General features: G+C 39.1%; 2 protein-coding genes across 2 annotated transcripts; one reads left to right on the top strand and one right to left on the bottom strand.

Annotated features, from left to right (window-relative positions):
• The first annotated feature begins 25,585 nt into the window (after positions 1–25,585).
• LOC129105723 (protein unc-13 homolog C) lies at positions 25,586–116,001 on the top strand. The gene is made up of 31 exons (XM_054616897.1): positions 25,586–29,666; positions 31,158–31,227; positions 40,286–40,364; positions 42,841–42,846; positions 43,117–43,188; positions 47,166–47,385; positions 48,544–48,771; positions 52,409–52,550; positions 54,159–54,328; positions 56,039–56,154; positions 56,453–56,616; positions 61,806–61,962; positions 62,447–62,515; positions 70,090–70,179; positions 71,197–71,325; positions 77,658–77,791; positions 80,301–80,386; positions 90,850–90,976; positions 92,519–92,615; positions 93,447–93,590; positions 93,788–93,865; positions 95,700–95,777; positions 99,646–99,734; positions 100,625–100,762; positions 102,079–102,202; positions 103,656–103,712; positions 105,798–105,878; positions 109,542–109,689; positions 112,829–112,921; positions 114,425–114,584; positions 115,716–116,001. Exons 1-31 carry the CDS (start codon positions 25,586–25,588, stop codon positions 115,999–116,001), a joined length of 7,713 nt encoding a protein of 2,570 aa, XP_054472872.1.
• A 14,918-nt stretch (positions 116,002–130,919) lies between these two features.
• On the bottom strand, positions 130,920–139,443 carry LOC129105713 (mucin-2-like). Its single transcript, XM_054616886.1, has 3 exons — positions 134,921–139,443; positions 133,031–133,082; positions 130,920–130,976 (listed from the first exon to the last, which is right to left on the bottom strand). The coding sequence occupies exons 1-3, from the start codon at positions 139,441–139,443 to the stop codon at positions 130,920–130,922; spliced, it is 4,632 nt and encodes a 1,543-aa protein (XP_054472861.1).
• Positions 139,444–144,179: the final 4,736 nt, after the last annotated feature.

Raw genomic sequence — 144,179 nt, 5'->3', positions numbered from 1 at the left:
GTGTTGAGGCTCTGAGCGACCTGAGCTGAGTAATGAAAAGTTAAGTAATGTGTCATGCAACTGATTACTTTTGGTTTTCAGTTATTTGTAAAAGAATTACCTTTTAACTGGGCAATTTGTAATAAATAATTTATCAAATGTGTCAAATAACTTTCCCAGCACTGATTGTTGCAGCATTTCTGAGATAGAAAGCAGTGCACATTGTCAGGACCAAATAACAGCCACCACCCACACTCCATAGCTGTGTCCCAATCCAGCGGCTGCAGCCTTCGGAGGAACCAGTCTTCGTGGTCCCGCGAGGGCTCGACCGAGCAGTCCCCGAAATGAGACGGTCTGGTCGACAGAAGATTTCCTGGTCGCGTCACCAGCTTTTCGCGCCCCCACCCTTTTGCCGCCCCCATCTCCTAGCAACCAGCTGCGGTTGTCATAAAAGATTATAAAAGATGTAAAGCTAAGTTAAAAGATTAAAGTGGATGAGCTGCTATAAATAGCGCAGCGGCTCTCGGTAGCGTCAGCTGGATAGTTAATAGTGTCACGTATGACAAGTGTGATCTGATCAGGTCCCTTGTTTTTAACACTTGAATCTGTAAATATTCACTTGAGTTAAAACCCAATAATTATATTTAAATGTGAATTATCCAGTTGCTGGTCCACTAGTCGCCATGTCATTAAAAAAGAAAAATCAACTGGGATATGTTGGGCCGTGAAGGATCCATCAGTTGTATCCTCCAAATCTGGGAAAAGTAGGCTGCATTTGTCGGCCGCATTAGAAGGAGTCTTTGAAATGGGACGGCTTCGTCGCGGCCGCTGTGACACAATCGGTCTACAAATACACCCTCCGAAGGATGCAGCCGCTGGATTGGGACACAGCTAATGTTATTACTAAGTAACACTGTTTAAAAATAATAATAATACTTGAACCTTATGTATCCCATTGGAAAAATAAAATGTGTTTAAAAGATGATCTCCTTGTCTATTGTCCACTTCATAATCTTTGTTTCTGGTTAATGAGCATTTTCAATAAATGAAACATCGGTTGCCTTCATTTTCATTTCTATATTCTAAACTTTTTAATGTTGTTTATCATTATTAGATTCATAAAGGTTTCAAAATTGATGGTCTAGTTAACCATATTCTTCTCTTTTTAAAAGAAAGAGAACGGATGAATGATCTAAGAGGTTGGACACAAAAGTAAAGATAGACCTGACCCCCAATGAAAGAGCTCATTATAAATGCCTTAATTTAAGAAATGTTAGCTTAATTAGGAGACCATATTAATCAAAGACCTTCAGCTTACCATCTATGCCTAACCAGAGCACAATTCACAAAATGCACATGGAATCTCATATCCATATTATGCTACTTCTCTCTGACTAATGAACCATCGTCACTTCACCGCCATCTCCCTTATGTCAGGAAAAAAACACATCTTACATCCTTGTGACTTTATCATACGATATTATTCATTGTAGATTTCTTTCTGCGGATGGCATCATCTCCCTGTGTCTCAGGTTAGAAGCACACTGCAGCTGTCTGTATTTTTTCAAACTGCAAGCCATCTATAGCCAGTGAGTGAGTGTTCAGAGTACATTTTTTTAAATAATAAACAGACTTTGCATGCTTGAATATGAATAAGAAATTTGTTGTGAAATGGCAGGATTGTCAAACTTCCCTAATTTAAGTGTCCTAAAGAGTTTGTCCAATGACTACATTAATGTTAATTAGCAACCACATCGATTGCAAGGTCACTGACCACGTGCACTTTTATTTATTCATGGTCGCTATTTAATGCACACAAACAGATGGAAGAACAGATTCTTTGATGTTCAAGTGTCTTAGATTCAGCTGGTGTTACTTGACACTCAGTACAGTGGGAGGCTTATTGATGTTGCTAACTTTGAATACTGATTCTGTTAATCAAAACAGGTCACACACTCTTTCCACCAGTCACTCCGCCCCGCTTAAAATCCACTTCAGGCCTGTCGAGTCTAATTGAGAATCAACAAGCTTTCTGTCGGAAAGGATCATTTCGCTTATGTATGTGCATGCATGTCTGTTAATCAGATTGTAGAGTTTACATTGTTAACCAAGAGGTCTTAGTTGTGTAAGGCAGAGACAAGAGGGTTGCTGGTGGATTGATGATATTAAAACGTGAGGGGTGCCAGCACTTGAAACCAGCAGTTGAAGGCACCAGATGGAGTAATCTGCATAAATGCTTGTGAACGGGTTAACCCCTTCTTTCTGAGACCCAACAACCTTGCAAATGCTTTATACAGTAATGGGGCTTGAGAGATAGGATTTAAATGTATCTTTTTAAGACAACATTTGTTGTGAAACGACAGGATTGTCAAATTTCCCTAATTTAAGTGTCCTCTAGAGTTTGTCCAATTACTACATTAATGTTAATTAGCAAAGTAATGGAGCCTGTGTGGGCTGAAATAGCTGCAACCTTGAGTGAACTGAAAGTGTGTACAGTAGGAGCAGTATACCAAAAGTTAAGTTATTATTATGCTAATGAGGCTTAACATCAATACCAATTCTACAAAATTAAATTGCTTGGGTATTATTTGGCAATGTTCACAAATCCCAGTCAACAAACAGTCCCAACGCTTGAAAAGGTAAATCCCTTAAAACGCCTCATCATCGTTGATTATATTCAAGACACTTATTATGAAACCTTTCCTGCTGATCCAACAAACCAAAACAAATGAGTGTTGTGTGATTATTTTAGCATATCATTTATAAAGGTGATATTTGCTTAACAACCATATATATCCTGTGTTTTTTTCCCTACAGGGCTGATAATTGAGAATATTTGGAAGGTTGAATTGAAAGAAATAATGAGTTTGCAGCACAGTGAGATTTCTGCATAAAGAGACCATTTCAGAATGTCATTGACTTGCATGATTCCCCCATGTCAGGCCAATTAAAATGAAAAGATGTAGAGAGACCTTCAGCTAAAACAGCCTGCAGGGAAAATCAATCAAAAATATTAGTAACAGACAGTGTTGACTGGATTATCTATTCATGATGCCAGTTAATATATTGTAACTTTGCAGGCATTCTTTCCCCTGGACTTTATGATAGCTCAGTGTGGTTGTTCAGGGCTTAGCTGCATTGAACACAACCCAAACATTACTAAGGACAGCCTTACTATCTGAAAACAACATCAGCAATATAATGTTTTACTAGTTGCGTCTGACATAAACATGAATGTTTGCAGTTGAGATTCATGCATTTAATAATTGATCACTAGATCAATGTTTGGTATTGATCAAGGGGCAAATTTGGCATGAACAATGTGTCATTGCAAAGAATTTTCAATCCATATTAAACAAATAAGTACACAAATTAAAGGGAAATTCCATTATTATTTTTCTTTAAGGTCTTCATATCATTCTGTAGCTGCCCAGCCGTCTTATGTATTCAAATCAAAATATTTAAATTTTGCTCTAGATACGTATGTTTTGGCATAAAAATGCTGTTTTCTTTAGCCCTTCTAAAAAATGACCTGAAGTATGTTTCTGCATGTCGATGTTGCTTTATATAGTACATATACCCATATCCATAGTCGGTGTGTATTACCTACAGTAACTTAGATGGCGGCTGAGCAGACAGGAGTACCGGTACGAAGGCTAATCAATGTTCTGCTTCTGACACAATATTAGTAAGTAATGTAACTTGATAACTCTCTATGACATTTGGATTACCAAAAGAAGAAATATCAATGTATCATATAAACGCTACTATTTAAATTACATCCCAACTTCCACCTGTGTCTTTGGCAACCAACATAATTAATATTATGCATATTCAAATGTGGGCTTATAAGTAGGTGTTTTCATTTGAAAACCCTGGAAAAGAATGCAGATGGACCTGCCCTTTAATGTGCAAATGTAAGTCCACTCTGATACACACTTTTGCGGGTGCTGGTGGTAGAGTTCAGTCTCATTGATTGTTCAATGCTCTCAATCAAATAGCTTAATACCAAGATATTGATGATCTGGGCATTAGGGAACTCGATTGGGTGCAGAAAGAAGGTGTACCAGTGTACTAGCCACAGTACACATTATAATACTTGTTTCCATTAAGCATATTAGACAATTTGCAGAAAACATTTGTCAGCTGGATCTACCAATGAGTCATCAAGCCAGTGGCCACTGAAATGGATTCAACCATTTTCAAAATTATTATACTGATTTTTGAGGGGGAATGAGTGCATATTCATCTTAGGATCAATGAAGCCATGTGATGATTGATCCTATGTCTAAGTTGTTTAAGCGGTGTGTGAAGTTTGGCGCAATTGATTGACGCGGGGGAACATTTTCACTTTATTTGTCACATTTATCAAAGTGATGGGGGTTGTAAAGGGCGTCTGTGGCTATTTGTTCAAGTGTTCAAGTGTAATGGCGTCCTGACAACAAAGAGTCAAAGTTGACCATCAATGTTTCTGAGAGCAAAACAAACAGAACTTACTGCATTAAAAATATTGTATTTTAAAAAATGTATTGCATTACTATAATGTGACACTTTCTTTCTTAATGTTCTTAGCTTACTTAATTTATAAAAAAAACACATTACCACCCAAGTGATAATAGTTGTATACCTGTTGGTAAGTTATTTGTTGGGAAAATTGCAGGGGAAATTTGTTTCTATTACAAGTTTATTTGGATGAGAACATGTTTGGTTGTGGCCTTGTGCATCACTGGTTTTAATTAAAATGCAAAGAAGTTCTCAAATGATTAATCACAATTTAGAGTGTTTGCTCCTTCACAGAGTCTCTAACAGGAGTTGGTTTGGAGTGAAAGCCTCAGCAGGCAACTTTATTGTAATATTCCAACCTCAATGGCATACAGTGTCCTATTTTGTTCTTTCTATTTCTGCAAGAATACAGAAGAGCTTCAAGACAAGGCCTACAATTAGTATATGTTAACAAGGGGGGTTTACACATTCAATGAACAAGCTAATTGGTTTTTACTCTGAGAAATGTCTAAGATGTCTTTTTATATGTGTAGAATGATGATATCGGAACACATTCTGTTTTATACTCTATGTTTACATTTGTTCTTTAACTCTTATTGTATGAGGGGATTCACTCACATTTTATTGTTTTGACCGCCTTGGTCATCGTTTAGCTGTAATCTTTTCAACCAATCAATGGATGTGGTTTGAATTTTTATTTTTCATTTTTTTTTATGTCGACTGAACTGATAATTGTGTTTTTTTTCTTGATAAAAAGAAGATGGCACATCTCAAGGGGTTTTATTCTAATATACACGTTTGACACTTTCGGACCTGTTGAAAAATGTCAGTTTTAGGTTACACTGAGTTGGACAGAAGAGTAGTAATGGGCAGGATGGAATATCATCAGCAATGATTAGGGGAAAATAATTATATTAAGGTTTTTTTCCATTATGATGAGAATAATAATAAGCAAAAACTATTTCATTATAGTGAGGAATGGTCAGCTTTATATCATGGTCATCTGTGGTTCTCTAACAGACGTTGTAGTACTAGAATACTGGCTCTGAATGTGTTTGTGTGTGTTAATGACGCCTATGGAGGAAGTCCAGAGAAAGGCCATCTGTTACGATCTCACCTCGTCTCTATCTCCCTTTCCAACCCCCTGTTGTTTACCCTCCCACCGTCTACTCCTCCTTCTCTCTCAATAACCTCACTAACTACTGCCTGCCTCTAAGAACTCATGGAAATGACAAGCCATTATAATGAAGTAACTAATGGGTATGCTGAGGTGGACCGGCTGTTTTAGGATTTCTAATGCAGAAACATGGACTTTGGATAAGAAAACTGACTTTTGTTAAGTTTTATAGTATTATATTTGTTTAGCATTTATGCTTCATGGCAAGTGGATTTGCTGTCATGGTCTTGAAGGTGTTTTGTGAGTAAGATGTGTCATCACTTCTACAGCTCATCCATTAATCCCATCTTCAAGACTAAAGAAGCATATCTTTCACTGTAAAAACTGTTACTTTGAACAAACTCAAAACAATCAGGGCAATATTTTTCAACCATTTTTTGTTACTTGATAATATATATATAAGAAAAACTTGATAATATACACTCACTATAAGACTAATAATTGAGGCTATCTCACGTGAAAAAGTCTAGAACATTAGTTCAATCACTTTTGTTAAAGTCAGCATATGAATTCCATTTGAGTTTATTTATAAAATCTAAGAGAACTGTTGTGAAAAAGAAGTTGCATTGACTGTATTTTTTTTTCTTCAAATCGACATTGTGTAAGCAAATAACACAATTCACATTTTAACAAATAAAATTAATTTCAAAAACAAATATAATGTTAACATACAATCATTTATGTTTGATAACCAAAAACATCAAGTAATTCTTGTTAGTATCACTTACTTCCTGTAACACAGCAGAGTAAATTCAAACATTGTTTAAACTTGAACATTAAAACAGTTTACTAAAAATCTGTGATAGCTGCTACACTATATTGGGAACAACCTTAAGCTTAACCTACAGACGCTACACAACACCAACACATATTTCAATAAACATGGTCCATTAAACCATGAGCTCTAAGAGCAATCCCCCAAACCATTAAAATAAAAAACTTCAAGCTCAACACTATAGCCCACATACTGGAATGCGCTATAAACACACTCCCTGGAGTTCACAGAAAGAGAAAGAGCTGTGCACAAGCCGTGTCAGGCGAACCACCATGTTTGATTATCCAAGCCAGGCTAATCTCATCCTGTGACCTGGATGATCGAGAATATTTACAGACAATAACCATTGGTTATTCATGTTCGTCTGGATTACTGAACCTGGAATAAACATTCTGTTGAGCTTTAACATACTAGGAGTGAGAGATAAGGGGGAAAACAATCATATGCATGTTAAAGGTGCCATGTGGAATTTTCTTGTAAACCAGCAAAAGTTGTGTTTGCCACCAGTGTTTCTTACCATGACCCATTGTGTGTTTCCATGTAAAAAATATATCATTTTGTTACTGCTTTAGAGACATTTATCACTAGACTCCGAAGTTCCTCTAAACTATACAGAACTTTCTAGCATCTTTCAGCTCATTGTTTTAGTTTCCAGCAACTTTACTGTTTGGGGTCTCTTTAACTGCTCTTTTCCGCTTTCTTATCGGCCAAAGCTGGCCGCTGTTTTAGCGTAAAAAGCTCCAAAAACCCAGTGACTGCTACCTGTCTAGCACAAAATGGCAGACAAAGATAGCAACTAATTGCTGAACGGAGCAAAGTATTTAACAGCTAAAGACCTTGAAATGTCCCTCAGGAGTTGGCAGATAACAGAGTTAAAAGGAGTGTCGATTTTGGATTTACATTTCACCTGGATGCCAGAAACACAACTCAAAATACAAATAATGCTATGTAAGTTAAACTGCCAAAATCAATTCATAAAATATTTTATTGCAGCTTTAAAAAAAACGTAACTTTACACAAAAATTCCAGTCCAGTTTGAATAGATGCCTTGATGTCTTGTGTTCTTTAGATAAGTTGTTATATACAGTGTATACATACAGTATGTTCCTCAGACATGTAAACATGTGACCGTTATGTGACAGTTAACTTAGTCACTCCACTGGATTCTCCATGTCGTTGGGTTGAATCATTCTCCCGCTCCCCAACCAAACCTGCCCAATAACAAGCTAACTCACTCTTCAAGCTGCTGGGTTTCTTTACATCAGCTTATTTGTGCCTGTAATTACAGGCTGCAGTAAAACCCATTGGCGAGGAATTGTTCTGTAAATAACCTGCAGAAAGTGCTGTATTGTCAGAGCCAAAGTCAGTGAAGAGATTAATAACACAAGTGCATACTGTAGAACTCTATGATAATTGCTCTCATGGGGGAATTCAATTTTGTGTATGTGTATGTGTGCATGTGAGAGAGAGAGAGATGGGTAAGACAGGCTATGAATGCAGTCAGGGCAGCTGCGAGTAAATCAAAGCAGAGCCACATTTATCACTGAGGCTTAAACGTAATTAGCCTGTTGTAGCAAGGGCAGACATATTCTCCAATGACAGCCATATGCACAAACATTTACAGCTTCATTTGGCCAGGAACCATCCAGGAGCTTAGATTATTAAGCAACACATTCTTCATCTACAGTATGTCAGGTGCACTTGTGCATTTTTTGTTTGTGAGGTACAGCACAGTGTGTGTTTTTTCTGTGTACCTCTGCAGTTATGAAGCATTGTATGTGCTAATCGGACTTCTACATTTACACTTGAGTGAGGACAGTTTTGCAAAGTCAGGTCATATCAGGTTATGATTGGGGTAAGCATTGCACATGGGGCGTGTGGTACACATGTTTTAATGTTTTAATTAATGGCACAGGCGTAGCTGTTATTGGAGGGATCTCACAAGGACAAGTACAACTGCTGTATGGATGTATTTGTAAGTTTGCACTGACTCCTAATAAAGCCAGTCCCATGGGTGCTGTGGTCCTCCCAACGGAGGCTTTGACAGTGTTGATGTCACAGGTTAGAGGAGCCTATCAGCTGCTGTTTTAATCCTTGGAAATTGCTGTTGAACTCTTGAGGAGGAATCAGCAGAGAGCTCATCCAGCACCAACTGAAGTTTTTGAGGAATAGGTGTGTCCTTTTAAAGTTTAATCGATGTTTGCAGCTAGAGTCACAGTCAATAAAGTCATGTCCACCCTAATGTTGATAAATATGACCACGCCATTGATGTGTTCAAAGCTTCCAATTTTTCCATGAAATGCCCAAACTATGACACTAAGTTTAAACTGCTTTTATTGAGGAATGAGGGAACCATCCTCACACCTAATCGTTATTGACCTGATATACCAGGGTTTATTCATTTTTTTTTTTTTTTTGCCACACTAGAACATGGCTCGAGGGATGGCAATGTTGGTTGGATGGTCGGTTGATCCATCACTTTAGTTCGTCACTTTGGTCTACCCTGAAAAACTCAACAAGTAGTTGATTGATAACCAGGAAATTTTACCGACATCCATGGTTCTCAGAGGATGTATCCTACTGACTTTGGTAATCTCCCAAATTTTTCTCTAACGCCACCATGGGATTGTGAAGATATTCACTTTCAACCACAAATGTCAACTATTGTCACAAAATACACTACAGAGTTTCAAGCTCCCTGGAGGATAAATGATGTTGGTGATCTCCTGATTTTTCATTTTACACGATCAGCAGTGTTTTCACTTACTTGTTAAAATACCTCAAAATCAACTCGATTGGTTGCCACACAATTTTGTACAATTATTCTTTATTTTCCGATGATATATTTTAATAACTTTGGTGATCCTCTGACTTTTCTTCCTCATAGCGCCATCATGAAGTTAACATTTTTGGCCAAGTTTTAATTCTCATTTCATAAAAAAAAAAAAAAGAAAAGAAAAGGCTGACATGGTTTTTGGTTGGTTTCTTTTCTAATGCCATACTTCAAAATTTGTGTAAAGAAATGTCTGAAAACATCGCTATTGTGAGCATCTTATCATGCCGATGTAAGCACTTAGATAAAAGGACTGTTGTAGCCAAGTACAGCCTCACAGAGTCACTGGAATGGCCGTCCACTGTTAGTCTTGTTAATTTATGCCCGTTGGGTGTTTACAGAGAAAGTGTGGAGAACAGATTGCAAGTCACAATCCTGAAAAATAGATTTAAAAACGTCATCATAGTTGTAAAAAATGTTGGTGTGAATGGATCATCAACACTGGCTTTCCCAAAAGGTGTTCGGTTGAATAGTGAAGGAATTGTAGCCCTCGAGACTGAAGCCAAAAACTCCAAAACAAGCAGGATGTAAAAACTATAGCAATACAGGCCAGTCACAGCAGTCAGTGAAACTACAAATAGGGGACATAGTGTAAAGCACGGTTCATCTCACACTCAAATTATAGAGTCAGCACTTTGACTTCAAAGTACAGAGCCAAAACAATGAAAAATATCTTACTGTCCTGTCGTGGCTGCACTGTATATACACTATAAAAAAGTCCAGAATTAGAAAAAAATTCTCACTCAAGGCTAAAACAAACCTGATTGACACTCTGATTTACCTCGGGTTCCAATCGGTGGTCTACTTTACGAGTCATCTCTCTAGCCTTGGACCTGCTGTTATTCTTCCCATCTTTTGGTTTCAGGCAAGCCTCCTTATCATAGAAATGTGATCATTCAACCACAAACATACCTACATTGCACAGCAGTTTGATTCCTGCAATATCAGGGGATCAGGCTAAAATCCATCTTGTCATGCTTCAAGTAATGCGCTTGTCTGAAATGCAGTGTATCAGACCAATCAGTGTCCTGTGAGGAGCTGCTGGCAGCTGCAGGCATGGCTTAGGTGTGTCTGAGACCACGCAGAGAAGCGACAAAGGCAGCTACAGAAAAGCAAAATGTAGATGCTGCAATCGCATCAGCTATATCTGAACTGGAGAGTATTTTTTTTTTTTAAATGAGAGAAGAGCAATAAAATGGCACCGAAGGGTTTTCTTATTGGAAAAGATGTTTTCACTTTTCTCTCAACTGGCTTCGGAAAGAGTTTGGTTCACAGATGGTTGACCAATCGCCTGGCAAGTATTTTGCCACCCTTTCCCAAGCAGTTTGTAGTTTTAGTGCTTTGTAAGTGTAACAGTACTGCAGTACTAAATATTGACTGTATCACAAACACACATCTCTCTTTCCCACTTTCTCCATCATCCCCTCTTTCTCTCATGTGTAGGTTTGTATGAGGGAGTACCATTCTCAGCAGTACTTCTGGCTGATGCCACATCAGGCATCGACGGGGGCCCCAGCACATTTTGTGTCACTTTTATCTCCCAGCATGCTTTGTGCCTGTTGTTATCTGGCGTCTGCAGCCTGCTGAAGGACTAAACAGTAAACAGGAAGTGCTCTGCTGACACAGCCATGCCGCTAACGCTTTATTGTAATGAGCCTTTGCAGCTCAGAGTAAATTCTAATGATAATCAGCTATGCTCTCTCAATGTTGAAGCATCAGGCATCCGCACCTGAGGAACTCTTTGTTTGTGAGTGAGAGAGGGAGAAAATAAAAGAGAAAGTAAGACATAAATGCACTATTGTTGCATAAATACTTTATTTGGCTTGTGGTTACTTTATTACCAGTGTTTTGATGGCATTTCTTAACCTTGTGTGACGACACCTAATTTTTGTTATATCTTTAGATGTTTTCTTTGTCAGTTAAATGCTATTTCTTCATTATAATGCTTCACTTCAGGGTTTATGGTTGTACACTGTGTATTGGCATATTGTCTGGGTGTGTATGTGTGGGTTGTAGTGACTCAGCTGCAAACAAAAAAAACTTTACCTTTTTGTTGTCACACATTAGTTTGCAATTCAATTAATCATTTATTTTTTACATTTTCAAATAACCAATATGCTACGAGAGCATCATAGTGAAATGCAATTTGTGGCCGGGGGATAAAGTAAAGAGTCTGTCAGCGCTAATAAATGCAAGAGTAACGATGCATAAAAACAAATAATTTATATCCGTATCCATAAATTGTTGTTTTGAATTGTATTCTCTTTTTTTAATGAAAGCAAATAGAACTTTGCAGTAGATTGATTTAGGTTTTATTAAGCTATTTTAAGCTACGGGTAGCATCCGGTTATCTTAGCACAAAGGGGAATCCGATACAGTAGCCTGGCAAGCACTCCTAAAACGCATTAATTATTAACACATTATATATATTTTTTTATCTTTAAAACAACTGAAATGTAGTTATGTGCTGGACTATGATGGTCCATGAAGCCACATGGACCCACCATCATTCATTTATCATTGTGCATTACAGTTTGATAAATCACCTCCCACTCCAGACTGACTGCTAATCACAGTTAGTTAGGGTGTAAACAGCAGTGGTAATTGAGACAATTTTGCTGTTAGGCAGTGTGAGCAGCAAGAATAATTATTGTGTTTCTAGCTGTCACAGATTTCACAGAATAGCGGGACAGTTTGTTGTCTAGGGCATGCCATGTTGTTTTTCCAGGATAAGCTCTCAGCCCATTTATTTATTTTTTGTTTATCGTTTATGAAAGGTGAAATATAGATACCATTAATCTTCTACCATAGAGTCCAGGTCATGATGGGCTGCAAAATACAGTTTCATATACAAGTAAAGTGAGTACATATAAAATCAGAAAAAATAAACACTCACCAAAACACAACAACAGACACAAAACATACAGGAATCAGAGGCAGCAATATTGTCCTTTCAAGTCTTATGCCCAACTCACTCTCTCAAGACATCCTGGTTTACCTGCCTCAATCAACAGCAAAGATGATGATAAGTTTAGTGAAGCAGCACAAATGTACCAAATTACAGAGATTACAGATTCTCTACACTAACGGCACGTTGGGATTTGGTTATCAAAAGGCAGATTGAACAAACCACATCTTATCATTATGAAACCCAAAGGCTTACACCAGTGGTATATGTCTACAATCTTACATTTGCTGCAATTGCTGCATGTTAAAATTTGATTACCTGTGAAATGCAAACGGCCTAACACGTCAACACCGGCCCTCTAGTGATAATTACAGAATATCCATAGATATTTCTTACAGAATTCTTATTACCCGTCTGGCATTAAAGTGCAATTAAGCAATGCAAGTAAAGCAGCAAAGCCCCGATGGCATTGCATTCATAAACCATACTTACACAAAATGAAAATGTCTGCTCTAGTTCACTGTGGTTCATTTTAAACTCATAAATGCTAATTATTTTGAATGTGAGCATTCGACTTGAGTGTAGCAAACAAGTGGCTGAGCAGGAAATAAGCCGACTGCTTTTGTTTAACTGTGTTTATACAGATTTACATAGAGATCATTTATGCCAGCTCAGATGTTTAAGTGTAAAGATGTGTTTTTAAAGTTGTGGGTTGCTGTAGAGCTGGAGGAGGACATTGTCAACAGGAAGAACTTAATCCAGCTTGAAAACAAACTGGATTTAAATGATTATTATATCAAGCCCTCAGGTGTGTTTGGGCATAACATGAATTAAACCAGTCAGTGTAATCTCCTATATTCTTTTTTTTAAATAGGGAAAATTGCTATTTAAAAAGATGATTCAGCAAATTGGAGAAGCAAGTGGTTTTCTGCTGTAAACATGTTGTTTATGAAAGGTTTAACACCAACAAATACGAATCGAAGCAGAACATCTTGTCGGATGAAAACATGTTTGAAATTCTTACATTTGAGATGGAAGGCAGCCATGACCGGAATATAATTCTACAAATAGCATGATACTGATAATATTAGTGTAGCCTAATCTTTATCTGCAACTATACAGAGATACTTGTTTAAAACAGAATGAAAGACATCCATCTATCCGTTACATGTAATGGCCTATCCTTTTCAGGATTGCACTGTGAATGTAGCCGATCCCAGCAGAGCATGGGGTGAAGGCAGGGTACAACCGGAACAGGTCGCCAGGCTATCACAAGGCTGACACATAGAGGCAGACAAACATTCACCCTGTACCTTACCCCACCTAATTTTAATACCAACAAACCCATTTGCTCCGTACAGAGTAAGGCCTCTGGGTGGGAAAATGACCACTGCGTCAGTTTGAAACTAGCAATGACAGTTACACCTTGTGCGGGGAGTGTGTGGGGCTTCTTTCCAGTAAGAACAAAGAAAGATTTCGACCTTAAATTCTTGCATTGGGGTTTTTTATTATGTATTGTAATTGTGATATTAAATGGACAAAAATGTCGAGATCAACTCAACATTTGTTTGTTTGGTTAACTCTGAACTGCAGATTTACTGTATTTTTCCAATTTTTATATATATTCAAGACTGATTACATAATGATATACCATTTACCTGATAGTGTATGGTTAAGTGAGTTTAGGCGGTAAACTGGTCCCTGTTGTGTGTATAAGGTGGCAGAAGAGGTTTTTTATTGGCGATGCAGCAGTTGGGCGAATTGAGGGGAGAACGCTGCCTCTGACTGATCCAAAGCATCTCCTTCACTTTGCGTGAACCCCAAAAAACACTCTCCTTTTCAAACTGTAGGCTGCAATCAAACCTTGTTGATGGTGTTTTGTGATCCTGCATTCCATGAAAACATAAACACAGGAGTGCAAGACCTTCATATTTGTTTCTCAGACTGAAAACTCTATCCAATCATAACCCCGTTCAACTTTTTCTTGACCCCTGCACTAACAGAATTAAAGGCCCTATCCAATATTTCAGAGCAGTGCCTCTCATCAAAGCTTTGATTACTGAGTAATACCTTACATTTTTTTTTGTTGTTTTGTTGAATTGCTAGGCTCTGAACCTTTCATTGACCTTTTGAGGACTAAGTATTTTGCCTATTTTTATTTACAAATTGACCTTCTCTTCCACTCTGTAAAATCCATTAACACTGAGGTAAGTGTGTAATGTCATTTGTTTTTTTCTAATTATAGAATGTATGTGAAAGAAATGCTAAAATGTGATGGGATGCAAACAGACATTTATACTTACTGTACATAAGACACTGGGGAGAGTATTATTAATAGAATGTGGAAAGACTACATTTTATATTTTTGCAGTAATATAAATAAGAAGGGAACAAAATACTCTATTTTACACTCTCCCATGTGCATTTTATATTGTTGCAAGACCTTTACATTTTCCTGACAAATCAGAGTTCTCCAAGGAAATATTTTCCTGTTTTCTTAATCCTGTACTTCCGTAAATCCTTACACTATCACTGTCTGACTGTCATAAAAACCCAGCTGTACAATTTCTGAGAATAAAATAGACACTGTGCAATGTTTCAACTGTCAGCCCACATAATAAAATTGCCCTGGCTTTAATCTCAAGTTGTTTTTGCAGAACAAAATGGATACAAAAAAGCAGAAATGCTGAAATTTCTGATCAACTGTCAGATGGCTTGTACAGACATTCATGCTTCCCAGATGATGTATCATAATGATTGGTTATCCGCTAACTTGTCCTGTATTGAGCAGAGCAAGTCCCAGTTTTAGTTTTCTAAATATTTCATCTCTATGTTCATCTGCACGATGGATTGCCACAACTCCGAGAGGATGATGAATCATATTGGCTTTGATACAACTTTTACTCTACGCTATCTTGAGTTTACATTAGTGGTTTTGAGTAAAATGTCTCAACATCTATTGGATTAAATACCATGACATTTGGACGAGCCATTCATGTCTCCCTCAGGGTGAATTGTAACATTTCTGGTGATACTTTTTATAACCAAATACCAAAAAACGAATGACGTTTCCATCCACTTCAGCTGTACTTATCTGTTTACTATTGCATGCAAAACTAATATGGTGACCATGGAAAACTGTATACTTGCTAAACATTAACATGTTAGCATTGTCATTGCGAGCATTTACAGAACGCTGACATCAAAGGACAGCTATGCAGAAGTACAGCCTCACAGAGTTGCTAGCATGGCTTTACAGTCTTTATCTTGTTTTTTGCTGAATCTGCTGAAAAACTGGAACAAATTGGCAAACCGTGACAGAACTTTTTATAAAATTGGAATAAAATGGACCACTGGAAATGTATTCATTGAGTTGCTTCAGGTGTAAATTTACTCAAGCACAGCTTTTGAACTTCATCATACTGGACCGGTGACTGTTTATGGATGGATGTAAAAAAATATTCAGCCACCATATCCACTCTCTCAAGCCCCTTTCAATTCACAACATTTTTCTTTGCTATGCTGTAGACCCCCAGTAACAATATTAAACTATCCATGGTTCACCAGGTGCTAATATGATGAAAATGTTAATACACTATAGTGCTGAAGGCAGTGTCAATTAATGACAGCTGTGTGTTAACAGATGTGTGATCGGAAAACACTCCTTTAATGTGGTCCATCATCTCAACATAAATGTAAAGATATTTCCCTTCAAGCTGATGGTCATGTGCTGGATTTAATGCTACAATAAGCCCACAGCTATCCCTTTATGCTTCGGTGGAAGGATTTTTAACCACTAAAGGGCTATATAAAGGCCATCTGCCTGTCTCATTAGTGCCAGCTTTCCTGGGTTTCTGCCTCAAGAGAATAAAGGTCTTGATATTTTGATTCTTCTGGGTTAAGATGAAAGCTCCAAGTCTCCAACAAGATGTTTCCTAAGCATACAAATGTTGTATCTGAAAAAGTCACAACCGCACAGCGGCTCAGCATTAAGCGTCTCTTCTGCAAGTCAGAAAACAAAGCACACACACACACACACACACACACACACACACACACACATATATTAGCGCATATATTGTCAAGGTTAGCCAGAGATATGGTTCTCTGCTTCTGTGCTTTATAAAGAGCAATGGTCTTAGCCCACAGATCGGGGGGTGGAAACTCTTTTGTAGAAAAAGACACGGGGGCAGATTAATAGTAATAATCACAGAAGCTTGGCCAATGGAGAAAATAACAATACAGCTTTCCAAAGATGATGATGAGTTATGATGGAAAATACAAAACAATATTTAGTATTTAGCCTTGACCTTGAGGCAGCAACAGTTCCTGCTCTGAGACTTCTCCATGTAATGCTTTGTAAGTTAAAAGTAATATTTTTAAATGACATGAAGAGAAACACATTACGAGAAACTTGTAATGTGTAAACTGTGTCTTGATTTTGAAAAAAGCCTTGCTGTAAAGTTCATGAATACGGATAGATCATTGTAGCATTATTATTGTGATATAATAGATGAATGAGGCCGCAACAAGGAATAGATGTTATTAACAGACAAGTGGTGGAAAAATTACGAGGAAATCTTCATTTATCACACTAAGGCAACTGAATTGTCTGGCTTCATTGACTCATTATGATTACATCAGTCAAGAGACACGGTATGGATGTCTATCATCAGCCCAACAACAATACAGTAAGAGAGAGTGAAATGGCAAATGACGTGGCCTACGGGGAGCAGATATACTAAACATGATTGAACCAAGAATTGATCCCTGAGGCACACCACTAAATGAGCAAATGAGGTTGAAGTCTTAGAAGTTTCTGTTAGACAGATGTGTAAATCACATGTGTGCAGTTCCAGATATAAACTTTACAGCATATTCAGAAAGATCAACACAGTCAAATGCAACACTGGTAATTAGGAGAAAGAGCATGTAACAGCCACCAGAGTCCACTGACCAAATGTCATCGAAATGTCATTTATGGCACTAAGTGGGATTTTGGATAGAAACAAGAATAGAGGATCTATAATTCTGGGGAGTGAGGATAAGTTATGTATAATAGAGGTTTAAGGGTTTTATAGTGGTTTGGTACAAAGCTAAAAACAGGAGAGCTCTCCTGAGAACAAGGTAGCGTCAATGACTCTTTTCAGAACAGATGGCTGTACGTTTTCAAATGGGCTGTAAGAGGGTTTCATATTTGAAATAATACCTAAAAGGTCTGTGAAATTAGCTCTTCACAAAGGAAACTGTTTTCTGAATGTTTGATACAAAATGGCATAATTTTAGATTTTGTTGATTAACACTTGGCCTGGCGGAATTTGTGTTTCAAACTTTGGTGTCTTCATGGTGAATGATTGATGACAACTACAGTTTTTCAATGGCTCTTTGGAGTTTTAAGTGTAAGAAACAATGCTTATTTAATCTGTTTACCAGGTCAAGCTGCTGTGTAGAGGTTGTTGTAGGTTACTGTTTGCCAAATCAGAATATTTCTGAGTAGATAAACTGTAAGTGAGAGCAAATAACAATAATCAGAGGCATTGGTGTCTTTACTTAGGAATGTGTTCAATTTTAATTAAAAATTAAGCATTGTGGGCGATCACAGAGAGAAAGAGCAAGACAACCAAAGACAGAACGGGATGATATTTGTTACACAAGCTTGGAGAGAGGCGAGGGCTGAAGAGAGGATAGGAGGGTGGGGGATGGAGGTGGAGAAGACCTCAGGAGTCTTGGCTAGCTGTCCCTTGGCAGCTCAATGCACAAACAGAAGCAAGGATCTCTTTTTTTCTACAAAAGGCAGGAAGTGGAATAGTGAAATACACAAGAGAGCGAAAAGGGATGGATAATACAACTGGAATAGAAATATATTTATCAAGCAATATGAGACGGGTGATCCCAACAATGTAGTATTAGGCATTGTTGTTGTTTCTTTGTTTTAATCTTGTACTGATGGATTCACTGTGACAGGAAGCTCTACAGTAAACGTTGCACAATTGAAACACTCAATAATAATCTCCGGACACAACTCATTTGTTAATTTGCCCCGGTCTTAGATCACATTAGACTTGGCCTGAACCATGTCAAATGTTTACATAAATCAGCCTTTGCTCTGCTGGCTTTGGCTGAACACAAGTGCGCTGCACTGATTGGAGGAGATCATTTGGGTCAGAGTGGCTCAGAAACAGCTGAGGTTCCAGGTTGCAGTTGCTTTCATCGCCAGCGGGGGGCGAGCAGCAGCCATGCACAACATCAGCATCAGCACCATTCTCCTCCAACCCCCCACCTGCACACATCTCCCGTACATCCTACCTCTCTCTCTCTCTCTCTCTCTCTCTCTCTCTCTCTCTCTCTCTCTCTCGATGTGATTTCGCTAGAAGGCCGGACAATTAGTGGCGGTCGGAGGAACGCATGACACACATCTCAGCTGAGAGATGGAGACGGAGAGAGATGGGAACGCTTAATCACCACCAAGGCAGGGGGAGGTGGTGAAATGATGTGGACTGTCATGTGACACCTTACCTGCAATACTTCCACGTCACTGTGTCCGTCTTCATTTGTCCCTGTCAACATTAAGCGAAAGCCTCAATTAGCGTCACACAATGACAAATTTATGAAATTACCTCCTGTCTTTTTTCTCCTGAGGTTTTTAGTTTATTTTTTCAAAATGTTTTTTTTTTTTTTTTTTTTTTTTTTTATACCTGTGGAATTTAGCCACGTGCATATCACGACGCCGATGGTGTTTTAATACACCAGAGTACATAGATGACTCATCTGCATCGGGGATGAGCAATCATGTATGACGACATTTCCAGTGAGAGACGTAATTAGATGATTTGTGCGTGTACGTGAGGCTCAGTTGTGTGTGATGTAGCCTACTGATGGGAATGGTTTTAGCTGGAGACTGGAGGGTGGTTCGGATCATAAAGTGTGTGTGTGTGTGTGTGAGTGTGTGTGTGTGTGTGTGTGTGTGTGTGTGTGTGTGAGTGCGTATGTTTGACTGAAAGAGATGAAAGTGCGCTCCGCAGGCATGGCCATAAAACCACGCAAGCGCGCACAAAAGCAGTGGCGTGCGTGCACGAGACATGCACGAGCCCGGACGAAAAATCAAAGCAATCCCTCTCTAGCTTAACGTTGCTCTGCCATGTGTGTCCGTGGTGTTTTAGGTGTATTGACCCATTACATCACACTAATGCTCCCATCGGAATGTGTCGGGTTTTTTTTTTTTTTTTGGTGTTTTTTATGCAGTGGTGTGAATATGCAGTTATCTAGCCAAAATAATGCACACACCAACACACACTTTTTATCCTCCCCCCCCTTCCCTCCATTGCTATTTGCTTCCCTCACACTTAAGCTTGTGTGTGTGTGTGTGTGTGTGTGTGTGTGTGTGTGTGAGTGTGTGTGTGTGTGTGAGAGAGAGAGAGTGTGTGTGTGTGAGAGAGAGATAGTGTGTGTGAGAGAGAGAGAGAGAGAGAGAGAGAGAGAGAGAGACTGTGGGCTTGATCTTTCAGCTGAGGGAGAGAGGGAGAAGGGGGAGAGAGAGAGAGAGAGAGAGAGAGAGAGGAAGAGAGGGAAAGTGGGAGAGAGCTTTGTACAGGGGAGGGACACACATTCTCCAGCCGGGCAGCAGAGCCTCAGTCTGGGCAGCCAAGAGCAGCGCTGTCTGCCTCTCCATCAGCGCCACCACCACCCGTCATCCCGTTTTGGACTAGACACCCCTTGCTGTGACACTGTCTACGAGGAGGGGTGTGTGTGGCTGCGTGTCTCTCTCTGTGTGTGTGTGTGTGTGTGTGTGTGTGTGTGTGTGTGTCAGTCAGTCGTGGAGAAAATAAAACCCAGCAGCCTGCGGCATTGAAAAGCAGCATCCTCGGTGCCCCATAAAGCGAACAGAGGGGAGCACAACAGCGGAGCGGGGGTCGGGGTGGGTGGTGGGGGGGGTACAGAAGGTGGCATGGAGGAGAGGTGCGTGTGTGTGTGCGTGTGTCTGCGCCGGGGCAGGGTGGTTGTGGGATGTGGTGTCTGACGGACGCGGAGAGATGCTGTGAGCTCTGGTAATAGCAGGCAGCTGCGCACCGAGCCGCTCTCCTCCCTCTCCTCCCTCCATCCCTCCCCTCCCCTCCCCTCCTCGGTCGCTCTCCTCTCGCCGAACCATCCGCTGAAACCAGGGGGAATCGGCTCCACACGGCTCGCTGTGCTCACCACCGCTGGCGTCCTGCACGGGGATTTGATACAAAACCAGGTATGTGCAGCAGCGGAGAACCATTTGGGCGCTGGATGCGTGTTTGCATGGCGGGAGGGAAGAAGAGGAGGAGGAGGAGGAGGAGGAGGAGGACGGGGGAGATCTTGACTGTTTGACTTCAACCTATATCGTCTTGTTGCTTCCCTCCCTCTGTGCTCCTTTCAGTGGAGTGATGAAACGTTATTCGAAAATGATGCGTTTAGATGGCATCATCTGTCGATCAAGCTGAGTTGAAAATACAAAAAAAGAAGGTGTTAATGCTATGCAATCGTTTTATTTTGTTTTTTTTGTCAAATCCAGATCTGATACAAACACTGTCGATTCCACAAATGTCCCATTGCTCTCATACTAACCTTATCCCATGTTATTCTCCTTGCATTACGCACAGCTTGAATGCATGTGAGCAATGCTGTTGTTTCACACTGAGCAAATGCGATGGGACTGGTTCTAGTCATGCCAGCCAAAGAAAAAGGTAATATTTTGATTTATGAGGCGAGACATCTGTTGTGCTGTTGGCTGGTTTCCTAGGGCTGCAGGCAGATATTTCACTGTTGGGAAATACACAGGTTAGGAGAAGCGAGGCAGAGTGTAGCTCAGGATGGGCGTGAGGACAATATGATCTGCACACATCCTCACATGCTCATCCCCCACTGGTATGCCTCGCTCTTCTTTCGAAGCATCAAATGCATGCTTAAAAGCAATCATGCACGGAGGCATGCATTTAGCACATGTGTGTGCACGCAAGGCTGCACACACAGACACCACAGCAGGCATGCACACACCCACATGTACACCAATCCACATTCGGCCATAAGCCATTATCATGTGTTCTAGAGACATGACGTAACACATGAGCATCTATCATTTGCATCCGTTTGTAAAGCTTTGCGATAAGATACTCCTCAGTCTCATCCAGTATGATCAGAGAATGAACAGCCCATCACAGCATGTAGTATAATTGCTTACGGCTTAATAGCCTCAAATTGGCATACTTCATCAGGAGAGAAGAGCAAATTGTACTATTGTGAGAAATAGGTTAGCATGCCTCCAACTGACACTCATTTTCATTAGAGGAGAGTGGCAGAGACTGTACGACTGTGAGAAATAGAGTGCTTTAGAGTGCTCTGCTAATCAAATGCATTCGGAAAAGTGGGGAAAATAGGTGCTTGGACATCAAAATAGGGCCTGGGGCAGCAGTGCCTCGGAGCGTAGGGGGTGGGTGTGGCTGAGGTGCTCCCCATTTCTCTGGAGGTTTCTTTAGTCTGACTCACAAATGGGAGGGGCTCTACCTCGGGACCACAGGAGTTCCCGATTTAAATTTTTCACAATCGCAGGCAACTATTTTTTCCGACACTCTTACAGTATCTGTCCGAGGAAGTTGATTACGGAACATTATTTTACATAGACTGTTGGAACTTCAGTGCCTTGCTTAAAGGCAAACAGCCTTTTAATTGTAAAGGATGAAACTAGCAGTTTATGAGGATAGAAAAACTAAAAACACAAAAACCTATATATTCACATCAAATTCACAGGCCTATGAAACATATAACATGCATTAACACATATATGATGTAATAAACTCAATAGCTACCTATTATAGGGACTGTGTACCAAAGATTGTCTTATATGGTGGGCATGGTGTGTGTGTTAGAAAACACTACTTACATAAATCAAATGTTTATGACTTATCCTATTATATAAACCTAGAGGGACTGTCCACTTATCTCTAGTTAGATGCAACAGAATGGGCTCAATCATACTGAATCTGCTTATATTTCACTACAAAGCGAGGATGAACAATAGCGGCATACTGTAGACCGAGATTAGCCAGCATGTAATCTCATTCTCACATGTGCTTGCCATGACGGCTCGGAATAAATGGAACCATTTAATTTGTAGCCCATTTCCAGCCTGAGTCTTTGCAGGTTCTGTGGTCAAATTGGTAACGCACATGAGTGGGATAAGGTGATCTAGTTATCTCTCATCCTTTCATCCTAATTCTTGCAACATTACGCCCTAATGGGACGATGCAGGCGATACCTTGTGGGTATTATTGAGTCATTTGCGTATCAACTCTAGCTCTGGAAGATGGTGGATGCTGCATTTGTCAAACCTTAACATGCAGATGTCAGGATGCTCGCTCTGTAAAGACAAAGGCAGCTCTCTAATTGGTAATCAACACTCATTAAAACAATAGTACTCTTTTATTGCGATTTGTCCTGACAGAGTGCAGACACGGTCCTTCATATAAGTGATGTTCCAGCCAATGCTACAGTAAACAGCAACATATCCCAGATGCTTTCAGACATGATTGTGACAGTAGCTCAATTTGCATCACAAACGCATTAAGATAATAGGTCAAAATGAACCATCAGTCATTATTAGGTGTATTTTGTGTGGAGTTTTATACCATAATGTTCCACAATGGTTGAGTCATTTAACAAGATGCATCTTAAAAAAACAATTATGTTTTCATTAAGTATGCTTTTTAAAATGAGCTATCAATTTGTATATTGCATTTTATGAACTGAAAGGGTAGAGTTTTTTGTGATAATGAAAAAATCCATGATTAGTAAACGGAATACGTAGTTAATGTTATGGACTATCAACTATACACAACTTCCCGTTCTCAGCAATAGACACAACTCTGTCTGTTCACCCATTGTCCATGTATTCTTTTCAATATTGGGTTAATATTTTTGCTATGTTGAAATGTTTTTATTTATTTTCCCAAAAACATTTGTACCTTGAATTTCAAACAATTTTGCGCAGTTTAGCAACATACATTTACACATATATATCATTTCCCACCATCACAATTGTAACAACACTAACAAGAGAGTGGGGGATATGACAATCAAGTGCAGCCTGTACAAGCCCACACAGTCAAGAGAAGGGGTCTAATTGGTCAAAAATAAGTGGAAACACCTGTATGGTGTCTAACAACTTTAAATATTCAACTTAATTGCAAGTGAAATCATAGTTTAGAAATATTTATTTTCATTTGGATATCATACTATTGACAAAACAATGAATGTAACAATGAAATAGCTTATTAACTTATGGCCCATTTACTTCTCTTGGTGGAGTAAGTGAATAAGCCATCACTCTCCTACTCTAAAAACTACCGGAGCCCTTAAGCAAGGCACTTAACCCTCAGCCGCTCATAATAACACACGTTGACTGTGTTTGTGCTGTTCCGCCTCTCAGTTTTTTTTGCATGCAGATAGAGGTTTGAATGAGAGCTAAAAATGTCAGTGGAAGTAGTTGTCGCAATGTCAGGACATATTTAAACAATATCTAATGGGATCTATTTATGTTGGGGACAGTTTTGGGTCGTGACCCATCAGTCGCAAAAGGCTGCTCTTGGCTTTACGCCACTCTACAAGACAGCTGAGTCATGAACTTCCTCATACCATACAATATACTGTAGTCCTTCTTTACCTCATTCTGTTGCCATTCGATATCTGTATTGACAAAGTTTGATGCTGCGTTTTTCTTATTTAACTCGAGACCATACTGACCTCTGAATATACCAGAACCCTTTGGGGATACATTATTCTAGGAGTCAGTAATTTACAATTGAATAACAGCTAACTTTAGGTTAAAGTACCTTAATAGCTGCAGTTATTGAACTAACCCATTAGGTTTGGTACAATTGCACAAGACCTGTCAGAATTACATACTGTGAAGTTAACAAATAGTCAAGCCCCTTAAATAATTTCATCATCCATGAATCTGACAGAAACACATAAATGCTGGCAACCTAGCCCTAAGCTCTCTTTGCTAACGCCTGGTCCTTCCTTGGAGCCCAGCATTAAAAGGTAACTGTGATTCTGTTTCACAGCTCATTTGAAGTGAGCATGTCTCTGTGGTCATGAGACTGTAGACACATCAAGCTCTATATCCCTGAACTAATGTGGAGCAGCTGTCAGATACACAACAAACATCCCTCTTTTGACTCAGTTGGCCAGTTCCACTATATATAAAGCATACACCTCTCAGAGCAACTGCTAGCTGTTGAAGGCTAGACGCTATGCAGCATGAAAAGTCTCACTTTTCAATTAGACTAAGATGGGCATTTCGACCTCTTTGTATCTATATAGTCTGCTGCACATTTACACCTGAATGGTTCATGTGCTGAACCATACCAATTAAACTAATTGGGACATTAAAATGTACGACAACATGTAGGTCATTAACTAATTAATCATTTCGATTAATGAAAACAAGCTCATCGTTATCACAATATAAGGAAAATAGCTAACAAACAGATTTTGTATATGATTTGAATAGGATTTGAGAATACTGATGTGTTGAGAAATGAAAACAAGAAGCAAAATGTATAAAAAGCAAAGTGTCCAGGTTCTTTCATCATGATGGATATTAATTTATGATGAACACAATCTGACAAGAGTATTGGAGCACTGAAGCAATTAGAATAATTGGCTCTCCTGCTGTAGAAGCTGGATACCTCCGTGTAGCCTGTGTCTATTGACCTTGACTGACACATACATTGCATACATACATGAATGTGCACACAGTTATACACACATGCAATTGATTACCCCACCAACCCCTTCTCCATACCACATGCAAGCTCAAACACCCAATACCTTCATTCTCATTATTTTTTCTCTCTCTCTGTCAGCACCTCTTGAATATGGTTTAAGTGATATCTAAGTAGGGTGGGTGACTAGGATGCTCTGTGAGATTTGCTGTCAAGACATGAACCCTACATACATTTTTGAAAACTGAATGTTCAAATGAATAGTCTGATTTTTCTCTGCATCTTAATCATTGTTTTCCTTGCATAATAGGTTTGGAGAGTGATTAATGTAGGGACTTTTTTCCTTATGCATGTTAAAGATGAAACAGATTGTCCACTGTCTCTGTTATTGCTTCCTGCTTGTGTTTAAGTGTGAACTGAGAATCTGCAACCAAATTGTAAATATCTGTTTTCTTTTTTGTCTTTCAGAGAAATGTTCCTTTTCGGGAGGAAGGCCACTGGATTTAAAAGTATTAGTGAGTCTCTACCTGGACTGTGGTGTTAGTGATTTTGAACTCGGATCCGACTGTCAAGCACTGGCTGATTGTGCTTGGCTCACTACCGCTGTACTCTCAGCCAACTTCTCCTTTCAATAGATGATAAAAAACTGTCCACAGGATTGCCATCCATGGTTTCTGCCCTAATATATACTATATCATCCTACATTAAAAAGATTTGTAAAGGAATGTTTACAAAGAAATTGGCAAACCCAATAAAGAAAAAAGAGAGAAGTGAAAATAAAGAGCCCAAATTGACCACTGATTTGCAAGCGCACAATCCAACTCTCTCTACCACACTGAAAACAACAGTTAAAAAGATTTCCAAATGCTCTTCGGCACGTAACATATCCCTCGAAGAAGACGACGGAAAGAACGACTGCTCATCCCTGTCACCCACTTTCAGTTATCGTGTAGCTATAGCAAATGGACTGCCGAAAAACTCTCTTTTTTTGAATAATAATGAAAGTATCTTTCCTGAGGTTCTTTCAATTGATAGTAGTTACTCTGACTCTTTGAGTGACAAAAAACTTGTCAGAAGATTGGATGAGCATAAATCACACACTATGCCAGTAAGACGAAACAGGAAGAGCCTCATCAGTTTGGCTCCCTCTGATGGCAGCTCTGAGGGCGAGCGAGTCGAACGCTCCAGTCTACACACACTTAGGCTAGGGGCTCTACGCAAGTTAAGAAAATGGAAAAAGAGTCAGGAATGTGTCTCCTCAGACTCCGAGGTGAGCAATTGGAGGAAAACCTTGGGCATCCGGAGCAAGTCCTTGGATCGCGCTGGACGGCAGCAAAAGAGCTCAACCCTGGAGCCTGGCTCCTCCTCCACAGGTTGCATCAGTCAGACCCAGGATGTCATGGAGATGATCTTCAAGGAGCTTCAGGGGATCAGCCAGATAGAGACGGAACTGTCTGAGCTACGTGGTCATGTAAATGCCCTGAAAAGCTCCATTGATGAGATCTCCAGCAGTGTGGAAGTAGTTCAGAGTGAGATTGAGCAGCTGCGCTCAGGATTTGTCCAGTCAAGAAGGGAAACACGAGATATTCATGACTACATAAAACAAATTAGCCACCAGGCCAATAATTCAACCTTGCGGTTCATTAATGTTCCTGAAGAAAGGCCAGAAAAAACAGAGATTCTAATATATAAAATACTAAAAGACAAAATGGGTTTCGTTGATGCTCTTAAGACAATTAAAATTGAGCTTGCGCATAGGTTAGGGCAACAAAGAGAATGTTCTAATGCAAAACCCCGCCCTATTATTGTTATTTTTGCAACAACTCAAGAGAGAGATATAGTCTTGAAAAAGTGCTATAAACTTAAAGGAACAGGCATTACAGTGTCCACTGATAGCTTAACTCATGAAGGAAAGGAGAAGAAAGACAAAACACTGTCTTCTTCACAAACTTATGAGAGCATGGACATAAAGGCCTCAGGAAAGGATAAAGTGGTGGAGAGCGATGACTGGGACTCAATGGACAGTGATAAAGAATTAGATGAATTAAGCCGAAATAAATATGCAATGGTGGTTTCAAAGCCCATTCATAAGAGCAAATCAGAGAAGAGGCGATCCCATGACCATAGCCGGTCAGGAGAGGAAGCAGGCTACTCAGGCACAGTTCACTATGCTGATGACTCTTACTATGACCCAGACAAGCATACAAAGGCTTACTACTCTGATTTGACCCCTGGTTGGCTTTCTCAGAGTGACTATTCCACCCCTAAACTCAGCCGCTCTGAGTCTGACTGCTCGAAACTTTGCCAGTCATACTCAGAAGACTTTTCAGAGAGTCAGTTCTTTACACGGGCTAATGGCTGCTCCCTGCTGTCCTCCTCAGATCAGGAACTGTGGCAGAGAAAACAAGAAGACATGGCTTCCTCCTGGTATGCTAGCGACAGTCACCCACTTGGCCATGAGAATCAAACATATGAACACAATGAGGTTGAGACTACGGAAACTATTGACAGTGGGGTTAGCAATGGACTGGTCTGCATGTCTGGGGACAGAAGCCACTACAGTGGCTCCCAGCTGTCTCTGCAAGGTGACTTATCGCCCTGGAAAGACTGGCATCATCTAGAGCAGGGTGCTGATTCTGGCTTGGAAGCCTCTATAGAGATTAGCAGTCCCTTTGACCCATCAACCATCCCTGGTTTTCCAGAAAACATCACTAAATGTCAAGAGGTTGATTTACAATTTGAGGGAGATGAAGAATTCATGATGCTTGACAGAGAATCTTCCCTACCACCTATAACAACCCACATTATTGCTCCTGTCACAGAACGTGAGCCTGTCATCAAGACATCTGCCAGGCAGTCTAAGGAGGGAAATAAGATGATAACAAAAGAAAACACAAAAATATCATCTAAAGATACACCTAAATCTGCTATTAAAGTTACACCTAAACAGGCCAAATTGGCTTCTAAAGAAGAAGCAAACATCAAAATATTGCCAAAGGAAAGCCCGAAGGTATCTGCTAAGGTTTCATCTAAAGTGACTTCTAAAGCAGCTCCTAAAGAGTCAACTAAAGAGATTCAGAAATCCGCAGCTAAAGAATCCTTTCAATCCCTCCCTAAAGACAGCCATAAAGTCACACCTAAAGATGCCACAAAGCCCAGTGTTAAAGAAGTATCTAAAGTGACATCTAAGATAACTTCTACTGAGGCTGCTAAAGTGACACCTAAAGTGACCCCAAAAGATAGCCCTACAATGACTCCTAAAGAAAGTCCTAAAGAGTCACCTAAAGAGAGCCCTAAAATAACCCCAATTGAGAGCCCGGCTTCAACCCCTAAAGAGTCCCCTAAAGAATCCCCTAAAGAGTCTCCCAAAGTCATGGCTAAAGATTCCCCACAAGTTGCATCTAAAGAAGGTCTGAAAGTGGTTGCTAAAGAGGTTACCAAAGAAGCTGCAAAACTACCCCCAAAAGAGGTATTGAAAGAGATGCCTAATGTAGCATCTAAGGAGACTGGTAAAGTACCCTCTAAAGAAGTTTCTAAGATTCCACCTAAGGAAGTTTCTAAGATTCCACCTAAAGAAGTCCCAAAGGTAGCCCCTAAAGAGAGTCCAAAGGTGTCCCCCAAAGAGACCCCTAAAACCACCCCAACAGAAGCCCCTAAAGTAGGACCCATAGTAGCCTCTAAAGATGCCCCTAAGGAAACACCTAAAGTCATTCCTAATGATAAATTTCCTGAACTAGATGTCAATCATAGCTTCCACCAGAGTCAGAGTAAGACTACAACTATGTACCGCAGTCAGAGTGAGATTCGAACAGAGAAGGTTGAGGAGGTTCCCAAGACTTGGAGCAGTAGACTCAGCATAGATCTCAGTGAGAAGTCCTTTGGTTTTGGCTTTGGCTCTACACTGCAAAGGGCTAAGTCAGCTTTGGAGGTTGTTTGGAAGTCTGGCTCTCAAACTCCTACCCCTGCTCCTCCTGAGGAGACCACAAATTCTTCATTTATGGGGCGTTTCCGCACCCTGTCCACCTCTGGTGTAAGTAACTCTAGTACTACAATAGACTCAGATGCCAACACAGAGCCTGTCTTCAAGAAGGCAGAGGAAGATAAAGCAAGTGCACAGGCAGAAGCTGGGGAACAACCAGTGGACAATGAGACCCACTATGTTGAAGTGATGGAGCAGGTATTAGCTAACTTGGAGAACAGAAATAATGCTAATGAGACAGAGGAGACAGATGATCCTGCACAGGAGTGTGAGACTTCTCAGGACTATGATGTGTCTGATGACATTGAGGCCTCTCAAGACAATGATCCCTTTGAGGATTTTGAAGCCTCTCAAGATTTTGAAGCAACAGGAGACCATGAGACAAGTAAAGAGGCATGTGTTCTGGAGTACGATTTCAGTTTGGATGAAGAGTACAATGAAGACTATGATACCCAACTAGAAGAGGACACTGCTGAATATGACGCAATGGTAGAGTATGTAGATGTAGAAGAACCAGATGACAATGATGTGACTGAGGAGATGGACGACGGTGATGAGGAGTTAGAGGAGGTAGAGGAGATCATAGAGGAGGCCGCTGAGGGATCTGAAAAAGCACAGCAACAGAATGAGGATGAAAACAAAAATGTTCCAGAGGTGAAGCCTACAGAAGCCCCACCCAAGAAACATGTGAGACCCACATTCAAGGAAGCAGCACTGAGGGCCTACAGGAAACAGATGGCTGAACTGGAGCAGCAGATCCTGGCTGGGGGTATGACTCTTTACTCCTTTTTGTATTTCAGTGTCACTTTAATCTTGTACTATTTTATTTTTCTTTTGTATTGCAAGTTTCGTACATTGGTTATACATGGGTACAACCATAACGGTAACTGTAAGTAGTAGTCAAACCAAGCACCTTGGGCTCAGCTTCAACTGTTTTGAAAACTCTTGGTTTTGTTAGTGCACTGTTTTTGCATTCAAGTTAGCTCTCTGAGACTTGTCAGTAAAGACAAACAACTAGCAAACATGGACATCAGGAAAAGGGCAACTTGTATTTACAATGTTTATTTCACTGTTAAGAAACAGCAATCAACTCTTATGTCTCAGATGTTGGAACATATTTGACATCATTTTGTTTTCCTCTGAGTTGAATTCATACCATACTAAAATAAATATTACCAAAGGCTGCTTACATGGAGGAAAATCAAATCCATAAACTTATAGTCTGATTTGGAAATGGTGGGAAGTCATGTAGAGTACACAATGTTTAGTTAATGAGCTAAAACAAAAAATACATTGCTATCCTTGATAATCCTTAACATCCAGTGGGTCCTCTGTGTTGTTAGTTGAACTCTGAATCATAGTGAATACATTTTATTGATGAGGTCGAGGCAAGCCGTAGACTTGGAGGTTTTATATCCTTGGATTTATGGGAACCTCAGACTTTGATCAACTTGACGGATGTCTCTTTGAGTTGGTCATTTATCTTTAGTTGAAAAACTGAAGAGGGGACTCTCTCTGGATGGAAGTATTACAGGTGGCATTGACTTTGTATTTGTATTCCCATGGCCCAACACCACATTCTCTCATAGCGGGTTGCGTCTAGTGATAAGTGATAATACTGTCAAACATGTTTTCTGGAAGTTTATCATTTATCACCTACAAAATATTTTAAAATCTACAATAGGGTGGCCTCTAAGACTACCATCAATTCTTCACAATGAATAAAAAGGTGACTACATTCTGCTATTTGGTGTCATTACGTTGGCACTGGCAGACAGTTAAAACAAGTGTGAAGTCTTTACATATTGACTTACCACTGAGAACGTTCTGTTTGTCACTGATGTTTGGGCTGTGGTGTGTTAAATAAGATATATAAGATTTTTATTCTCTACAGTTAGTAGAATATTATGCCTCATGCTCTCATTTGTCTTTTTGTATCATTCTTTTGGCACACTGCAGTAGTAGCTTTGGATGAAAATGCAGTAAAGCTGATGGCTTACGTAAAAAGGATGCAATTTAAAATCAACGTAGGGATATAAATGGTTAAGATTTACACATTGAATGAAAAGGAGTCTTTCAATAGGAATGAATAAAGAAACCAGGGAATTTCCACTCTTACTTAAAATGAAAAAGCTCTTGACCTACATATGTAGCTGCAGCTGTGGTACTAATGGCGAGGTAGGTTCTGTTGTTCAGGGAATACAGGCTACACCTGAAGACTTAAAGACTGTGTGACAGATGTGTGCATAAACCCTTTCAGTGTGCAAGTTCACCAAACATCCTGCAGAGAATGTTACAGACAATCTGACATTAGGAGCGATTCCTTCACCGTAACGTGGTTATATGCGACCTTTCCTACAAACTTTTTAAGACCAACAAACTGCAACTCATAAAAGGTATAGTTGACAGTACACTATGCATTATCATCAAAATTATTACCATAGGCCTATATATACCATTACTCACATTACAATTATTACCAATGCGTGTTAACCCTTCCATGTCAACACAGTCAGAATATGTGCAGAAAGGATGCACCAATTGTTTAAACTGATATTACCTATTTTAATAAGGCCTCAATTGATATTGAACTTTGAGGCTAATACCAGAATTGATAGTTCTTTAACTATCAATCATGATAGTTAAAGAACTGTGACCAATACATTTGCTACTCGGTGGAACATTTAACAGTTGAAAAACAAACTTGTCAGTGCTCTCTGATGGATGATTTTTTTTTCTGTCTGTAAATATTATATTTCAGTTATTGTGTTTTTCTACTGTTTTTATTGCTTATTTATAATACTTTTATTTTTCATTTTTTTATTTTTATCTTGTCTTTCTTTACTATGTCTCTTGTGTGCACTTTACTCTATGCTGCTGTAAGCCTGCAAATTTCCCCGCTGCGGGACTAATAAAGGATTATCTTATCTTATCTTATCTTATCTTATCTTTATGTAATGGCAACATAAATCTAAATCACCTGAAACCTAGTATCTTTGGCATTTCTGTACTGCAATGTCTTGCTATTTATTGACTGATTGTCCATTTTTATTCTTATACATTGCTTTTCCTGGACTACCAGGCGAGAAGTGTTAAGTGGATCCGACAGTCCATCTCATTGAGTGATTGACCCACTTCTCATTGTTGACTATTGCATGTGTGAGTTGATGCCTGCTGTAGACTCCGGGCATATGACCCCAAAGTAAAATGTGTGACTCTTTTTTGTAATCTCTCTATTAGTTAGTTGTCTATAGCATTCTATAGTCAATCCTTATTGCTGTTTAGTGTTTTCCGGTTCTATGAGCAGTCACATATGAGTCCAGATGTCATAGCATTTACCCAACAAAAGCAAAAACATTTTGAGACAAAATGTCACAGGCAGAGATGAGTAAATTGGAGGCAGGATTAAATATAAAGAAAAGAAAGGCAAATATTTGTAAACGGTAATTTGGTGTGTAGTCAGATTTTTTGGTGTTAACATAAATATAGCAAAGTCGCCTTGCTTGCTTACTATCGTACACATAAAGTGACCTACCTGTTATGATGATTTTTCATGGTTTGTACTTATTTTGATGATTAACGGTCATTTTAATTATTAGAGATGCCATTTCTGGGCATTTTTTATGAACATTACTTAGGTAGAAGCAAAGCTTAAAATCTTGCAAATAACTAACAATATCTCTAAAAAGGTTCAGACTTCCTTGAGGTGCTTTATATTTAGTCAATAAATGGTTTATGCTCTGAATAACATATTGCAACATTTGTTCAAAAAAAGGTACACCAAAGTCCGGCTATAGCTTTTCTTTAGCTTTATGCCTTCATCTCATGTTGCTGATGTGTTCAAAAAGGGTACACCAAAGTCCAGCCAAACTTACATTAGCTTTATGCCTTCATCTCGTGTAGCTGATGGGTGCTCCTCATGCTCATGCTCTGAAGCATGCTGGCTGGTCTGTGTGGGAGCTGTGAAGGGAGTCTCAGCTTTACTGCCACTTTTGCCAGTCTTGTCTTCAACCGGCATACAGCAGTGTCTGTATTCAGATGCTAATTCACACTCCCAAGGGCATTCTGTAACCAGGTCAGCCTTGCTTGGAATATTTATAGAGGTCTGCTTGCTAGCGAAGTTTGCTGCTTGCTCCTGGGGGAGTAAAGGAGGTAGACCCTCTTTATGCTTAGTGCACCATTTCTAGAGAAAGGGTGGATATGAAAAATTCAGATACAGGGACTGAAGAAACTGTTGTCGTTGTAGGTGTTACCATCCAATTCAAAGCATTGGCTGATTCAGTATCGCTGTTTTCATTTGACAGCTGTAAACGGGGAGAACATCCTCTTCATAGTTTATTCTCTAAACTTAGAGGAGCTGTCTATAGTTTGCAATACATTACCTCTGGCTTTCAGATTCAATACTTAAAGGACTGTACTCCCTCCCATATTGCTTTGTTGCCAAATCATCCTCATTTTCATCATACTTTTTCCCCTTAACGTTCATAATAACTTGGATTTAGTCAATAGGTATTCCTTTGTGTACAATTTAGATCTCAGTTTCCACAACAAACAAGTGCATCTTTGATTATATAAAGGTCGATATACCTTTTACCCAAATGCTCTATTCCTGGTTCTTGCCACAAGGATTCTATTTTTGCGCTGAAATTGAACAAAATAAACCCCCTGACATCAGACTGCCACAGCCTCATGCATAGCTGTAAGTCATAGCCTAAATAAATAGGAGCTGATAGGAACAGTGAGAGTAGATATAATGTAGTTTATATGTTTTCTTGTATAGTGGGAAATGGTTTGGTCATGTGATAGTGTTTGAGGCATCAGCTGGACAGGCAGTGAACAGATTGAAGCCACCACATTTTTATTACATCAACGCCTGGAGGACTACAACCTCTCACTACACACGTTTCCCGTTTTATCACATATCCTGTAACACAGTGATTTGTGAGATTAATAATGACCCAGCTTTCAATGGTCTAATATGTGATAAATTGAAATGTTCTTGTATTACCTCCATCTGTACATTTCCTTGCACACCAATTTGAGGAAGTTGTAAAACATAAAATGTCCTGGTTTTGCTGTTGTGTCAGCATAGCAAGTATCAAGCTGAACAAATGGTCCAATATCCTAATAACCGCCAGACGATAAAAGAGCTGCAAGCAATATAACATTATTAATTTATAAAGACAGAAATACATGTATGCAATGAATGCTATGAATGTTAAATCCAGCATGGTAAAAAAACAGCTTCCTGTAGTTTAAGGAACTCACGAGCACATAGCATTAATCACTATTTTGAACCGTAATACGTATTATTATTTAACAGCGTTCAAACTTTGTCCATGTTGAATCACATACAAAAATAAAAATAATTGTTGCTGTCTTTTCTGAGTGTTTGGTCGGGGTGTTGCAGACAGACATTTTCAATCTTGTTTGTTAAATTAGACCACGGGACTGAAACATGCTAGCTATTGCAGCATGTGTGAGTAGGTTAGCTTCTGCCAAAGAAGGAAAAAGTACATTCTTTAACTCCAAAGTTGTCTTTTGAACATGTTTTCATAGGAGGCTATATAGATTGTCCTCTTTGCATAATGCAGGTTTTGTGTAGAGTAGTAGAAGAGGAGTAGAGAACCCCGGAATCTGTTCTGCACTCATCCCTGAGACTAAGCTAATTGTGGATAGTGAATATGCAAGTTTAACTCAAGTGCTAAATGTCAGTCTGGCTGACGATGATTGTTTTTTATTGACACGCATATTAAATACCAAAGTATGTTTGTGGCAGATAAAGAGTTCTTCGAAGGCACTCTCGGTTAGGCTGGGCTGACTAATGAAGTACTGTAAAGTTAATACTGTTGAGTAAAAACAATTAACTTTAACGGTAACTTTATGTATCGTAAGAAGAAAAGAATAGCATATATGTTTATCACATTAATGATGGCTCTGTTCCAAAATGAAACACTCAAGTTAAAATTTTACTAATAACACTTTCACAATGACTGGATTTATTCTGTGAATAACTATAGAGTTATTTATTTTGTTGAAAGACCCCCAAATCTGTCCACTGGTGGGATAAAGCTGCACCTGCCCAGATGTACATTTTGTCAAGTTAAGCATCTGAAGCTGTTCTAGGTCAGGGAAAGATTGTCCGAAAATAAATCAATTCTGACTGTTGGTAATAGACACAAACGTTGGTCTCTAGGTGGAAGTGGAAGTGTTTAATGCCACTGTTGCTGCAATAACATTTATTCCTGTCTTGACACAGACTAGAAATTTGTGCAATTTTAAGAAGTAATTAACCCAGCCAGCTCAAAAATGCTATTTATCTGTATGTATTTATATTATTTTCTTTGCTGTGAATGTTGTGTCCAATTTTACGCTAAATTCTGCACTGCACTTGGTAGCATTAGGTGATGATAAGGCTGATCACAAATAATATAAAAGTTTAACCTATCGAGTATTCAGTTTTGTTGTTTGTCATTTAAAATTTACCTTGTAAACTTTTACCTAAATGTTTATTTATTTTGTTGATTTATAGCTAACAGTTAAACATTTTTGCTTGCATGATTGAAACAGTTTATCAACTGTCTTTTAAAAAGGTTAGCGTTTTACCTTTAACTTCAGATATTAAGTTAGAGGACAAGGTTTTTCTCCTGTGAGATTTGAAACTTGGTGTAAAAGTTGACATGCTGTTCTGCTCTGGTGAGCTTTTTCATTTTTTATTTTATCAGGATGTGTTCACTGTGAGACCTGCAGCCTATATACTCTGTGCTGGGATCTTGCTGAAACTTTGATCCATTTAGCCTGACCACCAACTGGTGGTCATGTCAGCCTTGACCTCGTGGTCCCCCTCAACTCTCCTGCTCCAGTGACTCAACTTATACACAAACCTTCTCGTCTCTGCTGGTTTGCAGCATACCCTTTGGGCTAAACTTCCGCTAGCGCTACAAATTAAGTCAACCTTTAGATTTTATTACAGTTTAAAAACTGGCAATATCTAAAGTGGGCAGTATGGATTAGAAATGCTGCCCATTTTTTCTCCAATACACAGTACAATGCTTTAAGGTCAAGATAATGCGACGCTGATAAAGGAAAGATCATAAGAGTTGTGCAATTTGTTTAATTTTGATTAACTTGTACTAAAAGTGTGAACTGAACCTCAGTGTAATGTACGTGTGTAAAAATGGCAGTATGAACATAGCTATAAGATATTATCCCAGTCATATATGTTAAGTGTCAAATCTAATTAAAACTCACTACCATGAAACTTGAGAAGGCTTTTGGCCTGGAGCTCACAGCGATAACCACGTGCCAAAGAGATTTGTTCGTGCCTCTACACTGCCTTGAACTTAGTAGTAAGGCTGAATGTTTTGAGTTGCTGTCACATGTCATGCTCCTCTTTATTATTACATTACATTACATTACAGTCATTTAGCAGACGCTTTTATCTAAAGCGACTTACAGGAAGTGTATTCAACATAGGTATTCAAGAGAACTACTAGTCACCAGAAGTCATAAGTGCATCTCCTTTCTTAAACAAGCATCTCAAAGCATAAACCAGAGCAAAAGTATAGTGCAGAGGCAGATTACTACGAAAACAATAATTGCAACAGACTAATCCGAATATAGTATTATCTTGATTTTCTCTGTTTTTCATGATTTTCTCTGTTTTTCATGAGTTCCTTAGGAATATCCTCACTCTCAGTGTTGGACTTTGATCATGACATGCTTTTGTTACTGTGCTGAATGCTGCAAAACCCCGATAGAAAACGAGAGACTTTTGGAAATCAGTTATCACATAAATTGGGGTTTCTTGATTTAATAATGATTTTTGGATTGTCACAAAGGATAATCTTCTCTTGCTGTGTGTGTATACATACATAAGCACACACCACTATGTGTATGTTAGTGTGTCTCTGTAAATGTGTGCCTGAATATGTCCACACAAGAACACATGTTCCTCTGTGTGTTGATACAGGTCCTTGTCTTGCTATCAGCCATGTGCAGGCTTTTCTGCTCTGGCAAACTCTGATCTATGTACGCTGTAACCATGTGTGTCGGCACTGAAATGCAGGATTTACTGCTGCTGTTAATACCTCAACACGTTGCACGCACACACACACACACACACACACACACACACACACACACACACACACACACACACACACACACACACACACACACACACACACACACACACACACACACACACACACACACACACACAGAGGGTTTCCTACCAGTCAATTACATTTATGTTCCACAGATTTAAGGCACCTTTGAAATGAGGTTCATATCAGCAGCCTATAGCCTATCTTTGTGGTCTGGCTTTATCTAGTGCAGCTGCAGACTTGCCGGTTGCAGGAGATGGCTCTATCTTGTATGCCACGCTGAAAGTAGCTTAGCTGATCGCTGTTCATGGCACCCACTTGCAGCTTTGCTCGTCTTTGAGTGCTGTGTGTTGCTGTGTTCGTGCAGCTTTTGATTTCACCTCACCCAGTTAGAAAATATTTTCACAGTTGTACCAAAAATTTGGTGTCTACAAATATCAACTTTTTTAAGGATGTATACTACCTAGGCCTAAAATAACAGGATACATACATTCAAACTCTTATTTTGACTGGAATTCTTTATAAATTTTTTCAAATGATCAGTGCCTCCTTGAGTACCATCACCATGAAAAGACATGCACTTGCACAGAGATGTGCACTGGAACACTAATGGTACTATAGAGCACTCTGGGTAATGGCATCCATCAAATACTCTGTATTGTGTGTTCAATCAACGTGATGGTCCAGAGTTATTGCTTTTTTAATGGTTACCAATTAATATCTCGATGATGTGATTTTTTAACTGGTGTCAACTTTCAACTAAACAGATCAAACAAAATGGAAGACATGCATTGCCTTTTGCAGAAACTGCACATCAACAACAACCAGTATCATGTTGTTTTCATCAGTGCACAGTTTGATCTTTCTCTTGTGAACAGCTGTTTTCTGTTTGTAGCACATTAGATCATGATTATGCTGCCATTTATCACCCATGGATCAATAGCACAGTAATTACACCTCTGCAGTCTTGCTTATTCAAAGGGCTTGTCCTCTTGCAGTTTGTCTCTAAAATGGCAATATGATACCAACCGCTTATGCTTACCTAATGTCCCATGTCTCCATAGCTAGGATTGTTAACTCATGTAATGTTATCGATCAAAGGCATCATTTTTACAATTTATGCTGTATTGATTTAGACTTTTCTATATGCAAAGAATGATAATCACATTTAAACCTTTAGCTGAGAGCCTTCTGTTCAGCTTTTTCTACTAGTATTACTATATATGGGATTCCTCTGTTCATTCTCCTTGAGGCACATGTTGACTCTGTCTCCATTTCTGCATAAATTGTTTGGCAAAACAGAATTGTGTCATCAGGCGGCCGGTAATAGTAGATTAGTGTCCTAACTAAGTGTCTGTAATTTCCGGTAAGCTGCTCTTTCCTAACACTCCACCCTCTTGTCATTTTCTCCTTTCAGACAGCAGTGATTTGGACACACAGGTTTTAAGTCATTGTTAATCATCAACCACGTGGTCCCTTGTGATTTGCTAGCATGTGCATGTGTTTGTGTAATCATTTTTAAAATTTGTCTTCTGTGTGTTGTCGTAAATGGTGCGATGGTGTGTGGATGTGTAGGTACACTCAGGTGGATTTGAAATAATACATCCGCCTGAGTGTATTTGTGAGAGTGTGTTTGTTTGACTGTGGATAAAGTGAAGTGATATCTGTAGGTATGAAAGGGAACGTAGCATGTGCCTTTGAGCCATCTTATTGTCACTTTGTGCTGGTTATCCTTTCATCCCTTTTCAGAAAATGATTTGTGTCAAATTGGACAGTTTGGTCAGTGAAGGGGGAGCGTTACACAATAGGCAAATCTGGCCTGAAGCACCGAGAGCGGCAAAACTCTCCTCTTGAGCCCACACATTACATTGATGTGGAACAATTTGGTCTTTTGCCTGTGGTGTCTTCCCTCCCTTCTCCCTGTTCTGTTCTCCTCCTCTCTTATCATTTATCTTATCCTGAATTGACCTCGGAATGTACTGTATATTCCCAAGTCGTTTTGTCATACTGTATATTTATTTTGTTTAGTTTTGCTGCTGTTTGCTTTGTGTTTAGCTGTGTGCACTTTGCTTATATTTCTTGTTTTACATTCTGTGTTTCTTCTATCTGCAGCCTCGTAGTATTTTGGACCCCAAAGTGCTCGGCTTGCAGTCTGGAGGGTGAGTGGTGGCTCATTTCTTGATCTGATCGGATCCCAAATACATCAATCTTAGCTGCTGTGCTGTTTTGTACCCCCATGCTGAGGCACATGTAGCACAACTGTTGCAGACACGCTGATTCTCTGGCATTCACCCCCCGTTAAGGTGGAATGCTCCCTGTTTTGTGACGAACCATGGAGAGAAGATGAATATACAAGATGCCTGATGCCTTCACAACATCTGTTGAGGAATTTATGCTCTTGGCTTCACATATCTGATTGAAATCTTATTCAAAAATGTGTGTAATTGATTAAGGTAGAGAGTCTATATGAAAGGTAGATGAAGCCAACTGTTGTCATATGAAGCCATAAGGGAAAAAATAGCTTATAATCATAATTATGAAAAACCTCCATTACCTGACTTTACAGCCATCTGCAACGTACATTGTGCATACAGTAAAGAGGCAGCGAGAGCTAGGGGCCCCAGGGTGAGGCAAGGGCCGGGGCAACTCGTCAGATTGTGTATCTTTAGGGTCATACCACTGATGTCGCTGAGAGGACTGACAGGAAAGCTTGAGGAGCTTTATCCTTGTGGATTCATTGGGGCCTTGATGTCATGCTGAGGTCATTAGAGAGGCTTTGAGTGACAGTTGAGGTGATGCCACTGAGAGCCTCACGGGAGAGGAGCGAGACTGGTAGGAAAGCAGTGAGGGAGCCGCGGAGTGTGGACAGGAGAGCTGGGGCGATGGAGAGAGTAAGAGATCTGGAGCTGAAGTGTCGTCTGAGAAAAACTCATCTTAAAGTGTCCATTTTTTGAGGTGTGGAGAAAGTTAACAAAATGTAGTATACATATGTGTCATAACATTCATCACTGCAGAAATACCCAATAAGCATTTAAATAACTAGGAAGAGGGAGTCTATGGGATCAGCAGAGGGTGAGAGTGATTACATGGAGCTCCAGTGTTGGTGATCTGCACCAGCCAAGTGAAGAGGAAGGGGTGAGACAGGTTAGGTAGGAGGCATGATCCATGGTATTTGCCGGCTGTGTAAATCAAGACCCCCCCCCCTTTCACTGTTGTAGTGTCTCCCCGCGCATGGCATTATTATGATATTAATACACTTTAAATCTGTCTTCTTCTCCAGGGCTGGCAGTATTCTTTATGGTATTGACAGCATGCCAGATTTACGCCGCAAGAGGACAATGCCTCTTGTCCGAGACCTGGTGAGTCATCGGCCTCAACAAGGTTATGTGTGATTAATGTCATGTCTATCTGGGTGACCCCACGTTATACCACACTGGTGGAATCCTGCTCTGTGTGAGTATGGACCACTGAAGAAGACAATGATAACTTTACTGGGTACCTGATAAAATGTTATAGCGCTTGAGAACAACATTGTCTGTTTCTTATCGATATATAATATCCTAGGACTAGTCTAGGACTTATGTTAGACTTGGTATTCTTTAAGATGACATTTCTGGTTATTAAAACATAACTCTGGATATTTGATTTAATAAAAAAATTGTGACATGCACACATGATTGGGATGATTGAAAATACTTTTCTCTCTTTGTAGACCTGCTATGTAGTTCTAAAAAAAAAAAAACTGCTTCAAAATTCACATTAACTCTAATTGTGATATAAAAGAACATGCCAAAAGGAGTTCATGGGTGATAAAAGCACCCCCTTAATACTATTGCTATTTTGTGTAGTGCACTGCTTTGTGGCAATGTTAATGTAACCCTAGATATAACTCTAGGGCTTGATTAATTAGCCTAGAGAGGGTGTTTAAGACATTGCATCTCAGTGATGCTCCACGATTAGTTTTTATTGCAACATAATGTGTCATAACATATCCCACAGAGAGGCCTGTTGCAGTGCCGTCCACTTTAGCACTGTGCCACATGGTTAGTCTTTCTGAGAGACAGCATGCTGTCGTGATGCCAACAGTATTCATGTCTGTTTCTAACTGTTTGTCCTTTATGTGAGCACAATGTGCGTCTGTCTTGTGTATGTTTGTTTATCATCTTCATGTATTTTGGTCTAAAGGATGGAAAAAAAATTATCAGAACTCTAAAATTAAGTTGATTTTAAAAAACAACCTATGTAATACTTAAACATTCTACTCTTAAAATAATTAGATTTTTCTTGTGAAATAATATGATTATGCAGCTTGATGTCATGCCAAAGATGCTGATGAATGTTTATATCACGGTGAACAACATGAGTTGATGCTGTATTTGTCCATATCTCTCATGAAATTAATAACCAACAATGTCTTGGTAAGTATGGGTTGTCGTTTTTTAATTTTTAATTATTTTTGGATTTTGCGTGTATATTTGCCATTTCTACATAGACCCATAACAGCTATGGGTGATATTTTTCAGTGAGTTGTCAGATTTCAGCCTCGCCGATGCTTGGCCATTTTTCTTCCTTTTTTTTGTTGTTGCTCGGCAGGTGTCGATAAAATTGCATTCAACTTGAAATGTTGACAACTCAACCCAAAAATATATCCGAGAGACTTCATTGACTTCTGATTTAACTGTGTGAGGCTTTTAAATCATGTAAAAGTGACACTGAGCAAGCCTTTTACACGTGGGATGAAGTCAGTAGTCAGCAAACTAATTGGTCCCCTTTTCATGCCTCTCCTTTGTCAATGTCCCCCATTTGCTGTGTGATTGCTTCCGGGCAGCAACAGCGTTTGATTTGGAACGGACAGCAGGGTTTCCCCCGTATAATGGCGGGATGCAAAAGCATAAATAAATAAAAATCGAGCGTTGTAAATGGATTCGCAAAGCATTGAACGCTGTATGTAGATGACCAGATAACATCTGGACACAGGGTCTTCTTGTATTGCCCGTAGCAACCTCAACAGTGCTGGTGCATGTTGATAAACTTACATCAACACTCGCAGTTCATGTAGAGGTCACGTTCCTTCCTACATTCTCCATGGCTTCCATGGATCTTTACCATAGCTGGGCTGTACAGAAAGAGGGTCGTGGTAAAGACTGATCCAATATTGTCAGCTGTCCATGTCTGCATTCCTCTGTAACGTAACTTCCTCCAGTATGGGATAAATGTTTCTGAATCTCTGGTCACTCAAACTCAATGGATATTAACATAACAGCTAATTTACATTTGTGTATTTGTGTGTGTCTGTGTTCTACTCGTTTGTGTGGGTGTGTGCTGTTTGATGTTTGAGTAGGTTTCTGAATGTCTGAACAGAAGTGTGTTTGTGTGTGCGGTTTTTTTTTTAAGTGTGAGTGTGTGTGAGTCTGTGTTGTGCAGTACAGCTGGCTTCACCCATACGTGAGTGTGTGCGTCTTGTGTTTCTCTGTTTGTGTCAAAATAATGTGCAGAGCAGACAGCAGAAAATATGATCAAAGCTTCATCCAACAGAGAACTGAGTAAAAATGCCAAGCATGACTGCAGTTAAGTAACTTCCAGTGCATGAGTGGATAAAGAATCATGCAACGGCTGTTTAATTTCTCTTGATGAATAGTTGAATCGTTCTAGAGCTCTTTGCCGTAACCAGCAGTCCTGCATGGCAGTTGAGACACCTTTGCGCTCAGAATGGATAGTAAATACAATTCTTCTGCTGTTTGTGCTTTCAGCATTCATCCTCCTGCTCCTCGTCTAATTCAATTTCTTTCTTTCTTTCTTTCATTCTTTCTATTTACGGCCTCCTGGAAAATACAGGCTTTGGTAAGCAAACTATATGTCAAAAAAACGCTTCTTCTGCATCCATTACAGAAAGTCTTGTTTTTGTTTTGAGCTATGGCTTACCTGTTATTTAGACAATTTCTCTTTTGTATATATGTGACCTATATCTATTCAGGCTTTTACTTATTTTCACAAAACATATAATGCCCAATTCACAGGGCCACTGTGTGTAAATCCATTGAGATTCTGTATAAAAATGGGTCGGAGGATTTACCCTTCTTCATCATCTCTCCTTTCCCCTCCTTCTCTCAGACCCTCACTGCTCGAAAGGCAGGCATCTCGTTCGCTCTGGTGAACCGGTCCACCCTGAATAATGAGGATCTGGTGAGTACTTACATGTCTGCAATGCCTGCATGGAACGTCAAAGTCTGTTTACTGTGGAGTCTAATTGGGTAATGGAGGCTTCTGCAGGGACATTGGATGCTGGACCCGTGTTGGCTCATTATCTTTTAGGGGCGCTGCATTGAGATCAGGGTGCTGGAACTATGACAAAATGTTATAGCTGTGCTGTTTACTGCAACAATTGTACTTAAGGGCCCGGCTAATGTTGCCAGGAACACCGGGTTCCGAAATGAAAATTGGTTGGATGATTTTTCTTCCAATGTATATATAGCATGCCATCATCTGTCTGTCTGTCTGTCACTGTCGTATCTATAATACACACTGCAGTTTATGAAAATGGTGTCTGCGGCCAGCTACTCACTCTTTCTGCTGTGGTCCGTCTGTCAGATTATTTGGCTGAGTTCAGATATTATAAATTAGCCCCAACCTTTTTATTAGTGATAATAATTGCTGTGCATCGAGGAAGACAGAGCTATGCAGAAAAGGCAGAATGTCTCAGTCGATGGTGTGAGACACTTTTGAGTTGACCTCCAAAGCTCTCTCTGCATTAATTGATTGCAATCCTTCCCTCCCAGAGGGAAGACGGCATTATAGGATGCAAATAGCTAGCTTCTTCAGCAAGACAAACAAGCAGACAATTTCATATCCACTGATGTCCAACATGGGGCTGCCTTAGCCGACAAGATTACTAGATTCAAATGTGTTCTGAACATCATGCACAAATATTTCATCTTTTAAAACACGAGACCTGGCTTTCAATTTGTGCACACTGATTTGTGTGCATGTTCGTATCACTTATCTATTTCACACACTTGACTTGGTCCTCATGGTCCACATGCCCAGTTGTCCTCCAGTGCAAGGGTCTTGATTGCTTACTAATATGGGTTTTATTAAAGGGGCTTTAGGGATGAACAACTCATGTCCCAGATGAGGGAGGAATGACGTGATAGACGCACTGTGGTAATTGCCGTAGGAAGGGAACTGAGTCTTGTGCACATTTGGACACTGCACCACAGCGGCAGTATAAGGACTTGAACAAGGATAGTTGTCCAATATTCGGATTCGGAGTAAACAAGGAATAGTTAAATAATTGGTGGCCAAGGGGAGCTGAGTTCTGAGCAAAGCTGCAGATTGTGCGGTCTTGCTAAGTAGGACGAGCAGATGTCAGAGTTTTATCTGCTGCATTAAGTCCAGGAGAGTGCTTTCCTGTGAGAATTGCGAGAGTACTCAGTAAACGACCATATGCTGTTTAAGAGTGTAGAAGAGTGAGTGGAAGAGAAGAGAGAGGAAGGGCGAGAAAAAGAGGGCAATAAGAAGAGAGGATCAGCGCTAAGAGTGTCTTGTCATCACGACCCCCTGGCTCTTATTTGTCACTGATCAGGCAGCCATGTTGAACAACCCCCCCCCCCCCCCCCCCCCAAACTATTGGGAGAGATGTTTGAACCTATTTAGAGTGCATCCATCTTCCGTCCTCTTTCTGTCTCATCTCTGCTCCAATTCTTACATTGTATTATCTGTCAACACGATACATTTTAATTTGATTAAAATATCTTACTCTGTCATTGCTGACGTATAGAAGTCTCTCATTCTGCGTCATGTTTCCCATGCATCTGCTTTTTAGAGCAGGAAGGGACATAATGTGTGGGCTGGCTAATGGCCCGTGTGTCCGCTCAATGTTCTGTGCTGCATGTGATCCAAGCACCAGAGCCTTTTTAACAGCGACTGACAACAGAAACTGAGGATGTGTTTACCTGCTGAGACAATGGCACTGTGAACTCACTCAGTTGTTCAAAGGAGAAAGGGAGCCACGATCTGACATGGGTCAAGGAGTATCTGGAAATAAGATGTGATGCGTTGCTTTAAGTCAGTTCTGATATCATCAGGCAAGTTGTTAGCCGCAAACTATGCTACATTGATTTTAAAATGCTTTCCCTCTGATTCCCACCCAAGTAATTTTGGACATTGCCAAAAAAAAAAAAGGGTTATTAGATCGAATTTAAGATACTTGCAAATGTTTAAATTTGCAACATATATTCCTTGTTAGGGCTGTGATGGCACAGTAGTTAAAGCAAAATATTGGCGGTGTAGAAGGCAGGAGGAGGATAGTGAGGATTGAAGTGTCACTGAAGTGGCTGACGAGGACAATAGGTGGTGAAATGTGAATGGAGGAAGAGAGATTCGGCTCCTTTCTCTGTCATGTTGCTCTCAGGCAGAGGCTGCAGCTGTCAATCAATTGCAACAGTGTCTTGCACAAAATCACCAGGGTCACCTCCCAGTGTAACACATGAGACTCACACAAGCAGCACTCTTCCCACATCTGCTGCCCAGTGTGTGCTGCAGTGTCAGGACTGACAGCAAGAAGACAGACAGAGAGAGAGCGAGGGCAATTTAAAGAGACAGAAAATAGACTTTTGGTAATGCAATAGATGAAAAGCGTACACTCATGCAATTGTCAAAGAATTGCCAAGGCCAAAAATGAAATAAACAAAATAGAGACTAGAAAGAAAAAAAAGGGATAAAAAAGGTCTCTAGATTTCCCACGCTCACTCATCTCCTGCAGGCGGTGTGAGTATTTAACAGATCAGCATTAAATTTGGCGAGTAGCAGGCGTCCGGGTGTGGCCCCGATCTAGCTTGTGTGTGAGTGGTGGGTAAATCTCAGACATCTGCTTCATCTCATCGTTCTCAGATTAAAAGGGGAAATCTCTCTGTCTCCCTACTGTGTTTCATTAAAGGTCCTCCAGGACTCCGCAGCCTCTCTGTTGCATCAACAGAGGGTTCGCAATGTTAGATGGCCTTGTCGTCCTGTCATCTGGTGTCATTTAATCAACTCTGCAAGTGTATGTGTGTGTGTGTATTTGTGTCTGCTGTAAGTGCGTTCCAGCGAGCAGTGCAGTACTCTTCGTGGTAAAGTGCAGAGCTACTGTTCAGGTGTTAAAGCCCATTGTCAACACAGGGGGCTGACAGCAGAGGGAGGGTGAGGAGTGGAGCGTAGTAGAAGTGGAGAGCAAGTACCTCTTGAGGATTTATTTAACCACCATACATCTTCTTCTCTTCCTCTGTCACTTTCTCTCTTGCTTGCTCCCTCTCTCTCTCAATCTGGATAATGCTCACTTTTAAAAACCTTATTTACAGCATCCATTGATTCTGCCTTCAAGAATTGGCAAGTCCCGGCCGGTTTTTCCAGCCCTTGTGGATGGCAGGGCTGCTGCAGTAAAGCACTCAGTTTGAGGAGGCTTCTGTTACACAGCAATCGGCCTAGACAGGCCTTGAGAAGTCTTTAGTATTTGGTCTGTAGCAGCCTTATTCAGTAACCACTCAATGTGAACAAAGCCTGTGGGCTAAGGATGCTGTTAATCTAAGCTTAATGAGATGTAAGGCTGATTTACTTGCATACCGCTGACCTCTACATTGATGATAAGGTAATCAGAAAAAAGGATCAACAAAGCCTCCCACATGTTATCTCTCGGAATAAAGTAATCTGTAAGATTGCTTTCTCTAACAACAGAAAGAAATGCTCCAGTACAGATGAAAGATAGATAGAAACTTATATAATTATAACCAAGATTACTAGAATGAAGAAGTGTATGGTACATTTTAAACCAATTCAGACTGCAGGTCAATTGGAATTGAGCCGGCAAAAGCTGTCTCTGTTAAACTTGTATACTTTATGCAATATTATTAGGCTATATTGTGGTCCCTCAGCAGGTGCTAAAGAATTCCTCTTTTTTTATTGCTGATCTCAAGAAGTATTGAATGTTTTTGAAAAGCAATTTAAGTGCAAAGTTGTTTTTATTAACTTTTGAAGATATAACAAGATATTTTCTCTTGATCATGGTGCCATGACTCAGCCGTATCTTGTCTGTTTCTTGCACCCCCGCATATTTTCCTTGTCTATCATTTTCTCCATAACTAATATTATTTTCTCACAATTTCTCAATGCCTTTTATTGCTTTTCAGAAACTACATGTCTTCAAGAAGACTCTCCAGGCCTTGATCTACCCGATTTCATCCACAACACCCCATAATTTTGAGGTGTGGACGGCGACTGCACCCACCTACTGCCATGAGTGCGAGGGGCTGCTGTGGGGCATCGCCCGCCAGGGAATGCGCTGCTCAGAGTGCGGCGTTAAATGCCACGAGAAGTGCCAGGACCTGCTCAATGCAGATTGTTTACAAAGTAAGAAAGTAGATTCATCCCATAATGCTTTGATGTACAGTTCACAAAGACTTTGAAACCCAAAGCCATGTTCTTACAAACGTACCTTTGTGGGTAAAGTGCTACATGGGTGTGCGTAGTTTGTGTGTGAGACAGATATAATTAGAAAATGCATTGCAAAATAAGTTGCATTCGTTCTAATTTTTTGAACATGCTTAATGTTAATTATCTTGTGATTTACCTTTCTTTTTGCACGGCTCGCTTATAATCAAACAACTGCTAAATCATTTTTTAGAATCGGTTGAATCTGAAATCATGGTTTGTCTGGAAATCTGTTAAGAGCCCACAATCCTAGTGTTACACTTCTTCTCCCACATTTATATAAATGCCAACACTATACTCAAAGTCCTACAGTAAATGTGAATGCTGTTATTGGGATTTTTATCATAAATATTACATATCCTCTTGCACTTAATAGCTTCAAGTAACATGGTGCATGTACACTGCTCACTGGCACTCATTAAAGCACCCAATCAGCTTTTTCAATCAGGAACACCCCTGTTGTTGCGGTGCAGTCAAATAGGAACAATGTGACATTCAGGCTTCAGGATGATCCCCAAGGCAATCCTTACACACTCTAAGTGGATTAGCTACACTCTGGCTGTTATAAAACTCAATGTTTTGTTACGGCTTTATACCAGCATTACAATGTTTTATAGTTCAAACTGTGTTAAATCTTTATCACATTACGATCTGCACTCAAGAACATACTCTGGATACATGATACTGTACATCTGATACAGGGAATGAACCGCTATTTGTGCCTCTTTCATCTTACAGACACACAATCACATACCTAACTACACACATTTTAACCCGACATTAAAGTGTGAATTTGTGTATACCCATCCTGCAAACCCACTCACACAGTCAAAGTCATAGTGGCACACATTATATAGGTTACCGGATGGTGTAACACAGTATTGTACACTCTTGCAGTATTTAAGATAAGAGAAAGTCAGGTAACCATATTTACAAAAATATACGACAGGGAGAAAAGTGCTGAATATATATGATAGATACGCTGACACTGGGATGGATCACAAGTTTTTCTACCAATTATTTGGTATTAAACATGCAGACTACCAAGCTGAAACACAAACTTTTGGCTTGTTCCAGGGGCAGTGGAGAAGAGCTCCAAGCACGGGGCGGAGGACAAGACCCAGAACATCATCATGGCCATGAAGGAGCGCATGAAGATAAGGGAGAAGAACAGTCCTGAAGTGTTCGAGGTCATCGAGGAGATGTTCCACGTCTCCAAAGAAGACTTCACCAGCCATTTGAAGACAGCCAAGCAGGCTGTTCTGGATGGGACCTCCAAGTGGTCTGCTAAAATCAGCATCACAGGTAACCATGGTTCCTGTGATTACATGAAAAAGTTAATCTTCATACCCTCTGCTAAAATTTTGACTGTATTAGAAGAAGCTTAGAAATGTCCTGATAAATAATGATGATGAATGTACTGATACTGCTGAAGGTGACCCTTAACCTTTGGTCCATGACCTTTAACCCTTTGCTCAGTCCTCCATTGCCAAATCAACAAAACTGCCATTACAAGTCAGGCTCATCTGGAATGACAAACATTGTTATTATAATTAGTACTTACTTCTCATTAACCTCAAGATCTTGGTCATTAACCTCTGACACTGAACCACAATCAGCAATGCATATTTAATTAGAAATATAAATATAAATTGATCATGTATTTTGGGGAGAAGTAATTTGTTGATACTGCTGTCATGGTTGCTAATGCATCACTGTTTTGACGAAAACAACGATTTATTTGGTCATAATGTGGAGACATTGAAACCAGGACACAAATTGCTAGACTCATCTACTATTTACTCTACTCTACTCTTTTAATAACATGTGAATCTTGAATAGGAGCTCAGTTCGTGACACGCAGCTCTAATGAATACAAGACTCAGATTGAGGAGTGGGAGAGCTTATCAGATTGCAACAATACTTGCCAAATGTTAAATGGTGGCACGGTAAATACAAAGCTTCTGAGAGGCAGTAATAAAGGGGCAATGGTGACTTATTATTATAGTAGAGGACCTACTGCCACTGACAGAGATATTCTTTTTGGGCTCACTAGCATGCTGATTTGTACGGGGTACTTTGAAATGAACCCCCCACTGCTGCCCTGCAAGCTCTCTCAGAGATGCCAATCAAAATGCCATGTCCCTTAGTGCAGTTTGACAGTACAGCACGTTACAGCACTTTCAGAAGGAAAACATTTTTTTTTTGTTTTTTTTCATGCATTTATGTATCTCTTTTGGGGCAATTTCCTGGTCGCATAAAAGCGTTTTGACTGTAATGTAATGTAATGTAATTTTAGTTCCTTGGATAAAATAATGATTAGGTGCGTTAAACAATTCGGATGGAACGGTTTCTCTTTTCAGTCTTAAAGGGAAAATCATTAGTTGTTCTCCTTTTTCTGACCTCTCTCGTCTTTGTTTACCTTCCCTCTTAGTGAAAGGCAGTAGATCTGAATCCCATGTCCATAAACCAGTATAATTTCAGGAACTATTTTTCACACTGTTCAATTATATAACCTCTGTTGTTTGTCCCTATTTCTGAAAAACCGTAACCTAAAAAGAATAATCATCCTTGAGGATTACAAGGCTCTTCTTTTCATTTCACTACCTCATTTACATACACATGGTGCATTCGATCACTTAACCACTGGGTTTCATTTTATTTCTAGTTAACAGACAGAAGGGAGGCCAGGAAGTAGGCTTTGTAACCTCGACCCTCGGGACTCCAATCTATCTCTGTGGTTTTCCGTGCCAGGCCCAGCTCACGTATTGCTCACCTTGCATTTCTCACAGTGTCAATTCACTGGAGAGAAATAGAAACAGAGAGGGGGGGAGACAAATAGAGAGTGAGATGGAAAGGTTAGGGAGAGCAATGAAGAGGACTCTAAGAGAGGAAGAGAAGAGGTAAAAAGAGAAACAAGAGAGAGAGGAAAATGGGATTGAGAGAGACATTAAGAACACCCAGGGTTGCCTGGGTTAATTTCCCACAGGCTTATTGAACATCCCATTTTAAAATATAATTATTGAGTTGTTGTTTATGTCTCAAACATTCGATAAATACGGACTGACATTGACTCTGCAGCACTCTCGCAGCGACCATGAGATATCCTGTATCTGGCTAATGTGCACATTAAGAGGTTTGGCAGTGGATGTGAACCTTGATCTGACATACAATATTATGCTTATTAAAAAAAAAAAAAATCTTTGCTAATGACCAAATCTGCTACTGTACCTGCCAATTCACTGATTGCATCATTACCAAACAAACATGCCAAAAGGAGTATGAGTTTATTACATAATAGTATTACCTTTAGTTAAATGGTTTAAGAACAGTTAGTTCACTGTTTACTGAAAGCGTTGCTCAAACAGACATTATTGTATGAAATGGGAAAACAAGTAGTCCTTTCCACTGTTCAGTTTGAACTCTTCATACCACAATCTGTTTATGCCTCTGGGTATGCCCTCGTTGTTACTCTACTCTTCTAAAATCAATAAAAATCTTGACCTTTTCTCCCTTTTTGTACTAATAGGCAGTCATGTAAACTGTTCAGGAACTTTCAATTCTTTGAAAGTTATATACAACTCTTGTTGCTTAAAACTGTGAAAACCTAAACCCAAACAGACTCAATAAAGGATTCAAAAGGATTTGAATTTGATAAGCAGATTCAGTACTGGATTAAAATGCTATCAAACTCCAACTCTGCTCCCAGCTTACTCCATTTAAAGCAGGGGGATGTGCAAAGTGAAGCCACACTTGAAGGCGGGGCAAAGCGCTGGCTATCATACATACAGAGGAGTGGGGGAGGGATACTCTAGGGGATAATTGTGCTCATGTTTGTACATCCTAAATGTGACAGAGGTAGGTGCATTCTTACTTTTCCAATTCTACACATCCGGCCATTTGGACGTGAATGTTGGATTTTCGATTTTGGATGTTACAAAAACGGTCAAATGCAGCCCCTGTGTTCAGACATAGAAAGCTGTGAGGGCTGGGGTTTTAGATGCCGCTGGATGAAATGACTTGCACTTTGTTTGTTTTGAAACATACTTCCCCCTCTATATGTATGTCGCTCTTACTACAGGGGGCATTTGATTTTCAGTACTCCTGGAGCAAGCAGGCCATGGTTCTTCAAGCCTCTAGATCCTTCCCACCTACTTCTGTCAGCATTGAGCTGAGGGATATATATGTACCCTGAATTATTTAGACTGTCACTTATGCATATTTAATGCCTCAGTGTCCTTTTTCCCTTTTATGGCGCTGTGAAATACTACTGTCTCTCCTCTGCACCTTCCTGTGTGAGTGTGAGTGTGTGTGTGTGTGTGTGTGTGTGTGTGTGTGTGTGTGTGTGTGTGTGTGTGTGTGTGTGTGTGTGTGTGTGTGTGTGTAAGATATAAAGTCGTAGTCTTAGCTCAGCATAGACATATTGTAGCCGTGGGCCAACACACGGGGATGGGATCTACCTTTAGCCTGGATGAAGGGAAATATAAATCATAAATGTAATTAATACATCACATAAGCACAAGAATAATAAATGTGGCTGCTGTCAATGAACCAAAGAGCAGCTTAGTTGCCTCAGCTTTTGGCAAGTGCACAAAGTTGCTGTAGGCACTAACAAACCCTCAAATCTTGAGTTGACACCATAGAATCAAATAAATAAATTTCAGGAAACTGACTAGTAAGCACTTAAAATAAAATATAGAGGTAGATGCGTGACTGGAAATGAGAGACTGTTGTAAAACCTCCCCCAACAGGGTGATGCTTTCTGTTTCTGACGTCCAAAATAATATGCCCCTGTGAATTGAGTGAAGTTAGCTATAGATTAGTATAAGTAGGAAGTGAGTTAATTTCAGGATAAGTAACCTTAAATCTTTAAGGTGGTCTTATATGTTGCTTATGGTATTAACAGTACTCTTTACTCTTTTCAACCCTGTCTTGTCTTCAGTGATGAGTGCACAGGGCTTACAGGCCAAGGATAAGACCGGCTCTAGCGACCCTTACGTCACCGTCCAGGTGGGCAAGACCAAACGCAGGACAAAGACCATCTTCGGAAACCTCAACCCGGTCTGGGATGAGAAGTTCTACTTGTGAGTGCTCTCTACTAATTTGACCTGTATCTGACCAGCCAATCCCCACTAAGATTAAGAATCATCTGTTCAAGGGAATCTTAAGGCCTTAGTAAATACGTAAACAATTCTTTTTTTTTGTGACTGACCCTGACGAAAATTACTAAAAGTTATGACATCTTATATGCCAGCTACATTGAAGAGGATTTGGAGATGCAGACACTGCCAAAAATGGTTTATGATGCCAACCTTCATAAACACACACACACACACACACACACACACACACACACACACACACACACACACACACACACACACACACACACACACACACACACACACACAGCCGCAAATAAAACTGTGTTTCAGCTGGTATGTTAATCTGCAAATCTAACAGACATCAGATTGAAAATGCGAGGAATGATTGTAAGTGAGTTTCAAGACAAAGAAGAAGACAAATTTAAACATTAGCTTGACCCCAAATTAGCTGGAAATTTGCAACCTTTGAGAACCCCCGTCAAGGTTTGCTTTGCTTACCTTAATAAAGTCAGTTGTTTTGATTAGCATAGCAACAGAACTCTGAAAATAAGAACCAGGTTGACAAAAGAAAATGTCAATATATTTTTGGAGCTGTAGAACAAAATATTAGAGGTAGTTATTAGTGGCTGTTCTGCTGTGATATGTCGGCAGGGTTTGTAAAGTCATTCCTTTGGAGGTTTCTGTCTATAGTTCTCGGTCATATTCCTGTAATAATCCATATATCTCTTTAAATGTAAAGGTATTATTTTAAATTATTGTTAAGAATAGTATTTTGTATATGCTCCTGAGATTCTCTATATCTATGTGTGCGTGCGTACACGTCCTATCTCAGCATCAAACTAGGCTCCACACCTGTAATGAGCCTCCTGTGGTGGCTCTTTCCCATTCAACGGGGATGTAGATTAATAGAGCGATGCATTACTGCTAGAGAGCAAAGTCCCGAGCAATTGTAGCAGCAGCAGCCAGTGCTTCCCCCGGAAAGGGATTAGTTAAAAAAAATAAAAATAAAAAGTACTGCAGATACTGTTTCTCTGGCTGTTGCACCCAAGATGTCATTAGAACAAAATGTAATCTGTCAGTTTTAATTCCAGAGCCGAAGAGTCTGACCCCATCTGAAGCTAAGTGCTTTGGCCACCTCTGTTCTATTTAGCAGAGTCATTATTGGGAAACGTCTGTCAGCTGCCCTGATGCAAAGAGGAGCAAAGAGACGGACTTTAAGCTTTCACAAACATATCATCCATGCCATGAATGCTATGCAGTCATTCTGGTGAAACATTCAGCTCTGCTTTGATTATATTAGCATGCATTGGGAGTAAAAATAAAGAGATGCAGAGTTACACACTCATTCATACACACCCCTATGCATGCACAAAAACACACATTTTCTCATTTGAATCCAGGCAAGAATTGTTCTCCATATGTGTCCAAAGGATCAGAGGTGTCTGAACTTGTACTCATGCATTTGACTGTCATTCTGCTCTACTGAATACCCCCAACCCGATGAGCTGTCACTGAATAAGCTGCTGCTGATGTTGTTCATGTTGTTGTGATTGTTTTGACCTGACATAATCATCTTCCAAATCACAGTGAATGTCACAACGCCACTGACCGCATCAAGGTGCGTGTGTGGGACGAGGATGATGACATCAAATCAAGGGTGAAGCAGCATTTCAAGCGTGAGTCAGACGATTTCTTGGGCCAGACCATCATCGAGGTTCGCACTCTGAGTGGAGAGATGGACGTTTGGTACAATCTAGGTATGTTAACCATTTGATCTCAGAGCGTTGCTACAAGTGATATTGATTCCCTCAAGATAATCTTGGCAGTTACTGTGGTTATTATCAAGATAAAATGTTGACGTTATGTGATATTTTGAGATATATATTGATTTGTTATTTTATGCAATACAACATAGGTGTGTTTTGGGATTAATACCAAAACAACCCAACTTTTTTTTTCCATTTAACAAAAGTTGACAACCCTCTCAAATGTCTAATTTTGTCCACACAAGAGCTTTGCCTCACTAATAATAATAAAAAAAAAAAACAGTCTTAGATTGGCAAAAAGTTAAAGTTCACAATTGCTCAGAGGCCACGGTTATATCTTCAATTTGCTCGTTTTGTCTGACTAATTTCCATTGACTAATTGTTGGAGCCCTACTCGACAGTTTCCAAAATGTCATCGTTTTAGACCCATAAGGGTCAGTACCAAGAAAAGTGTTGTGTTTGATGACCAGCCCTAGTTACAATTGTTATGATTACAACACATTTCATTTAAACTCTTCCTCTCGTTGAAATTTAGCCATAAAACAGGAAGAGAAAGTGTGGTCCAATTGAGATCATTACTCAAATCATCATTATTATCCATTTACCAAGAAGGTTGGTAAATGGCTTTGGTTCAGTTGTTGTACTGCTGCTGTTGATGCAGGGACTCTCACTGTTTCCACTCTCAAACATCACTAGTATCTCCATGTTACATGAGGTTGAATGTGCAACATAATGCAAGCTCCCACTTCAGTTCAAGTATGATGACTGGCGGGTACTGTCTTTGTTTGGCACTCTGGCTAAAAGGAAGCAATTTGTGGTAATTTTGACCCCTGACCAATGCTGATGCTCTGTGCCTTTTTAAATGTCCACAATGAATGTTTAAACAGCCCTTTGCTGGTGTGGGTGTCCACCCCTCCAGCTGCTCTCCTCTCTAAGCCTCTTCATCTCCTCTTCAATCTGGGCTTTTCCGTCCCTTTGTCACAATTATTTTTCAATTGTCTGTCCCTGGACCATCTGACAGTAGTGGGACATTTCCCTCATTTAATACAGTAGAGATGAATTGTATATGAGAGCACAGAGGGGAGGCATTTAGAGTCTGTAAAGAACCCCAGCAGCTGTGGAGTCATTGGCTCTTAGACCTGCCAGGAATGTGTAAGCCTGCATCTTTGTGGCTGTGTGTGTGTGGGGTGCTATAAATGAGCATGCAAGAGTGGTGTGCATATACTGTACAGTATACGTGTTACTATTGCAAATGCAGGTGTATTCTCATAAATTGAAATTGCATGGCTGTGAGCATAGATATGATGTCATTCTTGTTTTACGCCACCAATGTTCTTGTCATTAATGTTGTGTGCTTTAGATCATAAATGTGTTTCTCTTTTAGTGTTGTAAATGTCCGTCTGAAAGGACAGGTTTTTACCGAGGTGGACAACAATGTTGTTTATTGAATAGTACAGTCTTTAACTGACTAGGGTTAGTTTGTCCTGGAGCTTAACTGAATGTAATACAACTTTTTGAAAATATTCTTCTTTCAGCTTCTCCAGATTTTATCAGCAATAAGGAAAAATTGAATGCCAAACCTATGAGATACAATTTAGAAAGCTGTACAGAGACTAGCAGTCCCAGCTGGTCCTTCCAATTGGTACTTACTCTTCAGTTCATTTCCGTGTATGACTAACCCAGCTTGGTTGTGTGTTGCAGATAAAAGGACTGACAAGTCTGCGGTATCTGGTGCCATCAGACTCAAGATCAGCGTGGAAATGAAAGGGGAGGAGAACGTGGTTCCTCCTCATGGCCAGTACACCTGTTTACATGAGGTAACCATCATCATGTGACTAAGCATTAAGCTAAATGAGTTCTCACTCAACTCCAATCATTGTCTTTGGGAAGCTAGGCATTAAGTTTGCAAAGACAGGTACTAAAAAAAGTAATTATTTGTTGTGATTACATCGGAAAGCAAACTAACAGGATTTTTTCAACAACCAATAGTTAGAGCATTGTAAAAAAAAAAAGATGCCACCAGCTTTGATAAGGGCCTTAATTTGCTGTTACCTGTTGTGACTCTGTGCTCCATCACCGTAACCTCTTCTTTCTTATCTCTCGTGCCACTCACAGAACCTGTTCCACTACCTGACCGAGGTGAAAAACAGCGGGGTGGTGAAGATCCCGCAGGTGAAAGGTGACGAGGCGTGGAAGGTCTACTTTGACGACGTGTCTCAGGAGATAGTGGACGAGTTTGCCATGAGATACGGAGTGGAGTCCATCTATCAGGCTATGACGTGAGTACCACCCTGATCTATGGCCTTTTACCTCACCAATCAGTCATTGTCTCATTGGGCAGAGTGGAGGAGATAAGGAGATGAGAAAAAGGAAAGCAGAAGGAGAGGAGAAGTAGTAAAGATGTCTCCTCAGCAGAAACAGAGCTTTGGAGGACTATCGAGCTCCAAAGTTTGATTGATTAATTGCTGGTCTCCTGGAAAAACTCCCAACCTGCCTTGGTCACATTGATCATGGACGCCCTCTCTCTTTCCGTCTCTCTGATCCTCTATGACCCTGTCCATCCATAAATGTCTCCCTCTCCCTTTCCTTTCCCACATACACACACACATAAACAACCCAACTAACAGGTACATACAAAGACACACCACCTGAAACAATGAAATCACTGAATATTAATCAAGGTCATGCAATGCCATGTTACATTGTTTAGTATTGCTGTAATGTAATGGTTGCCACTGCAGAAGTATGCGTCATGCATCTGTCTTTACATGTACAGTGTCTATCGTCCAGTACACTATTGGCCACTGTAGCTTTTTTGTCTTTAAACAGCAGACATTGTTGGCAAGAATGCTAAGTCCTGTGCACCTCATTTCAAATGCAGTGTTTCCCATATAAAAGTAATTTAATGTGGCCCATTGAAATAGGTTTGCCCCTATCCAAAAGCATTTTACATTTATATGTTTTTTCAAAACTCTTTCTGGTAAATTCAGTTTAAACTATGTTGATTCAAAATACTGTAAGAATTGTGCATTTTAATATTTGACCACTGGGTTAACACCAGACAAAGAGGAAATGAAAAGTTGTGACCGTGTGGTTATTAAATTTGAGCTTTAATCTAAACTGGTCATTAACTACAGCAATAGCACCATTCTCAAAAGTTATTCTGAAATTTAAATCAGTTGCTGGAAGTTGGAAGTCATTGAAGACATCAGACACCGTCTAAGTCATCCATCTATTCTGGTCTGAGCTTCCATTTGGTTTTATTTCTCTTACTTTCAATGTTTTGGATCTTTTTTATGTTATATTTTTCTTTTGTGCCTCTTAGTATGTAGGGATGTAAACAAATACATGTTCAGATTAGCCCAGATAATGTGCTCTGAGCAGATATGCACAACATCTGAATTGTAGTTGATCCCCCTTCAGGAGACAGAGGACCTGAAGTAGGGGACCGACTCAAAAGTTCATGCAAAACGGCTAAGAGAGCTTTCTCACTTTTATCACAAACACTTAAGACCAACCTTATATTCATCTTCCACTGTTATATATGCAACCTCTGAATGCAATTCTAACTTGTATTTAACTACCAAAACAAACTCCCCTTTTATATAGACTTTTTATACAAATCATGCCTTATAATTCAACTGATTTAGGTACATGGTTGATGTATCATGTTGTATTTAGTATATTTTGAGTGCACTTAAATATGGAGAATGAAGCCATTATTGGTAGAAGCCCTGACAAATTTTGTTAGATTTCCACATTTTATTTTTTTTAATTGATATTTTTTGTGAAATTAAAAGGTACCGATAGTAGTTTTGGATTACACTTTTTATCTCTTGTTCATTGTTTGCTTTAGTAAGTTTTAATTGTAAGTGAGACTGAGTCGATCTAAAAGTGTCAATCTGAATCATCGAACTGCACCTTTTAAGCTCTGCTTCCTGTTCAGAATACGCTTGTTGGGCAGTCCCAGTAGCTGACTATGTAATTAGCTGCTGCCGCCGTAAATCAGGCTCTAATTACACACAGATTGTGTTGGCAAATTGAATGAAAGGCACAGCTCACATTTTACTTTCATGTCCAGAAATCTGACCACATGCATCCTTGAGATGAAGAAGCACTGATAGATTGTGTTGCTTTTAATGGTCTTGATATAATGAGCTGAAATATACGTTTACAAATTAAAAAATAAAATACTCTTGCTATTTTTTTATGTTCTGTAGCATTGTGAGACCAATGTTTCCTTCAGCATGATGACTATTTACCGTTACCCTGACTTTATCCTGTTTCTTGATTTTTTTCCACAAGGCCCCAGGCAGGTTGGATCCCCCGCCCCCTCCTTTCCAACCTTTCTGATCGCATTGATTAAGACTCAACCTCATACATCCCACAGCAGCTGCTTTCTTGATCTTTCCAATGGCCCCGTAAAACAGGAATGCTATTGGGTTTCTTTTTTTTTTTTTAAGCCCTGAAAAGCTTGATGTAGCTGTTTCTAGGATGCTTCAACATCCCTTTGCCCAATTCACACTGTGTCCACATAAGTAAGGAGTGGAGCTGCTACAATAACGACACGTATAAAGCGTTATATATAGGGGTTGACACAATTGATTGTTTTATAGTTGTAAACCGTGCCAGGTGACATACTGTTGTGTCAGTGTGACAGGGTATTGCAGCGTATGACGGATTGCAGGGTTATTTAAGTGCAGACAAGTGAGGTAGTAAGTTGCCTTATTACAAGCTTCCTCAGGTTGAGGTAATGCTTCGGGCCTGAACCTTGTTTAAGCTCGGCGTTTCTCATAGAAGCACCTATTATGCTTCATCAGGAATTTATGAAAGGCCCTACCTTTCCGTTTTCCTCATCATAGATCCTTGACTCCCAGTCACTCCTGACATGATGGCAGCATAAATCACAGTAGCTGCAAAGACTCAACTATCCCTCCTGTGCCCCACACAACAACCCCCAACATATCCCTCACTCATGATCGTTTTTTTCTTCATCTCACTCTATCAACCCCTCCCTACCTCCCTCACATCCCACCATCCTGTTTCTCATCATCTTTTTTTCTCATTTCTCCCAGCCATCTGAAATCGTAATATAAGAAGTGAGTGTGTGTGTGTGTGTGTGTGTGTGTGTGTGTGTGTGTGTGTGTGTGTGTGTGTGTGTATGTGTAGTGCGTCTAGTCTGCTGGTAGAAACCATGGCAGGGTAACACGAGGAGAAGCAACGTCTTCCTCATGAAAATTGGCTAAGGAGATTGAGCTCTAAAAGCACCATGGGAATTCAGCGGATGCCATCATCACTCTCTCTGCATCATTCTCTGTGCTCGCCTAACCCCAAGTGCTCCTGGGTAATTTGGAGGCTGAAAGCAAAGTAATTAAATAGGCCTCCCGATGAGAACATGTTTGTGTTTCTATTTGAGTGTGTGCCCGTCTGCTTGTGTGTGTGCTTGGGCTGCACTCAGGAGGGGGAGTAAATCTGTAATCATTACTCCCCATAACGTGCAGCCTTTTCCAACACTTTGGCCTTATGAAGCAATGACTCACTGTGCAGGATGTTCTTAGTTTCAGAATCTCCGTTCTCCAGCTATACAATACTAGTGGTCACCTCTAATTTGTGATATATAAAATATATTGATAAAAAACATTTTGATAACACAAATTCCCCTTAATAGTAATATAAATAAAGTAAATGCTTAGTTGTATTATCCAAACACTAATTTAAGTGATGGGTTAAATAATATCAGTTTCCTTCTTTTTGTGTTTAAAAGCAACATTATGTGGAATGTACACTAAAGGGAATTTGAGTTTTGTTGATCCAAAACCTAGCCGATTATAGTGTGTCTTTGACGTTCATTTCAAAGTTAGCATTAAACAAATGCAATTTTTATAAAGCTCAGCTGGCTTTAAGCTCTCAGGCAAATCATCCAATGCGCCCATATGTTTGGTTGCCATTGGTCTCGCCAGAGGCTGAAAAAAAAAGCCCTAGCGTATATATTTTTTGTCTTCTTCATCACAGTAAACATACAGATTATTGCACACGCACATTTTCACATGTGGTGTTCTATTCAGAATAATATAATCCTTTGTCTGCTGTAAGAATGGGTACGGAGATGGCAGCAAAAGTCTATGTTCACTGAAGCTACCAGTGAATTATAATGTGGGAGGTATTCCACATGGCTTGTGAGGCAGCAGAGTGAAGTGTTAAAAGGAGCATATGCTCTTCACTCAGGCAGAGATCCCTGCTCAAACCAGGCCTCTCTGGCTCCGGCACTTAATTACTGCTGGGTAGCGCTGTGGCAGATGTGTGTGTGTGTGTGTGTGTGTGTGTGTGTGTGTGTGTGTGTGTGTGTGTGTGTGTGTGTGTGTGTGTGTGTGTGTGTGTGTGTGTGTGTGTGTGTGTGTGTGTGTGTGTGTGTGTGTGTAATGAAAGAAAGAGAAATATCATCACAAATCTGAAGTGGCAATACATGAGCCTGTCTCACTGCGTGAAATTTAAAGTTCAGGGAGTTAAAAGAGCTCTGTAGACGGGAGAAAAGGAAACAAGATTTATCTAAACAGAAGACACAAACTTTGTAACAGTAAAATGCTCTTGCTTCAGTCCCTCCCCTGGGTAAGATCCCTTGTGTTATTTTAGTGCGCTGCATAGTATTGAGATTTAGTTTGTGCTGGGTTAACATCTGTGGATTCACCTCAATGAAAAACACTTACCTCTGCAAGTGTGCATACTGTGCTTGAGTTTGTCTTGGTTGTATTTGTTACAGAATGAAACAAACAAATCAGTAAAATGGTACGCAGTAAGATTTACATTTCTTTCTTTTGTTCCCCTGGAAGGGATTAAATCACAGCCCCCATAGGATCCCTTTATCAAATTTACTTGCTCCATCTATTACTTTGCAGCCTTATGTCCTTAACTATATAGGTTATACAGCTGTGATTTATGACATCATTGGTTCTAGATAGTCCCTGAAGACAAGAATATAGTACATGAACAGAGCACTGAACTCCTTTTCCATTCACTCTTCCACCAGAAGTAATTGTTTGGGACATAATATGAAACAAAATACGTTCTCTCTTCAGCAGTCAGTCAGTGAAAATAATGAGGAAATACTGTCCTTACGTATGTCTGCTCAATTTCTGTTTATCATGGTAACTATAAAGCAATTGACAGAAGCAGGGTTTAAGATATATATTTTTTGAGCTCTATATTTAAAGGAAAATGTTCTTAATTGTCTTAATTCAGAATTATGTTCTATTTCAGTGCTTTGTTGATTATGAGGATTACCTAAAAGCAAGTCTTTTGTGATGTTCTCTGCCTGGAATTGTGTCATTAATGTGGTGTCTGTCACTGTCCCAATCTTTTCATTTGATTGTCTATTGATCCGTGGTGGAGAAATTATCCGACATTGTACAAAAATGGCTACAGCATTGCCCCTATGCTAGGTGGAATAATAGCTCTCTCTTCTCCTCTGTAGGCACTTCTCGTGTCTGTCCGCCAAATACATGTGTCCCGGTGTGCCAGCAGTGATGAGCAACCTGCTTGCTAATATCAATGCATACTTCGCCCACACCACCACCACCACCACAACCACTGCCTCCGCTTCTGACCGATTTGCTGCCTCTAACTTTGGGGTAAGCGCACCTATTGTTGCCTTGTTGTCTAACATCCACAGACATTACAGCAGTGACAGAGTGCTAAATGAAAATGTGGGTTTCTATTGGCTCCAGTTAGACTTAAGTAACATCTATTGCTGTCTTAGAGTCTGATATTAAACCCTTGACATCACTACTTTTTGGTCATCAATCTCATTAAGAGTTGATGATAGAATTTGTTTAAATCGAGTCGTCAATTGAAATCAACCAAATCTCAGAGGTTGCCAGTGCTTTCCGATTTAACTTTTAATAAGCTAATGTTGTAAGGCATCAAATAATATTTCTAGGCAGTAAGCCGAGTCTGGCAATATTGCTAAACCCCTACATTTTGTTCCAGGCAGTACAAATGAATCACTGCAGGCATAGCAATGCTACTGACCACCCAGTTTTATACATGTTTAGACACAATGCTTTGTGTGTGGGGATAATCTGAACTGAATTATGGATTTTTTCATCCTGACAGAGGGAAAAATTTGTCAAATTACTGGACCAGCTGCATAACTCACTAAGGATTGACCTTTCTAAATATCGGGTATGTATGGACTTTTGCATCTGGTGTGTTTGTTCAATGTGGTTTTTGTCAATTCGAAATAATGATAATTCTTACAGTATAATGTAAAATTCACCTCAAATCCATAATAATAGTATTTAGATAGACAGGAGGAGCAAGAGCAATTCTCCCTTTTTGTGAAAATACAGGTTTCCATTTAGTATGGACTGTTTTTCTACATTTGTACCCTTTTAAATTGATTGTGCTTTTCACAAAAGTGTTACCATCTAAGGTGACTGCAATTTGGTTGATTTGATAGGCTTCAGGGTTGATTGAACTGTTTACTGTACACTGTGTGCTTAATATATCTGGCTTGGAGCAGCAATCCATTTACACTTTGTTTCAGATGCCAAATGTGTGTCTGTCGCCCTCCAAACATGATTATTGAATGGATTCTCTTCTTTTTTGGATACAGTTCAGGGTGTATTTTATGAATGCTTGCCGCGTTTGAATCCCAAAATGTAGTCACACAGCAGGCACATTAATGCAAGGTGTTAAGGTGTTGTATATATCGGGATTAAGACGAGGTAAATGCCATAGGTGTGATGGTGTCATACCAAGAATGACATTTGATAATGTCACATGTGTCACACTTATGTTCCCATAGTATGAACAACATAAAGTGTATGGCTTTGATGTCTATTTGTGGTTTTAAGATGTGATAATGAACATACATTGCTGTTAAAAAACAAAAATGAATGACTGAATCAAATTGAATTATTAGAATGATGAATGACTATGAAGTGTTGCAGTTTTCAGCAGAGAGAAGCCAGGCACATAAATATCGATAATCAGCCTACAGTGTCAAGTCGCCCATCAGCAGCTCAGGAAATAATGTTCCTCATGGTCCAATAAATAGACCCTGTCGCGAGTGTCCAGCACTCTGTCTGCCATGATGGTTCATAGATTTAGAATACTGGACATCTTGTATCCATACATCCCTACATCCATAAACTAGACTATGTGCTCCCATATTTCTTTGTAGGATATTTCATCTGGAGATTGATTTGACGTTGGCTATTACTAATATATACAACAAAGATCCTGCTGTTTCAAAATAACTACTACAACTACTTTCCATGCTGTGGACTACATTAATATCATGTTTGTTCAGAAACAGCTATACTCCATAAGCTGCTGCTACAGTGAGGCAAGCTGGCCTGCAGCATGTATATCGTAACTGTAAATCTTAAATGGACATAATTATTAGGGCCTTTTTTTCAGTGACCTCATCCAAAAAAAAGGCAAATTACATAATATACCCACAGTTACCTGTACAAGCTAGTGACATTTGATGGTGGGGGAAAGGGCGACATGCAGCAGACACGCTGCTAAGGACTCAGCCTTAGTACATGGCTCAGAGCTCTACCAGGTGAGCTACCAAGGCAACTCTGTACAGTCATTTTTATTTAATCTTCGTGGCAGTGTTGAACTTGTGAAATTACATTACATAAATGCTGGGAATAAAATTGCTATGGAAACGTGTGAAATGATGTTTCATCCCCCATTGTCAGTCACTTGTAGGGTTTTATGTTGTACGATGATCATTCTTCAGGGTAATTTTTCTGGTGAATGTCACTGAATGATGGGCAGCAAACCCTTGTCTGTAAGTGAATTCATTCAGATATACAATAGTGAATCCCCCCAAAAGCCCTCCATCACCCAAAATACATGAGAAAGAGGTGGCAATGAAACATATATCTTTTATTGAACAACCCGCAAAAATTGTAATTATAAAGATATGCCACTTGCAGGCCACTAAAGGTCCTCTGTATTCCACTCAGGCAGATTGAAAACCATGCCATACAACACATAATCTTCCAGAGCAATCCCAGGATAGCTAAACCTGTTAGACACCACACACCGCCACACATCCACAGGCACACAAACCCACACCTCTCGCTCGCACAAACTCCCTCACAAACGAGCAGACTTCCACACTGCTGCTTGGCTACAACTGCCTACTGACTCGAACACAGGTACGCACCTGAGCAGCCACACACACACATCTTCTCCCCAGCTGGTGGCATCACACATTGAACTGTAACTGAGAGATGACCTTCTCACCTTTTTAATGTGACACAAAAGGTGAAAGGTGTCGTTGATTGCCTTATTGCTATAATTCCCCCCGTTCTTTACCACGGCTCGCTGTGTGAAGCCACATGTGATTACAGAGACACAACCTGATAGCGATATATGGATCCTCCTGTTTGCCTAAGAAGACAGAAAAGAGAGGGTGAGAGAAGGACAGCAAGTAGATAGCATGAAAGAGAGAGAGGACTTGAGGGAGACAAAAAATGGACTGGCAAAAAGCGAGCAAGTGAGGGATAACGTGGATTTGGAAAAAAAAGTTGGATGAAATAAGCAGAGAGAGAGTTAGACGAGTTAGGATTTGGACAAAGAGGGAGGGAGTTGGAGGGAAAGAGAGCTGGATTTGGAAAGGGAGAGGAGAAACAGACGAAGAAGGCGAGCAAGCATGGTTGTTGGGCAACAGAGGGTTAAGTAAAGGAGAGATGACCTCTTTTATTTTCAGATGGCCTGGCTGTCTGGCAATGAGAGCAGCCACAGAATATCACATTGGTTTCACCTGCCAGCACTGCCCCCCTGCTCTCTTGTCAAGCCCGCCACAGACCAGTGGTTCATGCACACACAGTTCATACTCTCTCTTTCACTCTCCCACAGAGCCCGCCTGCCACTATTGGACAGTAATACGATTCAGATCTGGCTACTCCGTCCGTTCACTGTATGGATTTCACTATAACTACATTCTGAGGGAGATTGACTTTGCTTTTTTGTAAAACAGGGGACTTGATTCAGCAGAGAGGGAGCCGGGGTGCACCTGCCACTTTACATTTTGCTACATATGCGTTTCTTCCCTGTGAACTTTATTCTAATAGCCCTGATACACAGTGACACCTTGCATGGCCAGGCTGTCCCAGCTGGGATTTGCAGGTTTCTCTGGGTAGGATATAATGTTTCAGTATTCAGAGCACACTGCAAGGGATTTGGGCCCTTGGCTTAGTTTGGACAGTTTGATATAAAGTGATGTTTGTTCAGTAAGCTCCCCTGGAGTATCATCTTAAAATGTAACTTTGTGTAGCATTACAGTGGGCCTTTAGAGAAAAGGTTACTTAATGCTAACAACTGCTTTGTTGCTTTCTATGGTGCATTAACTCCTGCTGCCTCCTCCAGTAAAAGGAAATAAAATAGTTGTTCCATACTGTACCTGTAGCTTTCTACAGCAGGGTTGTGGCATATTCAGCGACATTAAGCTGTTAATGGAGCTGCTAAAGCATCACATGAACAAAAAGAAAGTATACTTCTGGGATAATATCCACAAGGTTGCCCACAGCAAGATGTACTTATACACATCACAGCCTGCTATAGAAGCAAACAACTGGCCTCTGGCATCCTCACATGGCATACAGATATTCCTTGTGTTCAGTGCAGAGGATAAGAAACATCTGTGCCTACTCCTAAGGGAAATAAATAATCATTGCACATATACTATATAGGTATATATACATGGTTTAGAAGAGTTCTTTTCTGTGTAACATGATGTTGCACTATATCCAACCCTCATCTCAGTTGAGACAGCAGCGGTTGTCCCCTTTAACAAAACATCTCAAATGTATACCCATTTCTGCTTGGGTTGGCAGTTTGTTTTGGGCGTTTTGTGGAAAAATCCCATAATACATTTTAAGGATAGTGTAATTCAAGTAGTACTCCAGGGCAGGCAGTTGTCTGGAAAATGCAAAAAAACCCTGCCTGAATTAGATAATGCAGCACTCATCCAGCAGCTCCCCCAATCTGTCCTAAGAACCAGACTAGCACTGGCATAGAAGCACTAGCCATCCATTTCAAACATGGTTCAGATCGTGCTTGTGATCCCGATGCTGTTATATAGCGGCAATTCTATAAGAGCTACCGTCCTGTTTTCTTAGTAAACCTGTGACCATGTTAAGCCTTTTGAGATTAAATTCTGCAATTCAAGGCTTTACCAAGCTATACATTTTGAGGAAGTGCTTCAGAGAAGGAGAGAAATAGTTGCTAATAGTTTAGCCCTCTGCTAATCGCAACGCAGATGTTCTCACTAAGGCTAACCACAGCCATGAGCAAAAGAGGCTAAACTATTAGCAACATATTCTCTCCATCTCTGAAACGCTTCATTGATATTGTCAGACTCTCTCTTTGATAAGTCCGTCTTACTTCCTTGGGTTGGTTAGCAGTATGGGCAGTTGTTGCCAATGCTAGAATAGCAACTTTTCCTGCAGTATATTCTCACCAAAGGGACATGCACACACATCTGCATTTGTAGGAGAAGTTAACAGTTAATTTCTCTCTCTGAAATGAAAATCATGCCTGTGACGGGAGAGACTTTGGACAATCTAAAGAAACTTGGCAAGAGGAGGCGCACCAGTCAGTTTATCTCTCAGACATTTTTTACCCCTTTTGCCAAACAAAGTCTTACACCCGCTTTAAGTATTCGATTTATTCTTTTTTAACTTCAATAGACACTCATCCACACACACATACACACACTCTGTGGCATATGCCCCTCAGGATGGTCAGAGTGCAGGGTGACCAGTGCAGTGTCCCTGTGGCAGTTTGAGGTCCAGTACCCGTGAGAGCATGACTGCTTTTGATCCCTTTTTCCACATGATTAACTTCACTTGCCCCACTTCTTCCCGGTGTCTGACCAGCAAATATTTTGAGCATTATGTTGCCCTTGTAAAAAACATTAAATGTTAAAACACCGGGATTTATTTTTGATGATAAGCACTCACTGCTTTTAAGTTTTGCACTCAGCAAAGACACAGGCCCAATATAATATTTAATGTACACTAGAACAAAGACAAAGAACTAAAAGCTCATCAGCATCACTCACTCCCCGTTCCATCTCATAATTTACTTTTTGTCATCTTTGGAAGGCAGAGCTGATGTTGTCTCTACTTTTGGCTCAGAGATGGATGCTTTTCTTCTTTAGTATGCTTGCTTCTTGGCAATACATCTGATTATTTTTCCTTTGTTCTTTTTGCTGATGAAGTTGGAGTTTCTCATTTCCGGCCTTTTATGTATTCAGACAGAGCATTTGTTAAAGTTAGGCAAAGTTATTTGCACAGCTGTCGCTGCTTTTAGAAAACACTGAACAATGAGAGCATTGAAAAAAAGGTTTGCATCCATGTTTAAAGTCAGTAATTGTAAAGTAAGTCACTGGATTTATCATTTGTATATGTTAGTCAGCAACAGTAAGAAGCTGAATTACATTTTTGAAATTCCCAGTTTCTTGTGCTTTGTAGCACCGGTTCACAAGTACATGCTGCTTTATTTGGTTATTGTCTTATTTTATACTATGTCTTGTTTTTTTCCTTTGCCTGTAAAGCACTTTAAATGAGCTCTGTGTATAATGAGGTGATATACAACTATAACTTGCCTTATCTTTATAAGCTACCGGTATATAAGCATCCCACACTTGGTTCCCCGCCTGAAGCTGTGATTGTAATTTAGATAAATCCTATTCAGTTGTTCCTTGCTTTACACAGATATAGTCAATAATTAATGCATTTGTGTGCACCCCTGCCATCTGCAATCAAAACAGGATGTCAAATGCCAAATTAGATTGGAAGCTGTGATCAAAACATTTTGCATGTAGACATTTGTTTTTTGTGAAGAACCCACCTACCTCCTTTGCAGCAATCATGAGTGTCAATGATCACTTGACTTTCTATGACTTCAATCACCATAATTACACAGCTAGATTACCTTTCCATGTCAGAATCCACTAATTAACTGATTTAAAATGCTACACTGTGAAACAATTTTTTTCTTCATTTTAAATGTAAAAATATGACATAAGATATTACTAGGGCTGCAATTTTAATCATCATTTAATTTAAAACTAAGTAGACTCAATGGATCAGCTTCCACTATCAGTGACTGAAGTAGAAATTACATTTTATTTCTGTGCAATTTCAGTTCTTTCATTGGTGATTTTCCTCTCCTAGATAAAGGTGTTAAAGCCTCTTTTGGAAAAGCAAGAAAGCACAGAGCATTGGTCTTTGTGAATTACTTTAGTTTCATTTTTCAGAATTACTTTTTAGCAACACATCAAAGTCTTAATTGGCTTTATTCTATTAAAGTTGCAATTCCAACAACCAAAGTAAACAGATAAAACACATGTTGTGCTGTTGTCGTAACTGTTCCAGCACAGTGATTTTAGGAGGTGTACTAATGGTGAAATCCAAGGTTGCAATGAAAGCTACATTGTCCATGTTTCAAAGGGACTGATGGTCTCACTGTTATCTGAAGGTTACATGTATGTGATGATATTGTGAGAGAAATGTCTGTCAAGAGAGATAAAAAAAGAAAAAGGCTAGTAACTGGTGGCAAACATGGGCTCCATTCTGATAGTGAGACTTTTCCAGCAGAAGTAGAAAAAATATTTTCTTTGATTTTAATTGAAGGATATAAATTAAAAGGAGCCTGCTGCGGACTGGATGAGACTGGATACGCAATATTCTTAAATCACATTTAAAATTTAAACTGAGAAAAAAATGATGAAACACTCAAACAACTATATTGTTCATTCAAAATGCAGTGACGCAAACTGCATTCAGTGGAGGCAAAAAAAAAAGCCTGCTCCCAACAGATATCCTTCTCTTTTTTCCCCTCTTCAGCAGCCAAATATAGTATAACTGGTCCACATTTGCTTGTGCGGAATGTGTGTCAAGCTTTTTTTCCTGGAGGCTTCTAATCTTTACTCGGGACTACACTTTCACCTCCAAACCTGACTGCTCCAATTAATCATGGGTATTAAGAAATGCACTGTAAGTGGACAGCTGACTGTCCGTCAGGCATTAACAGGCCATCTAAATGTTTTCTTCTCTACTGTTCTTTTTGAGACCACTTTTCGGGTTGTGTTCAACTAATATTTTTTCAGAACTCCATTGTGTTTTGTGTTTCTGCTTCTTCTTTTCAAAACTGGCCATCTTGAATCATTTATCAACCCAATAGAAACCTCTATGCTGCTCATGTCGAAAATTTGTCAGGCGGGGTTTGCTTCCGCTGATCGGCCTTGATCTCAGATAGACCTCTCCTGTGTTCGTGCTGTCAGGCCTACAGGGTGTTGTGAGGATTTGGCTCTTTTTCCTGAATCCCCATTGTGTATTTATTGACAAGGTAGAGGAGGGATAGAAAACAAGCTAAATTTTATTGGAGCACTGAGAGAGTAGGAGAAGTAGTATAATGTATGGGGCATTGATGCCTTTCCTCAGGGCTGTCAGGGCTTTATATGCTCCCCGTCACGGTGCTCTGCCCTGCCTGATGACTTCATGCCCCCGAAATAGAGGTTTTCATCAGCAGAGACCTCCCTTGTCCACTAAACGATTAGACAGACAGTCATTTCGATATGATTGCTGGGCATTGCTCTGCAATCAATTTCAATGTTTCGGGCTAAGCAATGTGATTTGGTGGGTGTGGGGGTTTGTGACGTTAAAAGGCTGCTCTCAACATGATGTCTCCTCCTGTTATTTTCCCCTCTCTCTTTCTTACTCCAGGATAATTTCCCTGCAGGGAACCCAGAGCGTCTCCAAGATCTCAAGTCCACTGTTGATCTGCTGACCAGCATCACCTTCTTCCGGATGAAGGTAGCTTGTCTGTATGCGTGTGTGAGAGAGTGTGAAGGTTGTATGGGCAGGGAGTACAATTTGATAGGCGATGTGGGAGCCCGACACTTGATTTAAGAGAAACTGAAAGAAACATAAACGTTGTAATAAATGATGATTGAGCACAATGCTTTCCTTTGTAGATATCATCTTTAACCTTTTATCACTAAGACACCTTCAATACTGGGCATGGCTGTGAAATCTCACAACATTCAAATGAAAACATAAACCCACATTGATTCCAGGCACGTTTTGTTTAGGTGAAATCAATTCAAGCTCATAATTCCTGAAAACCTGTCCCTCTCAACACCACTGGCCACTCAAATAACTTATAGCTTCACCGTTTTTCTTGACTTTGGGCCGATACAATGGGGTCATGTTGTGTTGACCTGCATACTCCAGTAGAGTGTTTACAATGCGTCCAGCTCCGTTTTGTTTCCTCTCCCTCCCTCTCCCCCGAACAGTACGTCTTGACATGCTCCTCTATAGGAAGCGCTGGGCTCCGTTCAACTCTCTTTTTTTGCGGGAGTGGGGGTGTAGCGCTGGTGCACTGAAGCAAAGCTAAGAAGGCAGCTATGAGCAAAGGAATGAAATCTGTCACATTAGGTTACCGATGCTTTCACTCTGTGCCATGCTCGTGCTGCACTTCACTGTGTATACGCACAGCTGCTCACACACAGGAGCTACTGGTCTACGCTACAATATACTGCACATTTACAGTGTGGCCACGTGTCAATTATTATTCATAATAGATATAAGAAGGCTGCCCCCTTTTCCACAAGGAAGTGATGTCGTGGGATTAATACTTCATGTACATGTAATATGATGTCATTACATTATCGCTCCACTGATGGATGGTCCTCTACATAAAAATACATTTAAGACGCAGTAACATCGTATATAGTTATTGGATGATTTAATATAGTATAAATTGCTATGAGATTTAGTACAACACCTACCATTTTAATCATGTGCGTGTATTTTTGTGTGTGTGCGTAGGTACAAGAGCTCCAGAGTCCACCGAGAGCCAGTATGGTGGTGAAGGACTGCGTGAAGGCGTGTCTGGACTCCACATACAAATACATTTTTGATAACTGTCATGAACTGTACAACCAACTCCTTGACCAGGTAAACCGCTTCAAGATGCTTTTGACTATCACAACTAATCAACCTTTATAGGTTATTAAAGGCAGACCTCTACTATTGCACAGGTACCAATAGCTTTTCTGCAAACTAATAGACCATCCAAAAAAGTGAATGAATGCTAAATTTTGAGATCTCCGTTTTCCTCACATTACATCTAGCAGATGTAGCGACAGACACATTAAACAATGTGTCATTTCAACACTTCACACTTGGATTTAATTATCATGCTTTTTGAAACCCTCAAGCATAGTGAAATCAACAACAAATACATTTGACAAAAGATGAATGAGAGCGTAAGGTGTCAGTTATGAGGTGTGGATAGTGTTAGAGTCTAATCAAAATAAGCCCTGCTGCATGGTTCCTCTCAGTTGCTGCGCCGACTGCTTGTTGATAATTGGCTCGATGGTCAGCTGAACCCTTGACGCAATTACTTCCTTCTCCTCTGGCTCCTTTCTAAACACACAAGTAAACAGTCATTATATTTTCTTAAGGAAGAACAGGGAGGTAAACTCTGCTGCTATTTCTTGTATTGAAGATTGGTTAGTTTTCTTAGTTGGCAAAATCCTGTACCAGTGTCTCATCTTGAGATGCTTTTCACCTTAAAAACATTACCTTGTCTATGGCTGAAGCAACCTTGTGCATCTCGCTGCAAATGTTGAAAAGCTAAATATTATTGCTGACTGTAATTGTAAAAATGTTGTTGCGTTTGTTCTCCCCTGGTTTTAGCATGGGACATGTCTGCCATCTGTTCAGCTTTAGTGTTGTTTTGTTTCTTTTATTATGGTTGTCTAACAGGAGGATTTATTTTTTAATGGATATTATACACAGGAGCAAAATGCAGGCACATTTGTTTATTGTTATTTTAAACGTTTTTGTTTAATATTTTCTGCCTTTCTGGACCTTTATTTTATGAGTAAATACAGTGTTAGCAATAGCTGCTAAATATAGTGAAAGCAGCTGACAACATACCTGCTCTGCTGATTTATGTAATAACATGTAATCTACAGCTACTGTAATCTACTAGCAACTCAACATCTGGTAATTAGCCAGGCATATAGGCAACACCAACCATATAACTCACCCTTAATGTTTGTATGCACGTACAACATGCATCACTGCAAAAAGTGAGTCTTGAGCTTAATGATGTAGCTTGCTTGAAATAATTTAGAAAACCTGAAAAAATTGCATTTAATTAATTATAAGTCATTATAATAATACGTTATAGAGTTACTACTTCAGGGCCACACTTGTCAGTAACTGGAGGTAAAACATTGTTTCTAAAATGTCCTGCCAGGTGCTCGTACTCATGTAATGTACTTCATCACATTTCACCTTCAGCCTGTCACAGAGCAGACATCTCTTTCCAGCTTTAGTGTCCTTTGTGTTGAGGTGTGACAATGCCGGGAATATATAAATTCAATTCAACATGGCTAGAAATCAATAGGCTATATGTCATGAATGACATTAAGCAGTCAATAAAAATGTTCACTGTGTCTAGTGCAAACTTTGCATGAAGGAGTTCAACCTTCTATGAGACAGTCTGCAGTGGAGAATCATATAAAAGCAGCCAAGCATCAGGTAGCACTTCCCGATAGATAATGATGTACTGTATGAGCGCGAAAAAATAAGTGTGAATGTGAAGGATATAAATAAACTGGAATTAAAGTATGCTGCCATACTGCCTCCTCGTGTAAGAACGAGCGTGCCATGAGCAGCTGGAGGCATGTTCTCATATTAAGAACTCATAGACTCACTTGATTATATTTTCTGGTAACACAGCATCATCCAGTCCTCCGTTATGGTTGGCTTCTCGGAACACATTATTTCCATGGGCTAGTTTACTTGCTTTGCCCTCGCCTGAGTAAATAATCATGGCAACAGGCAGCTCCGCCGCATTATTTTACGGTTTACTTCCCAAGGAGAATGGCCTCCCAACCTCAGAAGATAATGTCCTTTAAGATAATGGGTGCAATCCGCTCAAAAGTTGAATAATAAGCTTTCTTTGTTTAAACAGCCTGAGGGGTTGTAAGCAATTACAGAACCGGAGAGATAGACACTTTCTCTAATTACATCTTCGTCCACCACAGTTTCACATTTGACAGCCTCTCCATCACTGTTTCCTCCACAGCAGAAGAAAAATACATCAGCTTCATTCCAGAGCAAATCTCACTGTGACTCTAAATTATTATGTTCACATACACTAGGTAGCCTCTGACTCAGCGGAAGGAACACATTTCAGACCCCAATTCTCCAGTTGCTAACAGTGACTGAGTGTGGCTACACAAGAGTTGACACGGTGGCCAGGCAGGCAGTGAAATATCCAAGCTCCAATGAGGCATCTTGCATAACCAACAACAAAGCTTTCTGCCTCTGCTTAGGCGTAAAATGACTGGGAGGAGGAAAAAAGACAGGGGAAATCTGGCTTTCTTTAATCCTGGCAGGAAAAGTAAAATTTTTGAAAAGCAAGACGAAGAGTAAATGGAAAGAGGGCAAATGAATCATGGAGAAGGGCAGAGGGGAAAAATGACCATATTTTCTTTCTGGCTCATCCACTGGGAATGAATGTGGAGCGGCAAATGATGGTGCACAGACCAGAAATTCCTTGTAGTCTGCGAATGCATATATGATGCATTTAGACGTATATGCACACATTCTTATGTATTATGCAAATACTAATGCATAAGTAGACAGATGAATAGAAGCAGTCTGGTTTGGAAGGGGGAGGTTGGTGATTGTTGACAGGCGTGCAAAAGCAGGGACCCACCATGCCTGTTTGTGAGACGAGCCACAGAGGAGCTAGAAGACTACTCCACTCGTGACTGAGCAAGCAATTCAAATTGATACGATAGGTATCTCTCTAACAGACATTATCACATATTTGCCAACAATACCCAAATGGTTGATTTAACTGTATTTTCATGAACCCATTATTTGTTCACAGAATGTGTGCCTTTGAGTTTATTATTTTATTCAATATTTACAGATACAACCTATTTTCTCTGGGCGTTCAAAAGCATTGCAACAGCTTCGTTTCAACCCACAGCTCTCTCTCTCTCTCTCTTGGGAATTTGATCACATTCTCCATGAACATCTTTCAATCAGAGACTCTGCAATTTGTGTCACATTGTGAGAATTGATGAGGAGCGAGTTATATGCTAATGCTGATTCCTCCCACACAAGGCCTGAAAGTGCTAAACAATAAACATAAACCACTAGCTACCCTCTAGAGGAGTGATACACTGCTATGAATATTTCTGCTGGTGCAACCACCACCATTGTGCACTGGAAGTAGTGAAACGCCACTGCGCTTTGAGTCCGGTACAGTATTCACCTCCTAGTACAACTGAGAGTGAAGCCCATGGGTGTGTTGTTGACTGTAAAAAGACAACAAGCTACTTAATCACCTTTAACAATGTGTTTGTACCTGCTTGAGGTGAATACAGATGAGCAAAGGGAGACGGCATTATGTCTTAGCAGGATGCAAGCTGCATCCAATTCAGTAGGGATGACACAACCTTCAGTGTCCTTCATACATGCATACAGCTATGATACACCCACGGACAGGTTTTGCATAGCTGAGTCATCTCCTGCAGAGATGGTTGTTTCATTATATCATGCTTCCAATTTAACAGATATTCATCTTGTAGTTGCATATCTCCCCCTGATGGCCCGTGTCTCTCTTACCAGGCCAGGTCTTCCTCTTTGAACTCATTAATTATGGGTAAGGGGCCAAATGGATTGCAGGCCTATTTCTTAGAGGCTTTTATCTAACTCATTAATCGCTAGTACTCTTTAGTAATCACTTGTTAACCCTGCAATATTCTGAATTTCATGATAGATGGACCAAAAATATATATCTCAGGTGCTGCTTTCCTTAATTTGTGATGACACTAAGCAATGTTGTTTTGCATCTCAGCCATCCTTTACCATTTCTAGTAGTGCATACTGTTGATGATTTACAGTATGCTGGTTTTTGAACCAGCCGGTTAACATGCATCCAGCTTCAACTTCACAAGTCCCAACACAGTCTTTGATTATGCTACATATGAAGCTCCCTCCTTTCATCCACATGGGGAAATCAGTGCATTTCTAATGTATTTCTATCTAGCAAACATTAGTGAATATGCAAATTAGAAATGAAAGGAGCCTTTGATCAATATGATGCCTGGGATGGAACCTCCCATGGAATAAGGAGTAATCTGTTTTTATGACCATGGCGCATTCGATCACTGAAGTTCTTCATTCTCAAACCCAAATGATTGAAGTAGTGAACCCTGGGTCGACACGACCGACTGTCACAGAGTCGACTGTAAACTGTGTCTGCGTTTCTTGTTCCTCTGAGATTAAATTCTGTAGCTCCTCCGGCTTAAATGTCGGCCTTGCACCACCAGATATTCAAAACAAGAATCAACGTCATGAGACATAATTTGATTATTGTAGGGATTGATTAGGTTTTATGGATTGCATCAATGATGAATTGACTCATGTTGCATTTCCATTTCCCAAGCTCTCCCTAAAACATCTCCTCTCCGTGCTGCACAGAATCCAATAGGCTTAAGGCTGTTAAATTATTCAACCTAAATTATTCAGTAACTGATTGGAACATATTTCATTTTTAACACAATTTTCATACATCAAGCATAGATTTTGCTTTAGTCTAGAGTTACACACACACACACACAAATGAGATAATTTGTATTACATCCCCTTGGGAGGATATGTCCCCATAGTGCACAGTCATACAGTAGATTATATAAGCGTGGGTGTGTTTGCATGTTTTCACGTCTCTGTATGATACAGAGGTGTCAGTATGTGCGCTCAGCTTTGTGTTTTCTGTGTGCGTGGCCTTGCTTGTTTTCTGTGGAACTTGTTTATGGCAGAGGGAATGACTGTGACAGTTAGGTGCTGACCGGAGATCAGTGTGGTTACGCTCAGTGTGGGGTGAGCAGATGGTAGAGTCAGTGAGCGGTTTCATATTTAACACCTTTCACCAAGGTACAGAAACAGAGATTTCTGCAACACATTTTGACACACACACACACACACACACACACACACACACACACACACACACACACACACACACACACACACACACACACACACACACACACACACACACACACACACACACACACACACACACTCACATCTACATAAGCACATAACGGAGGGTGATTACACTTTTAAAACTGTAAAGTTGTAATCCTTTATATTAGATGTTATCTGTTTCCAATGCATCTGAACAAACTCACATTGTTGTAATAAAGACCTCAGATGATAATCTTCCTTTTTCCATTATGGCTATGAGCAATCACTATCTGATTTTATGCTGCACATGGTGGGAGTACTCCACACCACAGCAGGGCAGAGTGACTGTAAGTGGTTAACATGCTGAGGAGTTAGAGGTTTACAGCCTGCAGCGCTTCATTTAGCAGCTCACTGTGTTCTTGTTTCGTTACTCCCTGCAATATTAAAATATATTCACTGTAAACAGGAAAAAAGAGGCAGAAAATGACTATGTCTTGTTTTGTGAACAAGACAGATACACTGTGTGAAAAAAAACCCACCTTTTATTCTTAACTTGTTGCAGTGGGACATGTTCAGTTTTCATTGTCAATAGCAAGCAGCAGAACAACATTAACAGTAAGGCTGACATCAATAAAGTCTCATTTCAAACAGCAATGCAACTTACATAGATGCATCACTTCTTTGTATCACTTGTGCCAGTAATTTGAATACAACACGGGGATGTCAGACTCCAGCACAAAAAAGGATTTATTCTTCGTTCTGTAATCACATAAAAACATTGTTGCTGAAAAAATGCTGACCATAAATAAAATCACTGGCTTTGATTTCATTAAACTATTCTAAGGATTTTTTTTTGGGGGGGGGGGGGGGGGGGGGGATGATTTAAGCTCATTAGAAGTGTGGTAACCATGTCCCATCCTTTGTTTGTTCAGTTGTTGTTGTTTTTATTGTTTTTAGTGTCCTTACACTGTGAACATCTAGCATCATACTAATATTCTGACCCTTACTTCTTATTAAGTTCAATTTCATTAAAGATGCAAGTATATAATCAAGTGTATAGTATTAAAAAAAAAGTAAAAGCAAGGTAATATTATGACAGGCAATAAAGAATATATGTGTTGAAAAGTCTGTTACTTAACGTACATCAACCATCTTTGTTTTACTGTGTTGATTCCGGGCAACATTTGATTTTTGCGAAAACCAAAATTGTAATTTTTCTACTCCACCTTCAACACATTTATCCTGGCTTTGGACTCTAACCATCCATATTTTATTCTTTGTAGAGCCGGAAGCAGGACATCCCCCGAGAGGAGCAGGGTCCATCTATAAAGAACCTGGACTTCTGGCCAAAACTCATCACTCTCATGGTGTCAGTAATCGATGAGGACCGGACAGCTTACACCCCAGTCGTTAACCAGTATGTACTTCTTTATTTTACCATCCAACTTTTTTTACCAAGCAATCTGATTGAAAACACTTTCAGCATGTACTTAATTAGTTGCTCGTCAGCTTTTCTGGTAAGCAGTTAGGCATTCTCATTACACATGCATTGTTGAACATTATGTTAACATTACTCCATTTGCATGTAACCATATATCCATATAATTTCAAAGGTATAAATGACTACACTAAAAACACTCTTAACAGGCAGAGATAATTTTCAGTGCTAGCTGCCAACCATTTCTGACCAAATGGAAATGTGGTGACTGAAGAGAAGGTTTATGAATGTGTTTGTTTGTTTGATATGGAAATATTGTTTAAAAAAAGAAGAAAATAAGATAGTGATGTTTTGGTCTTTAAAAAGACTCATTCTAATTAAATATTTACTACGTTGTTCAATATTCATAATTCCGTACTGTATTTCTGTATTTATTTGGCTTAATTAAGGCCAAGTTGTGCTTCATTATTTATGACACATGGTTAAAAGGCGAGGGAGAGAAACATTGTTATATATACTGTTTATATTTATATATAGTGTGAGGGGAAAAAACACGTCTTGCTCCTGTAAAATTTGATAAATGCATTTGCTGATAGTCGAGACATGAATGAGCACAGTGTTGTGTAAGAGGGCTGGGAGGCAGCCAGAGAAGCCATCAGTAAAAAAAGCTTCTTTTTTTTTGTACGATGAGCCATAGTATGGATGGATAAAAAGGGGAATGCAATGTTACTAAATTATATAACAGATGAGAGATTTGCTTGTAGTAAAAAGTGATAGAGGGATGGTTGTGGTGATGGTGTTGAGGGGACGTTTGTGTTTGCGTCGTTGTGATGATTTGACTAATAAAACCAAACAAATTACTCTGGCGCTCACCATATAAGAAATAAGATGGAGCATATTCTTCTCTTTCTTTCACGCTCTCGCCTCCCCCTTTTGCTTTTCTCCATCCTCCTGCTGATTTACGATGCTTATTAAGACTCTGTTTATGCCCTAAGCTTTCTCTCCTACACTGTCTAATGATAGATTTGCAATATTCATGCCCATTTCCTCCACATTCCCCTGGTCAAGTTCCAGAGCGACAGCAACCTGATGCTTTTTCACAATAAACCCAGGAGTGGACTTGTTGCCTTTAAATAATGGGAGCTTTTGCCAGAGGGAAAACTGTTATAACGTTACTCTGCTGCTCTGTGCTGAGAACATTTATTGGGAATCTTGCTTAGCTTTTTGAGCCAATAGGCTGATCTACATAATTTATTTTATGATTAGAAACATAAAATTGGAGGCTGCAGGTGTTTTTTAAAACTGTAAAAGATTAGAAGCTTTAGAGATTATTTCCAGAAACACTCATCATGCAGATTGTAAACCACATAACATAATTTTTTCACCACATAGAAGGAGATTGTAAACCATGTACAGGCATGCACAGTAGCTGCAGATGTTATATTCATTTCTGCTGTTTTTTTTATTGACTACCTTGCCCATTGTGCACCAAGTAGGTGCATGATGAAACCAAAGTATAATCAAGGTTGAGAGACAGACACTGAGAGTGATAGAGATGAATAATAATAATAATAATAATTAAGCCTTTATTAGTCCCACAATGGGGAAATTATTTCTCTGCATTTAACCCATCCCGGAGGAGCAGTGGGCTGCAATGAAGCGCCTGGGGAGCAACTTGGGGTTAGGTGTCTTGCTCAAGGACACCTCGGCATGTTGCCGGTAGAGGGGTTTGAACCACCAACCTTGTGGTTACGGGACAAGCGCTCTACCTCATGTGCCACAGCCGAAAGAGGGAGGAATTGTTTCTGGGATTCTTTTTGTTGTTTGTTTGTTTGTCACCAGGAGCACAAATTTGCCTTCTAATCTCAGTGTTTGTTCCTTTACTCCATAAAAGGATGTGCTGTAGGTTGGGTAGAGGACAGTGTGTGTGTATGTGTGTGTGTTTGTTTGTAAGTGAGCGGGCACACTAGGGCATTGGTTTGTTGCCAATGTCCTGCCTGAGTATATGTTTACTGTTTCAATGGGAATCCTTAGGCAAATGTGTTTTGTTGTCGGAAAACAGGGTGATCTCCAGCCTCCAAGCCCCGTCATCTATAAATGTCCTCCTTTCACTGTCTAAAGATGCGGGTGATTAAGCCATTGACACCTCACATTCAAGCTCTGGCTGAAAATCTATAGGCATTCAAAATAGCAGATTACTTTTCAAATAGGTTGCCACCCCTCTCTCTCTTTTTCATTTTGTTGTGTCATTTCCTCTTGAACAATTTCTCGTCTTTTTGCCCCGTGCATGCATCTCGCTTCCGCCACAATTCAACCAGGTTTGGGAATGACCCGGGATTATTAGATTAAGAGATTCACCAACCATGTCTCCTTGCACATTTGTTAAGTCGTTTGTTAGAGATCCAGGCTGGGCCAAGCCATCAGGCCGCCCAGTCGAGCGTGCAAGTCCGGAAATGAGTCTGATTGGAATCCGTTTCAATTCCACCAGGTTTCCACAGGAACTGAATGCGGGCAAGATCAGCGCTGAGATCATGTGGAGCCTCTTTGCCCTGGATATGAAGTATGCAATGGAAGGTGAGTAATGCCGCTGATTATCTCTTGCTTGAGGGCATTCTGGTATGCGTAAGTAAGTGAATCAGATCTAAAAATAAATGGTATAAACGGATTGAGTGTTCGTTAAGAATAACAGGTGACACTTGATTGTGTAACAATGTGCATTACATCCAGATTAGTCACTAGTGAATGTGTAGCTACTCATTAGCTATTTACTAATTAGCAGTTAATCCTAATATGTCCCTTCTCCTTCCGATATAACTAATCAGGAATAAGTGTTAAGTGTTTCTGTGCTGTACCTCTTTGAATGTGAGTGCTGTTTATTGGCTGGTTTCACTGTGTTGTTTATCGACTGTGTCTGTGGTCAGCTCTACTGCCAATCTAGATTACACTCTCCTGATTTCAGTCTATTGATCATTATAGAGGAACTGGAACTTCTTTTAATCAAGATAAACAATTGATTTATAGTATAATCGAAAACAGAAGAGATGCTCAGGTTAGGGTGGTGGTGTGCTTCTGTGTGTGTGTGTGTGTGTGTGTGTGTGTGTGTGTGTGTGTGTGTGTGTGTGTGTGTGTGTGTGTGTGTGTGTGTGTGTGTGTGTGTGTGTGTGTGTGTGTGTGTCATCAATATAATTATGGATACACAGCAGCCATTACACACACAAGTATTGAACTCATTATATTACATTGTAACTGGACAATTAGTATATATATATATATTCAGGATAAAGTCATAGAAAGGGATATTTGAACCGTATGAAATTAGTGATTTACAATCTGTCATCTAGCATGAGCCAAAATAATCAATCAACTTCTTTCAATATCTCTAATTAATTAAGAGTGCAAATCGTCATTCCTTAGCAGCCATACGGTTCGCAATTTAAACAGTAAATGTGCTGAAAAATGTATTTCACATTTAAGATTCTTGTCATTTTCAATAGTTTAGTATTTTTTCCAAAGACAGCAGAGACTCACAGTGATCAAGCATTAAATCTCAGATCTGCTCCGCTTGCAAGAAGATATATGTTTCCGATGTTGATAGATGTTGATTTTAACGTGGGTTTTGACTTCAATCCCCACCAGCTCTATCTCAAGCTAAGCTTGAGCTTTATTACCTAGAAATCATGCAGTACGACATTAGTATGCAGCATACACCATGCTCATGTGGTCCAAAGTCCTCTCACTTTTGTGATCAATTCAAACCAAAGCCAGACTGTCTCTGGACAGAATGCCTGTTTCATGATGCGTAGGAAACAGTTTTCTATTCGACTTGTAAGGAGAACATTACCATTACCAGCAACATTTTGGAAATCAGTACAAATAATTTGAACCTAATATTCAATATTTGTGGTGCTCTTATCAGCTTCGGCGTAGATAAGTAGAACCTGTGAACCACCTCGATGTTGAACTAGCAATCACAGTGGTGCTCTTATCAGCTTCGGCGTAGATAAGTAGAACCTGTGAACCACCTCGATGTTGAACTAGAAATCACAGTGGCCTTAGTATTTGCAACTTTAATGATGACATAGGAGGTGGAAAAGAAGTGGTAAGAGAAGCATTGGATCTGATTGAGGTCAAGGATTGAAAATGCTCTTAAGATTGTGTTCAAGAGAAAGGCAGAGATGCACCAAAATAACTTATTGGTGATTTATCCTCATCTACACGTACCTGCTGCTTTCTCCATGCTAAGCCATCTAGGTTGCTATGGGAACCAGGTGCCCCTGCTAACTGCAGTGCCTTAATATACCCACACGAGCACAAAGGACACATATAGATTCTGCACATGCAATATGATTAAATATGAGGTGGTTTTAAATATGATCTATGTTTTTTGAATACAGAATGTGTCAGGACTATATGCATATAAATGTGAATGTGCATCAGATTTTATTTTAAAGGGACACAGCGTCGGTGGTGTGTGGCACATATGGGAATGTATTTCTGTGATGAGGTTTGGTTTATGGGAACTGAGATTTACATAAAATTAGTAATCATGACCTTTTTTTACACTGCCGCATGTATAATTTAACATTAACCATATCCTTGTAAGGTGTACCTTGATACCTTGTTCTATTATTTACTGAAAAAAGGAGCCAGCAGTCAAGACCACCAGTAGCCTCTATCTTATATTAGTGCTAAAGTTACTCAGACTTCCGTTGCCTTTTGTCATACATGTTGTTACTTGTTACCTCATCTCTCCCCTTTGCCTAAAGAGAAAAGGCATCATGAATATGAATTATCCAGCAACGTTGTTTCATCATCTGGCAACGCAATACTCTGAAACTTTGTCTCTACACTGGAAGGATAGTGACCTCTGTATGTTTTGTGTTGTAACACAAACTAGTAGATTTTGCACAAAATCCAAACCCACTGACATTCTGTTAAATGAAGTGTAGAGGATTTAATCTGTTGTTTTTAGTTTTATAATTAATAAATGGTTGGTTCCTAAACTTTTGTAAAAAACAAAGCCGGATTTAGCACATCTGTTAGTTCTGTGTGTTCTTTACATAGCCATGGCAACGCATGCATATTAGTGCATTTGAGTCTGACTCTGTTATACCCCAGCGGCTAGCTAATGGCCACCACTCTGCACTGCACTCATACAGTGGTTAGCTCTTATAACAATTTCCAGCTCACCAGGGTAGTCATGCAAGTGTATTGCCCATCTCCCCCTAGGTAAACACAGAGCTCTGTAGGCACTGTTGCCACTGTTTGTAGTTCAGCTGTCTCCATGTTGAGAGCCGTTTGGAGGCAATGGATGTGCTTTGAGTTCCGTATTGCATACAGGAGATAAGCTTGTATTAACTCTATTTTAATTTAATGATTTAATTAAATGCTTTTTGAGGTATACAGAAGAGAAGACACACTAAGCAGTTATTAGCATTATTGCAATCAGTAAATAAATAAATAAATCTGTGTCAGCAGCATAAAGATACACCTTGCATTCACTTTACTCAGGTAAAATGTGAAATATATTTCTTAAGATAATCAACAAAAATTGCCATAAAAACCTCCGTGGAAACTTTTTTTTAGTTTCAGAAGAAATGGAAGAATACTAATTATGAACATTTTTATAATGGGCGTTATTAACCTACAGACAACTCATTGGATTCATTACCTTAACAAAAGCAGGACTATACGTTTATTTTTTTCAAATGATTTCAAGGCTAAACAGCCCCTTTTCATTATTTTGCAATGTCTATTTAGATCACTAGTCTTTACACTTTTATGGAGGATAACAGTTATATAGATCAATGAAGAGATAGAGAGAGACACACAGAGCAATTGTTACTGTTGGTGTGTATGTGTGCATATCTGAGTCAGGGGAGCTGGACATGTGACCACCTAGGGTGTTACTGACTGCTGTCACAGCAGGTTTGGGTAGGGTGTGTGTTGTGTGTGTGTTTGTGTGTGTGTCTGATTTTCCTGAGGGTGTCCGTGTTACAAAAGGAGACAAGAATCATGGATGCACTCAGTCACATATACCCTCTTTCTCGCTCCTTGAGCCTGAACCCTCTTCCCTCGCCGTGCCTCCTATTGCATCATCTTGTCAGTACATCACTGCCCGCCCACAGCGACACGTGCCAGGAGGAGGACATGACTGTCATGTTCCTCAAAGGACCACTTTGTATGAATTATTGCTCATTTCATGGTGGTCCTACTGGCTGAAGGAGTTCTAGGTTTGGTTTGGTGGAGACCGGTTAATGCTTAGTTTGACAGCTCATAAGTTGCATTACGACGTAGATTGTAAACCACATAATGTGTTTTACTGTATAGATTGTAAACCTTGCAAGAAACAGATGTTGCCAGTTGCAACTTTACAAGCAATGCCCACTTTAATTGCCGACTCTTAGTACTTAATACCACAGGTATTTGAGTATAGTTTTTGTTGCTGAATATGAGGATATAGATATGATGTGCCTCATCGAAGATGGTCCTGCTAACATTTCTTTTCTGCTTTAGGTAATTGACTATAGTAGAAAAAGGAATGTATTCTTTTTTTTGTTGTAGTGTTTTTACTCTAAATCAGCCTTTCTTATTCATACAAATAGAAGTAACTGAGAGTGACCTTCTTACATAAGAAGGCACATATAACTGGTAAGGCAGCTGACAGAGACACCCTAAAGGAGTCGGGACAGAATGTGCTGCTTTGTTGGTCCGTGTTTCTCTGCTTTGTGTCTGTGTAGCTGTACAAGTGTTCAGTTGGGCACGTAAGTAAGAAAAAATGAATGAGAATAAAAGAGGCATCTGTATTTGAACGTGTGTGTGTGTGTGTGTGTGTGTGTGTGTTCGTGCGCACGTGCATGTGCATTACTTAATGAAGTCTCTGAAGCATCCTCTGCTTCCTGCTCGGAGGCTTTTGCTGCCATAGCTGGTGCAGAAGTGGATACTGCTAATTTTAGCATCACTGTGTGAATCTCTGAATGTGTGAGAGGGAGAGAGAGAAGGAGGGCAACCGCAAGAGGTAGGAGGGAATACAAAAAGGGAGAGGATAAAAATATTAAACCAAGAAAAGGAGGAGGATGTGAGAGAGTGAATGAATATGGCTGTAGCTGAAATCAATAATTCGTTCTATTCTTTACTACCTACATGAGAAACACTGAAAAGGGTAATCTGTGGAAGCCCTGAGAGAAAAGGTGATTCTTTTTTATTTATTTATTTTTTGCTCAGAAACGTTGCCCAAAATGCTACATACAAAATCATGCATTGGAGATCCAGTGTTTCCTACAGAATTAGATTGTATTTGTGGGAGCCGCGGGGACCGGGGGATTATCACAGTTATACTTTATATAATGTAGAACAAGTTGTGCTACCTCTAGAACTCTGTGATGAAGTTCTTCAGCACATGCTGTACATCCACTGTATAGTTGTTTAATGGCCTTGGTCCCTGGAGCAGGTCATTAAAGATCCAATGCTCCAGCAGCCCATTTACTCATCTTCAGCCTGTTGGAACAGCTTCACTCAATAGAATATTTTAATTGAATTTCAAATATACTTCTGCAAGAGGAGTTTTGCTCCTACAGAAAATACATTGTTTACGTGGTTGTTTTGTTCTCTAACAGTTTCTAATGCCCGCGTTTTCAGCATTGCGTAACACTGCACATTCTATTCCGATCGTTCTTTTCCTCAGCTAACAGCGAATGGCTTTTTAAAAAAAATATATGTTTAAAGATTTACCAAATGTTACATTTTGCAGTGAACTTTTGGATTAAAACATTTCACTGCAGTGGTGATTCATCAGACTGAAGTAGAGAGGACATTATTAAGTCATATGTTTGCCTGTGTCCTAATGCATTATATGATTGAGTCACATCAACAGGACTTAGTGTCTCTGTGGGCTCTGGTGTTATAGCAGAGTTGTGTCAGTCGGCCCCTGTAATACATCTTAAGGGGTCTTTTGACAGAACTGGGTCAGAAGCCAAGATAAAGGGAATTATGTCACAGGGAGAACCATGCGGGCCTCAGCTGCAACTCTGGTCCGCCAGCCTTTGTCTTGAATGATCCTGTCCAACCACATGCTCCTATAGATAAATTCCCTGAATAGTAATTGGAGTATAAAAATGCTGGGGAGATCCGCTGCAGTTCATCATAATATCCACGGCTTTTAAATCAATGAGGCAGAGAGTGGGTGAGTCTCCTGTGAGTTTGTCGTTCCCTGTGGGCTGAGTCAGACAAGATGACATCCTCACCAGGGACCTTGAGCCTACTCCTCCCTCAGGACCGCCCACACTGTTTACCACCAGCAGGGCACAAGGGCACACACACACAAATACTACTGTGTATGCATGCACAGATGCACATACATGCATAATGTGACACGCAGAGACATACACATACATGAGGACGCTATTTAAACTACCTAATTGTAATGCTAAATGATATATGCAGAAAGACTTTGGGAGAGCATTCAAACACACCTGAAACTTTTGTTTGTATATGTTTATATATATTAGCAAAAGCTCGGGTGAATTGGAAAATAAATAGGATAGGTATGGAGATGAATCATTATCTTCTCAGCCAATCACATTATCTATTAATCAGCTGCACCAATAACAATTGCCCATCATAAAAATGTCTGACTAAAAGAAAAAGATAGGCCAGAAAAGCTTCTCTTGGCATACTATTGCTCTCCAAGAAGTGGAGAGTGTTAAGGTGCGAATGTATGGTCCCACAAGCCATTTGCATGATAACATAAACAGAAAATCAACCGTTATAATGCAGTTTGCATATTGCAATTACATTCATAATTCTGCTGTATCACATCATAAAGCTGTTAACGAATCAATAATCAAACTTGTTGGAAATATGCCGATCAGGCACGCAGCTGTTGCAGCCGGTAAGCTGATATTTTTGTCTGCAAGTATATAGAGAGGATAATGGTAGAGAGGGGTTAAGTGATGTAGAGAGGAGAGGGATTTTTCAAGGAAATCTTTGCATTCTTGCCATAGATGTGTTAACTTGCCTTTTTGTTTGTCAAAAATGTAAACTATAGGGGAATAATTTGAAATCCAATTTAATTAAAAACATATTCCACATTGCTGTTATTATAGACCTGGTACTCAGATGTTTATTATAAAACCTTTGCATCCTTTACAGTGTGCAGGATTTGCATAAACAGCATAAATAAATATTCACTTACCTTCGAAAATGAAAAAAACTGTCAATTTGAAAAAATCTGACACCCCAGTTTTGCAATATAATCCTGTCATGGAAGTGAATTTCAAATGAATGATATATTAATCACATTCAATACCCTGTAATAACATTTTTGAGGAGGCTTTGACTGTGATTGAAAACACAAGAAATGTCTCTCACGTCACACATTTTAAGGTGGAATTCTTACATATAAAAAATTAAAAACCATTATCAATAAAAAAGCAGATGAAGTTAGGCATCTTCTGTACGCTTCATTGCAGTATTTTTAAAGCACTGCTCCCTGCGGCTTCATTTCCTTCAGATTCTCTCCCTATTCAAACAATCACATTGGACCCAGTGAATAGCAAATTATATCTTTTTGCCTCCATTCAGATTGTGCAAAGAAGCGCATTCTGTCATTCTCTGCTTCCATTTTCTAGAGAGAGGATATGAGCTTTATGACTCCTAAAGTGAAGAGTTTGGAAAGACGAAAGCTTTTCAAGAACATGACACTCTTTTAACTTCTGGCTTACATTTCATGTCTTCATACCACCGGTTTTGAGGCTTCAAATAAAATTGTTTAAGCAGCATTGAAGTTTCTCAGTATATTTCTTATTATCTTTTGTGTTCCTGGGTAAAATTCTGACTTGTGGACAGCAAAAATAGGAATAAAATAGGCAGATCTTTACCTATGGAACATTCATGATCTCCCAAGGATGTACGTTTCTGCTTAGTATGAGCTTCTTCTAAAGTGACTTTCACAACAATAGGTAGTTGTTACTGTAACGTACACAAGCAGAAAAAAGTGTGCAGTGCATCTAACAAGGTTTGAGACTGCTACAACTCATTGCATGCTGTTTGTACTTTTGTAACAGTAAATTATTCTCCCTTCATAGACTTTATGTCTATTACAATATCTATAGATAATGCTAACTATTGCCTTAACTCAGATGCATTGAAAACTTCTTGTCAAGCAGTACTGTATTGTTTTGGAAACGGCAACAAATTCATATGTGGGGCAGTAGAAACTTAATGCATTAATTATTTACAGGTATATACTACTATGTGTTTGACAGGATGTAACGTATACACACATTCTGCAAACCCTCACATATACTGTACCAAGCTAGCAGAACCTGTCTGGCAGCGCCAAACAAAACACTTGCTGACCTCCACTGTACTGTCTCCCAACTGACCTCCATCTGCTTGGAAAGAAAGGTTGAGAAACTGTGATTGTGTGTGTATGTGTGTCCATGCTGTATGTGTATAAGCTACCTTATAGTGCCAGCTCAGTTATTAAAGTTGCACCGCCAGAGGATACCTCTGCTCAGATATTACACAGCCTCTGCGGCAGAAAAGCTGCAGGCCGTCTCTAGTAAAACAATCTCGACTCAATATTCACAATGTTTAAGCCACCTGCTCCTTCAGCCACACAGACTGACTAGGTGAATCCAGGTGAAACTTTAAATCCCATGGCAATTTCAGCCATGAAAACCACTTCGAGTTTAAAGGTTAGGTGTTGATGAAAGAAGTGATCCTCGCTGTGGTCCCAGTGGCTCCCAAAAAAAATTCACCTTGAGGCGCTGGTATCATTGTGGTTTTTCATATCAGCCATCAGCAGAACATTACAAAACGTTAAACAGTCACCTAGTGTGGCTTCTTTTCTACTAATCAAGGCTCTGTTTCTGACACTCTGTTACCTATGTGTTAAGACTTGGTGGCTATGGCAACTATCCCCCTTTTCTTATATAACGTCTTCAGCAAATTGTCTTCTACAAATTGGAAAATGATCCTTATTCTAAAGTTACACCAACACACACATACATGCTGTAAATGACAACCTGCCCTTGTCATTTTAATGCGGTGTTCAAAGTAGTCTTGAAATGAATCTTGTCCATTCCAAGGAGTAGAATATTGCATTGTGCAATTGAATACATTATTCACAGGTAGATATGCTAATTACACATACGTATGTAAATATTTCCCTCCAAGCTTAGAGAGCAGTGTAGGCTGTTAAGATATGCACTATTCATCAGAGTAAGCAAAAGGGTTCTTATCAGGCTTAAGACACGACAGCGAGGGTTCTATGCGTGGATTTAAACACGTCTTTGATGTTGTGGGAATGTATGATTCATGTATATGCAAAACATTGTGTGACTATGTGTGTCTTTATTTCTGCCTTACCGTGTAGAAGAACCTGCTGTAGAATTAAGAAATTTATCACAATCCTTTGAATTCGCAGCTTCTCTGGACTTGTATCCAGGTATAGCCTAATTGTGTCTCAGTATAGCTGAGATGGATTTGAGTTCACACCTGGCAAATCCAATATGTCTCACATGTGTCTCAAATACCCATTTATGATCAGATGTATAGCTTCACCACACTCCACATTTTTGTGGCTGCTGAACTAAAAAAATATTCCTCCACTGTGCCATAGAGAAAGGGATTGTATGGCTATTTGCATACTGAATTCAGAAACACAAAAAAAAATTGAAACATAACAATGAAGTGTCACAGAGAGCAGCTTAGAGAGAAAGAGAGGCCATTCTAAGCATGTGAACAAACCATCCATGCCATTTGTATCACCATGCTAGTGGCACAGCTCATTGAATAGCAATGTTGGTCGGTCAATCCAGACTAAAATATCTAAATAACTATTGGCTGTATTGCCATGAAACTTTGTACTGAAAAAAACAATATTTTTTCTCAGTTCTACAATGTGTTGAGTGCTAATTAGCAAAAGTTATCATACTTACACAGTAAACTTAGATGGTGAACATGGTAAAACTGATATATATTGAATCCCTATTGTATGCAATGGTGTGTGTTTATGTTTTTGCTCCCATGATCCTCTTTGCTGCTATGATGTTTCCTCTCTCCTGTTTCTTCTCATCCTTCTTAATGCCGTCTCATCTGCAGGAATGTTTAGCAAAGAAAATGTTGTTAACCCACCACTGCAGTTGCAGAATAGTTTTCCTCTAAATGGTTTTTCTCCCATGTTTTTCTTTTGTCTCATCCAACTTCTTTGGTTTATTTTCTTTTCCAACATCTCTTGTTTCCTCTCTTGAGCCATTGCCATCCATCTCTCCTCCAGGGAATCCCATGGAAATAGTTAATTGTTCTGAAAACTTATTGCACTCGTATTAGTTGTTGCACTTACTGTATTCGTATCAGTTCGCTGCACTTATTGAATTTGTATTTGTTTACTGCACTTATCCTATTTGTAGTAGTTTGTAGCACTTACTATATTCGGATTAGTCTGTTGCAATTATTGTTTTCGTAGTAACTTGCCTCTGCACTATACTTTTGCTCTGGCTTATGCTTTGAGATGCTTGTTTAAGAAAGGAGATGCACTTATGACTTCTGGTGACTAGTAGTTCTCTTGAATACCTATGTTGAATACACTTCCTGTAAGTCGCTTTGGATAAAAGCGTCTGCTAAATGACTGTAATGTAATGTAAAAATGTCTAGATTGAGCTGAACTAAATGACTCAGCAGCAGTGTCTGCTGACATTAGAGTCATTTTCTTATTATTTGATAGCTTAAGGCTGTACATGATAAAGGTTAAGGTTAAGGTGTCAGATGCAAAGCAAACACTGCTGGTCAGATCTGTATTATGCTTGTTAAGATATGTGCACATTTATATTAGTGTGTGTGAGTGTGTGTCTATACTAAGGAAACAGTAACTGAGGTGCTGTTTTCTGTACAGATCACATGGAACACATTTACTAAATTAAAGACAATTTAACATGCTTTATGGTCAGTCCAGAGTGTCCCTATGTGTGAGATTTTAGTGGATATACTATAAATGCTAACGTATGCTTCTCATGTTTTAATTAACATTACAGAGCATGACAAGCACCGCCTATGCAAAAGTACTGAATACATGAATCTTCACTTCAAAGTCAAATGGTTCCATAATGAGTATGTCCGTGACCTGCCGGCCTTCAAGGATGTTCCGCCTGAGTATTCTCTGTAAGTATCCTCTTTTTTCACCTACATATAGCAGACTAACTTCCCTATAAACTAAACCGACTTACGGCAGGCAAGTCACGGACTTAGTGAGGTGAGGTTTCGCAGTATTGACTGAAAGGAGCAGTGGAGTAATAACGTTACAAGCATAGAAAGAACAACTTGATGTTACATCCACACAATCTTGTCACAGAGAAGAAAAGCACGTTGCTATCCTCAGATGACTGACCACCTTGTTCATCTCATTTTCTGTAACCAGTATAGCATTTAAGCATGGTGGAATTGGCAAACTACCAAGCTAACCAGTGGTCAGCTTGCTAGTTGGCTAGCTTGCTAATTAAGTCATGCTTTAATGCTATGCTGGTTACAGAAAATGGGCCAAACAGCATCTAATGGTCCCAACCATCTAAGCAGAGCTGCAGTTCCTCTCTTCCCAACGAGTACCAACAATACCAGTGAATTTACCACGGAAAGCAGTATATGACTGCATATTTTTCTATACTGTTTATTATATATATATATATATATATATATATATATATATATATATATATATATATATATATACAAAAAGGCGGGGCCCAAGATTGATCTCTGAGGAACCCCACAGGAAACTGTTTTGCAGCCTGAAAAAGTTCAGATCAAGACTGACTCTGTAAAACTGTCATGTTCATGTAATTTGTGCTGACAAAAGTGTGCTTTTTTTCCAGCAAGACATTAAACAAGCTGATCATTATCTACTTTGGATAAGGAGAAAAAATGTATAACCTTAAAGCTTCTTTTCCCAAAACTATGTTTTCCATTGTGCATGCATAATGATGTGCAACAAAGCAGGGGATAGCTGCAATGTAAACACGTGTAATGCAAGCAGGGAACGCAATGCCCTGTCCCATCCTGCCAGTTTGTCTCTCGTGTCACTCAAACGCCATATCTAGCAGGATGGATCTTCCATAGTTATACACATCATACAAACACACAGACACTCTCACATACATACACACACTGCCTTTCTCTTTCATCTCTCTGTCTCTCTTCTCTTTCTCTGTCAACACACCCACCTTATTTATTGGCCTTCTCCCATGTAGCAGATGCCCTTAACCAGAGTACAAAGCAGTTTTGGGGGGACATCCGTTGCTCTGAGGACAAGCTCAGGCACCATATTACACAAGGAAATGGCAAAGTGAAACAGACACAACAGCATTATTATTCCACTAACAAATGTACTTCCTCATCCACCCCGGCCTGTCCTCTGCTGTCCTCTGTCTGAGCCTCGCAGTCTAATCTGTCCACAAACTGAAACCTGATATCAATGCCTGCATGGATTTCAGCCTTGGCCAAACCACACTGAAATCTACTAGGTCTTTTTAGGGTACCTTTTTGTGTGTAACACAATTAATTCTTATTGATTGCTTTAAATACACTGGTTCTACTATATTTTTTTAAATAACTCAGGGGTGTCTGAATTGTTCTCATATACTAAACCCTGACTTTTCTGGTTCTTCTGGAAGAAGAGATGACCAAATACTAAAAAAAAATATTTTTTAGGTGGTTTGAGCCATTTGTCATTCAGTGGCTTGCTGAGAATGAGGACGTTGCCATGGATTTCCTCAATGGAGCACTGGAAAGAGACAAGAAAGATGGAGTGAGTATAGCATAGAATAGTTTTTCAATATATAACTTTATATTTAACCAACCAAGCCACTTAAGACTGTTACTTATTCAGAAGGACAGCCTGCTTAGACTAAATGTAACTCTTGTGGAAGAGGGTGTGGGGATAAAAGAAATTAAGCATTAAAAAACCCCCACAAAATTTAATTTAAACATTGATAAAAACGGGAAGCAAAACATGATTTCCAGGGCAGTAGAAGGCGTATGATGAGAGATAATGTGCCCAAGCTTCACAAATCAAGTTTTGCACAGAAATGAGTGCAATGTACTGATGCATCTTCTTGCTAAACACATAAACTACATATTTATGATTAACGTGTTTGATTTGTGTAACCCAGAATGTCCACTGAACAAAGTTGGTAGTCAAAACCATGATTTATCTTTACTTTAACACATGAAACATGGAATTGAACATGACTTTTATCTCAATCATACATGAATGCAGGAATTCATACATGTCAAAGATATAACTCTGTAGAGGTTAAGAGAGTTTTAGTGATAAATCTATAGTGCACCTCAGTTGTTACTGAATATTCATGCATAAGGGGTTAACAGTACACCTTCTAGTCATAATTGGCAGTAAGTGGTCTAGATTGCTCTATGAGTGATGTAATTATTGAGTAATTGCTACATTAGTCTATATTCACTTTACAGTGCCTTGATAATGTCTCACAATTCTAAGGTGCTTAAAGGTATAAATAAATGAGATCCAACATCTGTCTGTTTCTCTCTTTTCCTTCTTCCATCCCCTCCATCACTTTCTCTACCCTTATGTTGCTCTCTCCCCCTCTCTTTTCTGCAACAGTTCCAGCAAACCTCAGAGCACGCCCTCTTTTCATGTTCGGTGGTGGATGTGTTCACTCAACTAAACCAGAGTTTTGAGATCATCAAGAAGCTGGAATGTCCAAACCCACAGGCTCTGGCTCACTTCATGTGCCGTTTTGCGAAGGTGAGGCCCTACCTGTGGAGAGTTTAACTCATAGTTAAAGTATTTGCCACTGAGTTAAGGAGAGACTGTGGTATATTTATACAGTTTAATATTATCTTGTTAATAGGTTGTGATGGCATAAATTCTTCCAGAGTTCCAGAAACTAAATAATAGAACAGCAAACAAATTCTGCAAATTGTCTCTTTCCCTCCCCACAGACTATCAACAAAGTTCTTCTGCAGTATGCTGCAATCATATCCAAGGACTTTCCTTTGTATTTGAGTAAGGAGAACGTGGTAAGTACCCACTCAAAGTTGCTAGTGTTAATAGCAAAGTTTACATTGAGTGTTTTTGGGTTGAAATGCAAATATGGTTAGTCAGATGATGATGGTCTCTTACAGCTGTTTTTATGGGGAGAGTTTCAGTTAGCAGCCCAGTCGGTTTACACTGAGCCCTGCCATGCATTTTGTCGTTTCTCGAGATCCCCTCACTCTCCCTGTTTCAACTCTTAATCTGCTCTGTCTAATAAAGGTAAAAATAAAAAGCGTCTTTATTAACCAAGATGCAATTATTCATCTCACAGTCCATAGCTAATGGACAAAAGCCATTGGTATTTTCTGGGCTCTTTGACCATTGTTTAATGTGATGGATGACTAAATGCAGAGCCTTCTGAGTGGCCTCATTATCCTCGCTGGTCTTTGAGGTTGAAGTGAGAGATAACACACAGGATACTTGTGGAGGAGGCAGATGCTTCTTTACAGAGTTGACAGGCTCATTACAATTGTTCCAGAGAAAAGCATACAATCTCCCTCCTTGAGAAAGGGATGGAAAGAAGGAAATAAGAGGCAAATGGAGTTGTACAGTGGCAGGATTTCATCAAATTAAACCTAATCTCTAATTTGCAAGACTGTCAGTTATAAAGTACATGACCCACATCAAAGCCATTTGTACCAAAAACGTACCAGTGTCTGTCTTTCCCGCCCAACAAACAGACACATACGTTAAAGGAGTGCAGTTATTGCATTAGTTAAGAGGAAGATCTAGAGCAGGGCTTTCCAACTTTTGTGGCTTGTATACCCTTAATTATTGCGACCGCTTCAACAAAGACCATAGTGTGGACATCAGTTTTCAAAAGTATGCTGTTGCTTCAGTTTACCTTAAGTATTTTCAAAAGCCTCAAGTAGAAAATATTTTACATAAAAAAGCACCAATTAGATATTGGGGTAGATGCGGGACAACCTTGGCAGGAGGTCGCAGGTTGATCGCAAGGCTGAAACGTAGAGGGAAACAAAGTGTCCCACTCAAAACACAATTACCTTAAATTTGGAGTCGCCAGTTAACCTAACTTTTATGTTTTTGGACTGTGGGAGGAAGTCTGAGTACCATGAGAAAACCCTGAGAACATGCAAACTCCACACAGAAAGGCCCCAGGCAGCCAGCGTGCTCAAATCTATCATTTTCACCCTCTCTCAAGCTACAAACATATAGCTAAGGGAAATCTTTATTGCTTTAATTTAGATTGAGAATTCCTTATCACTCCCTTACAAATATGTTCATAAATCTATTGGAGAACCAGCCATTATGTGCCGCAGCAGAGATACTTTTGGCTGTTTTGTGGATTGAAAGACATCAATCTTGTCCTGTGGGGGCACAGACAGATCATTTTAGTACCATCCATTACCACTACCATAATTTTGGGGTGTTGTATGTTTGTCAGTTGTTTTTTTGGGCAGATAATGTACTGACTGAAAACTCTGAAGGATTACTCACAGTCTCCATAAAAAGCAGTGTGATTAATGTCTGCCATCTGTTAAACTTGTCGTGCAGCTGAGAATCGATAATGCTTGACACATCCCTGTTTTATTTTGTATTGCTTTTCCCTGCTGACTGTCGATGTCATGCTGAAACGTACAATCTTTGTGTAGATGAAGTTTCAGAAAATCAAAATCATTTTACTTGTTTTACCCTTCTGACAATGTGTTGCAATTATACGGGCTTGTCTCAAGTGTACGATGTCAATAGCGGGGAAAAAAAAGGCGGTAATTCATGTTCAAGGTTTTTGTAGGATATCAACACTGTTGATGTACTAAACAATCTAGTCTTATTATCATTGTACTTGTGCTTTTACAGCCCTGCATCATCCTCAACAACATTCAGCAGCTCCGTGTCCAACTGGAGAAGATGTTTGAGTCCATGGGTGGCAAACAGGTCTGTGACTAATTAAGTTTATCTGTCTGTGTCACGTTTTGAGGCAATTCACTTTCAATAAAATTAAAATGTTTCATCCACACTTAAACATATTCGTATAATGCATGAATTATTAAAATGTAGTACTGCAAATATCTACGCTCTTCCACTGGAAGGTCAAAACACAAGGTTAGCTAAAGAACAGTTTCCCTAGGGCTTCAAAGGATTCCGTGTCTTTCTGAATGACACTTCATCAAGGTTGTTGCCAGGCTTAAACCTCCATCCTCAGATCAGCTCTCTGCTGTGAAATAAATGCTGCGTCATGATCATGTAAATGATCATTTCAAATGACATTTATATAAAGTGAAAGTGAATTGACCCCAACAGTGATGTGCTGTAATCCTTTGCTCGGTTCTGCACTTATCGATTTAAAAGACTAATCTGACATGTAGTTCAGTTTGCTAAAATCACCTTTTTGACTTCTGCCTCAACTAAAGTTCCTCAATAACTTCCTTTGTACCCCATCACTATTCCCCTTCCACTACCCCCCCTTGTGTATAATGTGTTGTAAACATTTAGTTAAAACCCTATAAATCTGTAAGTTGGGTTTGAAACACCGTTGAGTATTTTCCCTGTCAGTCTTACCTGAGAAGCATCAGCATCGGCTTCTCAGGACTTACACGCATGTTTCTCTTCTCCAGTATCTAACGCCTGTCTTGCCCTGCGTTTTGTCCCCGTCATTGTGTCTTCTGTTTCCCCTCCATTTCCTTTCTGTGCTCTCTCTCTCTGTCTCCAGGAGGAGGGGGTTGTGTCCTTCTGTAAGGTGTGTGCAATAGGACTCGTCAACACCCCTTCCCACCATTTACCAAATGATAGGGAAAAGCACGCCCCCTCCCCCTGTTCCTCCCCGCCACCCCTCACACGCTTCTCACCCCGCTCCCCAAACGCCTCCAGCAGCATGTGCCACAGAGCATATGGAATCTGAATTACCCATCATCCCTCTGGACAGGCAGCTCAAGCTCACCATGGCCAGCACTCTGGGGATAGTGGCTCAACCTACCCGATTCCATCTTTATTTTTAGCTTGCTTTTTTCCCCCAATCTGCCACTTCTTTATCCATGGCTAATTTAAAAGTGCGATATTTATTTGAATCTGTTGTTCCACGTATTTTTTCCTGGGCCAAAAAGCGGAGTCAGAGGCTCGCCCAGTTGCTGGCTGTGGTTTTGATCATCTCTATCCATTCCCCAGGCTGTAGCCACAAAATGCTTCCGACAGGATTTTCTAGACCGTGTTTAATGAGCTTCTCAAACACTTACAAATCTCTCCAGCTGTGTCCTCAGCTGATGTGCTGCTACCTCCCAACAGTTAGCTGCTGTAGACCTGTCCTGGATCACTCCCAGACCATTATTGTCTGAAGAATAATGACACCAGAAGTCTTAAACATTGTCAATGGACGATCCGGTATATCTTTTAGAACTTCTTAATACATTTCTCTTGAATACTAATTATGCAGCTGAGGTGTATCTGTTAAAAGTTTCCCCTTAGTTTCCTCTCTGCATAGAAACCTATTCATTACCGAATAGTTTCCTATCAGCAATTAACTCGAAGAGAGAAATGTAATTACCAAGAGCTGTTATCATAGCATTACCAATAACAGAGATTAGCAATAATCTCTTACAGTGCCCACATTCATGAAATAACCATGGACTGATCTACCTAGATTGATATCAGCCTTTATTTTGGATGTGGGCCTTTTTGCTAATATGCTTCTCTCACTTTAGAGATGGTGGTTTATTAAACTTTTATTTACTTGGCACTGTTCAGAACAAGCTATATTTCAGAATAGCAACCCTGCCAGAGAGTAGATATTGTATTGTTGAAACAGGCAAAGGGAAGCAAAGCTGGGCTGCTGTTGATAGGCTGTCAGCCAGGATAGAGTGTGTGTACTCTGGGGGACTCTGGATATCAGTCAGGGTCCAGTGAAACTAGCTACCGTGGCGGAACCAGGTGTTCTTTATATTCTAAAATTGATGTTTACTTTGCATAACGTCAAATCCCCATAATGAAAAAAATAAGTAGTCCCTAATTACAATACATGTATTAGAATGGTTTGTGGTGTTATAATAATAATAATTAAGCCTTTATTGGTACACATATTGACAACAACTTAAAGAGAGTGCACATGGCGGGTGAAAGATATTAGACACCGGCTCCATTCTGGTATACCCACTATACATTAATATAAATGGCATTCTCGACATATCACATTTTAAGATAATCCAAGACCTTCCTAAACCTTACATTTTGGAAGATGAACTTTGGAAATTTTACAACTATACTTCAACTACAAGTCAGAGTATCCTTGAATGAAGGCCTTTTGTCCAGGTAGACATTTGACTTGAGCAACAGGAACCACACACAGTCAGAATGGAATCCTCCTCTCAGGAGGTGGCAGGTGCCAGGTGACAGGTTTATATAACAGCGGGGTGAATATCCTTTAGCAAACTTCACATTAAGACACTGTGTTCCTGGAAATGAAATGGAGAATCTCATTTCAGAGACTGCCAAGCTGCAGATTAGAGCCTAGTCAAAAACTTTCCCCAGGCCAAGAGGAACTGATAAAAGACCAAGGCCTACAGTATTTTTCTGCTATCACTTGAAAAGATGTTATCAGTTACTCAAATACTACAATAATTCCAACCTCTATGGTCAATTTCCTCTGTGACAGGAAAGTCTTGAATGCTGCGATCATTTCCATTGAGGTGACAGCAGTACGAATGTGTGCACACGTCAACACGTCTATCCTGTGTGTGTTGCAGATATATGCATGTCTGCAGGATAACAATGTCTATAAAAAGGTTTAGTTTACACATCTGCTTCCCAGCTGAGCCATCCACCATTATAATGTGCGAGATGAGCGGCTCCATGGCTAAGTTACCGGTTTTAAAATGACGATCTGTCATGCATGTGGTGCGGTGCCTGGCCCCAAACATCCATCTCAGGCTGCTGCTTACCGACACACAAATACACTCACACAAAGCTCAGCGCAAATTTCCAATTTCCCAACCATGCATTTGCTTATAATAGGCTCAAAACCAAAGAGAACACCAACATCTGCACATCCATCACATGTGCATGCATAAAAATGGTGCTGCAGAAACCCAACACATGCCATGCATGGGCATATACATTCTGTAAATAAATTTTGCAAATGTGTTTGTGTGAGCTGGTATTTGGAAAATTCTTCATAGCAAGGTCATGTCAAGTTTCAGAATATCATACCAGATATTTAGGCACATAGTATAAGGATTTTGAAGGCTTGTAGCAAAGTATAGCTACAGATATGAATTTAGTTTCACCGACATCTCCTGACTAATCAACAAAATATTGGAAAGTTGCAGACTCAAATGAATCAAGTCAAACAAACACATGCCGCAACAATTTTCTTCCTGAACATAAAAAGTCAGGAAGAGGGTAAGAACATCTGTTTATAAAATAATGTATATATGACAGTAAGCTTTTTGATGTTTTTGAAGATGTTACAATTTCAAACTCTCTCTACTGTAAATTGTGAGGTAGTGCACAAAAATATTCCCTTTTGAGCGACAACTAGCTGGCTGCTTCTTTGCCATGTCTCATGACTCGCCAAGCAGTCATCATTGCATTGCTCGGAGGTGAGCCGTCCGTTTGTATTAAGAACGTCGCTCGGCACAGATGGTAGGCAAAATGAGTGGGAGGCCACCAGCGAGGCAGGTTACCTCTCCTCTGTGCCTGTTGTCTCACCATCTTACACTCCCACCCCAGTTGAGGCAGAGATTCAGAGCTCTAGTCAGTGTGGGCTAATGTATGGAGTGTAATGATGTAGTAACTGTCTATTTTCCACTGACAGCTGGATGCAGAGGCCAGCGATCTACTTAAGGAGCTGCAGAATAAACTCAACACGGTGCTGGATGAGCTCAGCGGAGTGTTTGGCTCCAGGTGAGCATTAGTGTGACTCAAAGTGTGTGTGTTTGGGATGATTTTCATTAAGGTTAGCATATCCGTCCATGACTTGTTCTTTCAGAGAAATTGTATTACACGACTGCTTAGTTACTGAAATGTACTCAAAATATAATTGACTTGAAGGCTTGTCGTGAACCATGCTTGTGTCAAGTTCACACTACACAACTTTAAACATTTTCAGATTGCTTATCACACTTTACAACTTGCTGCCTTGCTATCGGGAGTTTTGGGCCCAATCCCAATGTTCCCCCTAAAGCCCTGAACCCTCATGTTCTTAACTGACATCACCTGGTAAATGTTGAATGTGACAGGCTGCAAGGGCTTTAAATCACGTAACCTTGATGACACCAAAACATGTTATGTACAATTGTGGGATATTTATTTCGCATTTCTACTCCCTGGCTCTTGCCTTATGAGTCAAAACAGCTTCAATGGGCGCAATTCAAAGAAATGGTTGGTGAATACACCATGTGTGTAAAATACCCTATGCTTGCAATCCTCTGCTTTCATGTTCTTTGTTTACCTGTTTTTTACGCCTCCGAGCTTCCCCAGGTTACCGCGTGTTTAGCCTCAAGGCGCTATTAGTTGTGGGTAATACGCTCAAGCAGAAATGCAGACTTAAAGAAAGTGTGCTTAAAGGGATCAGATTTTAACTGCAAGACAGCCTGAGTGTAACAACAAAAACTTTGGTCCATGTTGCAAATGCAACACATAGCACCCACAGGTAGGCAACAGGCTAAAATCTCATTGGCTGTAGCTTCCCGACAGATTAAAATATTTAAAATACTAGACATCTGGAATGCATCTGCGTAAAATATGAACCCAGTAGCGAAGGATTTAAAGGAATGTTTTTTTCTATCACACAGTTTCAAAGGTGTGATCGAGGATTGTGTGAAGCAGATGAACCAGGAGCTGGTTCAGATGAAAGGTACCGCCAAAGGGAGCAACGCTGCCATGGATGCAGAGACTGTCCTCCGGCCTCTTATGGACCTCCTGGATAAAAAGTTAGTATTTACTGGATGCTAGGTCAGAGTTTAACCTCCAAGATGTGAGGCAGATTTGCACCTTGGTCTTCGCCAAGTGCCAACCTCTTTTGCAAACCAATTGAAGTCATTAATTCAGGCATCAATAGACTCAGCCATCCACTGCCATCAAGTTTGAGAGTTTTGGCCTTGAGGTGATGTCAGAATAGGATTTCACCAGTAAAATGTACTCTTGTATGAAGCGTGGCTGGTGGGCGAGAAGACTTTTTTTCATTTACAGTTGTTAACCTCTCTCACCTGTATGTCTACTCATTGCTTCTCCCACCATATCATTCAAACTGACTAGTATCAAAATCAGTCCAATTGAACATCAGAGTTTCTGAATCGTTTGATTAGTCAATGTTAATTTTGGAGTGATGTGGTTGTATCAGAATGTTTAAGTTCAAGTTGATTAATAGATGTTTGACCTGTCTTCTTAAGAGTAATGACCATTTACTTGTACCATCAAGGCTGGACTATCCAACTGGGCAAAGTGGCCAAAAGTCCCCGGTTTACTGCAAGTTATTTAATCAATTGGATAATTGTGTTATGTGGGACCACCAAAGTAAAATATCAACCATGGCTGGTCCTACATTACTAGATAATGATGGTCCTGTCTTATAGAGGGAGCATGTGTCAAAATCTAGTGTTGATGTAGTTATTGAAGTAGTGGAAGCAACAGGTACTTAAAAATGGCACGGAGATGGTAGGTGAGGTGTCAGTAGAGGTCCAACAGCAACCAACAAATTTCAACCAATAATGAGTTTTTCCAGTTCATTTTTTTTTCTGTTTCTATTTCCATCGTAGTTTTGATTAATACAAAATAAATAAAATACCCAATAAAATGATGAAAGCAGTATAATGATTACTACCATTTTACATTTGTTTTCCGACCAGCATTATATGTTAATATTGTCAACCTTCAGGGACTGTATTTATTGTCATTCTTGAAAGAACCAGGGCGCTGATATGCTTCAGCTGAACTCTGGGAATCGCTCTCAACCATTTGTCAAAGCAACATTGAGGCCAATGGGGTATTACAGGGAATCCTCTTAATGATATGGAAATACCAAATCCTTCCTCTTGTCTCTGAGACCCTGCTTTCACAATTGGGTGAGATTAAAGCATAAAGCTGCTGCATTTAGTCTTTGAATCACAGGTGTTTTTTTCTTCTTTTTTAAATCATATTATTTATGAAAGCGTCATCCCTTGTTGTTTTCTTTAGCCGCGTTGGCTCAGTTTGAGACACGTGCTTTGAGTGTTGACCTGACAAATGCTGTTCTTTTTCCGCTTTGCAGTTTGATGTTATTTGCCAAGATTTGTGAGAAGACTGTGCTGAAACGAGTCCTCAAAGAGCTTTGGAAAATCGTGCTGAACACCATCGAGAGAACAATTGTTCTGCCCCCACTGAATGACCAGAGTGTGAGTTTGATAAATCATCTGTTTTTTTCCTTATTTTGTAACTCTTTTTATCTCTTGGCCTGCCCTTCCCCTCCCTCCTCTTCTCCACCTGTCTCTCTCTCTCTCTCTCTTTCTCCCTCCCTCCATCTGTTCAGCTCTCTCATGCTCCTGCATAACATACAAATTACTGTACAGGAAATGAAACATGGCATCTCTAAATCTTCACAAACGTGGAGTGAATTGTTAATCCTTCTGTTAGAGCTGGGTTGACATTTTTCATCTCAGGAATATCTTATTTACTGTTTTGTTGTTTTTCTTTGTTGTCGATGGACACATGAAAGTGCACTTTAACGATCCTGTTGAGCAGTTTTCAAACATTTTTATTTTTTTTATGGCCAAAATAACTAGCTTTAACTATGCAATGTGTAATTTGATGTGATGCAAAGCAACCTGCTTCAAAGAATGGGGGCGTTATTTCACCTCTACTACATGGTCCAATCGATAAAAAAATAAAATAAAAAAAGAAGCCAACTACTTACCAACAGCAAGACAAGAATATATGAAATTTGAACATAAAGCTAAAACAAATGAACATGTCTATCTTATAATCTCCATGTGTGGCGACGGCCTATAGTTTACATCAGCCATCTGTGTGTTTACTGCTCCATTAACTGGGGGCTGTCCTGTACAGTTCAGTACGCTTACCCCAGCGCCTGGGGCACCTCGAATTCAGCCAGCTCAAACCCCAGCTCAAGTCACAGCATGCCGGTGGAGTGCTGGGTCTAACCCGTGTAACAGCAGCAACAGAAATGTTGTTGATCCGGCAGGGAGTCGGGGCAGTCCTCCTGGATCAGAACCCCGGTGCTGGGGTTTTTACTTGCTTTAAGCTGTTAACCGACTTTCGCACGCTTTCTCTTTATGGTGCAGCCCTCCCTGGGGCAGGGAGGAAAAGGCGGGGGAGTGAGACGTTTTCTCGTTTCTGCCACTTTGGATTTATAAAAAAAAAAGATAATAATTAAAACACACACAGACCATGGATGTATTATTGTGCAGCCCTACTTCTTTGTTCTCTGTGAAGAGGGCAGGCTGGCCGCTACAGTGACTCACTATTGCCTCTCGAGTATTAAGTGGTATTACAAGACAGAACAGGTCGGGTCAAGCTGTTTAACGTGTTAATGTCAGTAGATATACGGCAGACCAATTTATAGACGTCTTTGACATAACATCAACACCGTAACCTCTTCATATTCTGTTGATAACATTGATTCATATTTGAATGTTTTAAAATAAAAGTTCTGGCCATATCTTACACATTGCACCTTTAAACACAACAACATTAAAAAATTTATGTTTAACATTTTAACCCTTCATCTTCTGTTGCTTGGTTTGTTTTTATAAAAAAATGTTCATATTCATCTATTGAGTGTTTATTTTCCTTGCTTTGACGAAAAAATATCTTTCTGTCCAACAGCAGGGAGCTCAGATGATATTCAACGCTGCCAAGGACTTGGGACAGCTGTCCAAACTGAAGGTAAATTTGGATGACCCAAAGTCGGGCTTTGCTAATCTTAGCTGAGCTTTACCTACTCATTGTCATCTCAATAAAACATGACATCTCTAATTATGCCCAACATTACGTATTATATTGTTAACAGTATATCAGAGGCATTAGATGATACAGATGTACCCAGACTCTTTTAGTAGCTTTCCAGATATGTAGCTAAATGTCGGAGTGAATAACATCATGACAAGCTACCAATAATGTAAAATAGATGTTTCTGTCATCCACAGTCTAAAATTGTTTGGATGGAAACATACTCGTAAATGGATCAGTTATCATCTGCACCTAATCGTGCACTTAGATTCACTTTATCTACAAATTTGGATGGAGGGATTATGTCATTTGGAAGCATTGTTATGTAAGCTATGTAAGGCTTTTGCATTGTACAGTGCAACTCAGTGCAACACTAGCCGGGCTGATATCTAATTGCTGATGTGACCGGAGGATGTGTACTCCCTCGAGCTCTGTGTAGTGAGGCATTGGAACGGATCAGTGGTTACACTGTGGTTTTACTAACTACAGCGGTATGACAGTTCCACAGAGAGGTATTTTTTCTCTGAGTAATACAGGAGATGCCAGCTGAATGTGTGTTGATGTGCATTTATATATGAGTATGTGTATATTTGTTTGTGTGTTTGAACTAATGTTTGTGTCCTTTGTGGGAACTTCTGGGTACAGTACGTCTGTACACAGATGGGTGTGTTTCGCTCCCAAAGCATTCAAAAGTGTTTTTCTCATCATCTTGACATTTGTGATTATGACAGATTATCTTCAACTCAATTGACTGTTTTTTTCATGTAGTCCAGTATTGTGTTACTTGCTGTTTTGTTCAACTACAATTTGTTACTTCCTTATGATATGATATTATATTTTACTGTATTATTAATGCATGTGTGTAACCTCATTTACTTCAGGGGTTAACACACAAAATGAATACCTCTCAAATTACTTTTCAAGCGCTCTGAACTTTGACCTATGTAGTGACATAGATTGGCAAGATAGTTACTGAGGCATATATGTTGTTTGTCTGACACAAATAATTCTGTGTGCACGACTATCTCGACAATCTATCCTTTGAGCTGGTCATTTCTGGGCTGCACTTATCTTCCAAAGCATATGTCATGTGGTAGGATTTGTAGTGTTTTAATTGCTTCCCCTCTTAAAGTTGGTAGAAAGTTAACCATTTATTTATGGGTAACAATATCATAAATCACTCAAACAATTCCATTTGAACACTAAATTTGACCCCCTATTTTATCATCAAATAAAAAGCATTATGGTTATTTCAGTACAAAGAAGTATGTTTTTCCTGCTTGCAGCCTTTAATTATTTTGGATGGGCAGATGTTGATTAACGTGTTTTCTGTCTCACACCAGATCTTTTAAATCAGTTTACAGCAGGTTGATGGCGGATAAATCTATATCATATCTGAATACAAAAGAAAAATATGTTTGTTTCATATGCAGCCACTAATTCGAGGAAAGGTATGTGCATTTTCACATGGTACCAAATTGGATATCCCTCTTCTAAATATGTTGATTGAACTTAAGCAACTACCAACAAGACTTTTACTGTATGCTTTTCTACAAGAGTAGCCAGACAGATGAAACTGTGCAGATAACGACCACTTTTGTAGAAGTGTTTGCATTGGTGATTTAGTCTCTTGAAAGACCCTTTTCATGAAACATTAATGCAATTTTTTGGGTAAACACCTTTAAACAAATGCCTGTGCCAGAATTTACTGCCTCTAATCAACTTTCAAATCTGGAAAACTTCAATTATAATCGACAAAAAAACATTTTTCATGATTAAAATAGATTGTTAGAACTGGTGTGAGACAGCAAGGCTAACATTTATCAGACACTCACAGTTTAAAAATGACTGCAATAGGTGCTGTTTTGTGAACAGTAAATAGACAATCTTGAGTACCATGGCTCACTTAAGGTCATTACCATTAAACTGGAGAAACAGTTTAATAATTAAAACATTTGAATGCGACTTGCGTTCCAATTTTTGCTATTGTAGTGTGTTTGACTTGAACTGCTATCCCTCCAGGAGCATGTCATTCGAGAGGAAGCCAGAAGTCTGACTCCACGACAGTGTGCAGCCATGGACCTCGTGCTTCCCACCATCAAGGTGAGTTTTATGTAGATTACAGTGTTGGCTGTACAGCGAGAGATAACTGGATGGCTAAACTTGACCTTTAGAAAAGAGAGGAGAGCCACATAGAGTAAGAAGAGCAAAGATATGCAAATTAACTTAAATGAGAATTTTGTAAATCAAAGGTACTGAAAAGTGGGAGGCTGTGGCTCATGTCAGGATGTGCTAAGGACATCATGATCCAGAATGTCATTGACTCTCATTTTCTATTTTCCTCTGTTCCTCTGTCAAATAAATAGGCTGCTTAAAATACAAAGAAAGGGTGGAAAGCATAGGCGATGGACTGGGAGAATAGTGGTGTTTATTTCCAGATACTTAATGCTGAAAAATCACCATTAAAATTATAGGTATATCTCAAGTGGAAAATAGCCTCTTGTTTGTGTGAGTGTGTTTTTTTATTTTTATTTTAATGTTATCCGACTAAAATGGAGAAAAGTATTATCCTTCACTGTCGCTTCACAAATTGCAAATGAGCTGACATGAATTGTTTAGAATCTCCTCTTTTTGATAGTATTTCTATCTCCTTGCCGTTTCTTTTTTGAGACACAGTTTAGCTGCAAGGAGATGAGAGGATACGTAATTAATTAATTAATACCCAGGAATATGGAAAGTTGCCAAAGCCTCTCAGCTAAAGACTGCAGCGCTGTGAATTTACTGCCATATACTCCCTTTTGTTGTAAAGGGATTTGAGACAATTTCAAGACCAAGCCTCAGTTCTAGAGGGAAAAGAAGAGAGTTATGGTGAGGTGCCACTAGGGGAACACTGCATCATAAAGTGCAGACCAAACTAATTGATTCTGCTGTCTCCAAGGAAACTACCTGCAGGTTTAGATCAATCATGTCGCTGGAATTCTGTTCATCAGTATTCCAATGAGAACAATCAATTAACACAGATCAGTAATGCCTTAGGAGAGTTAGATGATTGGACCAAGAAATGCTATTTAGAGGGTTATTTGCATCACATTTTTCAAATTGATTAGACAACAGCTTTAGACCTGTTATCTACTCGAGACAAAAAATGGGAGTGATGCATTTAAAAGAGGCCAAATGTATTGTCTGTATTAACTACAACAAATATGTATTATTGGCTTCTCATATTGCACTAGGGAGCCCAAATGTTACCCCAAAGGCACATATTGTATCAAGACAAGTATACAGCAGTGTGGCTAAAACAAAGTATATCTACTTGAATATTTTGCCTTGAGTGCATTTAGTGATTATCCCACTGAAAATATTTTATCCAGACTGAACTTTGATCCTGTGAAAACTAATGGGTAGGATAATGGGTAAATGCACTGGTCCATAGTGGCAGATGGCATGCAGTCCATTCAACTGATTCTGGGGGATTGTCAAAGAAAGGCAGCTGTTTCTAGATCACCAAATCTCTGTGTCGATGAGCTACACATCTGAACACGCCATTTGTCTTTTTCTTTAAGAATACACCCTGATTTTCCTCTAGTCAGATATAGGTTTTAAATACTGTATCTCGAAAATACATGCGAGTACCTGTTTGTGTAGATTTATTATAGACTCGAGAGAGAGGAGAGTAACCACTCCTGGTTCACCACAAGATGTCAACTGCTGATAAGCCTTGAGGATAGAGATGAACAAAAGACAAAAGGAAATACTATAACAAAGAAATAGGAAAATATATAAGGAGGAACAGAAGGAAAGGTTAATGGTAAAGATACTAGACTGAAGACATATAGGCTACTGTAAAAAGGATGGCAGGTTGACAGGTAATTCTGCCAGAGACAGGGAGATGTTTTTGAGCATGTGGGGCGATGTTGCAGAGTCGCCTGTCAGAGAAAATGCAGCATTGCACCCTGGCAGAAACACTGGGGGCATCTACCAACATGAAGCAACACACTCCTTGGCCAATAAACAGTAATGCAATGACTAGGTGATTAGAATGGCTTTACTTATTTGAATAAACATAATAATTAACTATATAAGCATAACCACAACATTAATGTCTAACAGTACCTTAAGATTTCCTAACAATAAAATGAGACGGGGTTGCAGCCCAGACCAATTGACCATTCAATGTGGACCTATTTCTGATAAATTAATGAAATCAAATTATAATCTTCACAGAGCGTTATTTTTTTCCCATGCTCACGGCAATCAATAATTCATTCAATAATACAGCAATAGCATCACTAAATCGAGCCCATCAAATGGATTGTTCACCTGGATAAACAGTTTGCTATGGAGCAGTCATCCAAAAGACTTGGTTTCCATAACATATTAATGAAATGAAGTTGTGATATATCAAACTTATTTCTCTTTTAAAAGGCTGGTTTACCTAATCAAGTTAATATGAGTTGATGCAGACATGGCAGTAAAAATGGTCTGGAATATTAATTTACTCTCAAAAAGAGGCAATTTTTATTTATTTCATTCAGAAGATTCTTGTTTCCTCTACTAGAAATAGAAGGATGTAAGTATTAAGTTGATTGTGGTAGGACTAATTTTATTTATCACAAAAATAGCTGAGGGGTTTTTCCATACAAGTGTCATACAAGTTCAGTATGTATGTTAAAAGTATATTTCTTTGAAAATTGACAATAAATAGTGTTTTAATAAATGCATGTTGTTTATTTAATTTGATTGCCATAGGGCTAAGCTATAGGATGCAATTCAGCATAAACTTGTTTCTATAAGATCTATTTATTGTTTGCTGTAGGCTACGTTTTAGTTGAATTGCATGCAGTTTCCCATTTACTGTGTGATTTTATTTTCTTTCTCTGGATGAACTCAACTCATGACTCACCACCTGCAAGCCGTATTATGCATCATTCACAAGTGGCACACGTCAGTCAAATTATGTGACATATGAGTCATTAATGAAGCAGAAAACAGTGCCTCCCACTGTGCTGAGAAAGTTCCTAAGTACGAACCTGACACAAGTAAAGAAAAATACCAACCATTCCCTCTAAGGGGCGTCATTCTATCTGTGAAGAGATGATGTGGCTCAAATTTCAGCTGAACAATTTGTGGACCCAACATCCCTGTATTATATTATTCCATGCCTCTAAGGGTATGAGATTACTGTGTTTCAACTTTCTGACTTGAACAACAAATCCTTATCGAACTCTGCAAAAACCCCAACAAATTTTATTTTGTTCCTATAATGATTGTGTGTTACAGAGTAAACAATAGCATAACACATAACAAGCACAAACGAATAAAGGGTTTAGAAATGTGTCTCCAAGTTCTTCATCTGTACACTTTTAAGCAACACCTCCTGTCCGTGGTCAGCCTCCCACCTTCCACATGTGGGAGTGAAAGCATTTGAAAAGAGAGCACAGCCTGGTGTGTCATTAGCTATCAGGCTTATCAGCATAATTGTGCATTAACCATCCAAGCATGTGTTTCAGATGTAAATGCATGATAATTAGCTACAAAAGTGGCTATTACGGCTGCCTCTTGTCTGGTTTCTTGATGTGTTTTTGCCTCCTTGTTAAATGTGTACTGTCCACATAATCCTAGGCTTCTCTCAGCCAACTGTAACTTGCTGCGGTATTTAAACTCAAATGAAGTTGCCATCAAGTTCAAAGTTACTTCAGAGTTTCTGTTCACCTTGAAAAATTATAAATCTAAGCTGCTTTTTTCTGCTTGTTTGTTTTTTTTCAGCAATACTTCCATGCTGGAGGAAATGGGCTGAAGAAAACCTTCCTTGAAAAAAGCCCGGATATGAAGACCCTGAAATATGCTCTCAGCCTTTACACTCAACCTACAGATGCCTTGATCAAGAAATATATATGCACCCAAACCTCTCAAGGTAATGAGCTAGCCAAGGTCAGGCTCAATTAGGTTTCGGTTCTGGGAGTGGAATTACCTCAGGAGTCAAGTAATGAAAAAACTTTAAGGTTAAGAGCTGTGTTCTGTAGAGAGTGGCTCATGGGGTAGGTAAGAAATGTAAGCAAGACCAAGTGATGCTTAAAGATGCTTGGATGGTGAAAGATGCAGATAAAAGCACACATTGTGGGTACTATTGCACCACAGCACTTAAGCACTGTCTTGAGATAGTAGTTAGTAAACATAATTATGCTTGATAAACTCTGGTAGTTAAATTCAGAATGCATTGTGCTACTGTTGTTGCAGCTTTTTTTTTTTACATCTATAACAGTAAACATTAAAGTTCATAAATTAAAGCCTTATTATAACCGAATCACAAGTTGCTTCTATTGGCATTTAGAATTCATTAAAAAATAATGTGAATCCAGTCCCTGGCTCATTTTAACCTTAACATAGTTCTGCAGTCCCGTCAGTCTTGGCTTTCTTTACATAACAGTTAATGTGTTCTGAAGATCTCTCTGTGTCACTTTTTTTAGGTTTATATGTGCAGTGAACATTGCAATGATTGCATTTATCCCCTCACAGTTTAAGTCCTTTACCTCTTTTACATTTTTTTTTTTAAAGCTCATTTTTCAGTGGCCACTTTACCCTGAGGGGCTTGAATGCTCCGATGCTCTATTTCTCTCCATCTTTTTCAAAACACGCAAAACACTGCCATGACAAATTTATAAGATACGTGTATAGGGCAAATGTATAAATTCCCTCTTGTTCTCTTTCTCTCCGTCATCACTGACCTACTTATATGTGTTGCCTCATTCATCTGTTATTATATGGAAGTTTCTTTCCGCCGCTCTCTTTAACAAGGCAGAAATACCCTTAGGTGTACAAGGAGATTCGAGAGGGAATTCAGCCCATTGGGGCGTTGACGCTTTAAGCTCCTGGCTGCCTCAGTGTGCTCAACCTTGCAGAACGCTGCATAGGCAGGCAGCAGGGAACAGAATGGCAATGGGAGAAAGCTAGTCAGCCAGCCAGGCAGCCAGCAGGCCCAACCAGCGTTCTCGTCTCGCTGACTGGCAGATGGGCAGAGACGCACAGTATTTCACTGTGTGCTATTTTGAGATTCCTTGATGTGTTTCTTTTCTCCTTCTCTCTCTGAGTTGACAACATGTTGTCGCTCTTTATCTGAGGTGGTCTAACGTGATGCCTGTAAGTGGGGTTGGTGAAGTGGGAGATGACGTGGATTAGGTCAGTAAACAGTGTGGAGATGTGCTGACACTGGACACTGTTTCATTAATCACCCACCCCTGTGCTCTGACACATTTAGACCATGGCATGCATTACATTTACATTACATTACAGTCATTTAGCAGACGCTTTTATCCAAAGCGACTTACAGGAAGTGTATTCAACATAGGTATTCAAGAGAACTACTAGTCACCAGAAGTCATAAGTGCATCTCCTTTCTTAAACAAGCATCTTAAAGCATAAGCCAGAGCAAAAGTATAGTGCAGAGGCAAGTTACTACGAAAACAATAATTGCAACAGACTAATCCGAATATAGTAAGTGCTACAAACTACTACGAATAGGATAAGTGCAGTAAACAAATACAAATTCAATAAGTGCAGCGAACTGATACAAATACAGTAAGTGCAACAACTAATACGAGTGCACTAGTCTGTTCCTGTAAAGTGTGCGTTTGGACGTATACAAGTGTCTTTCTGTTTGTTTTATAGTTGCTTTAAGCTACAATACAGAACAGTACTAACAAAGTAATTTCAAATGACTATTTCACAGCTTTCTGCTTATAAAGGGACTGTCTGTTGATTTGTCACTCTGTGTGGTTTAGGATATCATCTTGGTTGTTCAAAACACCCCCCAAAAGTTTACTAAATTAAACCACATTTCTGCAAAAAAAAATGTCCTCACTTGATCCGCTGACCCTCCTCAGTCTGCTCTCCCATGTCCCTCAAACTGCCCATTCTAGTGGCCCGTCTCTAACCTTAGTCAGAAAACATGAAAAATCTATTTATTAATTACAATATTTCTGCCCATAGCTGAAGTGCTGTGCCCAGTTCATTTCCTAAATGTCCTGGGCTTAATTATCATAACAATAAATCAGGAGGCTTGTTTTTCATTACCAGCGATAATGAGCACAGCGTGTTCGGCACATATTGATTAGCTATTGGATCAACATGTCCCTTCATCAACCGCACAGGCACTTGCTTTCCAGTGTTAAACATCTGTTTGTCCAGTGCTGGATGAAACACAGCTCCCTGCGGCAGGAAAAGTGAGACACATGGTCAGCAATGAGTCCTAATTGCTTACTGGCGGCAGTATGTCCTCATGTGTTTGGAACTGTAATGATGAATCTGTGCAGGGTGAGGTGCCTAAAAGTCTTTGCCTTCACTCTTCACTTGTCCCCTCTCTACCTCCTTTCTGATAAGTTTGTTTTGCTTTCTTTTCATTTGAGTTTACTGCATACAGTTTTGATTGTATTTCTGTTAAGTTAAACTGTTTTAGGATTTCATTGTGCATAACATATATTTTTTAGTGCATTCCTCCACACCATCTGCCTCCTCCATGGCCTTCAACCTAGGCAAATTATTATTATTTTTTTTTTTTTTCTCTTGTGGCTCCTGTTCAGCCTCAAGCTTTATTAAACCCTGGCGTTGCGTTGCATACAGTGAATTCAAGTTTACTCCCCCACTGGTTTTTTGAGTTTAGTACTTTATTTATTCACTTATTTTAGCCTCGATGCAGAGAGGTGTTTTTACAACAGTTTCGGATCAATTTCTGGATACCTAATCCAGAAAGCTGCACCCATAGTTTTGGATCTGACTTTTTTTTATATTTTTCTCCCTCTCCCTCTCTCTCTCTCTCTCTCTCTCTCTCTCTCTCTCTCTCTCTCTCTCTCTCTCTCTCTCTCTCTCTGTTTCTCTATCTCTATCTCAATCCATTTGCTCTCTCTTACTCTTAATTTTCTCAAATCTCCTTTATGTCTCATTCCTTTTCTCTCTATTTCTCTCAATGAGTTTCTCTCTGCCAGTCCTCAATTCTCAATGATTTTCATTGTGCTTTTTTCTTTTTCAATTGTCCTGTTGTTGTTTTTGTGTGTGTCCAGGTCAGTCATCCAACGGATCCGTGGGGGAGGTGGCAATGCAAGTGAATCTCATCTCTCACCCTGGCACAGGAGAGCACAAAGTCAGCGTTAAGGGTGAGATTTCCCAATGCTCAGACCTGCTTTTTGTTGTATTTGTTCAAATGTATTCACACCTGCAAATGGTCAAAGACTCACCAAGGGCAGCTCATGGTGGTAATCTCATTTGTACTATTGCACCGCTGAGCCATGATCAGCAGCATTTTTGTATAGTCTTAAAATAAAGAAAAAATAACATCTGTATGATTGCTGATGACATTAGGAAAGTCAATAAACAGGAAACATAAACCGTTACCATAGCTGGGGTTGTAGGTTTATTTTATATTCTTGTAGAGGTTATAAAAAAAGTCACTTATGATTTATAAATCTGAAAACTGTTTTTATTAACCATGCTAGCAGCATGGCTTTTCCTCAAGTGCCACCAAAATGTTGAGATTTTTAGCTAATGGTCACATGTCTTCACCAACCAATCGTGTGAAGATATTCATGGTGCCAAGAGAATCTTAACTCAAGTTTTTACTTATCCAGTAAAATATTTCAACATCACCTTGATGGACATTTTCTAAAATCCAAATAACTTTGGTGATCCTTTAACTTTTCATCGAGGGCCATCACCAGATCAAAATTTGTCCAATACTTTTGTTTATGACCAAAAACCTGGAAAATGATTGACATTCCCATCAGTGTCTGCTGTATTTTGTGGTTAGTGCTCATTAGCAAATGTAATCATGCCAATATTCTAAACTTAGATGGTGAACATTGTAAACATTATACCTGCTTCTATTTCAGCATCTTAGCATCGTCGCTGTCTGAAATATAGCATGCTGACTGTAGCAGAGCCTCACAGAAGCGCCAGCATGATGTAGACTCTCGTTTTTTTCAGACTCTTCACTAATAGAGTATAAAGTATGCATGATACAACAACTTAATTTACTTGAAAATAAAACAATTGCATTTACTTTTTTGGAGACTGTTTTTGAAGTACATTTCTATAATGAAACAAAAATCTGGCTCATCAACCCCACAGCTGAAATGTTTCTGTTCCACTGCTTGAAGAAGCACCATTTGCATTACAGCTGGCAATTTGCTATAGACAGACAACAGCAGTAACATGACAATGTTATTGCCAGTTAAGTTGCTATGGTAATCATATAGTTCCTATTTTTACTGGCTGAACAGATGCGTTTTAGTGTTAATATATTTAATTTCTACATTTCCCAGAATTGCCTTTGGCAACTACCACAGAACAAAATGCAAAAAAACAATCTGTATCAGTATGTCAGTCTCCTTTAGGATGGATTTATCCACATTACATTATTTCATGTTCAAAATGGTCTACAAATAAACTCTTGCAGTTTTACTCATAAATGGCAACCAAAGATGTTTACTTGTAATTTTCCAGATTTCCTGGTTTTGCTGTCCAGTTATATTGAATTTGCTCTGACAGTATCCATGCATATTACATTTTATATATTTAGCTAGTTATCTGTGGGGGAAAAAAAGGATAACTTAACTATATCTACAATGTTGCTGATTCTTTTTTTTCTCTGTATTTTTCAGTGGTCGGAGTGAACAACCTCATCTGGCAAACCAATGCTATGTTCCGGCCGTTTGTAGAGGTCAACGCCGTGGGACCACACTTGGCTGACAAGAAGCGCAAATTCAGCACCAAGACCAAGAATAATAATTGGTCACCAAAGTACAATGAAACATTCCAATAGTGAGTAGTCATTCATCCTTCGTGGCAGTTACAGAGGTGAAGAGGGAGCAAAGCTCAGGGTAGTTTCAAAAGCCCACAAACATATATTATTATTATTATTATTATTATTATTATTATTATTATTATTATTATTATTATTATTATTATTACTAAGCATTTTGCCACCTACATAAAACCTAAAAACAGTCAACATTCTGTACCTGTACTATATGCTGCAGTATCTTCAAACTAGTATTCAGTATGCTATCTGCATACTTAAAAAGATCCTCCAGCAACATATATACCACCCCAATTACCTTACAAGCACTTCTCAAGTCAACTAAAGTCACTGAGCTAAAGTGACGATCAACACCCCAGTGCAACATAAAACAACCTAACATTAGGGACTATCTTGCGTTGGGTGAAGTGGTGGGAACAATGGCCCCTTCAGCATGCTTACACACCAACTTCTGGCACCCTTGCTTGGAGCCCATCTGTCTTAGAACTATGCCTTCATTTTAAACTAAACTACACTAAATCTGTATTTAAAAAACACTTCTGTTGCAGTACAGTGGGTGTACTGTAGGTATCATCAGCCACAATGACACACACAGACTGGTGATAGGTGAAAACATAAAACTAGCGTCGCTGTTGTGGACTGCAACAAAAGGCTAGCTTAGAATAATGGCTCATTTGAATAGAAACATTAATTTCACCTGCAAAACACGACTTAATTGTCTCATTACAGCCACAAATATAATATGCTGTGGAAATATCACCCAGCCTCTTCATGACACTTTATATTCACTGGGAACAAAGCCGAATGTCACTGTCCAAAAAGCATTTGGTGTGCACTCGTGTACAATTCTTCATAATGACACTTTGTGCTTTTAATTACGTTTGAACAATATGATTTTTTTTGTACATCAAAGTAAAGATGGTATACTTGTAAGTGACTTACAGCTAACTTGACCGTGTCTGAACTGTCACAATGAAGTCCCTACATTTCTATTATTCACAAATGTCAAATAGTTTCCTTTTTATTACTGAAGTACTACAGTATAGTAAAACACTGCTAATTATTTGCCTCATGTGAACTTATTTGAACTCTTGAGTATGACCTTTCTGATCTCTGTGTGTCATTTTGTCCAGTGTTCTAAGTAATGAACATGGTCCGGAGGCCTACGAGCTCCACGTCTCAGTAAAGGACTACTGCTTTGCCCGTGAGGACCGCATCATCGGCATGACGGTCATCCAGCTAAGAGAGCTAGCAGACAAGGGCAGCTGCTCCGCCTGCTACCCCCTGATGAAGAGCATCTCCATGGACGAAACTGGCCTGACCATCATGAGGATACTCTCTCAAAGGACCAATGACGAGGTGGCCAAAGAGTTTGTGCGTCTCAAGACAGACACACGCTCGACGGAGGAAGTATCATAATGTGCAAAAAAAAATGCAGTATTAAAAAAGTTGTTTTGTCTTAAGTGGGAGATAAAAAGAAAAGGGAGAAGAAGAAGGAGCAGTAGCAACAGATGCTCTTTCTGGATAGAAGCTGGAGAATGAGATTGTCCAAAGAGAAGCGCAGGACGCCCAAATGTGGCGAGGCAGCAAGACAGCGAGAGAGAGAGAGTTGTGTTTGTTTGTTTGTTTGTTTTTGTGCATGTGCGTAAAACATCTGTTGGAATGTTCATTTTAAAACTACAGTATGTACAAGTGTTTACTTACCGTATGCTTACTATTAAGTACTATATTCTACAGGTTATGTTAACGAGACATGAAATACCTTTTGTACAACATTTAGTCTTTTTGAACAGAGATTTGTTCCAATAAAGTGCCAAACCAGTGAAAAAAAAAGAACAAAACCAACGTATATGAATTATGGTGAACTTCGTATGTTTGAAATTTGCTCGATTATTTTGTCCGGTGTACGTCAATTTCTGACAGTGTGGCGTTTTGATTGTTGCAAAGTCTTTCATTTTGCATCCTCGTTTTTTGGCTTCACGTTCTTCCACAAAGCACTGTTGTGCATGTCCTCTTTCTCGGTCATGTCTCTCCCATGATTCTACAGTGACCACCGAGCAGGGTCCTGTCCCCTTGCCTTCAAACTGTTTGTATTTTAAGTCGACCTGAAAATAGACCATGTTTTTTTAAATGGCGATGACTGCTATGTAAACCTTCATAGGTGTTTGTAATTTTATAACCATGACAACAATGACGACAGCCTCCAGTGCTAACAGTCTTAGCAGAAAGGATGGAAATGTTTTTCCTTTTCTTTGGCTTTTTGTTATTTGTTTTTGGCCATCAGCTTCCAGCCTTTCTGAATGACCACTGTGAACATGAGCTTTGGAAGGCAAGCTTACATGACATTGCTGACAGTTTGATATTATTGTTTCATATTTTTCCGATAACTTTGTTCCTGATGAACTGCCAAAGTTATATAAAATATTTGTACAAAAGCAATCCATTACATGTATGAAGATAAATATGTACATGTGATCTATTACTTTTTCAATGCTTAATATTTGATTATTGATAGGGTGGTACTAAGATTTTATTTTTTTTATTTCCTGTGAAGCTGTTAACCAATATGAAAGTTGCACATGCTACTTTACACATTAGTTATATCAGCTTCTGTCATTGGAATTATTTTTCTTCATAAAGGAAAGAGTCTAACATTTGGTAAATATGCAACATTCCTATGTATTGCACTGATGGCGAATTGTATGTCATGTAAATATATTTAGTGAGATATTGTACAAAAGTCTACTTTTCTTCAATGTGCATAAAGTATGTGCAAATATGTTAAAACATCTTGGTCATTTTGGAAAAATTGTCCAGTAAGCATCCCTTTAACACATAGCTTACAGTAGAAATAATGAAGAATGTGGTCAGTTGCATCCAGATTGGCTGTTGCAAAGCAAATCAGAAATCCATTGATGATGATATTTAAGAAAGAATCTGAAATCTGAAATTGGATTAGTTTGGTAATAGTTTGGTAGTACTCCCCAAGGCTTTACAGACTTTGATTGAAGTTAAACTTTAAGTGTTACAAACGTCCCTCAATACACCGTGAAGCACATTTTGCAACCTTAAACAAATATGTTAACTTTGTTTCCTATTGCTCTTGCAATAAGCCATTCAATTGTAGACACTGAAACCAAGAAATAACTTTATTCCAAACTCACACTAAAGAGCATGATGGCATTTTAGAACTTGAAAAAATCATCGCAAAAAAAATAAAAATCAACACAGGTATTTTAGCAATAGGATTGACTGAAAAGGTACATATTTTCTTATTAGTTTTGAGTTCCAGGGTGAAAAACACACAATGTGAAGTCTCAAATTTCCAGCCACCTACTGCACAATAATCTTCTTAGTTGCGATCTCAAGGCTTACTTTGTCAGTCATTTTTTTTTTCTCATTTCATGGTGCTTGAGATGAGTGTGCCTCAGTCTTAGGTAACATTTAACTCTCTTGATTTCTGCAGTTCACGGCCCGGTGGGCCTTGTTCACATGCCTTGTGTATTTGAATGTGTGTGGATGAAACACTTGCTTTGAGATCAGTTATGCTCTATTTACTGTCAATCATTCAACACCCACAGCCAGGAAAATGCAAGTCTGTGGTAGGAAATAATCCTCCAAAACATGTCAGCTGCCAAAACTTTAATGCCACGTTTTTATTTGGGCCATCTGTGTTACTTCATAGACGCACAAGAGCAGTTAATGTCTGCGTAAATGTGAGAAAGTAGCCTGAAGCCAAACACTGTAAAGCCCAATGTAATGAGTCGCATGATAGACAGTATAATTGCACCTGGCATAGGGAAATGAAGGTCCATTTTACAATACAGAATAATGCACAAATACTGTTTTAAAGAACCACTACAAAAGCTACATTAGAAATAACTTGTCCTTCCGAGAAAAACTGCCGTTCATTCAAAGCCAATATAAGGCACAGCAAGTCTCTTGATCAAAAGCCAACACAGTGAATCTAATCACCTGGAACCAGCCCATAAGAGAGCCAGACAAAGTAAGTCCATTTGTCAGTGTCACCCTTTTGTCTTTGCTTTACAGCAGCCATTCCAATACTGAAGGAGATGGGGAAAGAAAGAAAATGAGAAATACCAAGAGATCTACAGAAAACACGTGGGTGTGAGAGCACAATGAACATATGGAGAAACTAAAAGAGATACAAACAAAGGGTAAAGAACTTCATAGAAAAGGATGGGATAAGTGGGGGGCTGTTTTTAGTCCTGAGTTATAAAGCACATTGAGATACATCCATTTATTTCATACAGACATGATGGCGCTGCTCATGTTTCTCCACAGGGATTTCATCGCAGATTAATAAAGACACATTTGTGGTGAGCATATGTTTGCCTTTTAGTGTACAGTACAATTTGATGTATGAACATCTACACAGAATCTTTTGACCAAGTTTTTCTGCACTGTAAATTCTATTTTTAACATTCTTTAATTGACAAGGAAATGTAAGTGTGAAGAAAAGTCACTTTTTTTCAGAGCAGACATTTTGGCATGTCAAAGCAGGAAAGTGTAATTGATACCATTAAACTGCATGACTTACTGAGACACTGAGACATCGTTAATGAAATTCGTTTCATCTTTATTTTTCCTGCTATGACAGCTAAACATGTCAGCCATGAAAAAGGTGTAGGCCTATTTAATTATTAAAATACACACACACACACACACACACACACACACACACACACACACATACAAGAGGAAAAACTAATAACACCAATAATAAAGCGCTTTGCTCAAAAAGATAAAGCAGCATTGCAACATTTTGTAAAATGCTTTGCTTTTTGAGTTAGAAAAGATCTGTACCACTTCAATATGAGAATGGTATCAATCTTCTCACCTAACTCTCGACAAGAGAAGATTCCAATCGCAACATTTTGCAGTTGTTGAGATTTAGTATGGTATAAGAAAACAGAAAAACACACTTCTATTCTCAATGACAGAGGTAGTTTATAGAACGGATAATTAAGATCAGTGCTAATGCAGGGTAACCAACATGAACATAGATACAGATTGTATAGGTCTTTAAATATTAGAGTAGCCAATATAGCTGATACAGAATGAAAGATACTATAAGATGCCTTTAAATAAATACACTGTAAGTTATAGTGTGACATAACTTGTCACAGCAGCATTACGTTTGTTGAATGTGTCTGAATTTAGATTTAAATACACAACAACAAATTGCATTTGAAAAGCTCCAATCCCCCACCCTACTTGAAAATATGTGTGAAATATCAATTTTCCATTATTTTCTATTCATTAGCCAAGTATGCCAGTCACAACAGCAAAGAGAAAATGGAAGCAGGGGGAAGGGAAACACTGTCACTCATTTACTCCCAGAAGGGAGGGAAAATATAGCAAAACACTAACCTGACTCATCCTAACCGTAGAGCTGCCAAGATGCAAAATTACATCAACTTCCACAACCTTGACCCCTCATTTGCATGTTGTCAACTCCTCTAGGAATTTGTAGTCATCTACAGCACATTTCAAAGGACAAACTGATCTCTGAGGATGAGCTGGTTGATATAATTTATGGAAAGACATCCATGTTGTAAACCTCATGGTCTGTGTGTTTGTGCGTCAACCTAGCAGCTGATTTCTCTTACTGACAATACTTTGGATTATAGTAATAAAGCATTTTGAGGGTCGACTAATAGAGCATATGACAGAAAGATGAAGCTCAAAAAGAGGAAGATACATTATCCAGAAGTTATGGGCCAAAGGAACATGTCCAACTATGTGATGGTGTAAAGCAGCCAGCTGTTACGTATGATTAACGTGGTGGAACGCTGGATTTCTATGAATTTGATATATATAAGGTATAAACAAGCTGATCCAGTTTTACAGAGTAAAAGATTTGTAATAGTATATTAAAACATAAAATGAAACATGGAGCAATATTGTAGTCTGTTGCAGGATTTCATAGTTTATACCTATTGTACTGCATTTTATTCTTTCAGGCGTATATTAGGCAAATATAATGAAGGAGGCACATTTCTAAAGGGAAAGCAGTGCTTCAACAAGATACACTTATTCAAATATTTATCAAAGAATGCAAACTACATTTAATAAGTTGTTTCTGATGGCATATGAATGTTATTTTGATCCTGTAGATTTGAATTTTGATGTTTCAAATATTTGATGACCTTCAGGATAGATAAGTATGTAATACAAAAAATAAATTCATGAAGAAGTAGTTTATGCACTTAAATTGCCTTAATACCCTTAAAGTACACCACCAGACCATTTTTTTTGTCATAGCATGAAAAGCACAGATGTACAGGCTCTGGACACCTACACAAGTTGTTCATTTATTCCGACTAATGGACCTTTTTCAAAGGTGGAGTATTGACTAGTGCAACACAGGTGAGGCCAATACCATTTATAATGTTATATGCTGTGCATACTGTCTCACTGACACACTTAAATCAGATGCGGCCATAATGCACACACTGTCCAGTATCACTGTGACAAGTTGTCCAGGTATCCGCGCCACTTCATCTCCACATGGCTTTCCTAACCTCTCCATCACTGGACTGTAGTGCTGTTCCTTATCTCCTCTCACTGCTTTAAAAAAAACATTCCGTGTGTCTAGAGGTGTGTGTGTGTGTGTGTGTGTGTGTGTGTGTGTGTGTGTGTGTGTGTGTGTGTGTGTGTGTGTGTGTGTGTGTGCGTGCGTGTGTTTGTGTGTGTGTGTGTGTGTGTTTATGTGTACCATAAATACATTATATATTGTAAGAAAGATAACATTGTGTGACCTGCATGTGGATGTACTGAGCGCGTTTTGTGTCCCCATGTACACTTGCCATTTCTCCCTAACCAATCTGGCTGACTGTAATTACAACTCTATGTGTCTCAGTGGGCACAGGGAGCCTGCTCCTCCTCCTGCCGTTAAACAGAGAAAGAAATCAGGTCTGCAGCCACAATAGGGAAGTAAGAGCAAACCATTAAAGCACAGAAGTAGACGCTATAATTGTTGAGTACTAGGTGACGCACCACCCTAGAAGCACAAGGTGTGATTTCAGGGTGATAAGACATGGCGATTGACAACAAAGCTGCCGTTTTTGACACTGATAGATGAGATGTTTAAATGAACCATGACACTGAGCAGCCAACCGTTAGCGTGTAGTTTGCGCACACAATGCTGCATCACTTCTGCTCGTTGACAGTTTTATAGCAAACACACATGACAACAAGGGAGGGGGAGACATAATTTATTTCCGTATGTGATACAGTCGTCTGGGTGTAGTTTTCAGTTGACTGCGCACAGTTTCATTTTGTAGTTTTTGATTAAAAGGAAGTGCCTGCAAATAGAATCCGGTCACCAAATCGCTCGTTGGCAAGTATATCACTTTGATTTGACAAATCATTACATTTTAAAGCCTGGAGCTGTCTTATTCCAGGGACCATGAAAATAGCTCAGTTGGGCTCCTGCAACAGTAAATATCTACAATCTCTTATTTGCTTGGGAGCTCTGGGGCCCCTGAATCATTGGTGAGATGCCCCTAGGTACTTTGCATGAAACTTTAGCTAACAAGTAAATAAATTATTTAAGAGTTCTTTGTTTTTGTCCCCTATATTGTCCTTGCCTGAGAAATAGCTTGACTTGAATATTTTCTGTTTCTGTCCTCACTGGGCCACTGATGCACAGCAAAACAAAACAGAGGCATTACTTGTATTTCTCAGTTGTAAATCACGGCCATGATTTCAATGAGAGAACACAGGATATTTTTATCTCATGGGAGTTCACTCTTGATAAATGGCAAGTACGCTGTACTATATACCATATTTTTTTATTCTCACTGACGCAGTCAATGAATGCAGTTTTAATTTAAATGGGAGAGAGAGTAAATGCTTTCTATGTAATGTCCAATAGGTATCTCATGAATCGAGACATATTCAGGTGCAGAAATGTCTTCTCTTAAGGAATTAAAACCTCTGTATAGGAGCAATAACACAACATAAAGCTTTATTACTTGCTGCCAAAGATGGTTAGCCACGGAGGGCATGACGGTTTGACTGTTTCAGTGATGGATCGTGGTAACACAGCTATCTCTCTAACTGTAAAACCAACCTGACGGCCCCCCTTTTACTGTGGACCATTATCGATGTGCAACAACACTTTGAGGGCCATGAGAGCTTGGTGCGCTGCAGGTAGCAGGTCTCAGCAAAGGAGGGATTGAGGGAGGAGAGTCCTCCAGCAAGGCCATCTGTTCATGTGTGATTACAGCTCTGGGCCTCCGGGCCCCTTTCACCAACCTGTAGCCTGGCTGAGAGGTAAACTCTGGCTCTCTCTTTTGCACTGCAGCTTAAATGGTTTAAGTCAGGAATGAGCTGTTAAATACCTCTCTAGCTGACTGGATTTACGTATGAGGAGAAATATGGAAACGAGAAATACAATCTGACATTGGTTCATTATTTAAGACAAGAGGTAAGGACTTTGCAAGTGGCTTTATTGGCTATTTTTCCCGGCAATTTATTACATTACATTACATTACAGTCATTTAGCAGATGCTTTTATCCAAACCGACTTACAGGAAGTGTATTCAACATAGGTATTCAAGAGAACTACTAGTCACCAGAAGTCATAAGTGCATCTCCTTTCTTAAACAAGCATCTAAAAGCATAAACCAGAGCAAAAGTATAGTGCAGAAGCAAATTACTACGAATACAATAAGTGCTACAAACTAATACGAATACGATAAGTGCAATAAACTAATACGAATGCAATAAGTGCTAAGTGGAAGGCTCAGGGTAGTACTTCATGAAGAGGTGAGTTTTCAGCCTGCGCCGAAAGATGGGCAGCGACTCTGCTGTCCTGATGTCAGTGGGGAGTTCATTCCACCACTGTGGGGCCAGGACAGAAAAAAGCTGTGACCGGGTGGATCGGCCGCAGGGACCTCTGAGCGACGGGGCAACCAATCGCCCCGAGGCAGCAGAGCGAAGTGGTCGGGCGGGGGTGTAGGGCTTGACCATGGCCTGGAGATAGGAAGGAGCTGTTCCTTTCACTGCCCTGTAGGCTAGCACCAGAGTCTTAAAGTGGATGCGAGCTCTTACAGGGAGCCAGTGTAGAGAACGGAGAAGGGAAGTTGTGTGAGAGAACTTGGGACGATTGAACACCAGACATGCTGCAGCTTTCTGGACAAGCTCCAGAGGTCTGATGGCCGACGCCGGGGCTCCGGCAAGTAGTGAGTTGCAGTAGTCCAGGCGAGAGATGACCAGAGCCTGGATGAGCACCTGCGCCGTCTCGTCAGTGAGGAAGGGGCAAATCCTCCTGATGTTGTAGAGGAGGAATCTGCAGGAGCGTGTGACCGATGCAATGTTTGCTGAGAACGACAGTGGGTCACACCCAGATTCCTCACAGTCCGAGTTGGCGTCACCACGGCATCATCAATGGTGATGGACAGGTCTCTGTGCGGGCAACCCTTCCCCGGGAGGAACAGTAGCTCGGTTTTGTCCAGGTTGAGCTACAGGGAGAGGGGGGCTGAGAGAAGGAGGATCTGATATCGTTTACCTTCTTGTCAAAGAATAATATATATGACAAATAGCTTATTTTCAGTTGGCTTCAGCTGGGTAACAATACAATAGGTTAAGGCAGTATAATGGACAACCTGCCTATAATGTTTTTACTGTCACATACAATTCTGTGTAGCACGAGGGCTGTCAAACATGTTTAATGTTAAAGATGTGTGGAGATGATTGTATGCATGTGCTACCTCACAAAGCCACCACCAATGTGACTAAGCATATGAAGCCTAGTGGAACATAATCTTATTTGCCAGGACTCAGCCATAGCTGTTGCACATGACAGTTCTGCTATCAATCATAATCACTACCACAATATCACAACCTTTCACACTTCATTCTCACACTTGTATGCAAGTCGCCAATTTGCTCAGTGACACACGGTGAGATGGCTTTTCTGTATTTTCTTTTTTTTTGCATATGTGCATATTCGTGTACAGGGTTAAGTGTACTATGTATATGCATGAGTACATGAGTGTGCGAGGGTCTGTGTTTTTGCAGCTTGACATTTTGGATTCAGGCAGGTTGTCAGACTGCAAATATCAGCTCTGACAGTTTAAGATGTACAACTTCCTAGCGGCGACATCTCCCACTCTGACCATCAATAACCAGGCGTGGATGCACTGCGCAGTTGGAAGGCGGCTGTGTCTCAGTTTTCACATTAGGTCACCACAGTCTGTCCCTGTTTCTGTCCAGACTGCAGCGTACAGAGGAAAGTCCCCTTGCAGAGGGTTTTAATGGCTTTCCAACAAACAGCGTATGTGTCTGTGGTTCTCTAGATAGACATGTGGCACTACAGCATCCCCCGCCATTAATCCTAACCTTTACAACATGTCTATTTCCACATGCTAAATTGGGGCAAAAAAACCCTATCACCACTATTTAATATAGATTGATGTACAACATTTTTTGTATAAAGCCTTACAGAGCTACGAGCATGGCTATAATCTCTGTAGTCTCGTTTTGTTATGGCAACATACTGTTTGTTCATTACTGTTTGTGACCTTACATCACCAGGTTTTATTGTATCATATTACATTGTATCTAACATAGCTAAATATGGAGATATTTCAATATATTTGATCACTATAGGGATTATGAAATCATAGTCAGGGGGAAAAGAGTAGTTCTACCTGCAAAATAGATTCATAATGTGCATGACAATATGTAGCCTAGCTTACAACTCACATATATGTATCATATAGCTTAGGTTTTAATTCAGCAGCCACTTTAAACACCTTACTAACTCTCATGTCTCAACTTTTTTTTCACATCTCTGGTTGAGCTCACATGATTGCCTCAAGAAGCAAGATTATTGAAAACTCAGATCTGAATGAACTCTGGCTTGCCCCCATGTAGTATATGTCACCATGGAGACTAAGGGTACATCCCAAGTCTCTTAATTGCATCTACGTTTCCCTCACTTGCGCAAGAAAACCATGCGAGGAGAAAGGAAACGAGGAAATATGTTTTAAGAGAAATGAAACGTCCTTTCCTCAGTAGCATCATGTGAAGAGACGTCTGTTTTTGATGGGTGGCTAGATCAGCTGTCAGTTGGCTTTAACAGCTGGAGAGACCTTTGACGGAGTGTGTGTCAGCCACATGAACTGTTCTTATATCTGAATCGGAAGTTGTTCTGCAACCGCCATATTGACGGCCATCCCAAAGCTCTTACTTCTGCTCTAAGGAGCGAGGATTGAGGAGCGAGTAGGGATCTCTGAGGAGGCATGAGCAAGGATGCACGAGAGCAGCTTTCAAGGAAGTGTTTTAAAGGCCAACAAGCCCCCTCATTGTTCATCAGTTATTTGATTGGACGTTGCAGCTGATTGGACTGCTCTGATTGATCTCAACATCACTGGAGTTTCATACCAGAGTTAAGACAGATCACATATTAAACTCAAGTTTTATATTTTATTTGTTTTCTGATTCACCATTTGGTTTAAATATGTTCATTGTAAGTCTGAACAACAGAAGCACCACGAAAAACTTCCTTCATTTAAAAGAATGAATTGTCTTCTCATGATCTGTTATTTTCCCTCAATAACTTTTATTATGGATCTGATGTGTGCAGACACAAACTCCGTCAGCTGTTAAAGCCGACGGACAGCTGACAGCTACTGAAGAAAGGACGACTCCTTTCTCTAAAAACATATTTTTTTCGTGTCCTTTCTCCTCGCATGGTTTCCTTGCGACTCTCCAGAGGAGGGATCTAGACACAAGGAAACAATGCTTTAGACAGTTTCTAAATCAGCAAAATCACAGTCAGTGGAAAAAGAGGCGTTTATAGATGTGGGTCTTGACCATGTTTAATGATTATTCCTGGGTTAAAGGTGCAAGGGAAATAAATAGAATAGCTAAGTGGAACTGGGACCAATTTAATGTTCTTAGAGCATAGAGAGGCTAGATTGATGTGATGGAATTGAGCAGGGATGCAGAGACATATCCAGGTTCAGATTTTACAATGATGGAAGATAAATGGAAATCAGGAGTGACCTGGCTGTTCTGACATATAAGTTGTAAGGTTGGGATGGCGTTTCAAATCGCATTACACATTTTCGTCTAATTCTAACTTACTGAACAAAACACATTAGCAATTCATGTCCCTATAGTCTTGCAAATAAAAAAAAGTCTACTGGAGTGAGTCTATTAATGACTATGTGAACTGTTATATCCAGGCAAATAGTTGGTTGTTTACCCCTAAGCGAAGTGCGTAGGTAGACTCTCTTTACCTTCATTCTATCTATTTTTATTTTATTTCAGTGCTGCTTAGCTCTTACCAATTTAGAATCTATCAATATTGTTTGGTACTGTGTATAGTGGATAAAAAGGATATATTAATTGCATAATAGGGAGTGACTGTCCTAAAATGTAGCAAGCTCTGGTAACAAAATGGACTGCACTTGCTGCTGAATGGTGGTTTCATCTGCACATTTGTGTTGGCAAAAAAAGGGTCAGATTTGCTTATGTTTAATGTGGCTGTGCTTTAAAGGCATATGGCCTAAACCAAATTTGTGTTTGATATGAGTATACAGGGATTGTATATGGATAAGGGGATTGTATATGGATAATTATGTGACAATGGCAGCATGGAACAACAATGACCAATCAAATGTGACCGCAACAGTAAATGCTATTCATGCTCACGATAACTGTGAAAAGTAGAACCATACAATATGGTGCACACAACTGTGAGTAGCTACATTATAAATGTACATTATAATGTAGCATAGAGCTTACTGTCATTTTATTTTCTGAAAGAGTCCTGGAACTAATGGGACCAGAGATGTGATGGTTTGCTGGATTGAAACAATATTCTGCTGGTATTGGGGAACAGTTTAGTCTTTACTCAAGTCTGTGCCTTTTAATCACTCCCGGGGTGGTTGAATTGTATCGTTTTGACCGTTGACACAAAATACATACCACACAAGTTTGTGTTTTGAGTGATTGCCTTTCTGTGGACAAATCTTAAGATTACTTACACTGGTACATACACTGTTTATGACATTTTTAAGGCTAATGAACCCCTAATGCTACAGCAATGACTTGAATGTAAATAATAATATATAAGTGGTCTGAATATTATGAGATTTAACTTTTTTGAGGACCCTGCTATTTCTGGTTATGACGGAACTATTTATGAATTCCCCAGCAAAAACTCACTAGCTTCTGGTCATTATCATAAAGTACTACCATAGCTGATAACAACTCTGTATTACTTACCACTTTACTTGAGGGAGCATAAAAACAAGTAACTAATGATTATATAATGATTCATTAATATGTTGTTTTGTGCCACTCAGTTGGTGATTCATTGTTAATCCAGAACTACTCTAAAGAGTGTCAGTTAATAAATACCAATCATTAACTAATGATTCATTAATATATCTTCTAGTCTGATCTAGTAACTCATCATTATCTACTATAGAGTCCTGAAATCAGAGTTATTTAGAAACTTCAACTTTATTACAATCCTCAAATACATACATGAAATTCGACCTCTGCATTTAACCCATCTAAAGCTTTTAAGGTACCTTTGAAGTGCTCGGGGAGCACCTTGGTTCAATGTATTGCTCAAGGACACAACGAGCCAGGGATCAAATATTGCTGTTAAATCATCAGGACATTCCTTATTCCGTAGTTACTCCTCACAATTTCATGTGCGGTATTGTTACCCAGCTGAAGCCAAAAAGGGAGTACACCACCCTAACCATCAGTATCTAGCAGAAATACAAATCAAGTATACTGCTCTTGGGGTCCTTCAAAAATTGGTGTAAAGAAACAACCTCTCTTTCGCTGTGAAAATAAAACCCAGCCAGGTAATGTAATATTATGGTGAATAATTAATGACAACATGGCCAGTGGTTTGTTTTTTTCAGCTGGTGATGTGATGGCCCATTAGAATGTCGTTAGAGATATTGGTTATATTAGGCTGGGGCTGCTACTGCTGTGCAATAATTAAATGCTTTGGAATGAGGCCACAATCAGTTGAAAAAGGTGAGCACAAGAGAGGAAAGCTGTGATATTACACACTTCTATTTTTGTGCTTTCAGAAGAGCTGCTGTCAAAATAAATCTCACTGATGACGGTTTAGCTATTTATTATCCACCATATTAATTGGTAATAAATTAATTTGACAAATCAAAATATACTAAGCCAAAAAGAACATGTCCATAGAAATGTATTATTTTGTCCTCCACATTCAAATATTTGTATTCAGGGTCACATGGGCATGGGAATTATTTGAAGCACTGGATGGGATGAATGTAGGCAACTGCATTAAAACTACTTCAACTACTTTGTGTAATCACAGTCAACATTTTGATTTTCTTTCAACCAGAAGTGACACAAGAAGATGGAGCTAAGTACAACCAAATGTTAAAATGACCATTTTAGCCGACCGAAATATACCAATTAACTTTTCTGAACCTAAAACCCTGTGAAAAGATTTAAGTACAAATACACAGACAAGAGTTGAACTAGTGATTGAGATGATCCACGTATGTTTGCAAGATCATTTTTCTATAATTTTCTCAAAAGACATCTGTACAAGTTGTAAAAACAACTGGGGGGTTGCTCTCTATGGGCTATTAGAAAGAATTAAATGTGTCATTCAATTTATATAATAGAATTTCATAAAAAGTAATAAAAAATCACAGCAAAAAATGTCATAAACTGTAATGTATAGTATATTATCAAAGGTTATGTTTTTGTATATAAAAAATCAAAGTGTGATATGTGATGAAAGTCTTAATATACTATGTCATAAAAATGTCATAAGTCTTTATAGTATGTCATTAAATAGTATATCAAAAGTAGTATAGTATGTTTAAAAAAGCCATGGTACAGTATGTTATGAAATGTTTTTGTATAGTATGTAATAAAATGTATAGTATGTCAAAGAAATATAATAGTACAATCTTGTACGTCGAAAAAAGTCATAGTATAGCCTGTCAAAAAAAGAGGAATAAAGAAGTCATAGTATTGTATGTTGAAAAAAAAAAAGAAAAAAAATTATAAAAGAATTATAGCATGACGATAAAACATCAGAAAAACCCACATTATAGTGTGTCCAAAAAAGGTAATAATAAAGTCCTAGTATAGCATTTTGAAAAAAGTAATCAAAAATTGATAGTTTATCGAATGAAGTCATTGTATAGCATGTCGAAAAAAGTCATTAAAAGTCATAGTATAGCCTGTCAAAAAAAGTCATTAAAAGTCATAGTATAGCCTGTCAAAAAAGAGGAAAAAAGAAGTCATAGTATTGTATGTCAAAAAAGTCATAGTATACAATGTCAAAAAGTCATAGTAAAGAATGTCAAACAATTAAAAAAAAAGAAATAAGTCATAAAAGTCATTATAAAGTATGCTGAAAAAAAAGTAATTGAGTACTTTGGTTAAAAAGTCTTAGTATAGCATATTGAAAAAAGAAATAAAAAGCTCATAGTAATGTATATCCTAAACAGTCATTGTATAGCATGCTAATATGAGCAAAAAAATATATAATAATAATAATAATAATAATAATAATAATAATAATAATAATAATAATAATAATAATAATAATAATAATAATAATAATAATATAACAAATAAAAGAGTTTGTCAAAAAAGGTCAAAGTATAGTTTGTAATAAAAAGTAATGTTATAGTATCTCCTTAAAATGTGATAATACAATATGTCATTAAAAAGTCATCAAATAAAACATCATAAAAATTGTCATATTATCGTATTTAATAACTGAGAGTGCCAAATAAACTGAAGAAAATCCATGTTCACATGGAGAAAACATAGTATTGTATGTTGAAATAAGTCATCTTATAGCATGTCGATAAAATGCCAGAAAGAAGACACAAAATTGTGTGTCGAAAGAAAATATTTAAAAGTCATAGTATAGCATGTCAATAAAACGCCAGAAAAAAATCATAAAAAAGACAAAGTCATGTTTAACATGTCTGGAAAAGTAATGAAATGGTTTCAGTATAGTATGTAGGAAAACGTCACAGTATAGCATGTTGGAAAACGTCACAGTATAGCATGTCAAAAAAAAGTAATAAAAAGTCATTGTACAGGTTGTCGAAAAAGGTCATAGCATGTCGATGAAACCTCAAAAGAAGTAGGTTATAAAAGTAATTAAAAATACATATTATAGCATTTAAAAAAGTAATTTTATACTATATCAGAAAAAGTGAAGAAAATGTCATAGTATAGCATGTCAAGAAAACGTCAGAAAAAAGTCACAGTTTAGTGTGTCAAAAAAAGTCATTAAAATGTCATAGTATAGCATGTCAAGAAAAGGGTAAACTATTCCACACCAGTAGGTAGACAAGTGCGTAGGAGAATACCTAGGGTAGACAATACAGAAAAAAACAACTCCTGCACACTGTCTTCTTCACTTGCATTCAGAGATATTAAGTGACAACGTCACTTGGTCTGTGTACCGAAACGCTGTCCCTAAATTTCAGTTTTTTTGTTCTTTAGTATAGCAGGTCGAAAAAAGTAATAAAAAGGTCTTAGAATAGTATGTCAGAAAAAGCCATAGTACAGCATGCTGAAAAAAGTAATAACACAGTTATAAAAAGTCTCGGTATAGCAGGCTTAAAAACGTAATTTAAAAGTCATAGTATAGCATGGCAAAAAATAGGAATAAAAAAAGTCTGAGTATAATATGTTCGGGAAAAAAAAGTAATCGTAAAGCATGTCCAAATAGTCAGAAAAAAGGAAAAAAAAATGTCATAGTATTGCATGCCGATAAAAGCTACAAAAATATCATAGTATAGCAAGTCAAAAAAAGTCATCAAAAAGTCATAGTATAATAGTGTGACAAAAAATAAACAATAAAGTCATCATATAGTATGTTACGGAAATGAATAGGATAGAAGTCATTAAATAGGAGGTCAACAAAAGTGATTTTCATAAAAAAGTACAGTATTACATAAAAATTGTTTGTCAAAACATGTCAGTAAAAGTAATAGAATAGCATGCCATAACAAAATCATAAAAGGTCATAGTATAGAATGTCACAAAAGGCATAGTTAAGGAAGTTATAAAAAACTCATACCAATTTTATAGTACAGTATGTCATAGAAAAGTCTTGAAAGAATCGTAGTAAAGCATCTCATAAAAAGTGTCACATAGCACGTCACAGTATTGTAGTATGCCATAAAGAAATACATAAAAAGGTCACGGTATAGTGTGTCCTAAAAATCCAGAGTATTGCATGTTATAAAAGTATTTCTTAAAAAAGTCATAAAAAAGTCAATATAACATTTGTCATAAAAGTCAACCTGCAGAAAGTCATAGAAAATGTCATAAAGTATGTCATAGTTTAGTACACCAGGAAACATTCACACAAATAGTCATAGTACAGTATGCCATAACAACCCCTAAAAAATTTGAAAATATAGTATGTCAAACACAAAATATCATAGTATCATATACCATGAAAATGTCAATTGTTCAGAGTCTTAAGTCTTGGTTCAATCTGTGCTCAGATTTGATTGCTTTTGATTTGTCAAAAAATTCCTTCAACAAAACATTTAGAGTACTGTTGTTGATATCTCCTAAGACAGAGGATACTGGTGCATGCTGATTAGCAATAAACTGCAGTCCCAATTAACACACACATGGCAGAGAAAAAATGTCTTCACATGACACATGACATGATATGAATTTCCCTCTCTCCCCAGAGGCCCTCCAAACAGTCCCTTTGCAAGAGCTAGTCAGGTTCTTGGTGAGGCTCAGCTGCTATAAGATAGCTTGAAAACTGAAACTTTGAAAAGCCTGAACTCAACCATTTTTTTTGCTTTGTAGATGCTCCCTGGTTCGACCCAATAGAAAAAAAAACGCATATAACTCCTTCTGAATTAGATGAAATTGAATTGACTCCTGAAGATTTTCTAAGTTCTCTTACATCTCAAATACAACGTAGGGATGCAGAATGGTGCAGTACAAGCAATGCATCTGAAATTTACCATATTGAGATCCTATGGCGTAAACATAACAAGGTGGAGGCTACACATGGACCCTGGCCATGAGTAATAAGCCCTCAGTAAGCCAAGATATATAGTCCTTCACCCTGACAGTCATTTTGTATTAGTAGTGTAAACCAGACTAGATAAGTGCATTGCAGATCGCACTAAGGAGCTGTTTTTATGCTGTTAAGATGTTTTTGTATTTCATATATCAAAACAGGCAAGGCATGATTTTTTTTTATACAGTCTGATGATGATTTATCTTTTAATTAGTAAAAAATATGCTGTTAACTGAGTGTAGACTTGCTACTTTTGAAAAAATCTGTTCATTGACGTCATCTCTCAACTCCTACTCTGTTCTTACGTCTCAAGTTGCCAATCAGATTGTAGGCAATAGGCTCCTTTTGAGTTGAGCTGCACCTTACCTGGCAAGTAGACGAGATCAGGCAGAAGCAGCAGTTGGACAGTCTCAACTGCCTTCAAAGAATACACATGAGGTCACAGAAATAGTTACATCCTGTAAGATCCGATCCATTGGCTAATTGTAGTTTGCAGACCATGTTAGGATTACATTTTAATTTTAATTTTAATTTTAATTTTAATTTTAATTTTAATTTTAATTTTGTTTTAATTTTAATTTTAATTTTAATTGTTTAATTTCATTTTTTTTTATTTTTAATTTTAATTTTAATTCTAACTGTTTAATTTTCAATTTTCTAATTTTAATTTTAATTTTAACTGTTTAATTTTAATTATTTTAATTTTCATTCTTTTAATTTTAATTCTAACTGTTTAATTTTCAATTTTCTAATTTTAATTTTAATTTTAACTGTTTAATTTTAATTCTTTTAATTTTAATTTTAACTGTTTAATTTTAATTATTTTAATTTTAATTTTAATTTTAATTGTTTAATTACATTTTTTTTAATTTTTAATTTTAATTTTAATTGTAACTGTTTAATTTTCAATTTTCTAATTTTAATTTTAATTTTAACTGTTTAATTTTAATTCTTTTAAGTTTCATTCTTTTAATTTTAATTTTAACTGTTTCATTTTTTAAATTTAAATTTAAATTTAAATTTAAATTTTTTAATTTTTTAATTTTTTAATTTTAATGTTTTTAATTTTAATTTTAATTTTAATTGTTTAATTTTAATTTTTTATTTTTAATTTTAATTTTAATTCTTTTAATTTTAATTTTAATTTTAACTGTTTAATTTTAATTTTTTTAATTTTCATTCTTTTAATTTTAATTCTAACTGTTTAATTTTCAATTTTCTTTTTAATTTTAACTGTTTAATTTTAATTCTTTTAATTTTAATTTTAACTTTTAATTTTAATTATTTTAATTTTAATTTTAATTTTAATTGTTTAATTACATTTTTTTTTAATTTTAATTTTAATTTTAATTGTAACTGTTTAATTTTCAATTTTCTAATTTTAATTTTAATTTTAACTGTTTAATTTTAATTCTTTTAAGTTTCATTCTTTTAATTTTAATTTTAACTGTTTCATTTTTTAAATTTAAATTTAAATTTAAATTTAAATGTTTTTAATTTAAATTTAAATGTTTTTTTTAAATGTTTTTAATTTTAATTCTTTTAATTTTAATTTTAACTGTTTAATTTTAATTATTTTAATTTTAATTATTTTAATTTTAATTTTAACTGTTTCATTTTTTAAATTTTAATTTAAATTTTAACTGTTTAATTTTATTTTTTTAATTTTAATTTTAACTGTTTAATATTATTTTCTTTAATTTTAATTTTAATTTTAACTGTTTAATTTTAATGTTCTTAATTTTTAATTTTTAATTTTTAATTTTTAATTTTAACTGTTTAATTTTTAATTTTAATTTTAATTTTAATTTTAATTTTAATTTTAATTTTAATTTTAATTTTATTTTTAAATTTTAATTTTTAATTTTAATTTTAATTTTAATTTTTAATCTTTAAACTAACTAATGTTTCATATATTTTTAAGAAGCCATTGTAAACTCAAATGATTTAACTACTACTTACTCAGGATCACCATGGCCTAAAAGTGAGGAACTTATACGCAAACGTTTGTATCTTATGATTTGGGAAGTATGGTTAAAATGAGGGAATGTGTGGGGAGGGAAGGCTGCACCCGGAAACCTCGCCCTTCTGGGCCTCTCAGGTAATAAGGGTGACTGATTCCACTGCTTCCCTTGCTCCTCCTCCATCTGTGTCTTAGGTCTTGCTGTAGGGTCCCATTTTGGTTCCTTTTGTCCTTGGGGTTGTCTTTTATTTGGTATACTTACTTCTTTATCTTTTGGTTTTGCCTTTTTATACCTCAGTGCTATGCTTTCTGAAGAACTGCTTCTCTCCTTTTCTGGCATCCTCCCCATGCCCATTGTTGACTTTTTCCTGGATCTAGGGGACACATCCTTACCAGATACGGGGCTACCTCTGGTTTTCTGCGGAATATGTGGGAGAATAACTATGGGTGGTACAGCTGGTATTGGGGAAGTTGGAAGTTTAGAGGGCTTACTGGGGTCATTGGATGTCAATGGTTTATCCTTAGGTGCTGATTTTTTAGGACGTGTTGTCTGCTGGGGTCTTTCTGGTGTCTTCTTGCCCATTGGTGACTCATTCCTGGATTTAGGGGACATATCCTTACCAGATACCAGTCTACCTCTGGTTTTCTCATGAGGATTGGGTGGGAGACTAACTATGGGTGGCACAGCTGGTATTGGGGAAGTCGGAAGTTTAGAGGGCTTACTGGGGTCATTGGATGTCAATGGTTGATTTTTAGCTGCTGATGTTTTAGGACGTGTTGTCTGCTGGGATCTTTCTGGTGTCTTCTTGCCCATTGGTGACTCATTCCTGGATTTAGGGGACACATCCTTACCAGATACGGGACTACCTCTGGTTTTCTCATGAGGATTGGGTGGGAGAGAAACTATGGGTGGCACAGCTGGTATTGGGGAAGTCGGAAGTTTAGAGGGCTTACTGAGGTCATTGGATGTCAATGGTAAATTTTTAGCTGCTGATTTTTTAGGACGTGTTGTCTGCTGGGGCCTTTCTGGTGTCTTCTTGCCCATTGGTGACTCATTCCTGGATTTAGGGGACACATCCTTACCAGATACGGGGCTACCTCTGGTTTTCTCATGAGGATTGGGTGGGAGAGAAACTATGGGTGGCACAGCTGGTATTGGGGAAGTCGGAAGTTTAGAGGGCTTACTGAGGTCATTGGATGTCAATGGTAAATTTTTAGCTGCTGATTTTTTAGGACGTGTTGTCTGCTGGGGCCTTTCTGGTGTCTTCTTGCCCATTGGTGACTCATTCCTGGATTTAGGGGACACATCCTTACCAGATACGGGGCTACCTCTGGTTTTCTCATGAGGATTGGGTGGGAGAGAAACTATGGGTGGCACAGCTCGTATTGGGGAAGTCGGAAGTTTAGAGGGCTTACTGAGGTCATTGGATGTCAATGGTAAATTTTTAGCTGCTGATTTTTTAGGACGTGTTGTCTGCTGGGGCCTTTCTGGTGTCTTCTTGCCCATTGGTGACTCATTCCTGGATTTAGGGGACACATCCTTACCAGATACGGGGCTACCTCTGGTTTTCTCATGAGGATTGGGTGGGAGAGAAACTATGGGTGGCACAGCTGGTATTGGGGAAGTCGGAAGTTTAGAGGGCTTACTGGGGTCATTGGATGTCAATGGTTGAGTTTTAGCTGCTGATTTTGTAGGATGTGTTGTCTGCTGGGGTCTTTCTGGTGTCTTCTTGCCCATTGGTGACTCATTCCTGGATTTAGGGGACACATCCTGACCAGATACCGGTCTACCTCTGGTTTTCTCATGAGGATTGGGTGGGAGACTAACTATGGGTGGCACAGCTGGTATTGGGGAAGTCGGAAGTTTAGAGGGCTTACTGGGGTCATTTGATGTCAATGGTTGAGTTTTAGCTGCTGATTTTGTAGGATATGTTGTCTGCTGGGGTCTTTCTCGTGTCTTCTTGCCCATTGGTGACTCATTCCTGGATTTAGGGGACACATCCTTACCAGATACGGGGCTACCTCTGGTTTTCTCATGAGGATTGGGTGGGAGAATAACTATGGGTGGGAGAGAAACTATGGGTGGCACAGCTGGTATTGGGGAAGTCGGAAGTTTAGAGGGCTTACTGGGGTCATTGGATGTCAATGGTTGAGTTTTAGCTGCTGATTTTGTAGGATGTGTTGTCTGCTGGGGTCTTTCTGGTGTCTTCTTGCCCATTGGTGACTCATTCCTGGATTTAGGGGACACATCCTGACCAGATACCGGTCTACCTCTGGTTTTCTCATGAGGATTGGGTGGGAGACTAACTATGGGTGGCACAGCTGGTATTGGGGAAGTCGGAAGTTTAGAGGGCTTACTGGGGTCATTGGATGTCAATGGTTGAGTTTTAGCTGCTGATTTTGTAGGATATGTTGTCTGCTGGGGTCTTTCTCGTGTCTTCTTGCCCATTGGAGACTCATTCCTGGATTTAGGGGACACATCCTTACCAGATACGGGGCTACCTCTGGTTTTCTCATGAGGATTGGGTGGGAGAATAACTATGGGTGGGAGAGAAACTATGGGTGGCACAGCTGGTATTGGGGAAGTCGGAAGTTTAGAGGGCTTACTGGGGTCATTGGATGTCAATGGTTGAGTTTTAGCTGCTGATTTTGTAGGATGTGTTGTCTGCTGGGGTGTTTCTGGTGTCTTCTTGCCCATTGGTGACTCATTTCTGGATTTAGGGGACACATCCTTACCAGATACGGGGCTACCTCTGGTTTTCTCATGAGGATTGGGTGGGAGAGAAACTATGGGTGGGAGAGAAACTATGGGTGGCACAGCTGGTATTGGGGAAGTCAGAAGTTTAGAGGGCTTACTGGGGTCATTGGATGTCAATGGTTGAGTTTTATCTGCTGATTTTGTAGGATGTGTTGTCTGCTGGGGTCTTTCTGGTGTCTTCTTGCCCATTGGTGACTCATTCCTGGATTTAGGGGACACATCCTTACCAGATACGGGGCTACCTCTGGTTTTCTCATGAGGATTGGGTGGGAGACTAACTATGGGTGGCACAGCTGGTATTGGGGAAGTCGGAAGTTTAGAGGGCTTACTGGGGTCATTGGATGTCAATGGTTGAGTTTTAGCTGCTGATTTTGTAGGATGTGTTGTCTGCTGGGGTCTTTCTCGTGTCTTCTTGCCCATTGGTGACTCATTCCTGGATTTAGGGGACACATCCTTACCAGATACGGGGCTACCTCTGGTTTTCTCATGAGGATTGGGTGGGAGACTAACTATGGGTGGCACAGCTGGTATTGGGGAATTCGGAAGTTTAGAGGGCTTACTGGGGTCATTGGATGTCAATGGTTGAGTTTTAGCTGCTGATTTTGTAGGATATGTTGTCTGCTGGGGTCTTTCTCGTGTCTTCTTGCCCAGTGGTGACTCATTCCTGGATTTAGGGGACACATCCTTACCAAATACGGGGCTACCTCTGGTTTTCTCATGAGGATTGGGTGGGAGAATAACTATGGGTGGGAGAGAAACTATGGGTGGCACAGCTGGTATTGGGGAAGTCGGAAGTTTAGAGGGCTTACTGGGGTCATTGGATGTCAATGGTTGAGTTTTAGCTGCTGATTTTGTAGGATATGTTGTCTGCTGGGGTCTTTCTCGTGTCTTCTTGCCCAGTGGTGACTCATTCCTGGATTTAGGGGACACATCCTTACCAAATACGGGGCTACCTCTGGTTTTCTCATGAGGATTGGGTGGGAGAATAACTATGGGTGGGAGAGAAACTATGGGTGGCACAGCTGGTATTGGGGAAGTCGGAAGTTTAGAGGGCTTACTGGGGTCATTGGATGTCAATGGTTGAGTTTTAGCTGCTGATTTTGTAGGATGTGTTGTCTGCTGGGGTCTTTCTGGTGTCTTCTTGCCCATTGGTGACTCATTTCTCGATTTAGGGGACACATCCTTACCAGATACGGGGCTACCTCTGGTTTTCTCATGAGGATTGGGTGGGAGACTAACTATGGGTGGCACAGCTGGTATTGGGGAAGTCGGAAGTTTAGAGGGCTTACTGGGGTCATTGGATGTCAATGGTTGAGTTTTAGCTGCTGATTTTGTAGGATATGTTGTCTGCTGGGGTCTTTCTCGTGTCTTCTTGCCCATTGGTGACTCATTCCTGGATTTAGGGGACACATCCTTACCAGATACGGGGCTACCTCTGGTTTTCTCATGAGGATTGGGTGGGAGACCAACTATGGGTGGCACAGCTGGTATTGGGGAAGTCGGAAGTTTAGAGGGCTTACTGGGGTCATTGGATGTCAATGGTTGAGTTTTAGCTGCTGATTTTGTAGGATATGTTGTCTGCTGGGGTCTTTCTCGTGTCTTCTTGCCCAGTGGTGACTCATTCCTGGATTTAGGGGACACATCCTTACCAGATACGGGGCTACCTCTGGTTTTCTCATGAGGATTGGGTGGGAGAATAACTATGGGTGGGAGAGAAACTATGGGTGGCACAGCTGGTATTGGGGAAGTCGGAAGTTTAGAGGGCTTACTGGGGTCATTGGATGTCAATGGTTGAGTTTTAGCTGCTGATTTTGTAGGATGTGTTGTCTGCTGGGGTCTTTCTGGTATCTTCTTGCCCATTGGTGACTCATTTCTCGATTTAGGGGACACATCCTTACCAGATACGGGGCTACCTCTGGTTTTCTCATGAGGATTGGGTGGGAGACTAACTATGGGTTTCACAGCTGGTATTGGGGAAGTCGGAAGTCTAGCGGGCTTACTGGGGTCATTGGATGTCAATGGTTGATTTTTAGCTGCTTCTGAGAAGAGCTTCGTCATGGTCCCTTCCAACTCGGACTGAAATGGAACATGTTGTGATGTCTCGATCGTGGTGAGTGGAGTCTCTGTTGTTCTTAGGAAATTATTCTCTGGAAAAGGCAATTTAAAAATACATAATATTAGGGCAAGTGATGAAACAATTCCACTTTTTTCCTTTTTTTCAATTTTATATTTCAATTTATTTATTACTTCATTAAAGTATTGTTACTTATTACATTTATTTACTTTTCAAAAAAAAGTTTAAATTGAGCAAGTCTCAAAACAATGTAAACCTCACCAACAGTAGGCTACTCAACACTGATTACTGTCAAACTTGTATTGTAGTTCTTAAATAGACCATCACTAGAAGTTGGTTTAAACCTGATTCTACTAAGCAGGATCAATGGTTTGATGTCATACAGGAAATAAGGACAATGGAAAGATTGACTTGTGTGTTAAGTTTGAGGGAGGATCTGTTTGCAAAGAGGTGGCCTAGAGAAATGTCTTAATTTATTCTTGTGGCTATCATGTTTGGTTTTGTTTGTTTGCTTCTTTTTATTTTAGTCTTTCTTTATCGGTTTACACTCTGGTAAACATTTTGTATATTGACAAGAATGTACAGTTGTGAAAACAAAATAAAAACTAAAGTGAAAAAAAAAAAGTTCCTAAATAAGACAATTTAATAATTGATTTAACTGGCTTTAATGTTTAAAATATTTGTAATCCTGCTTAATTTTAATCTCCAAATTTGGACATACATAGTTTTCACTGGACAAGATGGGAATGAAAAATTGTAATCTTAGAAGTTACTTGTAACTTAGGCTGTCAGTTAACTAAATGTAGTGGAGTAAAAAGATAAGCAACATATGGGATCTAAGCTTCAGTCACGGGTATTGAGGAGTTGTAGCATTGATTCACAGACAAATAAACCTTATACACAACGCATTGCTATGTTTACAGCTGTACTTGTTGTTGATAACTTCATATTCCTCATCACACACGCTCTCTCTTGACCAGACACTCGCTAAAGTTTCGCAGGGCTTGCAATACCTTGCAGACACACAGCTAACATCGGAGTAGTGTTTGACTAGTACTTGTACGACTACATGAACACAGTATCGGATCCGTTTCCCAATACTGTTATAGGTATCGATGCATCCCTGATTAGAATATACTACATCTTTTCTAAAACATGTCCCTAGTAAAAAAGTGGTGAAAAAATGTATTCATCTTTAAAAAAATTTAGTGATGTCCCAATTATGACTGAAATTCTAATTAAAGCCTTTTGAGTTTGTTTCAATACTTAGACTAAACTAGCGCTGGATTAAAACTGATGAAGCATTTTTGATAAGTTTGACAGTTGAGTAGGGTTTACTTGATCATTTGACTTTCCTTTATCTTTATCACAGGTGTTTAATGAGGAAAGGATCTGATTGCATTAGCTGGCACATCAAAAATGATTACTTAAAATATCATATTTTATAAATTTAAACAATAGCTTACCCCACATCTGTTGGTAGTGGAAAGAAACAACCTTGGGATCAGTGTCAGGATGACAGCTCTTGAAACTGATCAGCTCAGACAAATACTGTTGTAAAAAGTGTGGGATGTCCTCAGGTTGTGAGAGGAGTGTCGCTCTGGAAATACACTCCACCAAACTCTTCAGTCCATACTGATAAAAACTCTGGAATTTCATCTTTAAGTCTTTTTGAAAGTTATCTTTCTCACTGTGAAGTTGAAGTGTCTCTGGAAGTACTCTCTCCTACTGTAAAGTTGCTTTTAATGAATGTGTGATCTGAACTGAGCTCCACATATGTGAGTCACATCACAGACACATTCCATCTCTCTGTGATGTCATAGAATGTTCTAAATAGAGTCTTGCTCTAAGTTCTATTCATTGTGGCACTTTTTCTTTCTTGGAATGCTTCCATCTTTGACTGTAAACATTTGCCATTTAAACATTTTAACTGATAATTATAAATTAAATATATCATCTATTTAACGTTGCAAAAACAGTTGCAGTTTTAAACATGTGGTTAACGTTGTGAAATGGAACTACTTGATTGTGTTTATGCAACAGAGCTACTTGGTTAGGTTCAGGAAAAGATTATGTGTGGACATGTGGACTTTTGGTTTTAGACAGGACACAAACAGTGATCCCTTGGTTGAAAGTACTATTTCTTTGACTCCTGACCCCCTCCCTAAATAGACTTTTTCCCTCTTTATACTATGTCACCCGACTTCTTCCTCTTAATCAGCAGTGTCTGATAATGGACATAACTCAAACAGCCAATTTATTTCGAAAGTACATGATGCATATCAGTACTTTTTTATATTTGTTTATAAGACCTGAGAAAGGTTCAGCTAAATAAAGGACTATGGGAAGATGAAGGTTATTATTATATTAAAAATAGCAACAAAAAAATATGAAGTATTAAACGCTAGCTTCTTTTGACCAGCATTTGTATTTATTTTATTTATTAGTAAATACAAAAGCTGGATTTTAAACCATGGAGATACTATAGTATTTGCATCTCTGATTTCCAAGCAGGTAGGGTATGGAGACCCAGGTTATGATAAAAACTTTTCAATAGGTAACGCAGTGTTTATTAAAACAACACTCAAATGCCCATTTCTAGTGTACATTGAAAGACTAACTGGTGGCTGTAGTCATTCCCTCTCTCTTTACTGGCCCTGAAATATTTTGTCCTCCTCGACTCACGTTAGAGGAGGATCATTTCAGGGTCAGTATGGACTTAGGAATAATTTCAGTGACTTAAAACTGTTATATAAATATGCATTATTTAAAAACAGACTTGAAAAAAATGGGAACCCTTTCTTTCATCTCAATGATGGCAGAATGGCAATATGTTAAATTTGCTTGATTTTAATGATTAAATGTGCTGTGGATTGACACTATTGCCTCACACTGTATTAGACCACTTGTGTTTTGCTGCTGTAGCCTTCCAGTTTCTAGTTTTTGTTTGAGTGTTTACCTGTTCATATTCTGCCTGCTACCAGTTACACCAAACTGTTCCTTGTTTTTCCTACTACTTTGTAAATCACTTTTTAAATAGTTCATGTGCAGAATAGAATAGAATAGAAATAGAATGACATGGCGTGACCAATTTATTTTTAAATTCAGTCTACAATACTTACAAAGCTTCTTAATCAGAGCTGTGATGGTAAAACTAAAGCATATATAAGTTCTACAACAAATTATTTTTATTGCCATTCTTGGTGCTCTTTATGATACAATGTTAATGGCTTGCTTGCCTTGCTGTTTCCCTTTGGCCACAGTAAGCTGGCAGAAACATGTGAGTGAATCTAGATAACGGCCGAGTGCTGTGTGATGTGCAGGGCACAACGCTTACATAGACTTGGAGAGCTGAAAAGTGGGTCACCCAGCCCACTGAGATTCAGTTTGTATCATTCACTGATGTGGAAATAAGTCTTCTGCATCAGGCCCAGCTAGCATTATTGCACTACCAAACACTGCCACAGACAGCAGCCAGCTTTGTACTACACAAACCTCTACAAATAATGACTCATTCTCACCACATCTCTGTTTAGGATGCAGAACTACAGTCATTGTTTTGTAATTTTCGACACATGCTGAGGGGATAGTGTGTTGTGTTGTGTTGCATGGTGCTCCAAACTGTGCACATGGATGTGTTTAAAATGGATTCTCGTCAAGAGAGAAAATCCAGCCTAAAATAATAAAAAATCTGCACGTTATTATCACAATTTAGCAAAGTTTGATTCCTATAATGAGATATAGTGGACATACTATGGAAATCATTCACTCATAATGGATTGAAGGCTCAGTTTGTGAATGAAATCTAATCAGTTTTTTTTTATTGTGAGTTTTAAGCATTGAGGTTATTATCACTGGATGCAACACATGCCCATAAATGCTTTTGCTTTCTCAAAGGAATTTTATTATGACTTTTTGTCATTGGCAATGAAAAAACCCAGGTTATTTCTGTAGCATTCTGTTGCATTACCTCTTCCTTTACGCAGCAAAGCCAACAACAAAAGCAGGGGGAAATGCAACGAGCATTGCATTCACGTCATAAACACCAATGCAAGTCCCATATTTCAGAGACAGTTAGCCCCATAAAGTTGGCTGTCACTGCTGTTGCTGAAGGCAACACAGGTAGAATTATATCCCTTGAGTTTAGATAACCTGTGTGTTGATATGACTCTGCCAGGCCTAGTGTTGTGTACGCAGAGATTCAAGCTCCTGCAGCTTTGTCATCAGGTCAGAGTTGGACATAATGTAAGGGCACGAAAACCCTTGTTGGATGACTGATGGCCAGGAGCCAGCACTTTACTCTGAGCCGGCCCTAACTGGCAGGCACCATGCAGGCTTAAATCCACATGCATTGCCCAAAGCTAAAGGTTTTCATTGCCATGGTTGGCTCACAACTATAGTTGGATCAACTCACTGTTGGCCCTAGGTAAAGCCAGGGAGACAGGCATGCTGTCAGTCAGATTCAAGACATTCCCTTATCAGCCATGGACCTGTGTGGTTTGGACTGAAGTAGGAGAGAGAAAATGAAGGATAAGACTTTATGATGTTACAAATCCAACATTGGCACTTGTATCTTTGTAACATAATGAAGCTTCTTCATCGCATCCTTTCACTTGTCTGGAAAAGGGAACAAGGATGCACCATTTATTCACTTCAAATAACAGTGTCACACTTTGCCCAAGGTTTCAGTATAGAAAATTGGTATACAGTGAGTTTTAAA

The sequence above is a fragment of the Anoplopoma fimbria genome, chromosome 2 (genome assembly GCF_027596085.1).
Source record: "Anoplopoma fimbria isolate UVic2021 breed Golden Eagle Sablefish chromosome 2, Afim_UVic_2022, whole genome shotgun sequence".
Taxonomy (NCBI): domain Eukaryota; kingdom Metazoa; phylum Chordata; class Actinopteri; order Perciformes; family Anoplopomatidae; genus Anoplopoma; species Anoplopoma fimbria.
Note: the sequence above shows the minus strand (reverse complement) of the source record. Positions and strands in the feature narration are given on the sequence as shown.

Excerpts from the sequence above, each read along its gene's own strand:
- LOC129105713 (XM_054616886.1), bottom strand. The coding sequence starts at position 139,443 with ATGACGAAGCTCTTCTCAGAAGCAGCTAAAAATCAACCATTGACATCC. Across the intron at positions 133,083-134,920 it reads TCAGAAAGCATAGCACTGAG|GCAGTTGAGACTGTCCAACT; the intron begins GTATAAAAAGGC and ends TATTCTTTGAAG. Across the intron at positions 130,977-133,030 it reads TGATCTCGTCTACTTGCCAG|GTATTCTCCTACGCACTTGT; the intron begins GTAAGGTGCAGC and ends TGTCTACCCTAG.
- LOC129105723 (XM_054616897.1), top strand. The coding sequence starts at position 25,586 with ATGGTTTCTGCCCTAATATATACTATATCATCCTACATTAAAAAGATT. Across the intron at positions 31,228-40,285 it reads TTAGGAGCGATTCCTTCACC|GGCTGGCAGTATTCTTTATG; the intron begins GTAACGTGGTTA and ends CTTCTTCTCCAG. Across the intron at positions 80,387-90,849 it reads TATGAAGTATGCAATGGAAG|AGCATGACAAGCACCGCCTA; the intron begins GTGAGTAATGCC and ends TTAACATTACAG.